The sequence below is a fragment of the Castor canadensis genome, chromosome 14 (assembly GCF_047511655.1).
Source record: "Castor canadensis chromosome 14, mCasCan1.hap1v2, whole genome shotgun sequence".
Taxonomy (NCBI): domain Eukaryota; kingdom Metazoa; phylum Chordata; class Mammalia; order Rodentia; family Castoridae; genus Castor; species Castor canadensis.
This window is the reverse complement of record NC_133399.1, coordinates 106,025,112-106,158,188: the sequence shown is the minus strand read 5'-3', so window position 1 is coordinate 106,158,188 and position 133,077 is coordinate 106,025,112. Positions and strand designations below refer to the sequence as shown.

Sequence of the window (133,077 nt, the reverse complement as noted above, 5' to 3'; positions counted from 1 at the left end):
AATAATGAAAATAAACTCTTCATTTGCATAGGGTGTTACCAAACCAAGTTCATTTACTCACCTCTAAAAAAGGCCAATGACTCTAGGAAAAGTTGTCAGGGTAAAGAAAAATATTTATTTGGAAAGTTCGCAAACCAGAGAAAATGGGAGGCTGTCACCAGCAAAGACTATCTTAGGGGACTCAAGTATCAAAAAGGACTAATAGGAGGGAAAGAAGCAGGGAGAGGGTAGGCAACAGGCAGGAAGGAAATGAGGACTGGAGACAGCTGGGATTAGAACAGAACATTGAACCATTCCCATCTTGGCGCCTTCAGCCTTGAAGAGGGCTGAAGAAAACTAGGCAAGTCGAGGTCAAATCATCCTTGTATAAGAGTTCTAGACAGAACATTTCTTAAATAATCCTCATGTGTACAAGCAGAGCTTATTAGGAATCTGACCCAAAGGTTAAGGGATCAAAGTATTACTGGGAGTTTCAGTTGGTCCTCAGTTCTTTCTTTCCCTTGAGAGAAAATTTCCAGCAAAATGTGAAATGTAGTGAAAGTAATAGCAAAGTTTATTGAGAATAGTGGATATAACATTTTTATAGAGGAGAGTGGGTCATCAGAGAGGAAAGTGACAACACACTTCTTTGTGTCCCAGCTTTATTAGGGGTAAAGGGACATCTTTAGAGAGTATTTTATAAATTTATCAAGACAGGATTGGGGCTTTCTTAATTATATTTCATCATAAACCTTTCCACATTCCTTCTGCAAGGTGCTTTTATCCTTCTGGTTCATCCTTACCTGCCTGTTTCCACTTTAGAACAATCCTTTGTTTTTAGGATAAAATCTTATCTTACATACAAAATCCTTTCATACCCCAAATGCGCTTTTTCTTTATGACCTTCTTTACATCTCCTTATCTCCTACTTACTGGTTCTTTTTCACCTACTCACCTGTCCACACATAGTTGCTTATATTATGCAAACTTTGCTGCCACTTAGGGTTTTTTGTTTTGATGGTACTAGAGTTTGAACTCAAGGCTGAGCACTTTCTAGGTGGGCATTGTACCACACCCTCAGCCCAACCCACTTCGATTTTTAAAAAGGTGCCCTTACACATTTTTTCCTTTGGTCTTACATGAATATGGGAGTTACAAAATGTTACATTCCAGCTAGGCTGGCTGAGATAACAAAACTTCCAAGTAACCTTGAACAGCAAAACTATTTTAGGAGTAAGAAGACAGAAGTGAGAGAAAATATACAACGAGCCCAATATCTTTACATGATAACCCTATAGTTGCATTTAGGATACAAAAGACAAATTGGTAGGTAATTATGTTTTTTAGACATAGGACAGAGGAGGAGTAAACCTCTACTGTTGTGCAAGATTTGTACGAGAATAGTCTAGAATGGAGAGTAAAACAGAAAATGTAGGTTCCCTCCCATGTCAATAAGGAATCAGATTGGCTTATTAGAATCAGAAAAAAATTGAGTCACTTGATCCCGAATAGGGGTCTTCTGGCTTGGCTTGACAAAATACCTGATCTGGATCACCAAGTCCAGGGACTAGAAAGTTTTTGATCTTGTTGGAGAAAGAATTAAAGGATGGACAGAGAGGAAACTTAAATAGGAGCAGGTTTACCAATGCAACACAAAAGTGCACCTCCAGATGGGTGGGTGGGCAGGTTCAAGGAAGAGTACTCAACTGGAGGTCCTTAGACCTCTTTTATTGGGGTCTGCTGATATGAGAGTGGTTAGTCCTGGAAAGCTGGTTATGTGCCATCAATTCTTGAAGACTGGTCTGTGTCATCAGCTCTTCTCACATATTTGGTGATGGGGGTTCTTGGCTTGGCTAGTAAGATTGGGGCTGTTACTTTCCTTAGGCTGTGGGGGCTTCTGGTCAGCAAGACAATGCTATGTGTCACAAGTCTTAATGTCAGCAGTCCAGGATGTGATTCCGTATCAACATCCAAGACATGGTTCTCAGTCATCAGGTTTCCTAACTCTTTGCCCAGACCCTATATCAAAAGGAGACAACAGATACAATATGAAGGTAGAAATGCCAAGTTTTTTTTCATCCTGTTTTAGTCACCATCAAATATCTACAGGTCCAAGTGAAGAGTCAGCACTTTCAGAAAAAGCAGGCATTAGATTCCTGAAAAGTATTGAAGGGAACCATTAACATCATAACTGTATGTCAGAGGCACCATCTACAGCAAAGCCAATGGGAGACTAACAACACATTGCTCAGGAACATGACCTCCAAAATTACTGGTTTTAAAATCAACTATGCATAAAGCCCTGGGTTCAATCCACCAGAATTGCAAATAATACATACATACATACATAAATTGTCAACTAAAATCAAGTGAAGCTAAAGGGTTCACTTACTTTCCCTCTGATACAAGGCTATCTTAATTTAGCATGGCTTTACAAGTTATCTAATTTGGTACCCTGTGAGGTAGTCCTTTATGTAGATGAGGAAACTGAGGCACATGCAGGTTAGGTAGCTTGCCTAAAGCCACACAACTGGAACATCACAAAATTATGATAAAAGATTTCTGATCTCTACTCTAATACTCTAGTCATTGCACCAAGCTACCAGTGTGTATAAATAATAGAATTCAACTTCATAGGTATTATGGTAGTATGTTCAATAAAAGTAATTCAGAATGGACCTGTCTCATCTTCCACATTGACCCCACTCCCCATTCATGCTAGTAAAGGATGGCATTGTCTCTTGAAGAAGAAACAAGAGTCTGACAAGTTCTAAGCTTGTCATCTCACCCATCTGAACCATTTCAATCTTCTTCAGCAAAGACAGAGACAGCCAGAGTCTACATCATGGAATTCTAGAAGGTGTCATCCCATCACAGTCTATGGAGATGATGTCCCTAGAATTCTACAGTGTACACCCAACTCAACTGTACTAGCTCAGAAAATAGCTTTTGCTTTTTCAAAAGGCCTGCTCTTAAACATAGTGTGATTTTTGCCCCCTGTGTTATACAGCATTGCCCATTTCAACTACGAAAATCTAAAAATCTGATGAAATCATCAAAGAAGTTTAAAAAGTGCTACAAAATGAATTGACCATTGAGAGAAGAAATCAAACAACTTAAAAAAAAAAAAACCACAGTGTGCCCTGTCTCTAGTAAGAGCTTGAAAATTGGTTTAATTAAGCCATAGTTCCAAGGATTCACAAGTAAAAAGTTAACAGTGTATAAAAATATAAAAAATACATTCATTTGGTAAATAGAACCTTAGGTAAGATGTAGAGGCAATCATAGCAATCCAGAGGACATGATGAGACCTGCGAAAAAGGAGGGGGCATGTTGTGGTTTAGACATGAAATGTCCTCTGAAGGTTCATGTGTTTAAGGCTTGGTCCACAATTGGCGGCACTTTTAGAGATGACTGGATCATGAGGGTGATCACTTCATCAATGGATTAGTCTATTGATGAGTTCATAGCTGAATGGACGGATGTTATAGGAGGTTGAATGGCTTAGACTTACCTTTCTTCATTCTCATTCTCTCTCTCTCTCTCTTTCTCTCTCCATTTCTCTCTCTCTCTCTGTATTTAGAATTCTTTGTTGATAGCCTCTTCTTTTGGCATTTTGAATATGTTACTCATTACTTTCCAGCCCCATGGTCTGTGATGGGTTATTATCTGTTAATCTTATCGAGGATCATTTGTAGATCATTAGTCACTTCTCCCACTGCTTTTAAGATCCTCTGTCTTCATCTTTTGGCATAATTTCATTATGACCTGTCTAGATGTGGATCTCTGAGTTTGTCCTACTTGAAGTTCATTGAGCTTTTTGAATGTGTAGATTGGTATTTTTCATCAAATTTGGAATGTTTTAATCCATTATTTCTTCAGATACTCTTTCTGCCTCTTTCCCACTCGTGTCCTTTTGAAAATCCCATTATTGTATGGTGGTATGCTTGATGGTGCCCCACTGGTCTCTGATGCCCTGTTTCTTTGTTTTCATTTTTTAAAAAATATATCCTATTTTTATTGATGTTTGCTATTTGGTGAGACATTTTTCTCACACTATTCTTCAGTTCCTTAAACATAGTTCTCTTTGAAATAACTTGAAGAGCTGGTGGAGTGGCTCAAGAGATAGAGTGTCTGCCTAGCAAGTGTGAAGCCCTGAGTTCAAATGCTAGTACAGCAAAAAAAAAAAAGAAAAAAGAAAGGGAATAACTTGAAAATATTTGTATTAGCTGATTTAAATTGTCTAATAATTTCTATATCTGATCTTCCTCAGAGGCAGTTACTATTGACTGATACTCTTTTTTGCACATAGGCTATACTGTTTCTTTGTATGCCTAACATTTTTTGTTGTTGAAAACTAGGCATTTAAATAGCATGGTGTGGCAACTTTGGAAATCAGATGCCTCACTCCACACAAGTTTTTTGGGGGATGCTGTTTTCTGTTGATGTTATTGTTACTGTTTGTTTAGTGACTTGCATGGATGAATTCTGTAAAATCTGTACTCAGTGGCCACTAGAGAGTTCCTTAACTATGGCCAACCAAAAATTTTCCCAGACTGGGTGTGTGTGTGTGTGTGTGTGTGTGTGTGTGCCAGGAAATATGCGTTTGAGAAATGCTTTCAGTGCTCTGCTGGGCCATCAGCAACACTGCCTTAGCCTTGTTCCTGCCTACACAGAGTCTCAAGGTCAGCCGGAAGCGAGAGTGTAAGGCTTTCTAGAGCTTTCCTGCAGATGTGTGTCACCTTGTAGATTGCCAGGAAAGTGCCAGAGCTTTCTAAAGCTACCTATGTATATTCTCATTCCCAGCTTTTCTGTTTAAGGTTTTTGGTCAATTTCTTGTTTGTCCCAACTGTTAGTGCAAACAGTTGTGATGTTAAATGATTTCCAGCAGTTGTTTTCATGAAATGCACTGGGGAAGGGCTGTTCCCACTGAGTGAACTCTGGGTGAGGTCAAATGGATAAGCCTTGAAAGATTTTTCCAGGGAACTGCTAGTCTGGGCAAATTAGTGATAATACTAAGAATGGTGCTTGGGGGAGCTCACACCTGTTTTCCCTCCAATGGCTGGCAAGCTGCTGATTTTCACAGCTCAATTGTGAGCTTGTTGGATTTCAAGGCTATCATGGAACAAAGGAGAGGGGAATGGAAACAAGGCAAGCTAAAACACCATGAAGTTCATTCTTCTTACCAAAGTTCAGGTGTCTTTGCCTTTAAAAAAAACAAAAACACCCCTTAGATTGTCACAGACCATGTTTATTTTCTATAGTTCTTTAAAAGTTGATTTTGACAAAGTTTTTTTTGCCAGTATACTCATTGCTTTTATGGGGAAGCATATTCCTGGAGGGCCCTATGACATCAACCCAGAAGTTGGACCCTTCAAACTTCATTTTTAAGCCATATTTCCAGCAATTACTTCTAATAGTTTTTCTACTCCTTCCTTCTCCTTCTTGTACTCACGTTGTGCTTCTGTTGATGTGTTCTGCCATCCCACATTTCTCTGAGGCTCTGCTCATTTACTTTATTTTTTTCTTTCTCTGTTCTTCATCTGGTATTCTCTATCAACCTTCACTTGCTGATTCTCCCCTACCAGTTCAGCCCTACTATTCAGACCCTCTACTGACTTTTTCATTTAAGTTATTGTATCTTTCAACTCTATAATTTCCACTTGGTTCTTTCCCTTTATTCATAAACTTTATTGAATGAGACATTTTCATTTATTTACTTCATAAGCCTGATTTCTTTTAGGTCTTTGAACATATTTGCAATAACCGTTGTGAAATCTTTGTTAAATCTAACATTTTCCCTGTGTATGGAAAATCTCATTTTTCCCCCATGTTTGGAAAAATCTTATCTATTTTTTGTTCTTTACAGCACTGAAGTTTGAACTCATGACCTCATGTTTGCTAGGTAGGTACTCTTACTGCTTGAGCCACTCCGCCAGCCCTTTCTTTGTTTTTTGTAATAGGTTTTTTTCCAAGATAGGTTCTCCTGAACTATTTGCCCAGGGCTAGCTTCAAACCACAATCTTCCTAATCTCTGCTTTCTGAGTAGCTAGGGTTGCAGGCATGAAAATGCTTATCTAAAGAAAGCTTCCTGTGTCTTTGCATGTCTTGTAATATTTTTGCTGAAAACTAGGGTTCTGTATAATATTTTGTAACTAATCACGGTGCTGGTCCCACCCACTCAGGACTTGTTACTGTTATTCGCTTGCTTCTTTGTGGATGTGACACTTTTGGATGTTGTTCCTCAGGGGACACAGCCTTGGATATGCTCACAGTTATCCAGAGAGGAGAGCTATTTTTGCAGGGTTCTCTTTCCCTGACCACACTCATCTGCTAGGCTCCACTAATTGCCTATTTATTGCTCTGTGGTTCACTACAATGTTCTGTGCATAAACTGATCCACAATCTCATCTGAGTCAATGTAAGCCCCTTTGCCAGCATATTTTTTAATGTCACAATTTGTCCCTATAACAGGAATACTTTCCTTAGCTGTCTCTTTCCCTGCTTGTTGCTCCCACAAAGCTACCAGACTCTTAATTGCTTTTCACCAAAACTCATTGTTTTTGAGGTTTTAACCTCTTCATATCCTGTTCCGAATAAAGTCAGTTCCTCTAGGGAAAGTTTTGGAGATTTCTGTCCTTTAGGTTTGCCACTCCTCCCCCAACAAAATCTCCAAGTCTAGCCCTGGAGACGGGTTAGAAAATGTGGTCTGTTTCTCTGTGAGTGACATCCTGCCTTAGGAGCAAGGGAATGGGTGGAGGCCTCTGGCCTTCTTGGCTTGCCTCTCCCATCATGGCTCCTCCCCTGTGCAAACAAGCTGGGGCAAGGACGTTTGGAGCCTCAGTGTTCTCAGTGTAATTCGCTGATATATAAACCTTTCTACTCTATGAGTGGGGGCTGGGGACAAGGAGAGGACACCAGACCTCTTGGCTGTACTTATCTGGAATTTGCCCCTGTGACTTGACTTGTGGCTGGGGGTGATGGAAAATGTTGGTGGCCTACCCAACCCAGGAAGGTACTATGGCCCTCCAGTGCAAGCCCTGTGTTCTTGGCTTAGGTCCTGGAGTAGAGTTTCTCTCACAGTTAAGTGAGTAGGGAAGAAGGGAGTCATAGTTCAAATACTACGGACTCTCCATGTTCTAACCAAGTTTTACTAGATTTTCTTGAATAAACATTTCTTTATTTGCTATATATCCTTAGGACAATTTCCAGAGACTTTAAATTCTGGGGTTTTAAAGATAAATTTTGCCAGATATGCTTGCTTTACTGGAGACTGCAGAGCTCTTTGTGCTGTCATTCAGGAAGTGGAAATCTGAATGTTTGTTTTCTTAAGCTAAATTTCTTATGTGGTATAGAAAACTATTGTGTAAGGAACTGGTACTGTACAAAACTTACTCTAAGAAACAATGAGTAAGCTAAGCAAGCATTGGAATAAATTAAGATATAGGTCAAGTTGAAAGCAATATTTAACAGTGAATGAGAACTACAGTGTGGGCCATTTTAACAATGAAATATTATTATACATGACTGCAGCAGGAAAAGCATGCTAACCTCAGTTAGTGGCCAAAGCACAATCACCACCTCATGGTTATAGATATCAATTACAGGGAAACACATTTTGTTTGTTTTTTGTGGTACTGGGGTTTGAATTCAAGGCTTTGTGTTTGCTAGACAAGTACTCACCAGTTGAGCCACCAGCTCACCAGGTAAACACATTGTGGAAGGTTAAGTAAGCAAGGTTAAGCAAACCAGGGTGTACATTTTGGATAAAGCCAAGATTTCATTCCTGTAATATAGAAAATAATCAAGTACTGAGTGACTATTCACTTTACCAAAATATTTAATAAACTCCTCTTTAAATAGATAGCTACTCTAACATGTTTACATTTTTGTATTTAAATATTTTTCAGAGAAATTTGGAGAAGTAGAAGAACTGAGAGATCAGAGTGTACATGTTGACATTTAGCTATGAATGAAGATCAGGCATTTCTAAACTCATGAAATACTGAATGGGTAAGTAGGATTTACACAACAGTTTTCAGAAATACTGGTAATTTTCGTGAATTAAGAAATACCTTTGTTCATTATTTACATGATTTAGGGTTAAATCCTAGTACCCTTTTCTATTAACACAATATATCTCTGAGAAATTCTGAACTTGAAGAACTGTGCAGCTGCTCTGGACTTCATCCAACACAGGCTAATATGTCTATAGTTCTTTACACAACTAATAAAGTCTCTGGAGCCTTCTTACTGTTATTAAATGCTAGCAAAGGCCTTGCCAAAGCCACTTAGTGTAGAACTGGCATGGTTGGTTTCCAGTAACTGAGTGGCCACAGGCAGTCAGAGCAAGGATCAGAATCAAGTTCTGTGGAAAATATGTCATATTTGAAAAAAAGAGTCGGCACTCATTTCTGGCACTGTCGTGTCTGTGGTCAAGGCGTCCCCTGTGCAGTGCTTGCTAGAGGCTGGTAGAATGCATCAATGGTACCTCTTTTTCCATTTTTAATTCCATGTTGCTCCTCCAGGGAAATTCAGAGGCTTCCTTTCTCTTCCTTTCCTCCTCTTTACAAGAGGAATCAAGTAATTTACTCTTCCCACAAATTATTTGGAAAATGAGCATTAATAAGACCAAGCAAAATATCTTCCAAAACAAATACTGTCAATGTCTTTTCTTAAACTTTTCTTTAGACCATAAACTGGTCAGAATAAATCTTAATTCTGCCAAAGTCTCCTCATCTGGACTTTCGAGTGGGGAGTCAAGATCATATTCCATCAAGCCAAAAGGAGATCAGTTTGATGATATTCCATGTTTTACAGGTGAACTAGAATGGTCCTTTCCCGAAGTGTTCTTCCTGTTTGAGAAAGCCACCTGCCTTAGAAGTCAGCATATTCCAGGTTTACTCAGCTATGAGGGTTTAGTTGTGGCTTACAACTGACCAGTAACAGCCCCTGAGAATCAGAGCTCTGGATGTAGTTTTGGTGACCAGTTAGTCCATAGCAAGGTTAATAACAAAGAAAAGACTTATGTTAGTCCATTTCTGTTTGTATAACAAAATACTCAAAGACCTGCATTAATCCCTTCCGAGGGTGGTGCCCCATGACGTAGCTACCTTTCACTGGAGACCCCACCTCTTATAGGCTGCACCATCCCAACACTGACACACATAAGCCTTTGGGGAATACACTTAAGTCACACTAAAACATATCAGGACTCTAACCCTGACTGAGTCAAAAATCCCAGATCAACTGGACAAATGTTACAGTAGAGGTCTTCAGGGGAACGCAGACTCAGGATCTAAAACCTGTCATAAAGAAATTGCCAGGGAACATGCAAGGCAAAGGCAGGCACTGAGGTGAAAAGAAACACATCAAGGAACAACTTGTCTCAGCATTTCCTGGGTTGAGCCATCTTGTCACAAGCAAGTCCAAGAGGAGGTAAATTCTCTTCCATCAATGTTTACTATGAATAATGACATCCATACTTGGATCAGGAATACCAAGATATATGAGACTGTTTAAGCTAAAAATTGTGGATTGGACATATGTACCTTCTTTCTGTATTCCCCTGAGCTCTATAAAACAAGAATGAAGAAATATCATCTTTTGTAGGCGTAAACCTATAAGAATGGGCAACATTTTTTAAAGTGTACAGCCGATGCATAAGGCAGGATTGACTTAACAGACCTAAGAAGGCGAGTGTTAAACACAAAGTGGGAAGGCCGCAGAATTCCCCAAACGCTTAGGACTCTGGCAATAGCTGCTTTTGGAAATAGGGGTGAAGGTGTGGTTAGTATTAGGGGATTGGTTGAAAATCCATTTAAGAAATAATTCCGCCTAGAAACAGTGATTACTCCCAGCACTCAGATTATCTTCCTTAAAGACACTTTCCACTTTAACAAGAAAAACATGGGAGCTTTTTGAAGAAATGACTGATTCCAGGTCTGAGGTGAGAAGTATACAAGATGAGCCTAAAACATGTCATGTGAATTAAAAGGAAACTGTAAAGAAACTATCAAGCTTAGAGTAAAGCCAGGCGCCATTGGCTCACGCCTGTAATCCTAGCTATTCAGGAGGCAGAGATCAGGAAGGTTGTGATTCGAAACCAGCCTAGGCAAATAGTTTGCAAGACCCTACCTCAAAAAAACCCATCACAAAAAACAGGGCTGGTGGAGTGGCTTAAAGTGAAGGCCCTGAGTTCAAATGCCAGTATTGCAAAAAAAAAAAAAGACTAGAGTAAAGAAGATCAATAGCCAGCTTGAAGAGCTGGCTAAAGATGAGTGTTTGGTAAGGATTTTAGTCCCACTGTATTAACATCTGTTTAAATCCATGTATTTCATAATGGTATTTTTAAAAAACCCAAAAAAACCTAAGTGATATTTGGAGGATGATCAGTAACGAATTCAGTATCTTAAAAACTGGTAGATAAATGGAAAGAATGAAGCATTTATTCTGCCTTTTTAAATATAAGTGATATAGCTGGGTAATAAAATAGTAGTTGAAATAAAATTAATAAATGAAAGAGAACTGATATATGAAAAGATTGTCATTTTATGATCTCTAAGAAATTAATGGATCTAGGAACTGAGCGCCAATAACTACTAGCATCATAAAAAGAGAGACAACCACACATTGTGTGTCTCCTGATGAAAATACACTACCAACTGTCTTTTAATTTGTGAATCCCGGTGAAATGTATGAGAGTATTCACTGTACAGTCTTTCGATCTTTCTGTTTATTTAAATTTCTTATGTTGAAAGATGCTTAATTCATTCATGTTTTAAAAAATTTCTTTTGATAGGACTGGGGTTTTGAACTCAGGCCTGGCTCTTGGTAGGCAGGTACTCTACACTAGAGCCATGCTTCCAGTCTCTTTAAAATATTAATTAATCAAGAACTCATAATAATTATAATTATGTATACATATTAAAAGCAGAATTTTAAAACACATGAAGCAAAAACTAACAGAAATACCAGAAATAGACAAATAGGCAATCATAATTAGAGATTTCTCTAAATAATTAAATAAGTAGAAAATCAAGAAAGTATTATATATTCTATTCTATATGAAGAACAATACTATCAACTAACTTGACTTGATTGGTGTCCCTAGAGCAATCCATTCCAAACTGCAGGGATACATTTTCTATACATGGAAATTTCTCTAATACAGACCAAATACTGAGTCATAAATATAAACCTAAATAAATTTCAAAAAAATTGAACAAATCTATAGAGTCTGTTCTTTGACCAAATGGGATTAATGTAAAAATCACCAATAATACTAAGGCATCAGAAAATAAAAACATCCCAACAGTGTCCATACTTGTAAGTAACCCTGCAATAAAGAATAAGTCACAAGGAAAATTTGGGGAATAATTTGAGTTAAAACATAACAAAACTGAAATATGTCAAAATTTGTGATGCAGTGGAGACAATTCATACAGGGAATGTAAGCTTTATTGTAAATGTTTATTTGTAAAATAAAAAAGGTTTAAATTCAATTATCTAAATATCCACCATAAGAAACTAGTGGAGAAAAAGCAAATTAAGTTCAAAGCAAGTAGAAGGAAGGAAATAATAAAGATAAACCTGCTGTTCACAAATGACAGATGGAGAAGAACAAAGGTGGAGGACTGCCCTATCCAACTTCATGACTTCCTCTGCAGCTGCAGTAATCAAGCATGTGATATTGGTGAAATATAGTCAAATACATCAATGAAACAACAGAGCAGAAACAGGTCTTTTTAACAATGGATGCCGACACAACCAGACATTGTGTGTAAAAACAGGCAATTAATTTAGATACCCTAGTTACCTTATGCGCTTTACAAAATAGATCACAGACCTCATGTAACATCATAGATCATGTAACATGCAAAATTATAAAACACCCAGAAGACAATATTGCAGAATTGTCTCCAATATTGTGGGTATGGAGATGACTTTTTAGTTCCTGGTATTTACTCAAAGGAATCGAAAACTTCTTTCCATACAGAAACTTCACGTGGATAATTTTATCAACTTTATTTACAGTTGTCAAAACATGGAAGCAACCATGGAATCCTTCAGTAGGTGATGAATAAATTTTGGGACATCTAGACAATGGAAAATTGTTCAGTATTAAAAAGAAATAAGCTATCAAGACATAAATAGACATGGAGAAATCTTAAATGCATTCTGCCAAGTGAAAGAAGCCAACCTGCAAAGGTTACACACTGTATGATTCCAACTACATGACATTCAGGAAAAGGTGAAACTATGGAGACAGTGAAAAGACCATGGTTGTCAGGAACTAGGGGTGAGGGAGAGAGGAATAGGCAGTGTACAGAAAGTTTAAGGCAGTGGAAATACTCTGTATGAGTATTTCTGTAACAATGGCTATGTCGTTATACATTTGCCCAAACACATAGAATGTTCAAGACCTAGAGTGACCCCTAAGGTAAACCACAGACTGTGGGTGATAATGATGTAAGTTGAGGTGCCCCTCTGGTGGATAATGGCTGAGGTTATGTGTGTATAAGAGCAGGAAATGAGAACTCTGTATGTTCTGAGACTGTTTTTTCTGTGAACCTAAAAGTACTAACCATGAAAAATTGTTAAATTGGATTTCATCAAAGTTTAAAGCTTCTGTTCATAAAAAGATGTTAAGAAAAAAAAGGAAAGTTGCATATGGGGAGAAAGTATTTGCAACATAATACAAGGGGGTTGTGTATACATATGTCTAATTGTGCGTGTAATACCAGCTTAACAATTGTACACATAAATCTATGCATTTCATTGCATGTGAGGGTTTTTTGCAGTGCATGGGTTCAATCCCAGGGACTCATACATGCTAAGCAGGTGCTCTACTGCTGAGCTCCAAGTCCAGCCCGTTTATGAGCAATTCTTAAAATACAATCCTCCTCTCCCACATAGAAAAGAGCCTTGTCAAAGTCCACTTGATCTGTGTTTGCAACTTAAAAACATAAAGAACTCCCATTCACCATAGCAGCCAACTAATAAGCTACGTGTGTAACTTAAATCTATCCTCTGACTCAGGCTTACTGAATTTGGGCTAAGAATATTAAAAGGTACATGAAGGAACAAAATATTGGGGAGCCCTCCTTTCTGATATTCAGCTAATCTCTCTTAGTCTGTTTAATGTTACTAAAAATACAATACCACAGACTGGATAAATTATAAAAGAAAGAGGTTTATTTTGGCTCAGAGTTCTGGTCCAAGGTCAAGGGGCTGCATCTGGTGATGGCCTTCTAGCTAACAGAGTTGGGAAGTAGTATAGGGTATCACCTGGAGAGACAGGGTGTGTATGTATGTGTGCTTTTTTAATAATGGAAGACTTACCACTATATATATATATATATATATATATATATATATATATATATATATAAACCCATTATAGTATATAGATATAGATATATACCCAGGGCCTCATGGCCTCATGTATGGTAGGCAAACACTCAACCACTGAGCTACACCCTGCTCCCCTCACAGAAGACCCACTTAAAACACCATAGTCAGATAAGTATCAAGTAAGTTTTCTTTCTCAATACCTCACACTGAGGATGAAGTTTCAGCATGAAGTTTGGTGAGGACATTCGAACCATAGCTTAGTCCTGAGGAATGGTTATTCCAAAAAAGTGAGTAGTACATGTTTCTGGAAGAGTGCTCTCGGGTCACAGGAGGTCTGGCAGCAACAAAGCCTAGGCTTTTTTAATGGCTCTGATTTGTGGGTTCTAATGTGTGGTACATGTGTGGACAGCCAGAACGTCGCCTCCATTTCACTATCTTCCTTGAGAATGGGCCTGAACCAATGTTCTTCATACATCTTGATAAGATCCACTTTATTTTTCTTCATACGTTATGTTCAGTGGATGTGTTGTGTTGATGGCAGGATGATCTCCAACAGCACAGAGTAGGCAGAAGAACTTCTACTCTATATAGGCCCCTGACACCCTTCACATTCCAGGAGGGTTTGTTAACAGTGCTGGATCAGTCTGTGATCAGAAGACTTCCAAATTCTTTGTGTCCCATGGGAAGAATCCATCTCAGGACACATGGGTGTAAATGGAGTTTATTAAAAGTTAGGAAAGAGAAATGCAAGAGGGAACATGGTAGGTACAGGTGGAGTCTGCTAGTAGAGAGAGCTTCTCTTTCTTAGATACTTTTAAAACTTATGCTAATCTACGGGAAGGGAGGAACCAGGTGATTTCCATCCAATTATCAATGAGTAGGAAGGGAATGGGCTGTTCCCAGCCAAGTGAGAGTGGACTGGGCTGTCCTGAGCCAGATGTGGGCAACCTGCATATACATATAAGTCCCAAACGTTCCCTACTTCTAGTCTGCTTCAAGTAGTTAAAATGTAAACCACCAAAAGTTCTTCCCTATTACTCATTGTACTCATTCACCCCAGGAAGTTGAGAATCAAGATGGATTTTTTTCTGATTGAGTTAGAAAGTGAGGAACATGGTGGGGCAGAAACACCAGGGCTGTGGCCAGATGTCAGGGCCAGCCTGGAGTCTTACACAATTACAGAGGGTGGAACACTCAGCTTTGTTAGGTATGAAGTGGGTGTCTTCCCTTAGGGAGGGTTTGAATTCCCTGTCACATCTTCTCAGTTTGCTGGACCACAATGGAGTCATACACTCATTAATCACAGGCGTCTCGGATCCCAGCACATTTTCCAAAACACTTTTTGTTTTCAAGTCCCATAGTCCCAGAACCAGAAAATTTCACCTCTTACTGGGAAGTAGGAGAAGTCAGAGAGTTGCAAGTGGAAACCTTTAGCCTGAGTGTGAGCCCACACCTTCCCAGCAGGCAGCTGTGTAGATACTGCTGCTTGAGGCACTCAGGGTCAGATTGTAAGGTGGGGAGTGGTGAGTGGGAGTGCTTCCCAGGCCTTCCCTGTTTCACTGCAGGGCTGCACTGCCTCTCTTTCCCAGAAGGCTGGTTCCTGACACAGAGCTCCTAATGCCTTGGAACTTCCTGTGTGACAGGAGCATCTGTTCTTGTGAGGTGGCTCTTGGTGGGCTACTGCATGGGAGTTGGTCACCAGAAAGACCATGTCATAACTGAAGCATAGAACTTTCAGCCAATTCTCCATTCTTGGGCAGGAAGATGAGCTGGTGACTGAGTCATGCCCATGTAATGAAGCGTCCATAGAAATCCGTAAAGGATGGGTTTCAGGGAGCTTCTAGGTTGGTGACTGTGTCCATGGGCTGCGAGGGTGGTACACCATAACTCCACAGGGACAGAGGTTCCTGAACTTAGGACTTTCGATATCTCATCCTATACACCTCTTTATTTGGCTGAAATATACTTTGTAGTAAATTGACAATCATAAGTTAATTGTTTTCCTGGTTCTATGAGCTTCTCTAGAAAATTATTGAACCTTATAGAGAGAGTAATGGGAACTTCTGACGTGTAGCCATGTTGGGCAAAAGTTACAGGTAACCTGGAGAGATGCTACTTACAAATGGCATCTGACAAGAGGGGCAGTCTGGTGAGACTGAACTTTTAACCTGTGGATCTGTGCTAATGTCACCCAGATGGGGTCAGAGAATCTGCTGGTGTCTCTTCTTATAAGGACATGAATCCCATTGGATCAGATCCCACCCTCATGGCCTCATTCAAACCTAGTAACTTCCTAAAGGCCTTATTTGCAAATACCACCACAGTAGGGGGTAGGAATTCAACATATGAATTTCTTTTTTGTGGGGGAGAGGAGACACATTTCAGTTCACATTAGATAGCAAACATGGATTCAGGGACAGTTGCTAAATTTTGAGCTCAATGACTATTCCTGGACCAATTGGCATATTCTGTGTCACTGAATGAGAGATGGATTCTATATTCAGGTAGTGTTTATCCATCTTTTCATTCACCCATGCATTTCTGAGCATTCACCTAGGCATGTAGGGAAGGATCTAGAGCTGACACTAGTGGGAAAGCAGAAGTGAAGAGTTTCAATGCACTGGATGTGTGCCAGGCTACAATTAAAAGGCACTCTCGGTGCTCAGAGGAGGAACAACCCAGACTGGAGGCATTACAGAGGGCATTTAGGAGGGGTGACACCTGAGCTGAATACTGACGGATGAGGTGATTTTGATCCAGTGAAGAAAGGGGTGCGCACGGGGCTTTCATGGCAGAGAGGAGAGCATGTGCCTATGTTGGAGATCTGAGAGAGCATATGTGCTCTGGATACTACCATAAACTTGGTCTAACTGGAGACCAGAGTCTAAAAGAGTTGCATCTGAGCTAGACACACTCAGAGTCAGATTGTAAGGAGGGTGGATTTTTCCCTGAAGTTCATGAAGAGCCTAGAATGATTCCAAGTGACATAATGAGGTTTACAAACAAAAAGATTAACCAGGCAGCAATGTGGAAATCAATTGATGGGAAGGGAAGGAGGGGCTGGTGGCAGGGAGGTAAGAAGAGATTGTTGTCACACGTAGTGAGGTATGAGTGTTTGTAGTCCGAGCAGAAGAAGGATGGGAAGAGAGGATTTTAGAGATGCAGGAGGAAGAGATGTGTGAACTTGGGTGGGAGAAGGAAGGGAAACCTCCATCTTAGGCCCTGGGGATGGAAAGTCAAAGACTAGTGCAACCGGGACTACAAAAGGGAAAAACTTCTGGTGTAGCCAGCTTGCATGCTGGCCAGTTAACTCTACTTGTTAGTCAAACTGACATTTTTACCCTTTTTTGTCTACATGCTGGAGAGTTCAAGATTAACTCTCTTTACTCTTCAATTAAACCAGCAATCTTCTACTCCTTATCTCTCTCTGAACACCAGAGGAGTAAACCCGTCAGCCAAGACATACAGCTTCATTTCATAGATGTGGTACCCAGACACCTGGAAAACTGAGGCCAGCAGCCATTCTGGGTCATGCATTTTGTCATGTAGTCAAGCTGAGCCCCTGAACTCCCCTTTAAAAAGTGGACGTTTTCTCTCAGAAGGGGGATGACAGAGCTTTGAGAGGGTGACTCTCCCTGTCCTCCTCTTCATCTGCTGAATAATAAACCTTATTTCTTTTCCTCAGAAATCCTCCTCCCGTTATTTGTGAATTGGCATTGAGGTCAGGGTACTGGCTTTCTGACAACACTAGGACAGAGACCAGGAAATGTGCCCTCTCTGGAGCCCAAATGCCTTTGGGATGCCTGAGAAGCACCCTAGGGACAAGTCAAGTTGATTAGTTAGATATACAGAGGTGATAAAGTAGACTATTAAAATTGCATTTTTTTCTTTCCTAAACATTGCCACCATTCTCCTAGCCAATCAGCAGTAACCTCATGGCCTCAAAGAGGGTTAGAATGCAATAGCAGTAAAGAAAGGAGAGCTGGCAGAGTGGCTCAAGTGGTAAGAGCACCTGCCTAGCAAAGGTGTAAACCCTGAGTTCAAAAACCCAGTGCTGCCAAAAAAAATAGAGAAAAAATATTAATATTTTTCAAAAAAACCCATACTTCTAAACTAAGCCTTTGAAAGCCAAAAGGTGAGGTCCTAGTGAAACATCAGTTAAGAGTTTATATCTTAAAAAGGTAATGATGTTGATGTTCCTTTGGGCCTAATCAGCCAAGAGTCAATGCAGTTCTTTTACTAAGCCACAGAGTCCAGGCTTTTACATAGTGAAGAAAGAACCAATCTGTGTTGGAAGCTATTTCCTGTGACAATTGACTAGCTTGCCAGGTTTGGGGATTAATGGCTGCATTTTACAGGCTATAACATTAAACATATGAAGTTCAGATGTTTCTGTGAATAATCTCTGGAGGTACTGCTATGGTTACATGATGGGGAACAGGATGGCTGTAAGTCTTTTGCAAGGGTCTTCATTCCCACACATGCTTTTGGCCTCCTTTTCCACCTGTGTCAATAACTTCATCTCCCTAGAGTTTCTTTCTCCAGCAATGGTTAATTAAGAAGCTTTCAGGCTTTGGATTTGGCAGGATTTTATTAGTAAGAATAGTGGGCTTGTAAAAATGTAAAACTTAATAAAAAATATAGAACATCATATATATTTAAAGAAAAGATGGTGAGGTATATAATATTATGCCTACACACACACACACACACACACAGAGGAATTAGAATGAGAATAGAGAGGTGAAATGAGACCCGGTGCTCCTGTGTTTGGAAGAGGCCCTGAAAGTGTGTGTGTGTGTGTGTGTGCAGGATGGAAAAGAATTTGAGCACATTTGTTAGAGAATGATTAACCACAGCACACTTTTGAATCTGGCTCTACCAACTATTAGCTCTGACTTTAGGTAAATTTCTTAACCTCTCTCTACTTCAGTTTCCTCATTTGAAAAATGAGGTTTATGATCATATGTAACTTACAGGATAGAGTTGTTGCAAGGATTCAATGAGTTAATACATGTAAAACACTTGAAACAATGTCTGACACAATAAATGCTAAATGTTTGCTATTATTGTTATTGTTTTTTGAAGAAAAAGAACCATTAGAGTGGGTGAAGACAAACTGTTGGGAGAAAGGGTGATTTAGATGTGGAGTAGTAGGGAAAATGTAGGTTCCGGAGCTTAGTGGAACCTTGGGCGGGAGGAAGGACCTTTTCTTCTGAGACCAGGGAGATGGGATAAGGAACAGATGGAAGTGAATTTGAATTTGAAGGGTGGATGTTAAGCAATTGGGTGAATGGCCTCCATTGTATTTTGATAGCTGGAGTGAGTGGGAGATGGAATGGGCCCTCTCTCACTGTCTGGGCTACTACTTTAGCCTTCTGGTGGGTCTCTGTGCTGCTTCTTTCTTCTCAGTCCTGATCTCCAATAATTGTTTAACACCAGGCAAAACATGGGGTAATCAATAAATTCTTTTTGATCGATCTGACTGGTGATATTTATAAACCAAGAAAACTCCCCAGTTTTTAAAAAAATTGTATCTTAGATTTGTACATGCAATAGCATATATTTCTCTTACAGACTTATAGACAGAGTTGTCAATATGTATATAGAACATGCCCCCAAAAGGGCTGGGAATCTTTGTAAAGCTTAGATATAAAATAGGTAGTAATGTCAATGAAACTGATTTCATGAGAAAAGTACATTGAGTGTGTCTGTGTATGAATGTATTCAAGCACATGAATAAATAGATGTGCTGTGCTATTATGTAATAAAATCTTAGTAAATAATCCCATCTTTCTAGGCCTTGACTGAGGCTTGATTTCCCCTAAACTGTTGAAGCGGTCACTTTCTTTTCAACATCTATACCTCTCTTCTGAAAGTACCCCAGTTCCTTTTACACTATGTTGTGTGTGATTTTTTAGGGCATTTCCCATACTCACCCCCACAGACATTAAGGGAACATCTCCCTATTCTCCTACCGGGGAGAATTCTGTGACTTAATCATCTTTGTGTCTCTTGTAGTGACAAGCATAGATGATCCTGTGCCATAAGCATTCAACAGACGCCTGGCACATAGTGAGTGTTCGGTAAATATTTGTTGAGCAGAATGTGACAATTACATGAATTAGCAAAAGTCTAAACATTTATTTTTCTTCTCAGTCAAAAATGACTATTACTGTAAGCTAAGACATTTGTAGCAATACTGTTTCGAGACCACACAATCTGTGATCGAATTTACATAATAATAATTACACATTCTTTGCACTGATCTAAATGTTTGCAATTGGAGAAGCTGCAGCCTTCGAGACAGACTTTTCACCAGCACTTATTCTTCTAAAGGGCTGACAGCGGTGAGAAAATCAAAGTGTCCTTTTCCTGCTTTTCTCTTCCTCCCATTTTCTTTGAAACCATCCCTATGTGGCAGAACCCGGAAGAAGACCGGAAGTGCGAACCGGAAGCACGGGAGACGAAGAAAGCGAACGCGGCGTTTTACGTCCTTCGCGCCGCCCCGTAGTCCGTGGCGCGCGGCGTTTTGAAAACGGGGAGCGTTCAGAGCGCAACGGCCGTGCGCGCGTATGCGTTGGGGCTCGCGGGGCTGAGGTCTCTGTGGCGTCTCCTTCGGAGCTGCTCAGGGCTGGTTTGTGGGATCTCTCGTCTCCTTGGGTTTTGTTTTTTTTTTCTGGTAAGGGGAGCCCTTTGCGGGCGCTGCTGGGGCCGGCGGCGGGAGGCGGGGGAGATGCGGCGCCACACTGGGAATTTCCGTTCAGATCCTGATGCGTCTTGGGGGAGGGCGGGCGGTTCCAGAAAGAAATTCCCTTGTTCGCCAGTGTGGGGAAAGGGCGCGGTCCCCTCCTGCGAATCTCTCGGCTGAACGTCGCGTCCGGTTTTCGGGCGAGGTCGGAGGGCATGGTCATAGCCCGGGGCTGTGACAGCCAGCCCGCGACAGCCCCGGGGTCGCCCTGCCCCGGGACCCCAGGACCCTTCCGTCATGTGATCCGAGCTGCTCCCCTCCTTCGGCACTCCCCTCCCGCTTTCTTGCCTCTTTTTTTTTCTTAGTTTCAGTCCCCCCTCACGGTGTTTTGTTCATTCCCCCGCCGCGTCCCATCCGCCCCTTAGCTTTGCCAGCTCTGTCGGTAGCTGCTGAGCCCCAGCGAGGATTAGCGTCCAGAAGGCACTGACCTTCCATCTGGAGATGTGTTGATGGTCCTGCTGAGCCCCGCTGACTTGGTTGTTTGAACCTGGAGCTCGGGCATCCTCCTGCCCCAGCCTCCCCTCCGGAGCCGGGATTTATGGGCCTGCGCCACACCCGGCCGCCCTGGTTTTATTTATTTTTATTTTTGGCGGTACTGGGGTTTGAACTCATGTCTCACACTTTGCTCTACCACCTGAGCCACGCCCCCAGCCCTTTTTTTGGTTTAGTTTTTCTCATAGGATCTCACACTGCCCTCCCCCTCCCCTCATACCCCTCCTCATTCCTCCCTCCTAGCTAGAATTACGGGCGTGCTGCACCATGCCTTTTAATAGTGCTTCTTAAATAATACTTGATTTTCAGAAATGCCCTAAATATTCCTGATTGTGAAATTCTGCCCATAGTCCTACTAATGTCAGTTTTAGTGTGTCTTCATCTAAAACCTTAACAGTTTTTGCTGTTATCTCCATTTGAACCTGTGATTTAGACTTTGGTTATTTAGCAATTAATGCCTATGGAGTGTTCATACAGACTTTGAAATAGTATTCAAGCTAGTGACCAAAAGCCATCTGTTGGTAGACTAACACTCCACTGAATGTTAACTCATAAGTTGCCTTTAGACAGCTATGAAATGGATGGAATATGGTATATTTAGGTGGAAAAGCTTAAGAGTGGAAGGTTAGAGGTCCTTGAGTATCCCTAGAATATAGTGGAATGACAGAAGATTTGTTTTGAAACCCAGTTGTTTTTAGTTGGTGGTAGACTCTCATATTTTTTAAACACATGGCTTCTGAATATCATGTCCTCATGCTAAAGGGAAAAGGCAATGAATTTTTTTTTTTTTGCATCCTGCTTTGCTGACCCATCCTCAGACTGCCCCCAGCCCCAATTCTACCCCTTTTCTGTCCATACTTATGCCCTGGATGATCTTACCTAGCCTCTTGACCATCTGATGGCTTCACCTTAGATTCCAGACCTACATCTAGCTGCCTATTTGATGTTTCCGCCTAGATGTCTGATAAGGCATCCAAAAGTAAGCCCCCAGTCTCAATTAACGGTATTCCTATTTTTTCATTTGCACAATCTAGAAATCTTGGAGTCATACTTGGCTTTTCTATATCCCTACTGATTTTCAAGGTCCATTCACGTATGTATCTGTACTTAGATTTTATTATTTAATAATAGTCCTTTGTTTGCATACACCACCTTTTGTGTATACATTCATCATCTAATGGATGTTTTGTCCACTTTGGGGTTGTTAGGAATAATGTTCTTTGCATAGACAGTTTCTTAAAAGATATGAGACCTGTTCACAAGTTTTCCTGGGAAGCGTAAGAGGCTGACATGCTGCTTACCTTTTTGAACTAGGTGGGTTTTTTTTTTTTTAAGCCAAGTACATTATTTTGTAATTTAAACAAAAACCCAATTACTAGTTGTGTGACCATGGATAAGTAATTGTACCTCTGAGTTTCAGTTTTCTCATTGTAATTAAAATTGGGCTAAGTATTTGTTGGGCTTTTTCAGTTCTCAAATTTTGTTTCTATGATAAAATGAGTGATGATATTATAGGAATTTTTCTTCAAGAATGAGAGATGTGGCTTTGGGTTTTTTTTTGGCTGTACTGGGATTTGAACTCATGTTCCTTGCACTCGCTAGGCAGGTGCTCTACCACTTGAGCCATACCCACAGCCAGAGAGTTGTATTTTTTAAAATGCAGTCAGTGTAACTTTTAGTTTATTTTCATCACAGGACTTAGAGTGATTGTTACAATGGAAGAAATTGGAAATTTCAAGACACCAAGCAAATTATCTGAGAAAAGGAAATCTGGTAAGATAGTAGGAGTATCTTTTTTTTGTTTTCACTCCTAGAAATGTGTTAGTATTGTATTTTATTCTTTTTTTTATCTTTGATGAACAGTTTTAGCATAAGTCCCTTTAATAATATCTTTACAAATAAGATTTATTTACTAGGACAGAATTTGCTTATCTCTGGGCTAATTTTACTGACATTCTAACATATTTGGAGATTCTGTCTGGTGATGAGTCAATTTGGTTTGCTTCCAAATTGGAAGCAGTTCGCTCCCATTAGGGAATTGCTTCACCTTTACCCCTGCCTTGCATGCATTACTTTTATAAGGAAAAGATATTTTCTAAGTCAATTCAGTGGCAAAGGAAAATCTTTTCAACAGTTAGTGCCTGGTGGAATGCCTCAAGCAGTAAGAGCACCTGCCTAGCAAGTAGCAAGTATGAGGCTGATACACGGATGACACGCGCAGGAATTTCAGATGCTCAGGGTTCTTGAGCCTGCTCTGAGAATGAAAGCACAGGCAGACTCCAACAGCAGAGGTCGGAAAGATTTTATTTGTAGAGAATTTAGTTGGAGAAAAGAGAAGAGAAAGACTGCATATTGAGAATGCAGGGGGACCCGAAACTGTGGGCCAGGGTGGGGAGTGGGGTTTTATAGCCTATTTGCATTGCCTGAGGGTGGAGATGCCTTTCAGATGCAAACAGGCATTTCTTAGGGAGGAGAAGTGTCTCCTTGACCACTTATCGCCCTTTTGGGACTTCCTGCAGTCTGTCCTTCAGTCCTTCATTCCCCCCCTCAATGGTATCCCTAACTGCTGTTAGGGATTGGGACAACGAAGTCTGTTCAGTAACTGCTTCCTGCTGACAGGGGGCGATGAAGGGGCACGCAGTGTCAGGGCTGACCAAGAGGGGTTGTCAAGGGGACCACGGTAGTAGGTCGTTTTCATCTCCACCAGAGGCATTTGTAGTTTGATGGATTCTAGGCGAGAAGAAACAAACTTGACAAGTAAGTTTAAATGCAAGGCCCAAACACAAGCAAGAGAATAATGGCAACTATAGGCCCCAGAAAGGGTAGGAACCAAGTCCTGGAGGGGAGCCAGGATTTTATTTGGTCCCATACCTGAGTAGAAACCTGAGTTTCAAGAGATTGCTCCCAGAGCCATTTAGCCTGTTGGAGAACGTAATCTGTACGTTCCTCTACAATGTCTGAAGTGTTTGTATATGTGCAACAGGAGGTATTGGCAATGGCACATACCCCTCCTTGTTTAGCCAAAAGAAAATCTAGAGCCAGGTAGTGGTCCATTACCATACAGGCAAGGGATGACAAAGACCTTTGCATGTCCTTAATGGCAAGGCCTACCTGGTCTGAGGTGTCCTCTACCACTTTGGTTAGGTTTTTTTGCAGTTACATGATTGGCAATCACCCCATAGCTGATTCCAGCAAAGGCTGCAACTAATGCTGTTATCCCTAAAACTATTAAAGTAACCTCCCTTTTATCCCTATGGGAAGCTGTTCCTGTTGTAGTTAGCATTTCTTTTTTCTTCCAGATGGCTGCATGAGCATGCAGGATCAGGAAGGCATACTTAGAATCTGTATAGATGTTTACTCTCTGTTCTTTTGACAGTCTTAGGGCTTCTGTTAGGGCCACTAATTCTGCCAGTTGAGCACTTGTATTAGGAGGAAGAGGACCTGATTTGAGGGTGCCAAATTCTGTCACAACTGCAAACCCTGCATGTCTGACACCATTCTTGACAAAGGAACTGCCATCAGTGTATAATTCTAGATCTGGGTTTTTTAAGGGCTGATCAGTTAAGTCAGGTCGGGCAGCATAATTTTCCATAAGTACCTCCTCACACTAGTGCTCAGGATTTCCCTCTGCCTCTGGTAGAAGGGATGCAGGATTTAGGCTCTGACAGGTTCTTAAAGTTATTTCTGTTCCTCCCAGAAGCTGGGCCTGATATTTAAGTAGACGGCTGTCAGATAGCCAAAGTTCTCCTTTTGAGTTTAAAATTCTCCCTAGGTCGTGTGGGGTATAAACCGTTAGAGGGTGGTTTAAGATAAGTTTCTGAGCTTCAAGCACTAGAAGGCTTACTGTGCCATTGCCCTGAGGCATCCTGGCCATCCCTTGGCTACCTGATCTAACTCTTTGCTTAAGTAACCTACTGGCTGGGGAGTGATGCCCTGGAGCTGAGTTACCATGCCCAAGGCCAGTCCTCCCTTTTCATAGACATATAATTGAAACTTGTACTGGGAGACCCAGGGCAGGAGCTGTCATAAGAGCCTTTTTTAACTGGTGGAATGTATTTTCTGACTTGTCATCCCATTCAATAAAGGGCTGGGTATTCTTCTGTGCTTCCTTAAGGATTTGATATAAAGGCCTGGCTAGGTCTGCATATCCCAGGATCCAAATTCTGCAGTATCCAGTGACACCCAAAAAGGCCCTCAATTGCTTTAGAGTTTTAGGTAGAGGAAGCATCAGGATTGGACAGATTCTGTCTTCTCCTAGAGACCTCATTTCTTTCTCCAGGACAAGACCTAAATATGTAACCCTAGACTGACACAATTGGGCTTTTTCTTTAGAGATCTTATAACTTCTATCTGCTAAGAAGTTTAGTAAGGACTCAGTGGCTCATGAAATGACAGGCTCATTTCGTCCACAGAGCAGGAGGTCATCTACATATTGTAGCAGAGTAGCTTGTGGGTATTGCCATTCTGCCAAGTCTTGGGTTAGTGCTAACCCAAAGAGGTGGGGGCTGTCTCTGAATCCCTGGGGGAGGACAGCCCAAGTGACCTGTCCAGACTTCCTTGTGGGGTCCTCGAAGGCAAAGATAGGTTGACTTTTAGGGTGTAAGGGAATGCAAAAGAAGGCATCTTTTAAATCCAGGATAGAGTAGTAAGTAGTACCCGGAGGTATTTGGGCTAAAAGCATATAGGGATTTGGAACTACAGGGTGGAGAAGCACTACTGCTTCGTTGATCAGGCGGAGATCCTGGACTAGCCTCCATTTGTTAGGTCCCTTTCTAATACCAAGAATAGGAGTATTATATGGGCTGGAACATTCTATTAGCAGTCCCTGTCTCTTTTAAGTCTTTGATTATGGGAATTAGCCCCTCCTTAACTTCTGGTCTTAAAGGATATTGTTTTTGATGGGGAAACCAGGAGGGGTCCTTGAGATGAATTAGGACTGGGGCAGCTGTTCGTGCCTGTCCCACAGCGTGTCCATCTGTCCACACCGTGGGGTCTACTTGTTCCTCTATTAGGGGCAAGCAAAAGTATTTTCCTGGGGGTAAAAGTAGCTGTACCCCCAATTTAGATAGAAGGTCTCACCCTAGCAGAGGAGTAGGGGTTTCTGGGACAATTAAAAAGGAGTGACAGAAATGGAAATCTCCCCAGGAGCAGGCTAAAGGCTGAGTGAAATAACGTTCTAGAGACTGGCCTGATATTCCTCGAACAGTAATTTTCTTGGAGGACCTGGGTCTGGGAGAGAAAGGAATAGCTGAGATGCTGGCTCCAGTATCGATAAGGAGGCTGACCTTGTGCTTTTCAATTGTGAGTAAAACCCGGGGCTCCCCTGCTTTTATGGTGGTCACAGGAGCCTGTATGGGAGGCTCCGGAACAAATCACTGGGTGGGAGGCTCTGACCTCGGTTCCCCTGAGAACTGGGGACAGTGTGCCTTCCAGTGTTTTTCCCGACAAATGGGGCAGGGTCCTGGAGGTAGCTTTCTCCGGGGGCACTCCCTCCTAAAATGGCCTGTCTGTCCACATCAAAAGCATGTCCTTGGGTTTGGACTTTGCCCTGGGGGAGCCTCTGGGAGTGCTGGCCTCCTGCCGCTTCTCCTTTCTCTTTTCCCTTTCCAGGTCCTTCCTTTCTTTTTCTAAGTCCCTGTTACAGTATACAGATGTGGCTACATGGACCAATTGGTCCAGATCTCTGCTCCCTTCAGCCACCAATTTCTGAAGCTTTTTACGGATCTGGTGCTGACTGTGTTAGGAATTTATCTTTTAGGATGATTTCCTCTTCCTGTGACTCTGGTATAATGTTGGTATGCTTTTGTAAAGCATCCTTAAGTCTCTGTAGGAAAGCTACTGGAGTTTCTAAGGGTCCTTGCTGTACAGCTGTGACTTGGGAGTAATTAAGAGGTTTTACCTTGACTCTCCTTAGTCTCTCAAGAATACAGTGGATGAAATGGTTATGACTCCATTCATCCTTGTCATTTTCAGGGTCCCACTTAGGGTTATACCTAGGCACTGCCTGATCTGTTGGAATTGGGAATTGAGACTCCCTTCTAGGTATCCAATGTCTTTGTCTTTCTTCTCCCTCCCCCTCCTCCACCTGTGAGGGCCCAGTAGGAGACAGGCCTGTAGGGCAGCTTTTATCTAAGTGATAATTGTCTCCAGCTGTGACTGCCTGATCTAGAACCCGCTGTTTCTCCAGAGAAGTGAGGGTCTGAGATAGCAATAGCATTACATCTTTCCAGCTCAGTTCAAAGTTTTGGCTGACTTCTCTAAATGCCTGGATGTACTGATCTGGATTTTCTGTGTAATTTCCTAAATCCTTTTTTATTTCTTTAAGTTCACTCACTCAAAAGGAACATGAGCTCTTGAAAGGGATAGCAGCAGAAACCGGTACCGGAGGCCCCATGCAGATAAGATAAGCAGAGCAGCAGGGCTCGGCTCGGGCATATAGAATGTGAGGAATGCGAGTAGGTTACGAAAGATGACGGGAAGTACGTGCAAGATGTGCTCTGCTGCTTGCTCAATGTTGATAACGAAAATAGGCGCGCAAATGCTTACCTTTTACTCTATAGGCTAGGAAGTACACGTACTCTTAAATGGATAGGCTGGAAATGTATGTGGTGTAACAAAATCATTGGCTATGTGCTGCGCGGGCTTTTGCTGTAACGGCAGGTAGTGGTCTATATAAGATCTCCCCTAAAGTAGTCGTGGTCGTGTTTTCCTAACCAGTCCTGCGTGTCCATGTGGGAGCTCGACCCTGGCTAGCCAGCCCAATAAACTCTGCTTTGTTGATTGCATTCACACGTGGCTCTCTGTCTCTCGGAGGAATAGGATTCTCAGACCTTAACATTTGGAGGCCCCAGCGAGATCCCATCTTCTCGAGAGACAGAACTTGCCCGCGAGAAAGCAGGGGCGATCCCAAGTCCTAGGTGTTGGGAGGGGATCCAGGACCCTCATCTGGAGGAACTTGAGTGTTCCATTTGGGCCGCGGCGGGGATTTGGCCAATCCCCGGGGAGATTCATTCTGGGAATCTCGTTAAGGGGACCACGAGGTCCTGCTGGGAGAGGCTTTCCTCTCATTTGGGCTTGAGCATTTTAGGAACCCTGGCGCCAGGTGAAGAACTAATTGAGCTAGTCGACCGACCACCCATCAAGTGGACGCCTTTCGTCCTGATATCCAAGTTGGACGGTGAGGAGGTTGAATGGGGTGCGCACCAGTGTGAGAGAAGGACCGGTCCGAGCGAGTGCTGGAGAGTGTTGTGTGTATGTGGAATGATTGTTGCCGTTACCCTTTTTGCTCTATCTCTCCTGGTGTTTGATTCTCCTTCCACAATGGGACAGGGACAAACAACCCCAAAGTCTCTGATCCTTTCTCACTTCTCAGAAGTTAAAGAAAGGGCCTTAAATGCAGGTCTGGTCATCAAGAAAGGTAAGCTCGACACCTTTTGTTCTGCAGAGTGGCCCACCTTCGGAGTCGGATGGCCCATTCAAGGTTCCCTCTCCCTAGACCTGATCACTAAGGTTAAAGCAGTCATTTTTCGGCCGGGCAATCGAGGTCATCCAGACCAAGTCCCTTACATTATGGTTTGGGAGGATCTGGTGAGGAACCTTGGTTAACAGCTTTTCTGACTCACCCCTCCAGTTCGGCTCCCAGGGCTAAAACCCCGGTCACGCCCGCCTTGGTCATAAAGGAGGAGGAGAAACTTCCTCTTCCCACCCTGACCGGTCCTCAGAATAGGGCACCTCCCTTACCATCTCCGGTCTTACCAGAGAGTTCCCCCCTTTACCCATCCCTCGCAGGGGCAGAGGAAGATCGGCCACCTCCATACGTGACTCCCCCTGGCCAAGCCAGTGCCCCGGAGGAGGAAATTTCCTCATCCTCCTCAACAGGACCGGCAGCAGGAGGAGGAATGGGTCCAAGACTTCGCCCCCGAGGGGTTCGGGAAAGGGAGGGGAAGACTGGCCCTCCTCATCAACACAGGGGGAGGAAACTGTCCCCACACTTCCAGTCCGGATGGTAGGCCAAGGGGGACCGGGAGGGGGGCAACAGTTTCAGTACTGGCCATTCTCCTCCAGTGATCTATATAACTGGAGGACGCAGAACCCACCCTTTTCGGAAGACCCCAAGTGTCTCATAGATCTCTTGGAGTCCATCATGCATACACACCGTCCCACTTGGGATGACTGTCATCAGCTGCTCAATACCCTTTTTACGATGGAGGAACAAGAGCGCATCCTCAATGAAGCAAGGAAAAACGTCTTGGGGGATAATGGGAGACCCACAACTCTCCAACCAGCCATAGACGAGGCCTTCCCCCTACGCCGCCCTGATTGGGATTTCGGGACCGCAAAAGGTAGGGAGCGTCTCCGAATCTACCACCAGACTCTTATGGCCGGTCTCCGAGCGGCCACTAGAAGGCCCACCAACTTTGCAAAAGTAAAAGCAGTCGTCCAAGGGGAAAACGAAAGCCCGGCCAGTTTCTTAGAGTGCCTCTACGAGGCGTACCGTCAGTACACCCCTATTGACCCTGAGGAGGAGCTCCACCAGTCTGCTGTGGTGCTCTCATTCATTAATCAGGCAGCTCCAGACATTAGGAAAAAACTCAATAAACAGGAAAACTTAGGAAAAATGACCATTAGGAAAATGCTACAAATAGCAGAGAAGGTCTTTACTGCTAGGGAAACTCCAAAAAAAAGGGAGGAAAGGCGAAAAAAGGAAGACAGGGAGATCCAGGAAAAATTGAGAAAGGAGGACAGGGAGTTCCAGGCTAAGGAGAACCGAAAGCAACAAAGAGAAATGGCCCGTATTTTCCTAGTGGGTGTCCGGGACCAACCCAGGGGAAGGGGCCACGCCCGGACCTCCGATAAGGAACACTGTTTTTACTGTAAGGAGAATGGGCATTGGAAAAGAGAGTGCCCTAAGTTAAAGGGAAAAAGAAGTTTTGGCAGGAGACCGGGGGATAATAGGGAAAGGGAACGAGCAGTAGAGCAGGCCAGAGTCCTCCTAGCCGAAGAAGAGGACTGAAGGAGACGGGGCTCGGACCCCCTCCCCGAGTCTTGGGTAACAGTACATGTGGAGGGGAAGCCGATGGGGTTCATGGTCGATACCGGCGCCCAGTATTCGGTCTTAAACAAGGCACACGGACCTTTAAACAAGGAACGGACAAGTGTCGTTCAGGGGGCCACAGGTACACAGTTATGTTCATGGACTACCAAAAGAAAGGTAGACTTAGGAAAATATCAGGTCACACACTCCTTCCTGGTCGTTCCTGAGAGCCCCGCTCCCCTGCTCGGACGGGACCTACTCACCAAAATAGGGGCCCATATCCATTTTGAACCAGATAAAATAATTGTGACTAATTGAGAGGGGAGCCCGATACATGTCCTGTCCCTATCATTGGATGACGAACATCGTCTGTTTGAGAGTCGACAGGAGCCAGGAGGGGACATGGCCCAATGGGTAAAAAGATTTCCTATGGCCTGGGCAGAGACTGCGGGAATTGGCCTTGCCAAACACCTCCCTCCTGTAGTTATACAATTGAAGGCTTCCACTCTTCCCATTCGGGTAAAACAGTATCCTATGCCCGAGGAGGCTCGAAGAGGCACAGCCCCTCATATCCGCAGGCTATTAAAGGAAGAAATACTGCGGCCTTGTCGGTCCGCCTGGAATACACCTCTGCTCCCCGTCCGAAAGCCAGAAAGCAAGGACTATAGGCCTGTGCAAGACCTGCGAAAGGTAAATGAGCGGACGGAGGACATTCATCCCACTGTTCCAAATCCCTATACCTTGCTCAGCCACCTACCCCCCTCGCAAGTGTGGTATACAACCCTTGATTTGAAAGATGCTTTCTTCAGCATTCCATTGTCAGAAATTAGCCAGCCGCTATTTGCTTTCGAATGGCACGAGGATGGGGGCCAATCTGGACAGCTTACTTGGACCAGACTGCCGCAAGGATTTAAAAACTCTCCCACCCTGTTTAACGAGGCCCTGAGCCAGGACCTGGAACCCTTTCGCCGGAGCCACCCGCGAGTCACTCTATTACAGTATGTTGATGATTTACTGTTAGCAGCAGAAACCCGAGAGGAATGCAACGAGGCTACTGAACACCTGCTAACGGAATTAGGTGAGCTGGGATATCGGGCGAGTGCCAAAAAAACCCACATCTGTAAAAGGTCAGTGATATATCTGGGTTATCGGATCGCAGATGGGGAAAGATGGCTGACTGATGCCGTGAAACAGACTATTTTGGCTATCCCATCCCCCACATCCACTAGGGGAGTGAGAGAATTCCTGGGCTCCGCGGGGTTCTGTAGACTCTGGATTCCGGGATTTGCGGAAATAGCCAGACCTCTATATGAGGCCACCAAAGGAGCTCCAGATTGGAGATGGGGAGAGAGAGAGCAACAGGCCTTTGACCAGCTAAAGGACGCTCTTTTACAGGCCCCTGCCTTAGTCTTGCCAGACCACACAAAACCATTCACTCTGTTTGTGGATTAAAAAAAAAGGGGTAGCCAAAGGAGTCCTGACCCAACAACTAGGCCCCTGGAAGTGACCTGTGGCATACCTTTCCAAGAAATTAGACGCAGTAGCAGCGGGATGGCCCCCTTGCCTCCGCATCATAGCGGCCATCGCCATGCTAGTGAGAAAAGCCGATAAATTAACCTTTGGACAGGCCCTTTGGGTAACGGCCCCTCACCTGGTGGAGGGAGTCCTTAACCCCCCGGGAAATGGATGACGAATGCCAGGCTCACCCACTACCAGGGGCTCTTGCTGGATTCCCCTCGGATCACCTTCACAGATCCCGTAACCCTGAAACCTGCCACCCTGTTGCCTAACCCGGAACTACAGACACCTGTCCATGGCTGCAAAGAATTCCTCTCCGAAGTTACATAGGTACGGGCTGACCTAAAAGATACCCCCCTGTCCGGCTGCAAATTAAACTGGTACACGGATAAAAGCAGCTTTGTCCAAGATGGAGTCCGAAGGGCAGGGGCAGCTGTAGTCGACCAAAAAGGAAATACGGTATGGAGCAGCGCTCTCCCACCCGGAACCTCAGCCCAAAAAGCGAAATTAATTGCCTTGGCAGAGGCCCTGGAGAGGACAAAAGGAAAGTGAGTCAATATCTACACCTATAGCCGCTATGCTTTTGGTACCATCCATGTCCACGGGGCCATCTATCGCGAAAGAGGATTCCGCACAGCAGAAGAGAAAAATCTAAAGAACTTGGCCGAGGTCCAGCGTCTATTAATGGCAGTGAAAAAACCGAAGGCAGTGGCAGTGATGTATGTCCCAGGCCACCAGTCTGCCAAGACGCCGGAAGCTGTCGGTAACAGCAGAGCAGATCAAGAAGCAAAGAGAGCAGCAATGGTGAGTCCTTCCATGGTTGCGGCTGTAGACGTGCCTGTCCCAGAGCTCCCTTCGCTACCCCCCCCCCCACCAGAATACTCCACGGAGGATTTCACCTGGATGGAGAAGTGACTTGGAAGGCAAGTTAATTCTGCCCAAAAACTCGGACGATTCCTGTTGGCTAACTTACATAAGTCCACCCATTTGGGGCGGAGAAAATTGCTAGACCTGTTGACATCTGCGCAGCTCTGATTTCCGAACCAGACCATGGCAGTCCGTCAAATTGTGGAAGATTGTGCCAGCTGCACAGTCATGAAACCAGGACGAAGGGAGGGGCACCATACAGGTACTTGGGAAAGGGGGAGGGCCCCAGGAAGAAGCTGGGAAGTGGATTTTACTGAGGTAAAGCCAGGAAAGTTTGGGTACAAATACTTGCTAGTATTCATAGATATCTTTGCGGGCTGGGTGGAGGCTTTTCCTACAAAGAAGGAGACGAGTCAGGTAGTGGCAAAGGCCTTGCTAGAGAAAATCATACCCAGATATGGGGTGCCCGAGGCAATTGGGTCAGATAATGGTCCGGCTTTCGTTAGTAAAGTCCTGCAGGGACTAGCCCAGGCTATGGGGGCCAATTGGAAGCTACATTGTGAATACAACCCCCAGAGCTCAGGGCAGGTAGAAAGGATGAATAGGACACTAAAGGAGACTTTAGCCAAATTGGCCCTGGAGACTGGCGGAGATTGGGTGACACTCCTTCCCTTAGCCATCTTCCGGGTCCGGAACTCCCCTTATGTCCATGGACTAACCCCCTTTGAAATCATGTATGGGGCTCCACCCCCCATCATTCAAAGGACCTTAGGCCCGAGACTAGATGATCTGGCCCCAAATTATCTGATTATGGTATAGGCTTTAGCTAAAGTACAACAACAAATATGGCCCCTAATTCAAGCGTACCATACTGCTGAGAGGACCCCGAACACGGAACATGGCATAGTCCCGGTTGATATGGTATGGGTTAAAAGGCATCAGTCCAAAACCCTAGAGCCTAGATGGAAAGGACCTTATGTTGTACTGTTTACTACCCCTACCGCCCTCAAGGTTGACGGCATCGGACCTTGGATCCATTACTCCCACGTGCGTCGAGCCAATCATCAAAAACAAGAAGGGGCTAAAGAGTGGACTGTACGGCGGCACCCAGACAACCCATTAAAGCTAAAGCTCTTGCGGCCCCCAAAACATGCAGAGTCTTCAGGAGCCGTCACGAATGAGTTGGATGATCTTCCTGATCCTGCTCACTGCCCGGAGCAGGAGCCTTGCCGAAACCAACCCTCACCAGCCTTATAAACAAACCTGGATACTCACCGATGGGGAGACACATACCACCCTCAACGAGACTACTCACACTGCCCCATTGGGAACTTGGTGGCCGGAACTACAATTCTGCTTCAGAGACATCAATCCTGCCTACGGGGCCACCGCCCCGGACTCAGCTCGACGCTATGGTTTTTATGCTTGCCCGGGCCACCAAAAGAGCAAAGACTGGGGGGATACAATACTCTTTCTGTAAGTCATGGGCATGCGTCACATCTAACGATGGTGAATGGAATGGGGAGTATCAAAACCAGACCTGCTCAAATTTGCCTTTGTAAAGGGGGCACCAGGGGGAACACCATGGGGAAGCAGATGGGGGGGTGCCTAAGCCTTCTGATTTTCAACCGCGGTTGTCAGCCCATAGATCTAGATAGAATCAAGGTCACTTTCACTGAAGCTGGCAAAAAGGACACCTCAGGATGGATGCAAGGAAGGATGTGGGGAATTGTATTTTATAAATATGGTAGACACGCTGGCTCGACCATAGTAGTCAGATTGAAAATTGAACCCACGGGGCCACTGTCCACAGCATTGGGCCCTAATAAGGTACTTAGGCCACCCTATGTAAAGCCACCTCCCTGACCTTCCACAACTCACCACCTCCCCTCAACCATAGCCCGGGCTAATGTTACAACTCCAAGACTATCAGGAACCAGCCCTCCCCTGGTGAGGCCCAGTCTCATGACCAGATCTAAAGACCCCCTCTGGGACCTAATAGACGCTGCATTCCTGACGTTAAACCACACCAACCCTAACATGACTAACTCCTGTTGGTTATGTTATGACGTGAGGCCCCCATTCTATGAGGCAATAGGGCTAAACAACACTCACGTTACCTCACCTGAGGAAAACCCTGCCCAATGTTCCTGGGGAGACCATAAAAGAGGTCTGACCATACAACAGGTAAGCAGCCAAGGAACCTGCTTAGGAAAAGTGCCAAAGAACAGACGGGACTTATGTACTGTTATTAACGCCAGTTCTACCTGGGAAAATGCTATTAAATGGGTAATTCCAAAGGACAATGGGTGGTGGCTATGCTCGCGGTCCGGACTCACCCCGTGCCTATCAACTAAGGTGTTTAACAGCTCTAAAGAATTCTGTGTCATAGTGGCAGTGCTGCCCCGCATCCTCTATCATTCGGAGGAGAATCTATATTCATACTGGAATACAAAAATGGTTGAAAAAAGAAAAAAAAGAAAACCTGTTTCTGCAGTAACTATTGCCACCCTACTCAGCTTAGGGTTAGCGGGAGCAGGAACCGGCATAGCCTCTTTGGCCACCCAGCATAAAGGGATGTCTTCGCTGTGCACAGCCATAGACGAAGATATAGAGAAAATAGAAACCTCCATTAGCCACCTAGAAAAATCCCTCACTTCTCTGTCTGAGGTAGTACTTCAAAACCGACGAGGTCTGGACTTGTTGTTCCTCCAAAAGGGGGGACTATGTGTTGCTCTAGGGGAAGAATGTTGTTTTTATGCTGACCATACTGGAGTTGTTCGTGACTCCATGTCTAAACTTCGAAAGAGCCTGGAACAAAGAAAACGAGAAAAAGAGGCCGGGGAAAGCTGGTTCGAGTCTTGGTTTAACCAGTCCCCATGGTTAGCTACCCTTTTATCTGCACTGGCAGGGCCAATAATAATCCTCCTATTACTTGTTACCATAGGACCATGGATTCTAAACCGACTTATGACCTTTGTCAAAAGTTGAATTAACACTGTCCAACTTCTGGTCCTCCGCCAACAATATCAGGCTCTTCATCCCCTTGAGAATGATTCCTCAATTTAGGCCAAAGGAAAGGGGGGAATGAAAGGGATAGCAGCAGAAACCGGTACCGGAGGCCCCATGCAGATAAGATAAGCAGAGCAGTAGGGCTCGGCTCGGGCATATAGAATGTGAGGAATGCGAGTAGGTTACGAAAGATGACGGGATGTACGTTGAAGATGTGCTCTGCCTGCTTGCTCAATGTTGATAACGAAAATACGCGCGCAAATGCTGACCTTTTACTCTATAGGCTAGGAAGTACACGTACTCTTAAATGGATAGGCTGGAAATGTATGTGGTGTAACAAAATCATTGGCTATGTGCCACGCGGGCTTTTGCTGTAACGGCAGGTAGTGGTCTATATAAGATCTCCCCTAAAGTAGTCGTGGTCGTGTTTTCCTAACCAGTCCTGCGTGTCCGTGTGGGAGCTCGACCCTGGCTAGCCAGCCCAATAAACTCTGCTTTGTTGATTGCATTCACGCCTGGCTCTCTGTCTCTCGGAGGAATAGGATTCTCGGACCCTAACACTCTGTCCCCTCCAGGAATTAACTGGAGGGTATAGAGTCCTGTGGGACAGTGTCTAGTGTGTGAGGGAGCTGGGTAAGGGGGAAGAGGGGAGCTGATGGAGCATTAGATGGGTTTTTTTTGCTCAAGGGAGTTTGGGGGCTTTTTGCAAAGGGTTACCATGGTCTGGGTATCTTGCCTGCATTTGTTTAGCCATTCTGGGTGGTCTCTTAGGAAAAAGAACAATTGAACGTATGGAACTTCAGTCCACTTTCCCTCCTTTTTACAGAACATATCTAATTGAAGAGTGGTGTTATAATTAATGCTGCCTCCTTCTGGCCATCTTTCCTCATCTCCCAGAGGATACTGTGGCCAAGCCTGGGTGCAGTAAAACTTGAGTCACTTTTGTTAAAGACTATCTGGATCAAGATCTTTCCAATGTTTTAATAAGCAGGCAAGGGGGGATCCTTCCTGCATCCTTGAGGCTTGATTTCCCATCTAAAAAGGGAAACAAGGGAAAATTGGTCACCTTAACAGAGGTTTCTCCTTTTATCTAAGCGTCCCCAGATGAGGAGAAACTCTAGTGGGAGAGGGCGTCCCGCTCTCCCTTGCTCCTTCCACTACCACTCATGGGTCGAGTTGAGGATTTACAGATAGATATCTCAGTTGCACCCACCCCCCTGAGATGATCTTTGACCAATCTCTCATCTATTTTGACTTGCCTGTTTGCCCTGCGACCCAAGTAGGCCTAGTTCTCCTCTGCCAGCTGAGCGCTTGTAATTAAAAATTAACTCTATCAAAGTAACCAAGAGGGCTTGCATGGCCAGAAGGAGGACCCCTTTAGAGGCATGGATGGGGACTCTTGATGAAGTAGACTTTTGTTTCCCTATATATCCTGTGAGGCATATATGCTTTCTATGAAAGGAGAGAGAGCATCTGGAGGCTTTTGCGCTGGTAAGGGGCAAAAAAAACTGGAGACCTGAGTTTTTTTGCCTTTTAACTGTTTTTTTTTTTCCTTTTGCTGAGGGCAGGCTACGGAACCTGTTTAACTAATCTGATGCTTGACAAAGACAGTTAAGCCTAAATTGGAGACTAGCACTTTCTGATGCCTGTAGGGATTTTCCCAAACTCCCTGAAGAAAGAAGCTCACTGCTATTTACAGCAAAGGCGGGGACGGGGACACTCATCCTGAACTGCCTGGGAAAGGGGAAGGAGAGGCTGAGGGTTGGGGAAAAAGAGTTTCCAGGCTCAGCCCATGAGGGATTATTGATCATCCCTGCTGTCCAGGTTGATCCTGCCCAAAGGCAGTACTGGAGCACTGGAAGCAAGACTTACCTCCACTCTCGGGCCACGGAAACCATGAAGAAAGCATGAGAGATCTGATTGTCTGTTTGCCACGGACATGGCTGGAGAGGTCCAAGACTTAGCCGCCTTTGGGGCCTCAGGGCGGGTCAGGAAGTTGCATCTCTAGCCTTTGGGTGACACCAGGGAGTGCCCCGGCCAGAACACCTTGTGGCTTGAAAACAAACTTTCCTTCCACTGGCTGTTTTCGGACCTCCCCTTAAGCTGGTCAGATCTTGAAAGAGAGTGTTAGCGTTTAAGGAGAGGAAAAAAGAAAAAGCCTTGGTGCACTGAAGTTGAGTTCTGCCCACGTAGCATTGGCAGTGCAGTACAAACCCCTGCCCGGCCTCTGAGTTTCCTCAGATTGCCTGCCGTACAGCTGTAGTGGGCTTAGACCTTTTCCTCAGTTTCCCAAGGAAGAAACCCTCCTTAACAAGACAGAGAGAGAGGGAGAAAAGGTCGACCTGAGAGTTCCACCATAGCTAGGCCATGGTGGGGGGTCTCTCCTGGAAAACAGACTCCACCGGAGTGCTGGATGCTCACGGTCACATTCCTAGGCAGTCTTTCCCAGTTTGGCACAACCTATACTGACCTCAGGTGAAGGCTGGTCCCTTTGTGCGTCGCCAAATATGATACACGGATGACACGTGCAGGAATTTCAGATGCTCAGGGTTCTTGAGCCTGCTCTGAGAATGAAAGCACAGGCAGACTCCAACAGCAGAGGTCGGAAAGATTTTATTTGTAGAGAATTTAGTTGGAGAAAAGAGAAGAGAAAGACTGCATATTGAGAATGCAGGGGGGACCCAAAACTGTGGGCCAGGGTGGGGAGTGGGGTTTTATAGCCTATTTGCATTGCCTGAGGGTGGAGATGCCTTTCAGATGCAAACAGGCATTTCTTAGGGAGGAGAAGTGTCTCCTTGACCACTTATCGCCCTTTTGGGACTTCCTGCAGTCTGTCCTTCAGTCCTTCAAGGCTCTGAGTTCAAACACCAGTGCTCCAAAAAAAAAAAAAAAAACAGTTAGATATCCATGAACAAAACAAAACAAAACACCTTGACCCTTAACTTACGTCATACACAGAAATGGCTAAAATTAGAAAATTTCTAGACAGTAACATAGAAAATCTTATGCTGTTCATTACTAGTGTACAGATTTTTATATATTGATCTTGGATCCTGCATCCATGCTAAACTCATTTATGCTATTAGTTTTTTTTTTTTTTTAAATAGATTGCTTAGGATAGTGCTTTTCCCAATGTAGATGATTTATTTTTCTTTCCTTATCACACTGGCTCCAGTATATTCTTGAATAGAAGTGTTAGTGGACATGCCTTGCTGCTAGTGCATTAGAGATAGGTTTTTTCACAGATGCCCTTTATCAGGTTGGAATATTTTCCTTCTGTTCCTGGGTATTGACCTGTTTATGTTGTTTTATTCAAGTCTTCTGCATCTGTACTGATTTTCTGTGTAATTACTCTATTACTGAGAGGAATATTGAGGCATCCAACTGCAATTGTGGAATTTGTCGGGTTTTTTCCCTTCATTTTTATCACTTTTTAGTTCATTTATTTTAAAGCTTTGTTATAGGTGCAGCACATATTTAAGATAGTTACTTAGTTTGATGAATTTATCCCTTGGCTATTATGAAATGTCTTTATTCTCTTTGTTCTGAAGCCCACGTTGTGTGGTGCAAATGAGTAACGAGCTTTGTTTTGATTACTGTTAGAATGTTCTGTGTTTTCCAACTTTTACATTTACTCTAGTTGTGTCTGTATTTTTAAAGTGAGTTTATTATAAATGGTATGTTTTGTTTTTATCCATTCTGACAACCTCCTTTAATTAGGCTCTTTCCGTTAGCCACATGTGATTGCTTAAAGTTGGGTTCAAATGACTCAAAATTTAATAAAATTACAAGTTTAGTTCTTTGTTTGTATTATCTATACTTCAAATGCTTAGTAACAACATTGTGGGTAGTGGCCTCTACTGGACAGCACAAGCTTAAAGCATTTTCCTCATGGCGTAGTTTATTGGGCAACACTGTTCAGCCGTTTACATTTAGTAGAATTATCTGTGGTTGGATTAAGTCTACTGTTTTGTTATTGCCCCACAGCTCAATGATTTTTTTTCCTCCTAGTCTTTTTTTCTCTATGCTTGATTTTTGGTAGTTTTTGCTACATATTTTCAAATTCTTCTGCTCTAAGATGATGTTATTTTTATCGATAGTATTTTTCATTCTTTGAGATTCTACAAGGACATTTTTTCTGTTTTTTTACATCTTTTTTGTTCCTCATTATGCTCAGACTTTCCTTTGCCTCACTGAGCATATTGCTAAAATTTGTATCTGTTTTTAAGATTTCTCATCTGTTAATTACACCATTTCTGTTATCTGGTGGTATGTTTCTGTCAGTTTATTTTTATCCTGCTATGAATCATACCTACTTTTTTCATGTCTAGTAACTTTTCATAAGATGATGGCTACTTTATATCGAATGCTGAATCTTGTTTCCTTTAAAGATTGCTGCGTTTTGTTAAGGTCTGAAGTTAACTTACCTGCACAGCAACATGTTCCTTGTGAGACTTGATTTTTAAGCTCTTTCATAGACTTTTTTCCTTGGCCTAAAAGTTTGCAGTACTAGGTTGTTATTCTTTCAGAGAACTTTACTCAAGACTCTCTGTGTTACAGGGATACCAAATTCTTCCTGAGTAAAGTTAACATTCCTAGACTTGACTGATTTCTGGTAATTATTTAGCCTATTGCTTTCTTGTCTTTGGGACACCTACCTATTCTGTGTGCAGATGAGTACTTAGCCAAGCACTCAGTGGGAGATCTTTTCAAATCTTTGGACCTTTCTGTTTTTTAGCTCCTTCCTCTTTAGTTCTTTGCCCCACAAATTCTAGCCACCTAGGGATCCTTGACCTCTGATCTCTGTTTCCTGAGTTTGGTAAGACTGCTGGGTTGTGTTTCCTCTGCTGCAGCTTGAAAACTACTGCCTTGACGCATCAGTAGGCAATGATAGGGCTCACTTCATTTGCTTCTCTTCTCTCAGATCACAACCCTACTCTGCCTGTTGTCAAGTGTATAAAAACATTTGTATCTTGTCAAGGGTTCTTGTTCTTGATGAGATAGCAATTCTCAGAGTAGGCAATTGTTTGTGACCAGATGTGGAATGCCTCTGTTTTGTCGTCTTGATGACTGTAATGCTTGATAGTATATGTACTATAATTGTGCTTCTAATAATCACTTAAGCTTTTTTTTGTTTTTGCAGTCTCAAAAGCAAATTCCAATATTCACATGTATGTACACCTGATGTGTGTATGTGATCTCTTTGGGCACATTCTCTGATTGGTGTGTAATGGTCAGAAAACTTTGTAAAAGGCCAGATAGAATATAGTTTGAACTTGAGGTTCATAATAGGGGTTTTGTTGTATGTTATTTATTTATGTATTTTTAAACAACCTTTAAAAAATGTTAAGAACAATTGTTAGCTTGTGCCCCATGAAAAAACAGTTAATTTCCTGATTTCTGCTTCAGAGTTATTGTAGGATAGAATTCCAAAAATAGACTTGGTTAAAGGGTATCCATTTAAAATTGAAATAGATAGCTGTCAAATCACACTCCAAAAAGACTGTATCAGTTAATAGTCTTTTAACAGTATCCTAAGAATGTTTTGATGCTTTTGTAGTGGTCTCTTCAAAGACTAATTTTTTGTTTCTTTCTGATATTTAGTACTATGTTTAACTCCATGTGTAAATATCCCTGCCTCTCCATTTATGCAAAAGCTTGGCTTCGGGACCGGGGTAAATGTTTACTTAATGAAGAGGTGAGTATGATATTCCAGGTCAACGTTTTTATATGTAACCATACTTCTACTGTACTTGGAGACAAGAACAGTATGAAAATTCAAATATGTAACCATACTTCTACTGTACTTGGAGACAAGAACAGTATGAAAATTCAAATTATCTAGCTTTGGGGTATGTTCGTGATCCTACCTGGATGCTATGTTCCTGTCCCTGGAGTCTTGATAATTGCCAGACCTGGTGTTTGTTAACTTTTCTTCTCGCTTCCGCCTGATGGATTATTAAAAGGGAAGTAGCTTACCATATAATTTTCCTTGGCTTCTATAAGCAGGGGAAGTGGCAGAAGAAAGATTTCTTTCTTCCTTTTTGATCGGACTGGGCTTTGAACTCAGGGCCTTAGCACTTGCTAGGCAGGTGGTCTACCACTTAAGCCATGCCTCTAACCCAGTGTTCTATATCTTGATCTGGATATTGCTAGCACAGGTACATAAACATGTAAAAACTCCTTGAGCAGTTAGTATGCATATGGTCATTATTACCTTGTTCCAGGATGGTTCATAGGTTTTCAACTGCTACTAAACCTCAGACTAAAGACCCTCTGTTTTATTTCCTCCCAGAGCTGATCTCCAGTCATCAGAAGCTGGGGCTAGGGGCCACACAGTGGTATAGAAGAGAATCCTCTTGCTTTTCATATGACTTTCAAGTAGTTAGTTGGGCCTATGAAGTGACTCACTTTCCTCTGCTTTCCAGCTTCTATAATTTTGTTGTTCATGTCTCTGGTATTATTTCCATTCTTGTAGGTGGGTACGTGTTTTGTTTTGTTTTTCTTGGTTTGACTGGGGTTTGAACTCAGGCCTTCACGCTTGCAAAACAGATCCTCTGCGGCTTGAGCTACACCTCCAGTCCATTTTGCTCTGGTTATTTTGGAGATGGGGGTTTCATGAACTGTTTGCCCAGGTGGCCTCAAACCTTGATACTCCCAATCTCAGCTTCCCAAGTAGGTAGGATTGCAAGCATGAGCCACAAGCACCTAGCAAGGGTTCATGTCTTATTATAGTCATTTGCTAATATATTTGGAGCTTGGAAAATATAAAAATTGCATACGTGTGTTTAAGCTATAATTTTAATCCAGAAGTCTTTTTTTTTTTTTTTTTTTGGCAGTACTGAGGTTTGAACTCAGGGCTTTGTGCTTGCCAGGCAGGTACCCCACTGCTGAAGCCAAGGCCTCCAGCCCCAGAAGTCTAATGTTTTAATGTTAAGTCAAATTTGCATAAGATCCAACATAGTTTGATTATTTTTAAATAACTTTATGGATTCAGTTAGGAATTTTCATATCTATGCTATAAGTAGGTGAAATTTGTGATTTCTTGTTTTTTACTGATACTCTTTGATATTAAAAAAAAATAGTTACACTACACACCTTTTCCATTCTGTAGGGAATAGTTTGTTAAAGATTGAATGAAAGATTCTTTGCAAGTATGGTCAACTCACCTATATAGCCATCTGTGTCTTACATTTCTTGTAGGACAATTTTAAACTGTTGGCTGGTGGAGTGGCTCAAGTGGTAAGAGCATCTGCCTAGCAGGTATGAGGCCTTGAGTTCAAACCCTGGTGCTGGAAAAAAAAAGAGATTTTTAAACTATTGAGTAAATGTCTGCTTAAATCATTTTCTTAGATTTTTGTAAGGATTTGTCTACTTTATCTTTTAAGTTAATTGGCCTTACTTATTTTTAAAAAATTTCTGCTGTACTCAAGTGTGGTACATTTTCAAGGAATGATTTCATTTACACACACACACACACACAAACCCAAAATAAGATTGAACCAAAGATCCAAAAGTTTATACATTTTTATTTGTAATATCAATACAATTTGTACCTTTTATTTATTTAGTTATTTGTTTAGTTAGTTCTTGAGTAATTACATCAGAAATTTCCTATTTTAAAATACCACAAAAAAAAAAAAGAAAGGAAAGAAAAAGAAATTTCCTATTTTATTAGTCTTTTCTGTGAACCACTGTTTAGTTTGGCCACGTATTTTATTCAGATTTCATAAGTCTGTTCTTATCATTCTGTAGATAGGCTATGGTATGAAAAGGAAGATGGACTTCTTTATGGAATTCTAAACACTGAAGAACTATAAGGTAGCTTTGGAAACTATTCTATTTTTCATAATAGAATGGTGTAGGAGAGATTATTCCTCACATGCTGCTGTTATCTAAAACTGGAAGTTTTAAGAATAGCTTAGATGACTTACGGAGTACAAAGCTAAGTGTGTCTTCAGTTCATTCTGTTTTTAAAATTATTTTGATTTTCTTGGGCAGTGCATAAGATTGAACTCAAGGCCTTGGAGATGAAGGCAAGCATTTTACCACTGAGCTGTCCCCAGCCCCAATCTATTATTTTATGTTCTTAAGGTTCAGCTTCTTGTCTTGAACTTCTGAAGCTCCATCACTAGTCCTTGTGCCCTTACGTTCCTACATTTTATCTTCGTGATTCTCTTTACTTATAACTATATGCCTTTCTCATCACATAAGTCTTTCCCTGACTTTGTTTTATCTGTTTGTTTATTCAGGCCTAAAATATTTATGCCTTAAATATTCTTTGAGTGGATGAATCTTTTGTAGAAAATAAAAGTTGACAGTGTTGTCATGTGTATGTTTCTTATTCTCCCTGAAGTATGTGTTTGAGCATGTGTGTGCAAAGATGTAAGGTTATTGGGTGCCATAAGGTTACTGCTCATGCCTGTGATACTAGCTGCTTGGGAGGCTGAGATAGGGAGGATTGTGGTTCCAGGCCAGCTTGGGCAAATAGTGTGTGAGACCCCATCTCCAAAATAACCAGAGCAAAATGGACTGGAAATGTGGCTCAGGTGGTAAGAATGCTTGCTTTGCAAGCACGAAGCCCTGAGTTCAAATCCCAGTCCTCCCTCCTCCACCCCCCCCAAAAATGTAAGGTGACTTGTTCTTGTTGAAGTGAAGAATAGCATGCCTTTCTGTGGATAATTATCTATGGGCCATGTGTTTCTGAACATCTCTTGAAAGTTCACTTTCTTAAGGACTATTTATGTCCTTAGCATTCTATAATTCATCTCTGATACATGTAACTAAATTTGTATAACTAATTGGTATTCTGACATGCTAGAATAGAAAACTTTAAAAAATACTATAGTTTTCAAGTTTAATATTTATGAAATTATAACACTCCATCCTTATCTTTATCTTTTTATCCTCTCCTAGCATATAGCTATCAGACTTTTCTCAGTGTATCATCTTTCTGTTGAAATAGAACTGTACCAGAGGTCTTGATAGTCTAAAATCTTTTAAATATATGCCTTAAAACAAATTACTATTGAGTTCTTTTCAAAATTTGAAATTTCTTGTTAGTTGAGAATGTATTATGGTTTTTATTCATTTGTATGTTTTCAAAATATATATAAATATTTACATATATGTGTATATTAGATCTCCGAGAGGTTTGTCTCATTCTCCTTGGGCTGTGAAAAAGATAAATCCTATCTGCAATGAACATTATCGAACTATATATCAGAAGAGACTAACTGATGAAGCTAAGATTTTGAAAAGCCTTCATCACCCAAACATTGTGGGTAAGTTTAAGTAGATGGTGTGGTATGATATTATTCTGTATGTCTAGAAGCAGTGTGAATACTGTCTTAACTGGCTTCACTAGCAGAAATGAAGTAGATGGGGCTATAGGTTGTTGGGAAGCAATTTAGTGTCATAGTTTAAAATAAAAATTTGTGTAAAATACTTTAAATTCTGAAGTATATATTTAAATTTCATGAGGATAGATGTCGTCATCATGATACTGGTACTACAAAGATTCCAGGAATAGAAGAGGATCTTCAGTTAGATAATTAGGTCGATGTGGATGGCTTCCTGGTTTTCATCTTGCAGTTTCAGTCCACATAAGGCTGGTGAAGCCATCCTGTTTAGGGAAGCATGGAGTATTAAAATGTAGTTTGTGGCACTGTTGACACTGAAAGCATTTAAAATTGCGTCTGTTGTAGTAGTTTTGTAACTAATAGCTGTTTCAGTGCTTGTCAGTGTTGGTCCAGATCCGTGTCTTCAGTCCATCACTGTACTCTAGTAAGGAAGTGTCGTTTTGTTAAGGTTATCGTGCCTTCACTGAAGCCAGCGACGGTAGCCTGTGCCTTGCTATGGAGTATGGAGGGGACAAGTCTCTCAATGACTTAATAGAAGAGCGAAACAAAGACAGCAGAACTCCTTTCCCAGCAGCTGTCATTTTAAAAGTTGCTTTGAACATGGCAAGAGGGCTAAAGGTAACTATGCCATTGTATTTCAAATAATTTTTGTGAACTATGAAAGAAATACTTGGTATATCTAATTACAAGGTACATTTTTTTTAATTCCAAAAACGGGAGTTTCTTTTAAGTTCAAGTCATTATAAAGTCTCATAGAGTACACCATTTCTTTATTTTGTTCAGCAAAGTTTTGTTAGAGGCCCTTACATAAACCTGAGCTAACCTAAGGTAGTTTTGCTATAGAGATCCCTTGTTAGACTTAAATTGATCAACAAACTTAGTGCAAATTCAGTCATTATTCCTGGAGGTACAGCCAACACCGGCTCATAAAAACAAACCTCCTAAAGATAACTTAGTAGGATGTTCGATTTTGACATCACAAGTATACATTTATAGGTCCAGTGAGAAAAGCTCTCAGTGGTGTGTGTGAAAATTATTGTGCCATTGGAAATTATTGGCACACTGTAAGAATTTTAAAAATCTACAAACTAAATACTAGCAGCAGTGGCTCCAGAAAAATATTGGGTGACTCAAAAGGTAATGATGGAGCTGGTACCAAAGTTGCAAGTTAAGACCCAAATGAAATTGGTTTATGGAATGAATTAGAAAAAAAATTTGTTTGTAGATTATATATTTTAAAACATTTATGGAAAGACTAATTCTAAATGGGTAGGATAAACAAAAATTGGAATTATTTAATACCTAATGACTTTAAATGTATATGTATCATGGTATTAATAAATTACAGTGTTCCTATATTTAGTCCTGTTCACTACATGATGAGTGGCATTGCATATCTTTACCAAGAATGACCTCTGCATCATTTCCAAGCTGAGCTCATGGAGACGTGCTCACATGCCTATAATCCTAGCTACTGAGGAGAAAGAGATCAGGAGGGTCGTGATTCAAAGCCAGTACTGGGCAAATAGTTTGGAGACACCCTGTCTCAAAAAAAAAGGGCTGATGGAGTAGCTCAAGCAGTAGAGTGCCTGCTTGGCAAGCATGGTGTCCTGAGTTCAAACCCCAGTAACACCAAAAAAAAAAAAAAACCAATTTGGAGGATATTTTTAAAATGTAGCTATCATTAAAGGGATTAATATGTAAAATAAAACATTGTCTTAGATTACATTTCTGCTTGTGAATGATATGTGGCCCTAAGTCATCTTATTAGTTCTGTATTATCTCGACAATTTGAGTGATGTTTGCCCCATTGTAAAGTAGCTAAAATTATTTCTAAATGTACTAGCTTTAACCTGGCCTAATGGTGTAAGCTACTCAGGAGGTGGAGGCGTAGAATCATGAGTTCCAGGCCAGCCTGGACAATGTTAGCAAGACCACGCCTCAGAGACAAAACACAAACAAAAGGACTGGGGATGTGGCTCAAGTGGCAGAGTGCTTCCCTAGCATGCTTGAGGCCCTGGGTTCAATCCCCGGAACTACAGTAACAACAACAAAAACTACTAGCCTCAAGTGAAGTTGCAGTGTATTTTGAAGTCGCCTTTTGATATAAAAGTAGATGTCTACTTTTTAAAGACATCTAGATTTAAAGAACCTTTTAGATAACATGAGATATTACCTTCCTGGCTTCAAATAATTTGAAATGGTGGACATGTATTTTATTTGAAGGGTGTTTTGTTTTGTTCTGTTTGTGTTGTTTTTGGTGATACTGGGTTTGAACTCAGTGTTTCATGCTTGCTAGCCAGGTGCTTTCACACTTGAGTCGCACCTGTAGCCATTTTGCTGTGGTTGTTTTGGTGATAGGGTCATGCTCTTTGTCCAGGATGGCTTAGATTGCAGTCCTCCTATTTTGTGCCTTCTGCCACAGCTGGGATGACAGGTGCACACCACCGTGCCCAGATACTGGTTGAGATGACGGGGTCTTACGTGTGACTTGCCCAGGCTGGCCTTGAATCACAGTCCTGATCTCAAGCCTCCCAAGTAGCTAGGATTACAGCCATGAAGCACTAGGTGGTTTTTTTGTTTGTTTCTTTGTTTGCTTTTTTTTTTTTTTTTAATTAGCTCATATTTCTGCTCACATGTTTAATTTTTTACAATTTTAGTATCTGCACCAAGAAAAGAAGCTGTTACATGGAGACATCAAGTCTTCCAATGTTGTAATTAAAGGTGATTTTGAAACAGTTAAGATCTGTGATGTAGGTGTCTCTCTACCATTGGATGAAAATATGACTGGTAAGCAGAGTATTTTACAATTTTTTAGTAAAATTTTTAAATTTCTAATTTTGACATTTTTAAGATACTTAATAAATCCACACAGTTCAACAATTAACTATTTTTGAAAAGTATATGTTTCCCTCATTTTCTACCTTGCTTCTGCTTAAGCCTCCATCCAGTCCTGTCCCTTACCACGTGTAGAGTATGAATTATTGACTTTTTATTAGTGTGTGAGTATATGTATTGGGTATCATTAGTGTGTGTATAGATATGTGCAAATATATATATATTCTTTTCTTGTGTGTGTATATATATCTCTAATATATATATATGATTTAATTTAATATAATTCAATATTTGTTTGAGATGGGGTCTCGCTATGTCCCATGCTGGCTTCAAACTCATGATCCTCCTTCCTCAGTCTCAAGTTTTGGGAATACAGGCATGTACTACCACACCCAGCCCTTATTAGTAAATATTTTAACTGATTAGTAAATATTTTAACTGATTGAGATTTTTAAGCTATAAAACATCTGAGAATGGAAAAATATAATTTTAATGAGGTTTTGTGAAGGGAGTTATTTACTTTCAGCAAAGTGATAAGATTTGGGAAACTGGAATGCACCAGGAAAGAGGAGTGCTGCTTTTAGCCACTCTCCTTTTTGCCCGTTGTCACAGCCCAGCTCATTCATTCATTCTCTGTATTGTAATACTGGGGGGATGGGGTGGGGGGGGTTGGCTCAAGTGGTAGCACACCTGCCTAGCGAGCGTGAGGTCCTGAGTTCAAACCCAGCACTGCTGAAGAAGAATTGATACTGTAAATAATGACCATTCTCCTCTCAGAAATTTAAGATATGTTCTTGGTGAGAATCAAGAGCCAGCCTCAAGAGAATGCGTCTGCTTTTAATACATTCTGTAGCAGATTATATTTTTAGTATGAGTTAAAGACGGTCAGTGGATGCTGTTGTGGACATATGTGTAACCTTGGTTTCTAGTGGTAGCAAATGACTACAAGTCAAAGGCAAAAGCCAGGACAAATAGAGTAACTATAACAGTGTCTCAATCATTAATAAAAATAGAACTGAAAAGAATCTTTATGCTAAATAATTGCTACAAAGTTGGAACATTAGGAATTGCTACAAAGTTGGAACATTAGGAAGTTAAAGAAATTGTCAAGCACAATAAAAGTGAAGCTTTTTTCTTTTTGAGATGTTCTCCCTCTGTAGTCCATGCTGACCTCAAACTTGAGGTCTGACTATCTCTGCCTTCCAAGTGCTAAGAGTACAGTATGTGTCACCACACCGTGTTAAAAGTGAGACTTTTTAAAGTGTAATTTCTCAAACCTTGATAGATCGAATAGACAAAACTAAGGATGAAGAAGATCTGAGTAAATAATCAGGTTGATATCTCTGCATTAGAATACTTACTAAAATGGGCCACACGCTAGGCCAAAAAAGAAAACTTCAGAATACAAAAGTAGTCTAATAGTTGACATTCATTGATACCAATGTTATAAATCCAGAAATGTGTAAACAAATTGGAATAAAAAACTCTAACTTGTTTTTTTCGGAATTTAAAACATTTCTAAATCTTGGCTGAAAGAAGAAATCAAATTTGTTACAAAATATTTAGAAAGTAAGGTCTTGCGCAGTGGCTCATGCCTGTAATCCTAGCTACCTAGGAGACAGAGACCAAGAAGATCACAGTTCAAAGCCAGCCCTGGGCAAATTGTTTGTGAGACCCTATCTCAATAAAATTCATCACATAAAAGGCCTGGCAGAGTGGCTCAAGTTCAAGTGGTAGAGCACCTGCATAGCAAGCGTGAGGCCCTGAGTTCAAGCCCCAGTACTAAAAAAAAAAAAGGAAAGAAAAAATAGCTAAGGCAGGCTTAAAGGCAAAATCTCGAGCTATGAGTGACTTGCGTTTTGCATTGCTGTATAAGCTAGAAGAGAAAACAGATCCAAAGTATGTTAGAGGAAGAGAATGGGAAAATGGAGCAGAAATCAGTGAAAGAGAAAACAAACACTGGCAAATATTAATATAGCCAACAGCTGGTCCTTGGAAATGATAATAAAAGGCATAAATCCTCACCTAGATTAAGAATATCAGGGGTAAAGGGTCACAGCTGTAGGTTCTACACATGGGAAGAAAACCTGACTATTACAAGCAGCTTTATGCCAGTGTATAACTTAAATTAAAATGATGATTTCCTTGAAAAATATTACCAAAACTGATAGGAAGAAATTAGTTCTATATCAAAGAAACATTCCCACAAAGAGAACTTAAGACCTGTGTGTTTCTACGGTTGACTTCTGTTCAGCATCCACGGAATCTGTAAAATAGCTATTGTATTTCTATGTATTATCTATAAATAATTGGAAAATTAAATTTTAAAAATTTCTATCTATAACTGGCAAAACCCCAAGATATTTCAAAGTAAATCCAACAAAAGTCTAATGCCTCTATATGGAAAACCACAAAGCATTGCTAAGATGTAACTAAAATTAGAAAAATACGACCATGGATTGAAGAGTCAGTACTGTTAAGATGCTAATTCTTAACCCAGATTAACCTAGAGAATCAGTCCAATCCCAATCAGAATTCTTGCTGGTTTTTTCATTCAAATTGACAATGACTCTTAACATTTAGATAGAAGTCATTCCCAGGCAGAAGCTTTAAGGACCATGAGTGATTCGACCCTTTCCTTTTCTCCTGGTTTAGTAGTCGTGGAAGCATTGAGAAGAAACTTCATTCTCAGCCTCCTGACAGCAGTTACAGATGCAGAACCTTAGGTCCAGAGGTGGACCTCACCTTGTGTCACCTCACGGTTACTCAGCTCAGGGTCACACAGCTTTCCTATGTCTGTGAAGTCAGGCAAGGATGCTTGGCTCTAGAGTCTGTAATTTTTTTTTTTACAAAGCTACTTTTAATACTTTGGGGTGTGTCCCACAGGAACTAAACACACTTGGGAAGGGGTAACCCCTTCATTCCCAGGAGTGGCCCAGGGGGGGGATGAGGCTACCTGAGGGAAGGAAGCACAAAAGGGACCCACTGCAGACTCAGGGCAAAATGAATGCCATCAGTGCTGAAGCCTGTGAGCACCACAGGAAGAAACGTAAGCATGGTGGAACTGCCTCCAGGCACGCAGGCAAAGGGGCCTGAGGCTTGGACGCGAAGCCACAAGGCTAGTTGGGTTCCTCTCCTCATCTGCTTTTTCCTGCTTCTGCTTGGGAGTGACAGCAGAGAGCCCAGCAGCTCAGCACTTTCATATTCTTCTGCTCTGCTTTTTCATATTCTTCTGGTGGGGGAGCTCATGCTGGTTACCGTGGGTCGTAGGGATGGCAGACTCCAGTCAGCATTGTGTCCCCTTGTTCTGGCTGACATTGCAAAAGTCTGTAATCTTGACATCCATGCTCTATTTATACCCGCCACCTTCCAAGAGAATTGATATTTCCCGCACTAGAGGGGTGGCTCAAGTGGCAGAGTACTTCCTTAGTACTCTTAAGTTCAGACTCCAGTACCACCTCCCAAAAAGTCCCACTCATGAAATAAATTACACTACTTAAACAAAAGGAATTGGTGTTTCCCCATGTCCTTACTAAGCAGCTTTTGAATATTACATTTACCAGTCTTAGAGGGGAATGTAATCCTTACCAATGAGGTGGAGTGCATTTTCATATTTAATGGCTATGATGATTAACTTGTGAACTCCCTGTTCAAGTCATTTGCCCATTTTCTTTGGGTTGCTTTTCTTAGGATTCCTGCTACCTGCCCTCATGATTATTTTATTTATATTTTGCTTGTTTCAGTGACTGATCCTGAGGCCTGTTACATTGGTACTGAGCCATGGAAACCCAAGGAAGCTTTGGAGGAGAATGGCATCATTACTGACAAGGCAGACATATTTGCCTTTGGCCTTACTCTGTGGGAAATGATGACTTTATCTATTCCACATATTAATCTCCCAGATGATGATGATGATGAAGGTATAGGCATTTTTTAATATATCTTTTCCTACTGAAGATTAGTTTATACAGTTATCTGTCCATTAAGTTAAAATTTACAAGAGCAAGTTTTTGATTTAGTGGCATAGTTTCTAAGATACAGATTGTGTTAATACTAATTTGGTTAGGTTTCATCTCATACAAATGAAATACAGGTTGATCCTGAATAGGGAGATATACTGAGAAGATCTAGAGGAACAAAAAGTTACCTTAAAATCCTTCCCTAAGAAAATAGATTGGAAAGCCATCATAGGAGTAAGGGCTGCTAACCTATAAATCTAAGATGACAGCTAATGTCCTCAATGGTGGGCAGTTGAAGAGACTGGAATAATGTTGAAAGCATATTGGGCAAGGAATTCTTGCTTTGGGAAGGTGAGCTGTTACTCTTTCCCATGACCTTAAGTGATTGCTTGTTTCATTCTTTCCTGAGCAGATAAAACTTTTGATGAAAGTGACTTCGATGATGAAGCCTACTATGCAGCTTTGGGAACCAGGCCACCTATTAATATGGAAGAGCTGGATGAATCATACCAGAAAGTAATTGAGCTCTTCTCTGTGTGCACTAATGAAGAGCCTACAGATCGTCCTTCTGCTGCACACATTGTTGAAGCTTTGGAACTAGATGACCAGTGATCATGTTCACAGTGACCTCAGCCTGAAGCGTGGCTTGTGTATGTAACTGTTTTCTTTGCTCTGATTTGTTTATGTAGTTCCTGTGACCTGCAGTTATTAGACTATCTGAAAGTGGCCTATTTTAGCACCATATTTTTACAGTGATAAGCACTGGGTATTGTACTGGGTACTCAATGAAGTCTTAAAAACTAGCTCTACAAGTATAAAAATATTGTTCATACAGACTTAAAACTCTAGCAATCAAATGCTGAGAACTATCTAACGTTAATTTGAATTGAGGGACCATTACTTCTATAAAGGATCTTTCTCAATTCTGTTTTAGTGGATCTGTTAAAATTTGCACTTTATATAGTACAAAGTAAGTGTACATATCCTATTTGAGAACATCAAGCTTTTAGCTGGCCTTTCGTCGCTGATGTGCCTATTAAGTAATTGGTCACTGGCACCTGAGAAGAGTGTGGCTCTTGAGAGCAGCTTCTTGGAGTTTCCAGACTGGTCACACTTGTCCTGCTGTCTTGCCTCTCCCTGATCTTTGATGTTTGCCTTAATTTATTAAATATATTTTCTGTAAAATAACTTTTTTAGTTTTTATCTACTAATCTGTATTTTAAGCATTTCAAAGTTGTGCTATAAGAATAGGACAATACCAAATAAAGGTCAGTTTTTGTAGTAGGTTGTCTCAGCGTTATGTTACATTCTAATTTGAGTGTTGTCATTAAGCTCGAGTGAATGTGAGAAGGTTCGTTCCCTCTCAGCCTTATTTTCATAATGAGGTTGATTTGGATTAGTAGTTTCTATGAGCCACAGCTCCCTAAGAATTTTCAAGATTACTGAATTTAATTGTGAATCTAGCTGGTTCACCAACTTGGCTACAGACCAGATTTTTAAAATTACTGCCAACAAGTGGGTTCTTAAAAACTTAGGAACCACTTTTTACAATTCACTGGAGAGTCTTTTAGTTGAGATTATAGCAAGGAACAGATCATTAGCGTATCTCCCATCAAAATATTATTAAAGACAAGAAAGTAAATTGAAAGTTGACTTAATTTACAGACATCCTATGTAAAACTTTGTAAACTGATACTCAGTAGGGTCTACTATCCTCACTTGAACTCACATGTTGTGTCATGCTTAGATTTTCCAAACAGTTCCTGCTATAAGCCATAAAGCATGAATTGGATCTTTCTTGTTCACACACAAATCAGTACTTTTCACTGAGAAATTGGGTAGTTGGGATATCTAAGAGGGACCAAACTAATGCGAGGGACTGAGCTGCAAGTTCAAGTACTTACCTATGGCACACATTATACGTAATCCCAGCATGCTTCTCCCACCATCTACCCTGAGTCTAGATAGACAGGCTCTGGGAATTCTTAGCACACAGTTACAGTTTGCTACCAGCTATAATAAATGTTTTTCTGAAGCTAAGTCTCAGGTGTTAGCCTTTTTCAGCCTTTCTGCCTCCTCGTAGAGCAAAAGTGACTGGGTTGAGGACATAGCAGGATTCTTTGTGCTGCATTAGCAAATTAAAAAAAGACTCCCAGGTAGCCTTCTCATCTGTCAGGAAATCTTTGCTATCAGTCTAAGGCCTATTTATACCTTTATAAAACAATCAGCAGCTGCCTAAGAAATACGAACCATTTATGTCCCCTGGCATCTCCTTCCATCTATAAATTATTGATGAGAATAAAAATAAAGATCATTAAGTGAAAATACTATAAGCTTGTGAGTGCAGCAAACAATGTGCTTAGAAAAAGCTGAAAAATCAGCTTAAGTGATAAACAGATTAAGAAAATGTGGTGTATATATACATAATGGAGTATTCAGTCAGAGAATGAAATTATGTTGTTTGCAGGTAAGTGGATGGAACTGGAGATCATCTTAAGTAAGCCAGTCAATGTTTTTCTTATGTGGGAGCTAGACCTGTAGGACAAATGCACATATAAATACATAAATATCTTACATACACATATATGCACATAGAGTACATGATTGTATTAGCAATTAGTGGGTCCGAAGGGACTGCAGGGAGGCAGGAGAGGGAAAGAATGAAAAATACTGAAACATTGCATCTGTGTATGAAAATAGAACACAATGCAGTAGAGTAATGGGAGGGTTTTAATCTGATTAAAGGTGAAACCTGCTGAAATTACCAATATACACTTTAAAAAATGAAGGGCAGGAAACAAAACCAAGTCCTTTCCAGGGCTAGGTACAGTGGGAGGTGGAGGGCATAAGGAGAGTGGGAAAGGAGGGCAAATGTGGTAAATGAACAATGAAACCTGTTGAAATTGTTCTAAGGGGAGAGGGAGGATGAGAAACGATGGGGAGATGGTAATCTAAAATACACTGTAAGCACATATGTAAATGTCACAATATATCCCCTGTACAACTATTTTATGCTAATAAGAAATCTTAAAAACTTCAAATGAAAAGCAAAAAAGTGAATCTCCAGTTTTCAAATTTCATGTCATTTAGCAACAATTAGATTTTATTTGTAAGAGATTTTTTTTAAGACATACAGACTATTTTGAGTCTCTTCAAAACAGCAAATGTTATTCCAGGAATTTCAGTATTCAAATATTTAATGGAAACATTTATATTACAGTACAATGAATTGAGAAGCCTTCTCTGAAGCAAAAGTTCCCACTCAATGGTTATCATTCGAGTGAATTTGCACATATGGTGTGTGTATATGTAAGGAAAGAGGATGGGGAGAGAACGATAGGAACATTGACTAGGCACATACTATGTGCTAGGAAGCCATACCACTCCATAAAGAAAAGAATTACTATGACCTCTTAAATTTTTTCAGTGGTACTAAGGCTTGAACTCAGAGCTTCATGCTTGTTAGGCACATGCTGTACCACTGAGCCATGCCTCCAGCCCCTATCTATCTTTTTAATTTGTGATAGTTTTCTTCTTTTGAACATTAAATAAATGGTGCTCAAGATTCCCATGGATGATGCTCCAAGTGATACAAATGATGGATAGAAAACCCACCTGTTACTTCACTCCAGAGCTTTTGATACAGACGCTGTACTGGTTTCCTTGCCTGATGATCTACAAATAGGATCATCAAATGTTAATTTTCCTAACACTATAAATCTAGGAATTCTAAAAACCAAATGTTGCACTAACTTGACTACTTTTCAATATAAGCTAACTGAAATACTTTGTTTTCATTTGTACCCAATAAAACAATGCTGAAGTTTGGAAAAGTGAAAAAAAACTCAGCTAAGAATTTAGGCTAAAACAAAGTTAATTTCCTTTTTTAGGCTGCTGTGGCAAATTTCCATAAGCTGGGGGCATATAAACAACAGAAGTGTATTTCTTTGTTTTTTTTGCAGTACTGGGGCTTGAACTCAGGGCCTACACCTTGAGCCACTCCACCAGCCCTTTTTTGTGATGGGTTTTTTGAGATAGGGTCTTGTGAACTATTTTGCCTGGGCTGGCTTTGAACCGTGATCCTTCTGATCTCTTGAGTAGTTTTGGAGAATCCATAAGTAGCAAGGATTGCAGGTGTGAGCCACCAGTGCCCGGCCTTGGAGGAAGGCACTAAAAACTGAGATCTGGGTGCTAGATGTACTCATTTGCTGCTGGGTATCATTGCTAAGAGGCTTTCTTGATGCACTTGGTCTTGTGTTATCCTTTGATTAAAAAGAAACCAAACCAAAACAAAAAAACCAACTACACTACAAACAGCATCAGTAGCAAATTATGGTATGCATCTAAAAAGTAGAAATAGGCACTTGAAATACAACATGTTTATGATACAAGGTATGAATCAAGTTGTAAAATACTGTATGAACCTGAAGTGGGATTATGGGAAAACTACTTCTTTTAGCAAGCTCTATTTCTCTATTATCTGAATGTTACTTTTTTTTAAAAGAACATTTTTTTGGATGGTGGTGGGGAGGTAACTGGAGTTTGAACTCAGGGTCTTGCACTTGCAGGTATGTGCTATATGATAAAAAATAATTTTGAAATAAACCATAGCATTCAACTGCATAAGAGAATAGAATGTTAAAATTTTAATTGACTCATCCAAAATCATTGACCAAACAAAATAACATTAATAAAACTTAATAAAATATTTAAAAGAATTAAAAAAGAAAACCAGCAGTGCAGAAAATAGCATTCAGATGTTTGCATGGTTACACACAGTTTAACACTTCCACATCCTTTTTGGAATCCAGGCTTTTAAATTTTGGAGCCATGCTAACTTATAGGCAAATAAGAAAGACCGTAAATGAACAGAGTCTACATAGAGTAATACACTCTGGAAACCACTTCCTTGAAATCTTATTTCAGATAGCAGTAAAGTGAGTTTAAGAATCAAAACAATGTGAAGAATTTTTTGCTTTACATAAAAGCATCCAAAAATTACACTGGAAAAATGTGTGCATATTTCAGTGCAGGGTATTTATAAAAGATCATCATGTGCTCTGGTCCACCAGCTTACATTTATTTTCTAACCTTGGTTCTGTTTCCACATGTCTCAGAACAAGTGAGGTGTTATTTTAAACAAGTCAAAAATTTAACAAATGAAATGAAGTGAATGAGGCATTCATTTTGTTAATATCCTCAATTACCAATGGTGGGTTCTCTAAAGATAAGTAGCACAAGCAGCATTTTCATACAATAAAAATTAATGAAATGACAATAGTGCAGCTATAATTTTAATTAAATTTCACAGGTGTACATTTGATTAATTTTTTTAAAAAACTGAAACATTAAGCTATAGAATTCTGTTCTACAAAAATGGATATTGGATATCTTATTTCTTACCATCTTATTACAAATTGAAAGTTCAAAACACTTTGTAAATATACTTAACTGAGTAGCTATAAAGAACTCTGTATAAAGAATTCAGGAACTAGATTTAAAATTGGACATCAAAAGTTTTGCCTATGTCTCCCTGCTTCTGATGGGGCATGAGATAATCCCAGTCTAAAGGGTGCTGCCTTCATAAAGGATGAGTGGTCCCATTTCTATAGAAACCATCTTTCTCTGTCAATGTTCTGACATAGGCAAGTCATTTTTCAGTTGACACCATAAAGTTTCATAACAAAGGACTGAGAGGGAGTGCTAGTCACTGTTATCTAAAGATTTTTCCCTTCTGTGAATCCCAAATAAATTTCAACAAATTTATTCCTGTCTTTCTAACTCATAAGGCAGAAAACTATGGTCCATATATGCATCTCAGTATTTTTTATTTTGATGTTAGTTTATACTGTATAAGGAGCAATCTGAACTTATCCACACAGTATCCGTTTTATAGATGAAATTGGCTTTAGCCATTGTAATTGTATACAAGGAAATTAGGGGTATTGCAGTACTTGGTTGCAAATAACTTGCCATCTGGTGTTGGATCAGAAAATGCTATTTCATTAGTGCTGAGAAAACAGCCAAACATGAAGCAATTCCTAAAAAAAGTGGAAAAGATTATGTTAACAATGGATACAACTTTAAACCTAAGACAATTTAAGTAAAAAATACTCTTAAGTCAATACCATTTTTAGTAAGGAATGTCTCAGATATTAGAGATGGAAGTCTAATGGTATCATTTCAGATGAGAAAACTGAGGTGCAGAAAAAATTCTACAGAGGCAAAGGGAACCATGCTAACCAGAGAGCTGACTATATGCTATGCCTGGTAATGAGAACTAATACAATAATTAAAAGAATAACCAACAATTTTTTGTTGTTGTTGTTTGGAGTCTCATATATAGCCCAGGCTGGCCATAATCACCAGTTTTAACCAATAACTTTGTTTTCGCAACCAAACTCACACTTTGAGCTTTAAAAGACAAAAACTAATCTGCATCTTGACTACAACTAGGATTAAAAGAAATTAAAGTGAAAATTAAAAGAGTTCAACAATATTAAGGGATTGTCTATAAATTAACTGGCAATATGCTCCAAATTCTTCAATGTCATAAAAGACAAGAGCTGAGAAACTACCAGATTAAGGAGCATAAATGGGCATGGCGGTGCACATCTGTAATCCCAGCACTTTGAACATTGAGGCAGAAGCATCCCAACCTTGAGGCCAGCCTGGGCTACACAGCAAGACCCTGTCTCAAAAAAGACAAAAAGAAAAAGAAATATAGACTAAAGCATAAAGGGACAAGGGGCCTAACTACGGAATTTAAGAAAGTCTTAGTTGTTGCTGTAGCTAGTGGTAGAGCACATGCTTAATTTAAGCACATGCAAGGCTGGGTCGGATCCCAGCACTGCAAACTACAATTAGAAAGCATACTTATGCAAAAAATGCTAAAGCAAATGTGGGAATGTTGACTTGGTGAATCTGGGTGAAGGTGTGTGTGCTGACTTGCCCTTTTATTAACTCATCCTGTGGCTTTACTGAGCCTCAGTAGCATCTTATGTAAAACCCCAGGAACAGTACTCCACTGCTGCGAGGACCCAGACACATCTCCTGTACAGACGGAATTGAGTCGAAGGCTCCTCTTACGCAGGATATATCTTCAGTTATTACTTATATCTAACTCAGATAGGTGAGAAAAGGTATTTTTTTCAATGAACATTTTTCTCTCTCCTTTGAGGGCGACTAAATTTTTATTCATCTTTTCCTACAGATAACTACTCCACATGTGATCTGCAGACCAGAAATTCAGCATTGCCTGAGAGCTTACTAAGAATGCAGAATCTCAGTTCCCCCCTCCCCAACTGAATCACACCTGCATTTTAGCAATACCTCTAGCTCATTCATAGACTTTCAAATTTGAGAAACACTGACTACTACCTGGTGGAACCAAGTTAGATTCTGGTATTCCTCATATCAGATTTACCTTTTCTGACATGCTTGGGAACAGAATATTCCAGATTTTGGATTTGGGAATATTTACAGACTTTTATAGGCTGAGTATCCCTAATCTGAAAATCAGAAATCTGAAACTATAAAAGGTTTTGGATTTGGGAACATTCAGAATTTTGGATTTTTGGATTAGATTTGCTCAACCTGTACAGAAAAGAGGTATTTCATAACTATCAAATAAAAATTACTACAGACACCAATTTTTTCTCACTGAATTCCCTTTGTAAGTATCTGTGCTTTACTAAGATTTTATGCCCAAGAGCAGATCCCTGTAGTGGTGTTGGCATGCATTCTGTAAGACTGGCAAAGAACTCAAAAGGCTTGATCACTGGTTTATAATCTGATATCTATTCATCAGATATGTGTAGAAGAGACTGTGTTTCTAAACTCATCTTTCTATTCCAGATTAGGTAATTCAATAATAAAACTTGGCTGGCAGAGTGGCTTAAATGGTACTGCCTTAGTACTGCCTAGCAAGGGCAAGGCCCTGAGTTCAAGCCCCAGTACCACAAAAAAAAAAAAAAAACCAGAGGGAAAAAAGGAATAAGATAAAACTGGCATGTCACACTACAAACTCTGAAAGTCAATATACAGGGTTGGTTCGAAGTGTGCACACAGAAATATAAAGCAGAGAATTGGTAATTTTTATGTTGAGATATAATTCATATACCACAAGACTCAAAATGAAGAACTGGTAATTGCTTTGTTAAGATATATCTAATTCTTCAAGGTTCATCCATGTCAAAGCATGTGTACAGTACCACTTTCCTTTCATGGCTAATATTCCAGTGTTATGGCATAGATATACCACATTACTTATTCTTTCATACTGATTGCATTGTTTATTCTTCTTTGGCTAATGTGAGCGATGTTGCTATGAACCTTCAAGTGCAAGTTTCTGTGTGGAGTTTCTCTTGGGTACATACCTAGGTGCAGAAGTGCTGGGTCAGTCATGGGCTAACCGTTCAAACTACATCATAGCAGCTGCATCATGTTACATTCCTGACAACAATCTCCTGTATATCCTCACCATGCTTCAGATTTTTGTTTTTAAAACTGTAGATATACTAGTGGGTGTGAAGTTGTATCTCCCGTGGTTTTGGCTTGTGATTCTCTTAATAGCTAAAGATGTGATGCATATGCATATCAACCATTTGCATTTCTTCTTTAAATAACTGTCTACTGATGAAATCCTCTGACTGTTTTTATTTATTTACTTATTTTTTGGTACTGGAGTTTGAACTCAGGGCCTCATAGTGGCTAGGCAGATGTTCTACCAGTTGAGCCATGTCCCCGGCCCTGTTATAGAATTTTTATAACACAGTAATAAGACAATCCAGTTTATGTTAAGTTTTATTTTTTGGTGGTACTGGGATGTAAACTCAGGGCCTTATGCTTGTTAGGCAGGTGCTCTACCACTTGAGCCAACACCTAGGCCTACACAACCCAATTTAAAAACAAGCAAAGGACAGGCACCAGTGGCTCACACCTGTAACCTTAGCTACTCAGGAGGCTTGCAGTTCAAAGCCAGCCTGGGCAAATAGTTTGTGAGACCCTATCTTGAAAATAATCAACATAAAAAAGGGCTGGTGGAGTGGCTCAAGTGATAGAGTACCTGAAGTACTGAGTTGAAGCCACAGCACTACCAAAAAAAAAAAAACCCAAACAAACAAAAAAATAACTTTTACATAAGCTGAAAACTCTTATTGGACAAAACATATACAAATATTTTCTCCCATTTTATGAGTGCCTTTTCTTTTTGGAGGGGTGGAGGATGGAACTGGGGTTTTAGATTTAAGACCTTGTGTTTGCTAGGCAGGCGCTGTACCACTTGAGCCACAGCTACACCTCTTTTTGCTTTAGTTATTTTTCACACAGGGCCTCACATGCTCCGCCTGGGGCCAGCCTCAGATGGTGACCCTCCTACCTATACCTCCCACATAGCTGGGATAACAGACACGAACTATCATCCTTGGCTTGTTGGTTGAAATGGGACCTCACAAACTTTTTGCCCAGGCTGGCCTGGAACGGCCACCTGCTTAAATAGCTGGAATTACAGTTGTGAGTCACCACACCTGGGCTGCTAGTTTGCTTTTGTTTCTATTTATGAATTATGGCACGCATTAATGACCTGGCAACATGCAGTATATAAAAGTACAAATTTATGTACTTTTAAAAACCTACATTTTGCTTACATTAATTACATTTATGGCAATGAGATTTTATATTGGTTGAATCTAATAAAAGTTTCATCTTAGGTGTGGTGAAGCACACCTGTAATCCCAGCACTCAGGAGCCTGAGGAAAGAGGATCGTGAGTTTGAAGGCAGTGTGGACAGCAAAACCCTGCTTCAAAAAAAACAAAAAAGGACCCTGCAAACCTATACCAACCAACCAAACCAAAATTTGGTCTTATATATATATATATTTTTTTTTTGTGATACTGGGGATTGAACCCAGGCCCTCATATAAGCTAAGTGCTTTACAACTGAACTACACCTCCACCCTGTTTTTTCTATATTTTTGTTTTGTTTTTTCCATTTCTAACAATCCACTTTAATTTTTTTAAACAAGGTGTTTGTGACAAGTTATTATCACAGGTAGTTTGAAAAGCACTGGCTATAATGTTGCACATCTAGTATTTTCTTCCAGTGCCAATGATAACCTTGGCCTGACTCTGTCAAAATTTAGGTACAAGTGTTCTACCTCATCCTTCCCTTTGGCTCATAAGCCAAGAGAGGTTCTGGGAGGCTAAAAATCCGGGTTTAAGGTCTGGATGTATTTCACATTTGCTTACCTGACAGTATCTACCAGTCGTCTTGCAATGCGCTTTCTTCTTTTTAATCTGAAAACCCAGATTCTACTTATGCCACAGATTGCAGGTTCGGGTACATTTGAACATTGCCAAGCTCTAGAACATTCTTTAGAGCCCGAGGATTCTGAGCCACTTGGTTCAGACAGGACACGGAAGGCCTACAATGACATACAGAAGCATCTACAGATGGGTTCATGTCTCCTTTCGTTTTTTTGCGTTAACAATTCTTTTAAAAAACTTCCTTAATCAAAAGTATCTAATCAAAAGTCCATGAAAAGTAATAAAATTCTTTGTTATGTCTTGAATTCTTGGTTCATTTAGTTACACAATGCTTAACAAAATTCTAGTGGCATAAGATACTACCCTATGCTAGTCCATTTCATATCATTATGAAAATCTAGTTCATTCTGCATCATTCTGAAAATATCCTCTTTTTGATTAAAAAGTTTATAAAATCAAACTCTCATATTACAATGTAGATAAACTCCCAGTCCTAAAATGTGTATACAATAACCTAAACGACTGATAACATGAAAGACTTTAACACATTAACTATGAAATTTGACTATTTAAATTTTAAAAACTTTATTTTGAAATAATTATAAATTCACAAGAAAATAAAAAGCAGTATAGGGATGAACCATGTAGTGTTTACCCAGTTCCTCTCAAGGGTTACATCTTCCATTAACATTCTACAATACCCAAACCAAGGAGTTAACAGTAGAACAATGTGTGCAAATCGTTCCATGACATTTCATGTGCACTAAATTTATTTAGCCACCACTATACTCAAGATACAGAACTACTGTATCAGCTCAAAGGTCCTCCTTCTTGCTACCTCTTTACAGTCACATCTACTTTTTCCCACTGTTAGCCACACCAATACCTGTTAACTACTAAATGTTTCCATCTGTACAATTTTTTTTTTTTTGAGCTACTGGGGTTTGAAGTTTGTTCCTTTTATTCATTTGAATGGATGTAACAGTAAAAAAAAATTAAACAGATACAATAAATTATATATATATAAACAAACCATTGATCACTTTGACTGTTTCTAGGTTTGGGCTGCCATAAACGTTTATGTATGGTGTTGAATGGACATGTTTTCATTTCTCTGGAATGAAAGCTGGGAATACAACTGGTGGAACATAAGGTAAATAAATATATGTTCAGAATTTATGGAAACTGCCAAGCTTTTTCCAGATAGCAATGACATTTTACATTCTCACTAACATGAGAGATCTAGTTACCCTGAATCCTTGCCAGCATTTAGTATCGTCATTATTTTTTTATTTTACGTACCTGGAATGTGTGCATCTAACTAAATTTTAACTACCATCAATAAAACTTTGCTTTGGAAATGAGAATGGATAGAAGAGAAGGTGCATGAGTTAGCTGGCTACATTTGCCTGTTAACACTACATAAACAGTCTAAGATCAAAGGAGGAAAATGCCTTCTATAGATAGATAATATAAGAAAATATAAAAGGCAACCTTGAAAACATAAAAAGTGTAAGGTGAGAAAAAGTACACACCTTTTATATCATCTGAGTTAAATTCTTATCAACTTAAAGTAGACTAGAGTAACTATGTTTTTGTAAGGCTCATGCTAACCACAAAGCAAAAACCTATAGTAAGTGCACAAAAGATAAAGAAACCAAAACATACTACAAAGGCCTACCATCAAATCACAAAGGAAGATAGCAGGAGAGGAACAAAAGAACGCACAATCCACAAAACAGAAAACAACAAAACATTCTAACTTATCAATAATTACTGGCAGGCACAGTGGGACAGGTCTGTAATCCTAGCTACTTGGAAGGCTGAGATCAGGAGATCAAGATTCTAAGCCAGCCCAGGGAAATTATTTCTCAAGACTCCATCTCCAAAATAACCAGAGTAAAATGGACTAGAGGTGTGGCTCAAGCAGTAGAGAGCCTGCTTTGCAAGCACAAAACCCTGAGTTCAAACCCCAGTCCCACCAAAAAAAAAAAAAAACAAAACAAAAAAAACCCAACCCTCCCCCGCAAAAAAAAAAATTATCTTATATATAAGTAAAGAGTCAATCAAAAGAGAGTGGCTGAATGAATTTTTTAAAAGACACATAATACGCTGATGATTTCCACACTCACTTTACAAGGTCAGTTTTACAGAGGCCAGATAAGGACACATTACAAGAAAAGAAAATTTCAGGGCTGGGGTGGGGGCATGGCTCAAGTTGTAGAGAACTTGCCTAGCAAGTGCAAGGCCAATCTTAGTACTGCTGGGGGGAGAGAAAACAAAACAAACAAAAGAAACATATGTAAATATCCCTAATGAATACAGATGCAAAAACTCAACATATCAACATATTAACAAATCAAATTCAATAGCACATTAAAAGCTCTTACACCACGGTCAAGTGGGATTTATCTCTGGCATGCAAGAATGGTTTAACATATGTAAACCAATGAATGTGATATACCACATTAGAATGAAGGATGCAACTTTATCAACAGATGCAGCAAAAGCATTTGACAAAATTCAACACTGTGCCATGATAAAAATTCTCAGCAAATTCAATATAGAAAGAATGTACTTTAATACAATAAAAGCCATTATTTCATAAGCCTACAGCTAGTGTCATACTCAGTAGTGAACTTGAAAGCTTGTCTTAGATCAGGAATAAGACAAGGATGCCCACTCTTTTATTCAACATGTTACTAGAAGTCCTAGCCATAGGAAAAAGAAATAAAGACATCCAAATCAAAGATATAATATGATCTTATATACAGAAAACACTAAAGATTCCTCTAAAACACTGTTAGAAAAAAAAGAATTCAGTAAAGTTGCTGGATGCAAAATCAACATGCTAAAATCAGTAGCATTTCTATACAAGGAACCATTTCCTAAAAATCAATAAAACAATCCCATGTATAACAATCCCATGTATAACACAAATCCCATGTATAAAATACTTAGGAATAAATTTAAAGAGGTGAACTAGCTGCAGGTTCACTGTAGCATTATACATAGGAATCAACCTATATGTATATCAGTGAATGAATAAAGAAAATGTGGTACACACACAAAGAAATACTAATCAATCATAAAATAAGATAAAAACCTGTCATTTGTGACTAGTGTATGTACCTGTCAGACATTATGCTGAGCAAAATCAGCTAGGCACAAAATGACAAATATTACATGATCTACCTTTGTAGAATCTAAAAAAGTGAACTCATAGAAGCAGAAAGTAGAAAGGTGATTGCCAGGAGTTAGAGAATGGGGATGGGGGTAATGAGGAAATGTTGGCCCAGATATAAAAAGTTTCATGTAGACAGAATGAATAAGTTTTAGAGACTTGTGGCACAGTATGTCCACTATGGTTAAGGTATGCTAGAAAACTGCTAAGGGAGATCTTAAATGTTCTCATCACAAAAAAAGTGAGTTGATAAACATGTTAATTGGCTTGATTTAGTAATTTCACAATGTACACATATCAAAACATTAAGATGTACATTGTAAAAAAGTCTACATTTCACTTGTCAAATTACACCCTAATAAAGCTGGTAGTAGAAAAGAAAAAAAAGGCCAAAGTGATCACTTTTACTGCCATAACATAAGCCAGCTGCTGTTCTAACATCTCAAAACACAAAGAGAAACTGTTTTCTAGAACATTGCTAATTAGTATCTAAAGTACATTCTAATTAAAAGACAAGTAATAATTATTTTGTCAAGTATATTGTATCTTCACTAAACCACGTTTAGTAACTTGGGTCTAAAATTACTGCATTTGATGGTCTGAGTATAGAAATGACTGCATGAACAAAATACCAGTATTTGCCAAAATTCCAAACATGACATAAACAGTTTCAATTATCCACATGGTCAAGGATATTTTAATTGAAAAAAGTCATTAATGGTAGAAGTCTTAACTGCTTATTAAGAACTTTTCTCACAAATTCTGTTAATAATTTAAAAAACATGTACCATACCTGTTTGATGGGCTCTGCAATTAAACACCCAACTACTCTCTTTTCATCAGATATGAAGAGAAACGTTTTGGTTTTGTTAGGACATTTGGGAACAACTTTCTGGAAGCCCAATTCATGATCAACAAGTTCCTGAACATCTTCTACCTAATGGTATTAAAAGCCAAAAAGTAAATTTGCTTTAAAGAGCACAAAATGTTTACACACCCCAATATTATTTCACTATTGATGCGTACATCTTTTACTTTAGAAATCAGCTTTAGTCATTGTGTTGGCCAAATATCGAGCTCAAGAAACACATGGATCATTCTCATTCTCGCTCTAGGAATGACTGGCTTTCTGTCTACTGAAAGTGAATTCCTTTCCTAGTAAACCTTACTATCACTTTCACACAAAAAAAAAAGAAAGAAAGAAAGAACCCAACAACACACTGGGTATTAATTTCTCAAGAGCCAAAAAGCTTACTTTATCTTTCACAAGTAGAAGATGACACTCCTTCAATTATCTTACAGTTCTAGATTTGGTTGTGTATGAACTATTACAACTCATCCTTAAGCATGCACCAAAGTGGCTTATCTATCAGCAAAGCAGTTTATACTTCAACACAGGTTGGTTTCCAAGGGGTTAGAGCAGAGTATTAAAAAGATAATGCGTCACACCTTTCTGAGAGCATAACTTGGGTCACGTGGCAGCACCAACACAATCTTCCCATCCCAAAACTCTGCTACTACCCGTTCTTTTTTCCAGCTCTGTCAAACAGGAAAAAAATTAAAAAGTTTAATTTGTAAGGAGAAAAAAGACAAAAAAAGATCATTAAACAATTTGTCTGGAGAGGACAAAAGGCCAAACAATAAATGATACAAAAAAGATAGGATGAAATCCAATTAAAAGTAACATAGAAAGACAAGATTCTTAAGACAAGGTCCCTTCAATGGGCTGACAATGGGTGACATGTTATATAATGTTATAAACAAAGTCAAATAAGAACCAAGCTCTTCATAGGAACATAGAATAAGAAGTGCTCAATTATTTGAGGTAGGCAGTAGGCTAAACTGAATCCCAAGTGAGGGCTTAAAAGAATCTACTGGCCCAAGAGAAATCTACAAGGACACCAAAGCTCAAATACTTTCTCCTTTCAACTCATCATAGACTTGACCCAGCAAACCTTAATTAGCTCTGTAGAAGTGGGCAGCCTTGAGCTCATGCTACCTTTTAAATCAGGAAATTCTCATCCTTGTATTTCCACCCATCTGGTCCTGCCACCTATCTTTCTAAGTGTATAGTATATTATAGGGGTACAGTCCTGGAAAGATTGCATGCTAAGTTATTTTTCTGCTTACACGTTTACCCTCAACAAATCCTTTCTGTGCATATGTGACATCTGTAATACATAAGCACTTACATTTCTGTCCCTACACTTGACTAGACTACAAGCCCACTGTCGTAGGCTTGCATCTCAATGCTTTGGCATGTGCACCCAGTGTTGAATTGAATGAAGTTGAAGTGACATGGCATCTGACAAGAGTTTTTTCAACCTTGGTAAAATTTCCATGAGCATAATGTAGAAAGTGGTTATTCCAGGTTGAGGTAACTAAATAAGCAATACAGAAAATAGAGGAATCTAGTGTAATTGATTGAGTCTGGAATATTAAAAATAAGTGATAAAGCTTTCCTTAAGAATGTAAAACACATGAATCAACAGAGTTATACTAAGTTCCTAAACAGGAGGACATATTATGAAAAACAGATTTGGCATTAGTTTGACTACATTTTTCAGCAAAATTCCAACAGGTTATTTATTGGGGGGGGACTTGATGATAGGTTCATTTTATACTTTATCTGGAAGAGTAAATGTGTGGATAAAAGTCAAGTTGTTAAATAAGAGGATGAAAAGCAATTTACTTGACTAGATTTCCAGAGTATGAAGCTACAGTAAGCCCACCTTATTTATGGATTTATTACATAGCTTTGACTAAGTGCAGTCATAAATAAAAAGTAAATAGGTATTTCAAAAACAAAAATTTTGAGTTCCCACATGTGTATTATGCAGCTCAGCTGATGCACAGATCTGTCTTTTGTTATCATTAGTTGTGTCTAAATTATTGCGTGATCTACTAAGTGTTTTCCTGCCCTGAACTATCTGCCTCCCAAGAAGCAAATGGTGCCCAAAAAGCCAAGTAAAAGTTAACATGCTTAATTTAAGTGAAAATGTAGCATGCCTTTAGCAGAAGTGGGGCAGCATTATGGAAAAATGGATCAATATCTGCAATAAGTACTGAATTCCATGCTTCATGTTTCTTCTGCCACAGTGGTCTCCTTTGAGCCATACACCTGCAGATACCAAGGATCTACTGTACATTTATTTTTCTACTTTCTGGTGGTACTGGGATTTGTACTCAGGGCCTGTGCTTACTAGGTAAGTGCTCTACCACTTGAGTCACATTTTCAGTCATTTTGGCTTCAGGTTATTTTTCAGATAAGGTCTCATGGTTTTGCCTGGGCCAGTCTCAGACTACAATCCTCCTAACTATGCCTCCAACATAGCTGTTATTATAGTATGTGTGACACCATGCTCAGCTTTATGGCTGAAATGGGGGTCTCGCTGATATTTTGCCCAAGCTGACCTCAAATCTCAATTCTCCTGATCTCTGCTCCCTAAGTAGCTGAGGTTATAGGCCACAATGCCCAACGTGAAGTTACTTTTAAAACAGCGTGGAACTGACACAGAAAGAGATTAATGGTGTAGAATAGTGTCCACTGACATATCTGGGAATAAAGGTGTCATTGCTAATCAGTGGGGAACATGAACTGCTTACACAGTAATGTTAGGACTTCTGAATCTTAGGAAAAATGCAAAGTTAAGATCCATCTCTAATACTATGCCTTAAAAAAATTCCCAATGGGTTAAAGATCTAAATATAAAATGTATAGCTGTAAAAATATTTTAAAAACATACAAGAAAAACTTACTAATATTGGGGTAGAGAGCCCTGTGTGTTGGTAAAGGTTTCTAATCCCAGTACTCAGGGGGCTGAGGCAGGAAGCTCAGGAGCTCAAGGCCAGCCTGGGTTACACAATGACTTCAAGGCCAGCCAAAAGCTGGCTACATAGCAAGACCATCTCCAAATAAATAAATAAATACAAAATAAGATCCGTCTCTAAACAAATAAATAAATACAAAGATCCATGTTTTAAGAAGTTATTCTCGGACTGGAGGAGTAGTTCAAGTCATAGAGCACCAGCCTAGCAAGTGTGAGGCCCTGAGTTCAAATCCCAATACTGCAAAAAAAAAAAAAAAAAAAAACCCAAAAAAGTTATTCTCATAGCATGATGGGTCCCAGTAAGGAAGCTGTTTTAATAAACAGGCTGAAAATACTGGAAAGGCATGAGCTACGGCAATAAAAATAGGAGAAAAGGGATACATGTGAGTAGCAGCTACAATCATAAAGATAAGATATGGCCAATGATAAAGAGGTGGGAGCTTTCCTCTAAGGACAGAAAAACCCTGGGAAAGGCTGTTCCCCACCCCTCCACACATACACTCTAAGGCTACTAGATAAAGAAACTATGGCAGTGAGAGGGGTTCTCCTTCAGTCTGAGTTTTGCATCTTGACTGTTAAGCTCTGCTCAGACAGCCAGGGATCAGGATACAGGGTATATTTTCAATCTAGGACAATACTCTTACATCAGGACTGTAAGTCTGAGACAGTATTATTATAAGCCAACTTTGGGGCTGGGAGCATGGTTCAAGTGGTAGAATGCTTGCCTAGCAAATGTAAGAACCTGAGTTCAAACCCCAGTACTGCCTCCCCACAAAAAGCTAACTTTGAGCTGGGTGTCAGTATCTCACACCTATAATCCTAGCTACTTGGGAGGCTGAGATCAGGAAGATCATGGTTCAATGTCAACCAGAGCAAACTGTTTGTGAGACTCCACTTCCAAAATAACCAGAGAAAAATACATTTGAAGTGTGGCTCAAACAGGAAGTCCTGAGTTTGAACCCCAGACCCAACACCCCCTACCCCCCCTCCAACTGTAAGGCTGGAGTATAGTTCAGTGGTAGAGCATTTGCCTAGTATATGCAAGACCCTAGGGTCTACGCTCAGCACTGCAAAAAACTAACTTTTTAATAATGTCAGCCTCCACTTTTAAGAATAAGAAAAACAAAACAAAAGCACTGTAGGCAATGAAATATTTATGGATATAATATCTTTCAATACTTAATGGAAAGACATGTCTGTTTAAAGGCAGTTTGTTCTTTTAGAACAAACTGAAACACTATTGTTGACTCACCACATATTTGATTCCCTCCAGAAATCTCTGATGATGCTGGACATGCTGCATTTCATCTTCAGGATTGGAAGCAGTATAGATCATGCCACAAGACTTACATACAGTAGTGCCAAAATGCTTTTGACCTGCGTCCTACAATGGGAGAGAAAAGCCCAATGTAACTATTAAGTTCATATAGCCATTCATTCAAATTTCTCCTTATCTTTCTCCTACACTTGCACTGTGAAAGTTTGGTTACTATATCCTCTTCCATTCCCAAAACAACATGGAATGAATGCAATAAACTGATGAAAATAATGAAATTTTCTCTTCAAAAGGACTGTGTAAAATAACTCCATAATTCTTTTGAACTTATTGCTCTAAGGAATACAGTTAAATCGTAAAATCAATAGTTAAGATGAACAACACAGCTTCCTCTTAAATGAAAAGCCTAAAAAAGCCTTAAAGAGGAAAGGCAAAAATTTTAGGACCTCTATATTAATTATACACTATTTTTAACTCAAGTGGTTGGGTTTTATTCTCAAAGAATGTTTGAACTCTTTTCTCAAGAACTGATGAGAAATAAGTGTATGTAATAGAAATTCAGGAAAAGCACAGATAAATTATGAGCACAGAAAAGTCAAGAATATCTAATGTCATGTCCTACAACTCCCATCTCTCTCTCTCTCTCTCTCTCTCTCTCTCTCTCATGAGCCACTAAAGTACCTGGTTGTACACTGTCTAATAAAGAAACTGGCAAAATTTTTCTGTGAAAAGCCAGAATTAAATATTTTAAGGCTTTTCAGGCCTGATATAGTTTGCCAAAAACTCTTTTTTTCTTCAAAACTTTAAAAATGTAACAGTGACTTTTAGCTCACATAGCATGAAGTTAGATTTGACACTTGGGCTGTAGTTTGCCAAGTCTTATATCGCTATTCCCATTAAATCTTTAGTTGATTAACAGTAACTTCTCTTACCTGGAGACAACTCATTCATTAGAAATACTATCCAAAGTCTGTTAAAATATTATCAAAAGTTTACTGATTAGCTTTAAATGCTACCACCAAGCAAAACTGGCATTTCAAAACTCAGAATACCAATACCAAGTGGAAATGCTTAGACAAACGTTTGATTCATATTCTACATGTGAAAGCCACATATAAGAGGCACTTTGTATAGGCCAGGTGCCAGTGTCATACCTGTAATCTTACTCAGAAGGATCATGGCTCGAAGCCAGCCTGGGCAGATGGTTTGTGATACCCTCTCTTTGAAAAAACCCAATACAAAAACAGGGCTGGTAGAGTGGCTCAATTGGTATAGCAACTTGCCTAACAGGTGTAATGCCCTGAGTTCAAACCCCAGTGCTTCCAAAAAAAAGGGAGGGGAGAGGCACTTTGTTTTGAATTTACTTACAATGATGAGCTGCTCTTTTGTTTCTTTATTTGTATCTCTATTATTCATATTTTTCTGAATATTTGTCTGTTTCAGGAAGTTAGGACATGTGATGGAACCCATAGAAGACTGTTCGTCAGCTAGACATCTTGAAATAGAAAGTTGATAAATATTACACAACAATGAGAAACCTGAGGCCCACCCAGAGAGGATCAGTAATTAACTCAAGAAAACATAACTAGGGAATCCAGTGTTCAGACTCAAATCCTATAGTCTTCTGATTTCAAGTCCAAGAAATTTTCCTCTATGGATTCAGCTGCACATACTAGAATCACTTTTGGAAGTTGACTACCCTAGGACTTGGTTTTTCTTTTCTTTATCAAATCCTATGACAGTATTTACCCATGTTAAGTATAAAGAAATTACCAGGGTAACATAGGAAATAAGCAGACTCTTAATACTAAATTTCACAGACCCACAGACAACCAGAGCCACCACCATGTAGGATCCAACAACATTTTACTTGGGCAGTGAGGCAAATAAGTTCAGTTTTCCTTGTACTAAAGCAGACTCCCAGTACTCTGAAATTTTTAAGAAAAGAAATATTTTGATTGGGTAGATGTAGTTGAAACCATCTTTAAATATTAGGAAAGAATTTTGGGATTTGGCTTATGAGGTTGCAAACTAGAGCCCTTAGACAAAATCTGACCAGTGGATACATTTTGGTTGTCCCACATGTTTAAACTTTGGATTAGTCACCAATATTTTAAAACGTAGAGAATTCACTTAAAAACTGTATATTGCAAATATTACGAGAGACACTAAGAGGTCATTAGACCTCTTTTCCTTTAAAGAATCTACTAGTTAAGAGTTGAATAGCACTTGCCTTTTTAACTGGGCCTGGCTTGCTCTATAAGCAATGAAATTGCAACCTTTTTGCCTTTTAATGAAAGGACCCTCATATTGCAGGGACCAAAAGAAGTAGAAATTCCTAGACAATAGAAGTAAAACAAAACAAAACCAAAAAAGCAAGTACCTTAAAATAAGAAGTTCAAACAATGGAAAAATACCTGACAAGAAAGTGGAAAAAACTATCCAATACTTTAAGCCAAACCAAGCTGTTTTGTTATCATTTGTCGAAAAAGTGGCTTTCAAACTGATAGTAAAAAATATATTAAGCTGGGGGCTGGTTGCTCATGCCTATAATCCTAGCTACTTGGGAGGCTGAGAGCTACAGGATTGTGCTTCTAGATCAACCAGAGCAAAAAAGATTGTGAGACCCCATCTTAATAGGAGGGGAGTTGAGGGGGGCGAGGGGGAAGCTGGGTGAGGTGGTGTGCACCTGTCATTCCAGCAATGGCAGGAAGTATAAAATAGGAGGATTACAGTCCAGGCTGGCCTATCTCTAAAATAAGTAGAACAAAAAGGTCTAGGGGGCATGGCTCAAGCAGTAGAGCTCCTGCCTAACAAATGTAAAAGCACTGAAATCAAACCCCAGTACTGAAAAAAAAAAAAAAAAAACCCAAGAAAGAAATAATATTTAACTTCCTGACTACTACAAGTGTGCATACACACTCACACAACTAAAACCAAGGTTTCATTAAATACACTTGCTATATGACATGCACTTTAAAAGAGGGAGGGAGGGAGGAAGGAAGGAAAGGAGGGAAGGAGGAAGGAAGCATCTATATAATTAGTGAAACTTGAACATTGAAGCAAAACCAAGTCCTACCTTTTTGTATTGATTGTAGACACACTAAAGATCGGATAGACAATGGACTCAGAAGAAACTGGTAGGGGGGTGGAAAAAACATCAATAACTTGTATTACAAAATAACCAAGGTTTTAAATGGTTAACTCTGAAGGTTAATAAGACCAAAATATTCATATTACTTGACATTAAGACTTAACCATAATCAAGATAAGTACTGGGAAAAGAAGAAACAAAACAGAGCCCAGAAAAAGACCCACATAAATAAACTCAACTGACTTTTAGCAAAGAAGCAAAGGAAAAGGGAAAAGGACAGACTTCAACAAACGTGCTAAAACAACTGTATAGCCATATGCAAACAATTATACTTACCTTACATAAAAATTAACTCAAATGAATCATTAATCAAAATGCAAAATATAAAAGGGGAGAATAAACCTGGTACTGGATTGAGATATCAGTATGAATTCATGATAATATGTGTGGATGGAGACCCACAGAAGCAATTATAGATATGTGTACATGTAATGTATATCTTTTCTAGCCCTGTTGGCTGAGAGGATCTAGAAGCAACAATACTCCAGTAGCAACATACACACCCAGAGTCTTGGTTTCTAAATATCATTCTCTAGTAAAAGTAACCAGGGTTCTGTGGAGAAATTGTTGATTCTACTGCTGGAACTGGAAAAATCTAAGATGAACTTAAAACATCTTGTAGAGTCAGGAAATAAGGAAGTGCTCAAAAACAAAAAGATGAGACATAATGGGCACCAGTGGCTCATGCCTGTAATCCTAGCTACTCAGGAGGTGAGATCAGGAGGACTGTGGTTCGAAGCCAGCTGGGCAAATAGTTCACGAGACCCTATGTCGAAAATATTTAACACAAAAAGGGTAGATGGAATGGCTCAAGGTATAGGACCTGAGTCCAAGCCCCAGTACCACACATACACATAAAAAAAGATGAGACATGCCAAAGAGAACAAACCTGAAAAAGAGATCCTAATGGCCAAAAGTTGGACAATTTGAGCAATAAAATAATGTAGTGGATTTAAACCCAAAATGTAAAAGAAACATTCATGAATCCATATTGATATCTATCCATGAGTTCATTTCGTTATGTAAATGAGTGAACACATAAATGGAGAGGAGATAAAACTTTCTTATAGTGAAATTTCAAATAACAAATGTAGATATTTTCCTCCTCCAAGGAGACAGAGCTTAATCACCACTGCCATGTGAAAGGATTAACTAGACTTAGTGACAAGCTTCTAAAGAATAGAGTATGGACAAAGAAAAACAGTAACTTCACAGTGGAGAGACCTGTCAAACATGCCCTTAACTAGTGATGAAGACTAGTATCACTAGTGATATCATGCAGCTATCATGTACCCTCCTGATATGGTACGATCAGAAGGGCACTTTACTTCTGTGGTATTCTTCCCAAAACTCGATAATTACAATCTAAATGTGAGAAAAACATTAGACAAACTCAGATTCAGGGACATACTACATACTTTCATGACTACAGAGTCATGAAAACACAGAAGCAAGAAAAGACTAAGTCACACCAGAGGAGACTAAAGAGACATGACACCTAAATGCAATATGGTACCCTGGACTGAATTCTAGAATAATAGAAAGAGGACATTAATGGAAACCCCAAATGAAGTCTAGAGGTTACTTAGTAGTATCATATTAATTCTAGTTTCTTAAGTTTTGATAAAGGTACTGTGGTAATATAAGATATTAATAGTGAAGGAAATACACTGAGGGACATACAGCAATTCTCGGCACTACTTTTATAACTTTTCTATAAATCTAAAAGTATTGTAAAGTAAAGGTCTTATTTTTTTTCTTAAAGTGGGGGTGAGGTTAAAATAGCAGTTAATTCAAAAACAAAATATCGAGACAGTACTATTTGGTAAAAAGCAAATGTTAACTTTTCCTCGTCTATAAAATGAGTACAACAGAACCTATTTTCCTAGAGTTGTGGGAGAATTAAATGACTCATTGTAGTTATAAAATAATAAACTTCAGTCATTTGTATAAGACCTCAATGACTTTGCCATATCCTTGGACCATCTGTTATTTAAATATTTTTCTTTAAATTGACTTAATGTACTACAATAAATTTTTTTTTAAATGTACAACTATTTTAAATGGAAGCCATTAATCTTCTACTATATGTTTTATTCACAACTCACTGGAAACATGCCATCTACTAAATACTTAGTCTACTAAATAACTTAGTACTGCCCGATATGCTTTCAGCACTCAATAAACATTACTTATGAACATTACACTTTATAATTACCATTCTGAGTGGTTATTTTATATATCATTAGATCTTCTAAGGATTATTATTCCAGATTATGCTTTTATTTTTGTTTCCTTCCTATAGCTTCTCACTATACTCAGCATGTCTACATCTAAAATTTTAATTTACTTTCAAATTTATAGATATAAGCAATCAGGTGAAATTACCAAGAATTTGGTTGATAAAATGCTAATTAACTTCTTTATATACTCATAGTTTTAGAAAAGACTACTGAATTAAACGACACTGTGGCCGGGTACCAGTGGCTCATGCCTGTAATCCCAGCTACTCAAGAGGCAGAGATCAGAAGGACTGCAGTTCTAAGCAGTCCTTTAGGACTTAGGACTTTAATCCTAAAGTCCTTTAGGATTTTTTAGATCCTATCTAAAAAATACCCAACACACACACATATAAAAAGGACTGGCAGAGTGCCTGCCTAGCAAGCATGAGGCCCAGAGTTCAAACCTCAGTATCACCAAAATGACAAAAACAAAAAACCCCACAATAACACTGTGAATTAATAATAGGATTTCAGAACTAAGAGGAACTCAAAAATTAAGATTAACCCTTTACTTTAGGTTTCTGAAGCTGGATTTCAGTCATTTCAATGGCAAAGCAAATTCTGCTCATAATTGGACTTTGATAATTTTACTCCTTTCTATTATTTTTTGGTAAAAGAGTATGATTTTATAATAAGAATTCTCAACTCTAGACAGTGTAGGTAATTTGGCCATAACCATAGATTAAGCATTGGTACTTTTTGTCTCAAATTTTAACCTAAAATTTTGTCTCCTGCTTTCCACATACTATACTGCTTTACCACAGAAAATAGTGCCACAGAGATAAACATGGAGATACCAACAATAGGTACACTAGTAAAAACAAAAAGACCCAGAAAAAATTACTGCATATTGAATTTAATATTGGCACACATAAGTGTTATTACAAGTAGCTAAACTCATGTGAGAAGTTTTCTCTTACTTACTTGTCTTGTTCTCCACAGAATTCTCTGAAGGAAAATGGTTATTTTTATCAAGTTTATATTCCTTTGAAGAAACTATTGCACCTGATGAACCCTGAAAAGAATAAACGGGTAAGACAAAGTAGAGGAAATCTTAATTCTTAGTTGTTTTCTATTTAGTCAATGAATTTCAATAGATCAGTTTCTAAAACAGTCTAGTTCATTCCAAATTACATTTCATAATGTGATTTTTAAATCCTCAATTCTTAGTCTATTTTTAGGAAAATTTCCTCTGCATTCAATAAATATATAACACCTTTTAAAAGTCACAGTACATACATTATAATTTGTGATTTTTTTTCAAAAATGTATTATACTTTCAGATAAAGATGGCAGAATGATTATAGACATTCCTTTTCTTAAGAACTGAACAAAAAAAAAATCGCTAAAATGGCAAAACAAATATTCTCTAGAAGTCACCCAATTGGAAAGAGGTAATTTTTGTTGTAGACTTCAAAAAATGAACGATCAAAGAAAGAAAAATGTTTTAGAGTCACAGATTTCTTCCAGTTTCCCACTTTTTGACATGTAACAAGAAGCAGAAAAAAATCCTGACAAATCTGATAAGCCTTTTTTTTTTGTCAGTGCTTGGGATCAAAACCAGGGCCATGTACATGCTAGGCAGGCACTCTAGCACTGAATCACATTGCCAATAAGAAAAACACTCTTGATTAAAGTAGAACTCTTATTCAAAACCACAGTATCTTAGAAATGCTGGGAAGATTTGTCAGTTTGCCATTTCCCAGGGCTTCCTAATGAGTTGGAGAAAGGGGATCGTCCATCCTTTCAGATTCACCCTTAGATAGCAGAGATTAATCCTAGCAGTGAGTATTTAACAAAATCTTATGAGGTAGCAGAGCCCAGTTTTACAAATTTAAGATGTGCAAAAGTCCAGCTTCTCAGACTACTACGAGATAGCACTAAATTAAAGTGAAACTCAGAAAAAAAATTTAAAATAAGTTAGGCACCAGTGGCTCACACCTGTAATCCTAGCTACTGGAGGCAGAGATAAGGAAGAATGCATTTCAAAGCCACAGTTTGTGAGACCCTATCAAACCCATCACAAAAAAAAGGCGGTGGAGTGGCTAGAGATGTAGGCTCTGAGTTCAAATCCCAGAACCACACAAAAAAAATTAAAAATTAAAAATAAGACAAATGGTGTTGCAGAGACCTCAAATAAGTAACAACAAAAAATAATATACTTACATTCTAGAATACTGCCTAGAACCAAAAAAGGGAGAAAAGTCTCATCTTTCTACCCCACCTTTAAATTCCTTATACTACTTGACTTTTTAAAAACAGCCCTTCAAATTGGAAAGAAATCAAACTCAACTATGTTTTTTACATATGTATAGATAGACCGAAGTCCGTTAGCCAGCTATTTTAAAAATAATATATTTAGCTTTTTTTACCTTTATTAATTTCTCATTTTCACTTCTTGCACTTGGTAATTCAATATTCAATTTCTTCTCAAATGACAGACACTTTGGCACTTGATTTTCCACAAAAGCCTTCCTTTCACATAGAGCCTCTGTGGCAGAACCTTCACTCGCTTCTGATTTATTGTTTTGTGTGATTCCCAGTGATGGCTTATCTTCCAGAGAGCATTTCTGAGAGAATTTTTTTCTGCTAACAAAAAATGCTGCTCCACCCTGCAGTGTAACTTGTGGTTTTGTTTTTTGGCTTAGAACCCGAGGAGTATCAGGATTATTTTCAGCTGGATAAGAATTATTCTCCTTCTCCACAACTGGCTTATATACCTTTTGATTTTGCTTGGAAGTTTTAGAACCTCTCGATACAGGCTTGATGTGCTTATAACTTGGTTGATACTTAGCAGTCAGACTCTTCTGTGGTTTTTTGTTCCTCTTCTTGGTAAAGACTGGTTTTCCCTGCATTTTTTCTGTCATACCAGGAAAAGATTTATCTTTACTACTAGTCTTTAGATAAATGCCTCTACTCTCTCTTATAAGCTTTCTCTCCAGTGGATTGAGGTACCACTTGTCTTTATTGTAAAAAGATACAGCCGACACAGCAGATTTAAATGGTGAACTGTGATTTGCAGGTGGCAATCTATTTCTTTTAGTTGTTTTAAGTGGACTTGAAATGAAATGACCTTGTTGAGAGCAATACAACTTTTCTTCCTTTTTATCACTGCTTTGACAAGCATGCTTTTTATTAGGTGATGGAAACAGACTTTCAGAAAAGTTCAAAATTAATTTCTTTGATGGAATATCTGATGATAGGCTATGAAAAGCAACAAAGTCCATTGATAAGTTCATTATTTTCCTTCAAAATTTATGCAGATCTATTACATAAATTCTTCCTATAGGTCATTTCAAAAATAATACATTCCTCTCCACCAAACATATATACACGTTATGTTTTAGTTTAAAAACAGTAGAATTCTCAAATTCTGTCTTTATCAAACAAAGCATTAAAAAAATCTTTCCATAGGAAGATGACAATAATGTTCATGAAAAGTGTTTACAAAGCAGCTTTGATATTGCATGTGTTCAACTAGCTATCCCTACAATGATTAAGTCTCTGCAACAAACTGATTTCCTGGGACCTTTATTATGGGAAGGAATTTCTATCTCTGCTATGACATAGAGAGTAGAGTACAGTGGTCCCCTTTTTCCACTAGGGATACATTTCAAGACCTTTTGTAGATGCCTGAAAATACAGATAGTACCAAACTGTACTGATACTACAGAATTTTTTTCAATACATTCAAACTTACAAGATTGAGTTTATAAATTAGAGGATTAACAACATAATAGGACAATTATAACAATGAGATACAATAAAATTTATATAAATGCTAAGTCTCTCGCAAAATATTTTACTGTACTGTATTTGCATTTTCCACTTAATATTTTTATCTGGTTTTTGAGGGGTGGAAGGCAGTATTGGGTTTCAACTCAGGACCTTGCGTTTGCTAGACAGTGCTTTACTACTTGAACCATGCCACTAGGTTTCCACTTCATATGTTCAGACTATAGCTGACTGCAGGTGAAGAAAACCATGGAAAGCAAAACTGCAGGTAAGGGGGAATCACTGCGTACAGACTTTGTAGTGCTGCTTACTGATGAGCACTTACTCTACAAAAAGGAGGACATAAAAGACTTAACATACTTCCTAGCCATAGACAACGGCTCTTTCTTTGATTCTCTCCAAAGGACTAAATACTTCATGACAAAAGCTTACTGTATTTTCAAACTAGAATATAGATTATTACTACAACCACAAGGAGCAGACTAATAGAAAAATGGAAATTTTAGGAAACAGGAGAGAGAACAACAGGAGGTAAGATTATTCACATGTGTAAGTATTGGATGATACTCACCTGTCATAGTTCAAAAAATGCTGCTTCCTCTTCCTTGGAGTTAAAGCTGCCATTTAACTGAATTCCTAAAAGCAATAGGTAAGTAATAATAACCAAATTTATCAAGTGGGTTTAAAAAAAAATCACTGTGTCAAAATCATACTTTAAAAGTTTGAAGAGGCTGGGCACCTATGGCTCGCACTTGTAACCCTGGGAGCGCGTAAGAGGACCATGGAAAAAACCCACAAAGGGTAACCTCCCAAATAAAATTAATTAATTAAAAATGTCCTGAGTCAGTAAAACCTACACATTGAAAACTACAAAACATTAGGAAGAGAAACTGAGTGTCTGAACCAGGAGAGATATACCATGTTCAGTGATTTTAGACTCCAATTCTCTTCCCAGGTGCGGGTGGCTCACGCCTGTCTGTCCGCCCAGCTACTTGGGAGGCTGAGGTTGGGAGGATCACGGTTCGAGGCCAGCCCAGGCGGACGGGTCCACAGCAAAATGGCTGGAGGTGTGGCTGCAGCGGTAGAGCACCTGCTTTGCAAGTGTGGAGCCCTGAGTTCGAATCTCAGTCTGAAAGGCTTTTGGGGCCGTGATGCACATGAAGCACATTGTTTTAGTAAGGATTGAAACCATGAGTTAGATGAGGGAGATGGCGAGAGGTGGGAGAGAGGAGGGGCGGGAAGAGGGCGCAGAGCCACAGGGACACGGGGAAATAACGGCAGGATCCAGCTGAGACGGCCGGGCCGGGAGGAGGGACTTCCCGAACTCGGGGCCCTCTCCCCGCACCCCGATTCCTCCGGACCCCACAGCCCGCGCGTCCACCGTAACTGTGGCGCTCAGAGCTCCCCCAAGCCACACACGCGTGACCCCAGAAAGCCAAGCGGGCAGGAAGGACAGGGTCTGTGGGATTAAGGTCGAGGCGCGGCCGAGCCAGGAAAACGCCGCTCTCAAGAACATGGAAACCCTACGCCGCCAGCGCGGACACCCGTCAGGGGCTTCGGGCTCCAGACCGCCAACCCGCCGCGCGCCCGCAGCAAAAGCCCACGCGTTCCCCAGTCTCGCGTCCCCGCGGCTTCCACCTCAGCCCCCGTCCCCGTAGCGGCTACCTGCGCCTCAGACTCCTCGGCCCTCTCAGCACTCCAGCCCGGCGCTCCTCGAACGTATTCAAATTAACGCGCGCCAGAGCTGGCGGACGCTGCTGCGTTCTGATTCGTCGCTGCTCAGTGTTTCCAGAGGCTGGCTCGCTGATTGGTCGCTTGCCAGTTTTGCCCCGCCCTTCCAGAAAGCTGCCTCCAAAGTTCTCCCGCCCTTGGAGGCAAAAAAGCTCTCTCCTCAGGGAAACCACGCCTCCCTCAAGCTCTTCCAGCAATGCAGCACTCCATTCCCCCCCGCGCCTTGCTCAGGTGCATTCTGGGAATTGTAGTTTTCTGAGCAGCAGACGTCTAGGTCACATTCTGGAGTTAATTCGGTGTCAGAAACTTTTGTAATCTCTCCAAGATTTTCGTGGCACTTATTTTTCACATCTGAAGTTCGATTGTTAGTTGTACTTTTTTGATTAGTTGTACTTTAGATTCCTATTTCACTTTTTGTTAACTTAATTTTTTAGAATTAAATCAGGGCATGAACAGACTGTCCAAGCATTCTTACATGCTTTACGTGTTTTCTGTCATTTAGTCTTCACCACAGTCCTCACCACATACCATACGGTATGCATTATAATTCCCATTTCACAGAGAGTAAAACCGAAGAGCTGGAAACAATGATTATTTAAAGGACACGACCGGGTTCTTGCCTTTCCCCCAAAAGGAAGGTTCTTACAGCACTGGTTGGTTGTTAGATATTGTTACTGTCTTTGAGTCACCAGCTCTGGTAGACTCTAGTTCTAAATAAATTTAGTTAAGTGATGCACTCAAATGATGAACTCAACTTCATAGAATGAAGTGCTAAAAGGCAAAATTCCAACAAATTTAGTTATCAGATCTTGTTGGCTTTCATTCAGGATTCATGAATTGAGGCAGCCTCCATTCTACAGGATAGAATGAAATGTCCCACTGGGCAACAGTGGAATATTGGATTTTGTAAGGTAGAAAGAAGGAAACAGAATAGGAAGAAACTGGTTAACATCAGGTTGCCTCAAGTTACTTTTTCCGGTTAAGATTTAAAGCAGAGGGGACTTCTTTATCATGCAAATTCAAGTAGATTGAAATTTCCTGTGTGTTAGGAAACACTGATTTGTTTTGAGAACTATCTGCTTCCTTAAAGCTTCAGTTTCTTTTTATGGCATTTACCACGAGTGACTCCATTTTGGTTTGGTCCTGTCTGTTGGGGTCTAGTGGAGGAGCTCAGACCAAAAATATGGCCTCTCAATTTTTGCTTACCAGAAGTAAGAAAAGTAACTAAGTCAAAACTAAGTGCTGTGGGAGCTTTGTATGAATGATCATCCTCCACTTTGGAGCAAGAGGACCTCTGAGGTTCAGAGGTTTGGGATTTGTCCAATCTCATAGGTAATAGATAGCAGACCTTAGATTTAAAGGCAGAACAATCTGAATCCAAACTTTAAGAGACATTCTGCCTCTGATGAGTATCAGTAATAACTCATTGGAGTGTTCACTATGTTCTAAACCTTAGTTGCTCTATTATCTTCATTTGGCACATGAGGATAGTGAAAGAGAGCACTTAATTAATATGCCCAACATATATATTCAAGGAAAAAAAGCTATTAAATTATACTTGTTAGCCGAGCACTGGCGGCTCACACCTGCAAAAAGAAAAAATATATACTTATTAAAGAATGGTAAGGAAGAATTTATTCAGGGCCACTTTGATAAGAAGGTAAGAGGGTATGCAGTTGGGGGGGAGCAATTGGGCTCAACACCATGGGTAAGTGAGAATTTATAGCAAGGTGCAGAGCAGAGGTCAATCACGGGTCAGTTGATAGAAAATCACGAAGCGGAAACATCGGGAGGAGGAGGATTCTGGCTAACCTGACCCATAGGATTCTTGGCCAATGAAGACCCTTACTGGATAGTGAGGATGGGGGGATTTCTTGCTAAACTGAATTAGCAAAGGTCTTTGCTAAAACTGGATTTTACAAGGAAGTGCACAGGTGGACCTAGCAGAAGATTCGAAAGTCTGACTAAAGTTTGGCCAGGAAAGAAAAATCTTTGTCAAGCCAGGCTCTGGTGGTCACGTCTTTAATCCGAGCTATTCAGGAGGCAGAGATCAGGAGGATCACGGTTCGAAGCCAGTCCAGGCTAATAATTCAAGAGACCTTATCTGGAAAAAACCCATCACAAAAAAAGGGCTGGTAGAGTGGGTCAAGGTGATTTGACCCTGAGGTCAAATCCCAACACAAAAACAAAACAAAACAAAAAACCTGTCAAAATGTGGAGGAATGTGGATTCATTTAAAATTCAAAGGGCTCCTAATTAGTACCAAGTAAAGCGATCAGCACAGGGATCCCTAGCTGTGAGGAAAGCAGTCTACTCTCTTGGGGTCCGTAAGGGGTTAAAGGGAGGTAGCTAAAACCAAAATCAATAAATAACCCTCAGGGCATGGCTGTCCACTGAGTGTAGGCTCTGAAAATAAGGTCTGCAAAACAGCATTTTCTTTTTCACTTTCCAACAAGAAGTATTATCTTTGCCAGTACTGGGGTTCGAACAGATGGCCTACGAACTTGCTAGCCACGCCTCCAGCCGTCCCACCAGGTTTTCTAATTACGGGTGAGTTTGGGCTCCATCCAGTTTTCCTCAACCCTTAAGTCACTGATTCCTGCCCCTCCCAACAGTCTTAGCCGCGCCAGGATTAAAGATGGCGCCGTCAGAGCTGCGTTGTGACGTCACCAGACGTGCGCCGGAAGTGTGAGGAGGAGTTCCGGCGAGCCGGCGACCGCCTTGTTCTGGTGTCCTGAGCTTGGCGATTCCAGTACTACTGCTGTAGGCGCGCGAGTCCCGCACTGCCGCAGGGATCATGGTGTTCTACTTCACTAGCCACAGCGGTGAGTGCGCGCCGCGCCTTCGCGGATCCCTTTTGGCGGCGGAATCTAAAGCTGGGATCTCTGAGCGGCCGCGGTGCGTGGACCTTCCTTGAAGTGTCTCCTCCGCGTCCGCGCGGTCTCCGTCCTCCTGCCTGTCAGACCCTCTGGCTGCCCTGTTGTCCCGGGCGTCCCCTAGGCAGGGCTGGGCGCCGAGGTGGGTGCGGTGGCCCCGCTGGATTTTCACTAGGGAATGAGGCAGTTTGTGGGCTCCTTCACACCCTCCTCCCCATGTCAGATCCTTTTCCTAGTCCTACGGCCTTTATTCTGGCTGCACCTTAGTTATTATCCGCTTTGAGAAAGGGAGACCTCCTAACAACTCTCTTTCGCGAAGAGAGGGAGGGTTTTTAGGGCCTGGGATGCAACGGAAAGCAATAGGAACGTCGATGCAGCACTTGCTGGACCGACGTTCCTGGTCTTGAAAGTGACGCGTGCAAAACAGTTGTCATTTGTTTTTAACAGGGAAGGAAAGAGGACTTTTAGTTTCCAGGAAATGCTGCGGCTCTAGGTTCTCTGCTCACGTTGTTGTTTTTGTCTAAAGTCAACCTCCAGTTAACTTCTCTCCATGAACATAGATAGATGGGCTGGGGCATGGTTCAAGTGGTAGAACATCTGCCCAGCAAGTATGGGGCCTGAGTTCAAACCGCAGTACCGTCAAAATGAAAGAATAAAAAAGATAACTAGATGACTTTCCTGACCTAGCTTCCACGCCAAGATTGTTTAAGTACCCCCTTAACGTCCCAGGTACCTTCAGCACCTCTCTTACCACTGAATATTAAATGCTGTTTGCTTCAGCGAGCGTGTAGTGTAGCCACTTGAGGACAGCGTGTCTTTATCTTGTTTCCCTAGCACAGTGCCTGACTCACAGTTCTTAATAACTGTGTGTTGAATAAATGAATGGTGTTTTATGACTTACTCTCTATTGCCACCCTATGTGCTTGCTTGTAAAAGGCGAGTCTTAAATGAAGCTAGCACTGTTTTGAGGTGGGTTGAAGTTTTTCACAGATGAGAGAATTAAAGTCTCACGAAGGTGTAACTCCCAGGCCTATGCTCCTCCCACTCCATCACTCTCACATTGCTTTTCTCAGTTTTAGACTGTCACAATGTGCTGTGAGCTATTTCTCTGTAGGAGAGAATACATGCTATTATTTTAAACTCATTTTAAAAACCCAGCCTGAAAAAGCAGATAGTCATACCATCGTTACAGGCTTTAGGCATTTTAATCCTCTGTTTGTTACCATAAGATCAAGCTCTTTGTAACGTCTCCACTCATGAGAGCCCCCCAACAACAAACATACCTATTCCGGCCTACAGTGGAATGATAAAGACAGGGAGTATAGCTGCTAAATTTCTTTCATGCTAGTTGCTTTATCCTCAGAAGTATTCAAAAAAATTTTTTTTTCACAGTACTGGTCTTTGAAGTCTTGATCTTGCGCTTGTTAGGAAGCAGCTCTGTTCCTTGAGCCATACCTCCAGCTGTTATTTTCCAGGTTGGATCTCAGGCCTGGGCCTGGCCTCAGGAGAATCCTCTTCCCTACACCCCCAGCATAGCTGGTATTATAGGTGTACACTACTGCACCTAGCCAAGTATTCTAAATTCTTAAAGTGCTTAATCGTGTGCACAGGTGCCCTTAATGGGACAGAATACTTCAGATTTTTGGGTCCTGTTTTCTCACTGCCTTTCACTATAAGGTCGGAACTGCTTCCTGTTGGAAAATTATTTGGCTTTAAATCTAATAAAATTGCAATTATAAAGCATGCCAAGTTAATGGAAAAACCACAACTTTAACAGTAAAATCGTAGTAAAGCATATCAAGTTTGTATAGAACAAACTTGAACTTATAATCCTCAGAAATGAGTTGGTATAGATAGACAATTTTTTCAGTTTTGCTTTTTGAACAGTAGTGTCTCTGACTAAAATCTGCTCATGTTTCATTCTTTCCACGGGCTCTCATAGTGGAATAAGGAACATTAGTCTTATTCTATATTTCTAGTGTTAATAAAAGACTGTCTGGCTTTTGGACCCACAAAGTACCTACACTTGGCTCATTAAGTCTCCTTGTACTGGTAGTACCTTATTGATGTCATCTCTCTCCAGATAGATGGCTCTGTAAATTATGAAGTTGTCAGAACACCTTTGAATTTCGGTTGGTTGCTGTACTGTTAGGATGACCATTTCCCTCACTGAGCAGCCATATTTGGATGAGAAAAGCAAATGTAGAATAATTCAATTTAAGTCTTCTTCATTTCTTTTCATATGGAAAGGAGCTAATTCATACTTGCTTGGCAGTTGTGCTTTTTATTTCTAGTTTTCTACTGGGATATAATTTCAGTCTTTAAAAATTTCCTTCTCTCAGATGCCCCAAATTCTAACATTTTACATTAGTTGCCTTGTCTATTTATTTCCCTCTTTCTCTTTTATCTTTAGCTCTCTTCATACGTGCTTGCACGAGTGCACACACATGCACATGCGCACACACACACTTTTTTTTTTTTTAAACATTTTTTAGTAAGCTGCAGTTTGCCTCAAATTCTTCAATGTATATTTCTAAAATCGGGGCATTTTCTCAAAAGACATTTTCATTATCAGATTTAGGAAATTAACATTGCAACAGTACTATTCTCTGTTGATTTCTGTCATCATTACTGCCCCTCCCATCTGGAGCAATTTGCTCAGTCTTCGTCTTTTATGACATTTTGTTTTGTAGAATGCTTCTCTGTGAGTTTGTTGCAGTTGTGTTCCTAATTGCCTCATTTAATAGGTGAAGCGTAAAATATATCTCTACCATTCTCTTGTCTGTAACTTGGATAGCTTAGCCTGCACAGGATTATTTTTTGGTGGTACTGGGGTTTGAACTCAGACCCTCACACTTGATAGGCAGACATGCTAGCACTTGAGCCACTCCACCAGTCTTTTTTTTGTGTTAGGTATTTTTGAGGTAGGGTCTCTTGAACTATTTGCCCTGCTATTTGCTGGCTTCAAACTGCAATCCTCCTGATTCTTTGCCTCCTGAGTAGCTAGGATTACGGGCATGAGCCACCAGTGCCCAGCTGGAGACAACTTTTATTTCAGTTATTTTTAAAAATCCTTTTGTTCCAATTATAAAACCCTTCTACATTTTTATAAGCATGCTTCCTAAAGTAACTATTGTTAACTGATCCATTCATACAAACAAAATACATATGTAAGTATATATGTAAACTGTCTATACCATGATGTATTCATTTATTTTTTGTAAATTGAGTCTTACTATATCTAGATACACAGACATACTAATCTACTTAATTTCTTCACCCCTCCCCCTTTTATGAGTACATAATATTTTGCTTATGGATGTTCTTTAGTGTATTTATCTGTTAATGGTTTCTTAGGTTGTAAAAGGAACATTATTGCTTGGTGGAGTGTTTGAGTGGCATGAAATATTGCCAGGCTGTGCATAGACAACCTGAAACACTTTTTAGTTTTATTCCTACCCTTCTGGCATTTGTTATCTGCTATGAAAAGGCCTTATCAAGCTAATATAATGCCCTGTCAGGAACCTGTCAACTAGTCAGTGTGATGTTTACTCTTTTCAAGTTATGTATTGACTACTTCCAAATAATTATGAACTGTAGTATAGGCATTACTACTGCTAACTGAGGAGATTGAGACTTATCCCTTCCCAGAAGGGCAATTAGACTTGATAATTACAGAAGCTCCTGTTACTGAAGGTATAGGCAAGCCCTAACTTAAGGATTTATATGAAAGTGCTGCTCCCTGGCCTTGACCACCACTTATAGGTGTGTGATCTGTTCAGTGGCACAGACTGTCCAGCTCAAACCTGCACCCAGCTACCAAATACTGTGCTTTGTAGATTAAGGACCCATTCACAAGTTTTGATAGACTAGTTTAGCAACCCAGCACCCTGGTAAACTTTCAAGTTCTTAATCCTGACTTTGCATTAGAATCACTTGGAAGTCTTAAAACAACAACAACAACAACAACAACAACAGAAACCTCAAATGCTCACCACTCCACCTTCAAGATTTGGATTTACTTGGTCTGAGGTGGAGCTGGGACATAATTGGGTGATTTTCATAAACAGAGTCACTTTTTTAAGAAATTTGGGAGCCATGGTTCCCTGAGGAGAGCAGGGATCCCGTTGGTGTAGCATACTTGAAATAGATCTGATATTGGCCAAATCAAATTAGGCAAAATAAAAGGTGGCTATGTATAGGAACCTTTTAAAAATGATTATGATTTTTTTTTCAATAACTCTTGAAGGCAAAAGTATAGCACTGAATTGGAAATTGCCGTTGAACTATATCCATAGGCCAATGAACTTCTTTAGGGGAGGGGCAGATGGCAAATATTTTAGTGTCAAACTTCTGAGCCAAATACAGTCTAATATAGTCTCTATGGCTTAATCTTTGTTTTGTTTTTGTCCGCCCTTTAAAAATGTGAAAATCATTCTTGACTGGAAGGCTGTCCAAAAACAGGTGGTGAGCTGAATTTGGCTCAATGGGCCATGGTTTGCCAGCCCTTAATCTAAGGGTTTTTTTTTTTTTTTTTTTTTTGGTACTGGGGTTTGAACTCAGGGCTTACACTTTAAGTCACTCCACTAGCCCTTTTCTTTTTCTTTTTCTGTGAAGGGTATTTTCGAGATAGGGTCTCTCGAACTATTTGTCTGGGCTGGCTTTGAACCGCAATCCTCTTTGCCTCCTGAGTAGCTAGGATTACAGGCATGAGCCATCAGTTCCCAGCTCAATCTAAGTATTTATCACTTGTTTTTTTCCATGAAACTGATACTGGACTGGATTGAGATCATGTCCTGAAGATACAGTCAATGATCAAAAGTGCCTGACAAGCCGTTAAGAGCTAAAGCAAATTGACACCACAGACCAGGAGTTAAGAGTAAAGCAAGCACAAAGTGTATTGGAAGGATAGCAAAGCCCCCTGACGAGTGGGATTTAGTGAAAGAGCTAAGCCAAAGGATGGCTGGAGCTCATGACATTAAATAGGGGCTGCCTTAGGCACCCTCCCCACTCTACTTTTGAAGCTGTAGCTATAATTGGCTGTTTGATCAACTTCTTGCTGACCCCGACCATCTGGTTGCCCCTATCCTTATCGGGCCAGACATTCCAAGAGTGTCTCATCCTTCTTGTCCTTGAAACCTGTCATGTACATTTTATGACTACCCTCATTCTGGTGAGACCCGTCTTTGTTTTTCTTGGGAAAGTTTGCTGTGTCACTCTCCTTTAGGGGTCTATATTTCATCCCTTTAGATGCCTGCCCTTAGGAATGTTTTATCTTGTTTTCCTTGTCCAGGAAGAGAAACTGCTGGTTTCTCAGTCTCCCTAAATGTTTTGCTTTTAAGTATGCCTTCCTATCTCCTTTATCTAAAACAGTTACTTCTGCCGTCTTTCCCTTTACATCCCCAAGGTTATTTATACCGCAGGGTTGCCATTTGTTCCTAAGGACATTTCTGCCATTTTATTTCCCCTTACACTTGTCCCCTTACAAAACAAGTTTTTGGTAATGAAGTTAACTGATTTTTTAAAATTTTTGTTTTGTCTTAGATAATTCATCTGCTTACACTATTTACATGGGAAAGGATAAATACGAAAGTAAGTTTTCAAAAGCATTTGATTTTGAAATTTCCAGCAGGTAAGTGTTGCTCTTTCTCCCCCTCATTTATTGGATGAGTTTTCTTTTATAATTTTTAAAATTTTTATGAGATAAATAATTGCACATATTTATGGGGCACAATGTTGCTTCAATATTGTGTAATATACATTGTGTAATGATCAAATGGGATACATGGCATATCTTTCAACTTAAAATTTATCATTTCTTTACAGTGAGAGCATTAAAAATCCTCTTTTCTAACTATTTTGAAACATTCATTATTTTTACCTGTATTCTACTGTATAATAGAAGCTAGAACTTACTCCTCCTACCTAATTATCACATCATACAATTGACCAATCCCTTTCCTTCCCCTCTCCCCACACCATCCCTGGCCTCTGGTAACCTCCCCTTCTGTGACATCAACTTTCCTTTGATTGCACAGGGTATGAGTTTTACTACTTCCATATGTCAGCTTTTCAGAAATAAATTACACCCATTTTTAGGGACTTACATTTATATATTTAATGTACAAGTTATATTATTTGACATACTTAACTATAAAATAATAGTTGACTTAATTAGACCACCTGTTGACTGATTAGAACCTTCTACAGAGTTTTGTGGTGTCATCTGATTTAGTGTAACATGAATCAGAGATTAACCTGTGCCAATTTAGTTTAGATCAAATAAAAATCTTTGGAGATTTAGTTTAGATCAAATAAAAAGCATTCGTGGGCAAGTCTAGTGAGGCCCTGGATTCAATCACCAGCATTGACTTAAAAAAAAAAAAAAAAAAATCCTCCATGGTTTGGATTGAAGAGGTCATCTTCTGTTTTTTGTTGTTGTTGTTTACTTTTTTTTTTTTTTTGTGGTAGTAGGGTTTGAACTCAGGGCCTCATGCTTGCTAGGCAGGTGCTTTACCACTTAAGCTATTTCACCAGCCCTGTTGTTTATCATATGTAAGGTTTGCAGAAAAGTATCTATTGGGGTTTCGTTGAGACTAAAGATGCTGAGTCATGAAATGTTAACAGTTTTTCAGAGTTTGTTGACCATTCTCTTCAGTATGAAATATATTTTGTTTTGAGACACACATTCATGTAACTAAAACGGAAATTTACAGAAAATACTCATGTTATTTGCTATGTCTTTTTATTTTTATTTACATTTTGTAGTGCTGAGATGGAACTCAGGACCTTACACAAGCACTCTATCATTGAGCTGCAGCCCTTTACGGGTCTGTCATAGGCACTGATACCCACAGATACACGTGCACAGGTGGACTTTCTGTTAACAGATGTAAGTCTGAATGATACCGGACCCTCTGGAGAAGCATTTTGTTATTTTGCTTGTGTGCCTGTGGAACATTTCCTCCTTTGGGACCTGTGGAGTCAGCTGGAGGTCTTAACTTCTCCTGTCTGCCTTGTAGGAGAGTGCTGCACTTTTCAGGCCTCTTGTTGAGAGCACTACTCATGTATAACGTGTGTTTCTACTAGCTCTGCAATTTCTGGTTAAGGACTAAGTTGAACATAAATGGAATTTAAGTGGAAGGATTTACTTTTGCTGAACAGCAGGCAGGTCTGTTCTTTTTGTAGCCAGTAGGTGTCATCACAGAGCCATACATTCCAAACCAGAGGGAAAATAGGTTCTCTTTTCCTTTATTTTTTCTGTTACCTGTTGGCTGCTTGCTCTACTTTTCACTTACGTTAATAGAAACCCCTCCAGTAAATTCCTGGTGTCTGCAGTTGCCTTGAGTGCCTTCATCCAAGATTTGTGCACACCCCATTCAAGCCAGGTAGATTACACTTTCTTAGGTACATTTGATTGATTGGTTGATTGGTTGGTTGATTGATCATGACAGGGTCTTGCTGTATAGCCCAGTTTGGCCTGGAACTCATGATCCTTCTGTGTTAGCTGGGATAACAGATGTGGATCATTTTGTATAGTACCTTTGGTATATTTAAAATCATCACATACGAGTTATTTTGTTTACTTTACAATTAAGTATTTAATACTTAATAATTTTATACTTTAATAATTTAATGCTTAAATTCTTCTTTGTTAAACACAATTATTACTAGTTATTAATATGGCTATTAGAAATATATACTGGTTTAACTTTTTGTAGTTACTGTTTCCAAGGAAGTTCCTAAAATTTTATTTTTCATCTACTAGATATATAGTTTGAAAAGTCAAATTGTAAAGGAATATTTATACTAAAAAACATCATTTCCTTGCCTCATCCTTCCCATAACAATGTTCTGTCCTTCTCCCATAACAATTATTTTTCTCTCTTTCACCTTTTCCTTCTAACATTTTGTCTCTATATGTGACAGGCTTTTAGGTGATTTTCATTTTTTATACTTCTAGTGTTTATTCCTAATTTTCTAAACTGTATAATCCAGTTTTTTCTTAAAGAATTAAAATGCAATATATGAAAGTTCTAGCAAGGCCATTTTAACTTTTAAATATTGTTACAGTGAATCAATTTTCTAAAGTATCATTTAACTCCTCAACTGCTCTGATTTGATGTTAGTTTCATTATCTCAGAGAAGAAATATCTCTGAGATTTAGGTTAGAAGTATTAAAAATTAAACAGTTTATATTGTCCAATTGTAAAAATAATTTTTCTGAAGCTTGAAAGCTTCTCTAACTCTTCCTTTTTCCTCTCCATTTAGGTATTCTCCCCTTCCCAACTTACAAACCCTGACATATCTTCATTTGATTGTTTTTCTTTACTTCTCTTTGTTCTCTTGTGTTTTACTGTAGATGAAGATCTGATTAAGTATGGTTGGCCCGAAGATATTTGGTAAGTGACAATTTTCATTGTGCTTTCTGTGGATTGTCATTTACTTTTTTGAACTTGGCCAACCACCTGCCTCCTATAATGAAAACTAGAACTTGTCATGGTATTTCTGTGTGTGGGTGTTCAGTAGTAAATAGCTGCAAATTCCCTTCATTTATAATTACCATGTAAATTGGCAAGAACATATTGGGGTTTGATCCCAGGCCTGAGAGCAAAGGCTCTGGAATTTTGGCTTCCTTTTACCTCTTGTAAGTTACTGAGGCAACCACATGCACACACTGAGACCATTCTTGAATGGGTGGGTGAGGCCTTCCAGGAATCAGTGAAGAAAACAGACACATCTGTATGGGTGGACTAGATGCTATATCTGAGCAGGCTTAGCTTTGAAAACACATAAACTGGCTTCCTTTGTCTTCTAAGCTCCCTGATGAGTCCATCACCCTGTCTTGATCCAACCCCACTCCTTCTTTCTAAAATATTATGGAAACTATTGAAATAATAATATGTGCTTCTTAGCTTCCCTCCAAGGTCATTTGATTGCTATTCACCAAACCCAGTCTGAAAAATAACAAGACAAAAATGAACACAAAGACTCTTCTGTGTTAGCTGATTTTTTTTTTTAATCTCTAATTGTCTTATAAACCTGTATGGACTTTTTGTACCTCTTTGACTTAGACCTTTAAGGAGTGTGTGGGTTCCTGTGGTTTCTCTGTCTTCTAACACAGTCTCACTCATTTGTTCTTTTTCAGTCTTCATCTTCTGCCCCTTACTCTGACTTTTATAATCTCTCTATCTGGGAGCTTAGGTCCTGCATGTTTAGTTGGGGTATCATCTCTCCAACTGGTAACACTCAGTGCCAAATGCTGCCGTGGAAATAAGTTATCAGATTCTATGTGCTTGGGTATAACAGTAATGGTGAACATTTTTCAAGCCCTAAATTGTATGCCAAATACTACCAAGTGTTTACCTATATCAATACATTTAATTTTTCAACAAGCTAGGGAAAGAAGTATTGATATTACGCCCATTTTTCAGATGAGGATCTGAGCAGATGTGTGCTGGTTGTTACTGGTCCCAGCTTTGTTCTAAATCATTACTTATCTCTTCCCACAGGGTATCACTCTTTTATTACTTCTTTCTTCCCCCAAGCTGTTGGTGCAACTCTCTCCAGATCTCTTCTTCAATTGTGGGCACAGATCATTCACTTAAAGAGTTTAGGAGACACTTTTTAGAAGAGTTGATTGGATTTTCAGTGAGCTTTACAGCATTGAGCATTTAAGAGAGCATTTAAATCAGCACAGAGACTGACTCAGGCTCCCCCTAGATTTGGTTATGTGCAGAACCCCTGATTATCTGCAGAGACTCCCTTCAGGGCCTCTTCTTGGGCTTCCATCTACCCAGTTATCACTCCAGTGGACATATTCTCCTGATTGTCCACCTTCTCCACAGTCTACTCTAAGGATCTAAGAGATACTGAAAATATGAGGAATTTAAAGGTTTTTCAAAATTTTTCCTAGCAGAATGTCCCATATGAACTCCTGTGTCTTCAAGTTAGACCCTGCTTAGTGTCCCCTTATCTCAGGCGGGCAGTTTGCACTGCTGAGAACTTGTGGGTTGAATGCTGCCTACCTTCTGAGGATCCTATACTAGAAGCTCTGTGAGGGCAGTGATCCACTTGCTTTGTTACTTCCTGTGTCCCTAGTACCAAACATATTGTAGGAGTTCAGTAAATTTGTTGACTTCCTAATTGCCTCGCTCTCTGCCTTCCTATAATTGATCCCTACTGAACAGTTCCTTGCAGTAAAAACTTTCTGGCTATCTTCCCACTGGAATATTTTTGCCCAAAGATCCCCAGACTCAAGGGAATTAGGAATGGCAGTGCCTGTTAGGTAGTTACTTGCTGGGCATTTTTAGTATATCAGGTTTTAGGCATATGAAAGGTTACACCATGGAAGTTGGTTCACCACAACTTTTTTTGTTGTTGGCTTTTGTTTTATGGATCTTTTTTTTTTTTTTTCTTTTGACAGTACTGGTTTGAACTTAGGGTTTCATGTTTGCTAGGCAGGTGCTCTACCACTTGAGCCACTCCACCAGCCCTACCACAACTTTTTAACTTGGTTTTAGATTAAATAAGTGGAAAAGAAATTTCTAATTTACAACCTACATCAATAAATTGTGACTTGAGTTGTTAATTTTGTTTAGGTTGGAGCTTACCAAATTGGTGTCTTCAGATACCTAAAGACGGTTTTTGGTACTCTAAAAGTCAAGATACTAGTGAGTATGGTTAGATGAGACTGACTTTTACTTTCAGAAGTTATTTGAGAACTGATGTGAGCTGGAATATGCTCAAACCACAAGTCTGTTCTGACTTCTCAACTCTCAGTCCTGGCAGCCTTCCAGGGGGTGCTGAGAATGATCGTGGACTGATCTGTGCTCCAGGAAAGGTTTTAACCTGGATCACTCTGATGCAGCTTTTGGAAATTTACCTCTATGACTGTCAACATCTGAGTTTATCTCCGAAGACCTCACTAGGCTCCTTTAAGCAAAGAATTTTCCTAGGAATCAATGAGAATGAAGTAAATTAATTTTTAAATGAGGAAAATAGCAATAGTGTGTGTTCATTGTCTCCACAGTGCTTAGTGAGCAGCATTTTCACTGACCCCACTTGAAGGAATTAAGCATGAGGCTTCTGAGGCATCTCAGTGTCCTCAGGTCATTGTTGCTCTTTTAGTGAAATTTCCAGCGTCTGTATTTGCTAAAGGCTAACAGGAATTAAGCAGGGCAGCAACATAACAAGGTAAGAGGGAAGTAGTGGGTATAATTTAAGCTTTGAGTAAGCATTTTGGGAAATTTGGGAAGGATTTTTTTAAGGAAATTTGCTCAAACTAGTTTTGTTTACAGATCTGATTTTTTTTTTTTTTTTAGCCCTGGGGTTTGAACTCAGAGCCTTATGCCTGCTAGGCAGGCACTCTTATGACTTGAGCTCCCACCAGCCCTTTTTTTGTGATGTTTTTTATCCAGATAGGGTCTTTCAAACTATTTGCCCAAGGTTGATCTCTGCATCCTGAAGTAGCTAAGATCACAGGCATAAGCCACCAGCACCCAGCTCGGATTTTTTTTTTTTCTATTTTTTTAGCATTTCAATCAAAGTCCCATACTTCTGTCAGTCCCTCCACCCTTTGTAGAGGCATACCTACTACGTACAAACCTGAAGTGGTATATGATTGCTGTGATACTCCTGTATGTGTTTTGATGCTTTTTAAAATTAAGTATAGAATTATGCAGGTATTTATTGACAAAATTTCACATCAGACACCTTGATGAAAAATCAATACAGTTTAGCTACTATAGGTATATAGAAAAGAGTTTTATATATATGGAGAAGTGGCTTAAAGTACTTGCTTTAAGTTAGAATGGCGGATGTTATTTCTCAATTGAGCTTGTTTATAGTGTGTTTTTCCTAAGATTCTAAATGAATAATATGTTATTTAATTTTTAGATTTGCAAAAACGCAGATTTTTCTAGGTGAAAAAAATGCCCAACTAAAGGTGATAATTAGTATAAATCTCTTTTAACAACTTGGAAAAACATAAATCAAATATGATGTAATGTCCATTCTAGCTATCAGTAATAATTAAGAATAAAACCTAGAGTCAACATAGTCTGCCCCCAATACCTGGTATTGTTCTATATTCAAAGTGAACAGCAAGGTATTACCTCTTTGAGGAGAGCATTAGAAACAGCATAAGCTTAACCTTTTTACTGACTCACACTTGTCTAAACATCTTGCACTGAGTGTGGCTCTGTGACCATTTTCACATCTAAAAAGTAAAGTAATACTTACAAAATGGCGAGCAAAATATTCAATAGGATGTAGTAGTACTTAGGTTTTACTGAACATTGTTAGTCTGGAAAAGAAAGGACAACAGAATCATAAAGTGCCAGTTGTGTTCATCGTTTAATGCTGGGATTCTAGGGGCATCTCTGGGTATTGCAAAGAGAGAAAGTCAACTTCATTTGGTGAATTGTAAGCATGAAAAGTACAATATTCCAAAATTTCACATCAATTTTAAAAGATTTGATTAACTTGATGAATGATAGAAACTTAATGAAAGATAAATTTAAGGTACTAGGGCATTCTGATTTTTCTTTTTTTTTTGAGGTCCTAGAGATTGAACCCAGACCTAGGCAAGTGCTCTACCACTTGAGCTATACTTCCCAGCCCATTCTGAATGTTTGTAAGACAAGGTCATACAAGGCATTGTTCATCCAGAAGATGTATTATTGTAGTTGTCAGAATATAGGGTTGAATGATTGCTTGACCTTTTTATTTAGGTTGCACTGGAGTTTGAATTCAAGGTTTTGTGCTTCCTAGGTAGGTGTTCTACCACTTCAGCCATACCTCCAGTTTAGTCTGACCCATTTAATGATGTAATCTGTTTAGTGACTTTAGGCCTATGGTTGTTTTTGCTATTGCTTGAAACTTGGGCTGTCCTAAGCCAAACCCTCATCTTTTCTCCAAACTGTGGTCCTGCAAATCTCCCAGGCTGGCTGGCAACATTGGAATGTCTCTGACTTCTTTCCTTGCCTTTTCTTTTCAGCTGAAATTTCTTGCCCTGTTTTTCTCTCAGCCCTGTGCTTTAGTCAGGGGCAGCCAAATCTCAGTTCTTCCATGAAGTCTTTGGTTACTTATAGCTCTTTTTATCACTTGAAAGATTACCCTTCTCAAGGCATTTAATATTTATTGTCTTGCTCACCTTGGCACTAAATCCCGCACAGCTGCATAGTTCCCAGTGTTTATCTTGCCTCTCCAGGTTGCTGGCGAGCCTTATGGGGATGGCAACTGTGTTTTATACCTCCCATAGTGCCTAGCATGTGGTAGGCCCCTGTGAGTATTTTCTTGGAATGGGATACTGTAAATGCAGGTGACCAAGGAGGTGGTTGTATGGTAGCTCTTGCTAAAAGTGGTTTTCATTCTTTGTAGGTTTCATGTGGACAAACTCTCTTCAGCTCATGTATACCTTCGATTACATAAGGTAACTGGATTTAAACATGGATTCATGGTTTATTCTCTAGTGACTAGCAGCATACCTTGTTCTGTGTTATTTTTCTGCAGTTAACTTGCTTAAGTAATAAATATGTTCAAAAGTCTAAAAGTTAGTAAATGAGTGTTTTTCTCCTGACTTAGAGAATCATTATGGAAAATTCTGTGTGATTTCTGAGACTTCGAAGGGGCCATTTTACATGTCTCCCAGTAGAAGCACTGCCTTATCCTGCCAGCTTTCTCTCCCTTTCAATTCAGTCAACACTACCAGACTTTCTCTCTTCTCTGGTGGTTCCTTTTTCTCAGGCTCACTCCATTCTCCTTCCTCATTGAGGGGATGTTTCCAGTTATCAGGGCTTCTTTGAGCAGTCTAAAACAGCATGACAATGATAAAGGAAGAAAGATTTAATGTACTCTTGTAATATAGTACTGCTATTTTTTCTAGTCTGTCTTTAGTCATATATTTTATATAGTTAAATCATAGGTACATATGCCTGTTATATGTAATGCCTTTTTTTTTAAAAAATCAACTTTTTACCTTAGAATAATTTTAGATTTAGAGAAGTTTTCCTCATTGTTAACATCTTACAATACCATGGTAGATATGTCAAAACTAAGAAGCCAAGTTAGTTTAATTTACTATTAACTAAACTCTGGACTTTATTTGAACTTCACCAGTTTTTCCATTAATGTTCTTTTTCTTTTCTAGGATACATGGTAGGGTACCACACTGCATTTTGTTATTTTTGTTTGTTTTTGGCTATACTGGAGTTTGAACTCAGGGCCTCATGCTTGCTAGACAGGCACTCTACCACTTGAGCCACTTCACCAGTACCACATTGCGTTTTTTTCTCTTAGCATATATTAATTGTACAAAGAGGTTTCATTGTGATATTTCCATATAGCATGTAATATACTTTGATCAAATTTACCCCCTTTATTATCCTTTTTTATTCCTTCTTCTTACCTTTTGAGACAATTTTTAATAGTTTTATGAAGTGCTTTGATCATGTTCACCCTACCACACTGCATTTAGTTGTCATGTCTGCCCTAGTCTCCTCTGGTCTTTGAGTTTCTCTTTTTCTGTTTTTTTTGTTATCTTGACAGTCTGATCAGGGATTTTTGTAGAATGTCACTTAATTTGGTTTCATCTGATGTTTTCCTCATCACTAGATTGAGGTTATGGGCTTGGAGGGGAGAGAATACCACAGAGAGGAAGTGCCTCCTCATCCCATCGTGTCAGGGCTCATCATTGATGTTGTGAGCCTTGATTACCTGGCCAGTGTAGTGTTTTACTAGGCTTCTCCATTGACAAGTTGCTTTTCTCCCCATTGTAGCTCCTCATAGGGGCAGGGGATAGGATTAAGTTCCACTTTCTGGAGGATGGAGTATCTACATGTATTATTTGGAACGCCCCCATTTATTTGCATCACTATGGACTCTTGTTTATTTTATGCTTTGTGTTGTATCCTGGTACTATTACTCTGTTGCTTCTGCTGTTCCAGCTTTGGCTGAAGCTTTTTCAACCCTTTCATGGTGGCTTCTATACTCTGACATGTGCCCATTCTTTTGTTTTCTCAGCACTTTCTTAATTTATGACCCTATGAAGTGCTCCAGGCATGTCTTGAATGAGCCCTGCCCTAGCTCTAGAATCTTCCATTTTTCCAAGGCGCCTGGTTTATTTTCTTGGTGAATGGTATTTTGAAATTAAGATCTTGATCCTGGGAGTACTTAATACTATTCAAGTATCTTGTTTCAGCTTGAGCATCCCTAACCTAAAAATCAAAAGTCTGAAACGGCCAAAATCCAAACACCTGATTGCATGTGACAGATTGTAGTAAAAATGCTGGTATACTAAAAATACCACATAAAATGACCTTCAGCCTGTGTGTATAAGGTGTATATGAAACATAAATGAATTCTGTGTTCAGACCTGGATCCCATCCCCAAGATCGCTCATGTATATGCAGATACTCCCAAATCTAAACAAAAATCTGAAATCCAAAGCACATTTCAGATACGGGATACTCAGCTTGTAATATACAAGTACACTGACTCATGTCCATATGCATATCTATAATTGTTTCTCTGTTTCTTCATCTGTGCCTTCATTAAGCTTCAGCATGAGCTTGTACTATCTTTGACTCTAATCTGAGAAACCTGGCTCCCACCATGCACCTTCCATTTACTTATTTGTCTCCTATATATGTGTAAGTGGTTTCAGAACTGTTAAATTATATCTCCATGGGAAACAGCTTTATCAAGTAGAATACAGTGGTGATGAACACTTATTTTGTCTCTTGTGACTTCTAGTCAGAACATTATTTTCCAAAGTTACCTTTAAGCTGCTTTTTTCCTATCCTTTTAGTGTTGTGATGGCCTACATTTATATTGCAGTTAGATTATTTTATCTCTCACTCTGCATCCATTCTGGCATTCCTGGTTGATTATGTTATTACTATTGTGATTGTTGTTATTATTATTCTGGTGATGTGGGGATTTGAACTCAGGGCTTCACACTTGCTAGACAGGTGCTGTACCATATGAGCCATGCCTTCAGACCTTATTACTTTTTAAAGTGACTATTCCTAAACTTTTTCATGGTACTGTATTATTTCCATATTTTGATTTACTGTAGAGAGCTGATAATATGCCACACTAATGCATAAGCTCCTTTGTCAGAACATAGGTTGTTTAGAGCTTTCCAGTGTTACGAATTTCCAAAAAGAAATATACTGATTGTTTTTTTTTTTTTTTTCAGATGAGATCTTATTATGTCGCCCAGGCTGGTCTCAAACTCTTAGGCTCAAGTAATCTTTCTGCCTTAGCTTCCAAGTACTAGAATTATAGGCATGTACCACTGTGCCTGGTTTTGGAATATTTTCTTAGAGTAATTCTTAGGTATGGAATAGCTGGGTCGAAAGATACACATATTTTGGTAATTCCAGATTGCCTCTAGAGTATTGTTTAAAATGCTATTTGCTAATCATAGGCTTTCCAAAATCCTTTTGATTTTATAACTTTTGAGAAGCTATTTTAGCTGGGTTCAAGTGGCTCATGCTTATAATCCTAGCTACTTGGGAGGCTGAGATCAGGAGGATTGAGGTTTGAGGTTGGCGTGGGCAAATAGTTGGCAAGAACTCATCTCCAATATAAACAGAGCAAAATAGACTGGACATGTGGTTCAAGTGGTAGAGTGCCTATGTTGTAAGTGTAAAGCCCTGAGTTCAAACCCCAGTTCTACCAATAAATAAATGATTTTAATAAATATGTGATGCTACTTTATTATGGCTTTAATATTAACACCTTTTTGGGGGATGGTACTGGGGTTAAACTCAGGCCTTGGATTTGCTAGGCAGGTATTCTACCACTTGAGCCATTTTCCCAGCTCTAATATTAATGTCTTAATTTACTGGCAAGGTTAAACTGTGTGTTCCACCTTTATTTGAACAATTGATATTTTTGAGGACTGTATTATGAAGAAAAGACTCCTCTTTTATGAATTCCATGCTGGAACAAGCTCCTGAATTCTCCTAGGTAACATTTTGCTGTTTTGAAACTAATAAATGTAGAAAAAATTCAGTATGGTGTTACCAGGTTTCTTTTTGTTGCATGTTACTTCTTTTCCTTTGGATTTGCTGTGTCAGAATGGAAATGATGGTGGCCGTCTTGGGGTTCCATATCTATCAGTTATTACTTGTTTGAATAGAAGTTCAGTTTCATTTTCTTTTAGAAGCATATGATGTCGTTTTGAAAGTGTGTGCTCTGGGTGGAACTTTTACCTAGTTGATTTCAGACCCAGACTGGTGTCTGCCTCTTGGATTCAAATCCTAGCTCTGCTGCTTACTAGCTGTGTTATTTGAGCACATTACTATGCTTGTTGCCATGTCTGTAGAAGAGACCAACTACTATTTTATTGGGTCATTGTGAGGATTAAAGGAGGTAGCATATCTTGAAGCCCTTAGAATATCGTCTTGTGTGTGCTAAGCACTGTATGCATTGACTGGGCTTTGTTGAATTCAACCCAAACCATAATTCAGCAGTATTCTTTCATAAACCTCTTTGATTTTGAAACTCACAGAAAAGTCTCGACTATCTATAGGTTTCTTATCCCATTTACATAGATGACACAAAGACAACTGTCAAAATTCTGGCCTTTACATATAGGGAGTCTTGGACCCTCACTTAGAGCTTGCTTCCTCTAACTATATGCTGAGTGTTAAACTGGATATTTTTTCTTTTTTCTTTTTCTTTTCTTTTCACTTGCTCATATTATATTGGAAGTGGCAAACCAGAAACAGAGGATTACTTTAGGAATAGTGACTCTACAGGTATTAAGGAGAAGTATTGAGTCATAGCCTGACTCAGGGACCAAGAAACTACACAGTGCCACAAGAACTCCATAAATACTAAAGTCTGGGCTAGTTTTTAGAGCGTGGCTTTGATTTGGTTCATCTCTCAGCTGTCACTCACTAGACCTTAGCTTAGTTTCTTAACTTCATTAAGCTTCAGTTTCTTCATTGGCAAAGTGAAGGCATACTGTCCAGTTCATATGGCTATTTACCTGGCATATGGCACTCAAAAAGTTGTTTTTTCCTATCATTTTGATGTTATTTAGTATGGGGTCAGCTTCTACGTATTTTATCACCGTCACTGCTTTAGAGCCCAATGTGATGATTGATAATTGTAATGATGACATTGTGTTTTTAAGATGTTAAGTTCAGAATCCTCTATTTAAATCACCTGGAAAATGCTTGGGATGAGAATTGTCTTTAAAGTAGTGACAAACCTATGTATTTGAGAGATTCTCATTTAAAACACTTAAAATGAAAAAAAGTGTAGGAAACACCATGGGAAAAACTATATCAGTATTTACTTAGGTGAAACATTTCATTCGATGACAGATGTTTCTATAATTCCATGCCTAGTAGGACCCAGTACAGAACTGATTTCCACTTACTCTTGGCTTTGAAAATATTTTTTTTAATCATTCTTCTTACCTTCAATTTGATACAGGTTTCTGTAGAGGGAAAGGACTAAGATTATCTTTGTTACTTCTCTGTCATGGTGAAGGGTTGCGATCTAACACAAGTACTTTGTTCCTGATTATGGCTGAGGGTAGATGAACTACCTTATGCTTGAGATACAGAACTTTTGAGTTGTCTCTATTTATTGGGGTGCTGGGGACTGAATACAGGGCTTTGTACTTGCTAGGCAAGCTCTCTAATACTGAACTACACCTCTATCCCCCATCCAGTTGTCTCTTTTTTTTTTGGTAGTGAAAGTAATAGTAAGGAATACGCTTTCAGTATACTGAAAGGTCATCTCAGAAATCGAGGTCAAAAACAACCTCAAGTTGTCTCTTTGAGAGAGAAAGGTCATAGAGACCTCAGCCTGAAAGACTTCAAGTTAAGATGTCATTTCCCCCACAAGGTTTCCAGAAGTAATAAGATGACAAAAATTATTGAGACATAATTACAGTTAATATTTTTTTATTTATTAAGTGTCAGTATTTTCTACATTACTGCCTTCTCTTAGTTTAAAAAACATCCCCATGGCAGAGACAGTACATTTATTTCATTTTTCAGTGTTCTGTTACAGAACTGAAGAACCCTTGACTTTACTGAAGTCTTGCTAGCAGGTAAGACAGCAAACACCCTTTGCTACTGAGTGCTCTGGGGAGTGGACCATTTTTATTTTTGTGTTTCAGGGAGAAAACATAGAAGACATTCCAAAGGAGGTGCTGATGGACTGTGCCCACCTTGTGAAGGCCAATAGTATTCAAGGTCAGTTTTCCTAGAAGTGTTTTCAGAATCAGCCCTGATTTTCTCTCTGTCTGAAATGGATCACATTTTAGAAAACATGCTATTGACTTTGGCCTAGACAGAGGAAAAGCAGATAACATCTTTAATGTGAATGTCAGTTTTGCTAGCTGTCAAAGAACTAAAAGCTAATTTCCGTATCTCATTTTTATGGTCCTACCTGAATCTTCTCTCTTTTTAATTTCCTTTCCTTACCTTCATAGGAGTTTGTCTAGATCTGCCTATTTGTAAAAAGAAAGAGAAATGGCTTTATTTCAATGTTGGTGTCTTTTTTATTTTTTTGAGAAGTTCTTGCTGTGTAGCTCAGACTGGCCTCAAATTTGCCATCTTCCTGCCTCAGCTTCATAAGTGCTGGGATTAGAAGTGTATACCACCACATCCAACTTTTGTTGATGTCTTAATTTTCATCATTTGTCATTAGATTCTAGAACTAGAGTCTTAAAATCATGCTTTTAGTATACTTTGTCTCATCTTCCTCTTATATACTTTTTTCTTCATTGAAGTTGTGAAGGTATCAAGTCAGTTGATCTTGTCATCTCTCCTCCCGAGAGAATCTTACTTAGTTGCTATGGAGTGATCCCTTAGTATCATTAGTTTCAAAAATTCTCCAGGTGATTCTAATGTGCACTGTGAGTTGAGAACAGTTGACTTGGAGTACTCTGCTTGGTTCTTGTTTAGTTCTACTGTATAAAATTTAATTCACTAGTAAAGTAAAAAAGGATGATTATTGAGCTGGGGGTGGCAGTTAAGAAGGGGAGTCAGAAGGTAATAGTCTGCTAAATGATTGAGATAATTAATCAGATGTTAGGAATAGGACATAGATCTAGATAGAGTAGAAGTAATTTTATTTTGATCTGAAGTTGAAGGATGATCCAGAGGGTTGGAAAGAAATACAATTTGGGTAGAAGATAAACATGAGGCAGACTGTCAAACCAACCATTTTGGCCAACGGTGTCCAGAGTGGGTCCAGTGGAAAACTGAAAGAAAAGCAATCGGGGCCATTGTGTATAGGCAGCTTTATTCTAAGCAACAACACAGCAGACTGCAGGAGGGAAGGAGAGACAGGGGAACCTGCTGTTTCTGCCTAGTAAAACCCCAAAAAAACCAGTTACACAGCAGCCTGGACTCATAAACACATACCCTGTTACATAAGTGTACTTTGGCATCCAGCCGGGGGCCTAATGGCCCAAGGTTAAGTTTCCATGGTTACACCTTCAAGGCTATGCAGTTCCCAAGACAGTATTCCCAGAGCTGCACCCCCCTTCTTCCGAGGTTGCACCTGTGTGACTGAGAATATGGTCTCCACACAGACACATAGCTGATAAAGATACTAGGGGTGGGTGATTACAGAACAAACACTAGCCAGCAGTCCTTTCCTGTCACTTAACTGATCTCTTGAATCTTACCTAAGACAGCCCTAGTAATGAATCAGGTACCTAGGCCAAGAAGGTCCAAGTCTTGCCTCATGGAGCTACCAATTTTCATCTCCATAAATCAATAGACTGTAATAAGTTTAGGTATATTCCATTTTATGAGTACAATAAAATTTTCTTAGCTCTTCAGTTATTGAAATAATTATTATTTTCTGCTCTTCCAGCTATCTCCACACAGCCCTGTTTCTTCCTGTGTTCCTGGCTTGTTCAAAAAAGCTTAGGACTCGTTATTCTTGGCTCAGTCTCTTTCTTCTTAACTGTTTTATAGTTTACTAGTTCTAGAGAAGTCGGAACGAGGAGGAGAGAGTCACGACATCAAATAGCCCTCCCTTTCCTCCTTAGCTGTCCACAGTGATGGCTTACTTAACAGGAAAACTAGCTGAGCCCCAGGCCTCACTTGTGAGTCAGTAGTAGAGACTGCTGCTGAGGAATGAAGAAAATGGTCTTTGCTTGCAGAGGACACTCCACCTGCTGCAGCACTGTGTAGTTACAAAAATTTTCCTCGCTGCTTAGCACCAAGAGAATGGAGATGAAAATTGTTTGTTGTCAAAAATCAATCTGTTCTGGGGCATAAGTTTAGAATTATAAGTCAGCCTGCTGTATGTCACTTGATGAATCTTGCCAGACTAAATTCCCCGGAAGCTTAAGAGGTTCTGTGACTCCCTTTGCCTGGATAGTCCAGTCTAGACTTCTTAAGTTGGCATCTAAGCATCTCTGGTCCCTTCATAGATTTCATTCCAGCTCAAGCTAATCTTTGCTGTTTTCTGACCTTGTACTTTTGCTTATATTGTTCCCTTTATTGCTCTTTATTCTGTCCCCCTCAGTCATTAAATGAGCAAATTCAAGCCAGGGTAATAATAGTAATTGCTAACATTGAAGGAATATTAGTTACATGCCTGGTCCTGTAAAATATTTCCTTTATCAACCCTCTTGAGTTAGGTTTTTTTTTTACCTTACAGAACAGGGAACTCACCTTAAAGAGGATTAAGGAACTTGCACAGGGTCTCAGAGCTCTGAAGGCCAGATTCAACTTTAAAGTCTTTTGTCTTAATCACAGAGCTCTGTGTACCTCCTTGTTGGCACCTTTCCTTTCTCTAGCTCTGAAGGGACCCTGCTTTTTCTGAACTATTTCAGCAATCTTGCCTGTACCTTTCCAGCAACCTTTGATGCCTTCTTTTAATTGAAGTTTTTATGTATCCCCTGCAGTGCCTTTCACATAAAGATTTAAAAAATAAAAAAAGCAAAAACTTTATTTTGAAAAAAACTTTCAAACCTACAGAAAAGTTGCAAGAAAAATACAACTCCATATACCTTTCACTTAGATTCACCAATTTAAAATTTTGTCATATTTATTTGCTTTCTGTATATATCATACTCATTATTAACTTTTTTAAATGAACCATCTGAAGGAAAGTTGTAGGCATTACAACCCACCCAACCCTATCTCCTAAGAACAAGGATGTTCTCTGAAGTAACTACAGTACAATGATCAAATTCGGGAAACTTAACATGGGTAGAATACTGCAATCTGATACACAATCTGTATTTAAATTTGGCAGTTGTCCTGCTTTTGTTCCTTTATAGCATTTTTGTTCTGATCTAGGTTCATGCAGTGACAGAGTGTGGTGTAGCTCAGGCTGGCCTTAAACTCATGATCTTCCTTCATGCAGTGTATTTACACATCACAATTCTTTGATCTCTTTAGAGTCATAGTGTGCATTTTTGCACATTCTAGTCAGGCAGCATGGGATGTTGATTTGTACCATTTGGGGAACATTAACTGACCATTTATTAAGGTGGAGTTCACCAGCTTTCTCTAGTGTTTGTGGGGACTAAAACCACCAAAGTCTGTAGTTATCTAATGTGGAAGGACAGAAGCATCAGAACAGTGATTCATTCACCTATAATTCTCAGCTGCTGGGGAGGCTGATGAGAGTGAAGGGGAACTTCTGGTGGAGGTATTAGTGGGAAAGAATAGAGGATGAGTGAACAGGGTACCTGGCACCCCTTTCATCTAGACCATTTCAGCTATGATGACCTTTTTGTGCTTTCTTTGTTAAAAAGGGTTACATTGCTTAAAGAAGCAATAAACAAAATCCCTACTAAATTAATCTGATTTTTCATATTTCAGGTGAGAATCAGAGCCATGAAGACTTTCCCAGAGTGGTACAGCTGGTCTCTGGTAGTGACAGGAAAGAGTACAGGTCTTTGAAATCCCAGGCCATGGCTTTGTATTGCTGCTTAACCTTCACTGACTCAAGGACTCCTTTGAGAATCTCAAGAAACTCACTTGGTCCTTTTTTCTTGAACAAAAAACACACATGATAAATATTCATTCAATTTTAGGGCTTTCTCAGAAGTCCCTGAAACTAATCTTGGATGCCTCCCTGCTTTCCATTGTAATGTTTTTGTTTGCATTTTGTTTAATGTCAGCTCTACTATTTGCCTTTTGTGGGTGGTTTGAAAGCATTTTGTGGTTTGAAACAGCAGAAAGCTTGTTCCTCCCAAGCCTCTTCCTGGGTTGGATGATGGCAGTATGTCGTGGATGAGGGGGTGTGTTACTCCATCTCATCCTGACTGCATGTTGAAGACAGTCTCTCTTGGCAGGCTGCAAGATGAACAACGTTAATGTGGTATATACACCGTGGTCTAACCTGAAGAAAACAGCTGACATGGATGTGGGGCAGATAGGCTTTCACAGGCAGAAGGATGTAAGTGTTTGTACTGCTGCAGGAGGTAAAGCCAGATGAGGGGTGGCATCCACCTGTTCTGTCTGTCATTGTGGTATTGAGGGCCGAGCATGATGTATGCTTCCTAAGGGAGTTAAATTGGGCTGTTCGACCCCTCGAAAGCTTCAGCCCTCTTTGAGGAGAGAAAAACAAAAATAAAGAATTGGTATTTTCCCCCTGTCCCTCTTGAAGGTAAAAATTGTGACAGTGGAGAAGAAAGTGAATGAGATCCTGAACCGATTACAGAAGACCAAATCAGAGCGGTTCCCAGACCTAGCAGCAGAGAAAGAAAGCAGGGACCGTGAAGAGAGGAATGAGAAAAAAGCCCAAAATCAGGAAATGAAAAGGAGAGAAAAAGAAGAAATGAAGAAGAAAAAGGAAATGGATGAACTTAGGTATATTGAATCTATGGCATTGGTGTCTACCTTGAGGATTGCTCCCTGTTGGTCTTAGTCCTGAGTTTACCTTAAGAATTATGTATTGGTCATGTAACAAGCTCAAAGCCTTAAGTGAGTCTGAAAAAGGGCATTTATATTAATGTGCTGATCGATGACTTGCCCTTGTATAGAAGTAGGACATGCATATAGATGTGTGAAATAAAATAACTAACTTTACTCTTAGCCAAACCATCATAGGTTTTCCTTAGTTTGACTTGTAAAGTTCTTCAGAAAGGAAAAGATGTTATAACAAGTATTTAATGTTGACTAACTGCAATTTAAATAGTTTTAACTCTTAACAACCAACACTAATAACTCTCAAAAACTGTTTTTAAACCCTTTTTCTACATCTTGAAAGGTTAAAAAAAATGTGGTGAGACCTTCAGTGTCCTATAATAGTTGATATACAATTTGGCTCCTGAAATACTCGTGAATAAACCCTTGAGGATATTCACTATATCCATATTCTATTGCTTCTGCAAAATGGCCGCAAATTTAGTTGCTTCTAACAGTGCATATCTATTATTGTGTAGTCCTGTCAAAAGTCCAGCAGAGTTCTCATTGGACTCAAATTGCAGTGTCAACATGGTGGTTCCAGGGAAGACTCTTTCTTTTTGCAGTTTGTAGAAGCTGTCCGCACTGTGTGGCTTGTGGCCCCTTCTTCCATCTTCAAAGTCATAGTCAGTGCTCCCTCTCTGAGTACTGCTGTCTTTGCTTTTAAGGTAGATTGTGCCCAGCCAGGTAATCCATAGATCCAAAGGTCTTAGAAAATCTTTGTCTTAATTATATCCACAAAGTCTACTTTGTCACCTAAGATAACATTTATGGGTTTTAGAGATTAGGCTGTGGACATTCAGGGGTTGGGGGTTAGGCTTGTCATTCTGCCTAGCACATGGAATCTATATAATAAGTGTCACTGTACCTGAACTTGCACCTTGTTTTTCTTAACTTAGGTAAATTAGTCCTATGGCTTCTAATTGTACCGCTAGATTGTCCCATGGTTTCCCCTAGATATCAATTGTGAGAAGTGTATCAAAAGAAAAAAAATATGGATAACACATACTACCTTTGGGGAGGGTATAGAATGGGAAGCCACCTGTCTTGCTATGTTCTGGTTCAGTTTCCTTGGAATACTCTGGATCTTGTTGGGTCAGAATATAGGTGTTACAACCACATACTATTGTTTTTTCATCATTGACACATACAAGTTCCTTTTGGGGTTCTTCTAAAACAGGAAGAGTGATTTCATTTAAAATAGAACATCATGTGGAGAACTCTGGAAGTGTATAGTGAGTTAAAGTCTGCCAGCATGAGACAGACTAATGCATAGATTTAGTTTTGCGACATGGCCTACAATTGTGAGTCTGCTTTGTTTTGTAAGAAAAATTAATCAGTGTAGTGAAATTGAATTCTGAGTGACATAGGATTTAGAATAGTTCATTCTTTTTTGTTTTTAATTTGGAGTGGGGGAAAATTGAAAACATGTCTTTTTATGCCCTTTACATGTAGATCTGTTTAGAAACATAGATGTAACATAGATGTTACATGTTAGAAACATAATCACTTAATTAGCTTATAACATTTAATAAGGAAAAATAGCTAACATTTTTAGACATCGACCCATCTGCCAGATGTTGAACTAAAAGTACATTTTCTCATTTATCAGATAGATATTTCTGTTGTCTACATTTTTGTGCTACTGGGTTTTAAACTCAGCCTCACATTACTAGGCACATGCTTTACTATTTGAGCCATACCCCCAGCCCTTGTTATCTGCATTTAGCCAAAGAGGAAACTGAGTCTGAGAAGCAGTTAAGTAACTTGCTGAAGATCACATAACTAGTTAGTCTCAGATTGATTCTCAAACCACAGACATTACTACATTTGTCTGCCCTCTATTCAGTTTTCAGATATTCCATATAAATGAACATAAATTAGTCAAGTAATTTATAAATGTTATAATTTGCCTGAAAATAGACTATATTTTTTTATTGGCAGTATTGGAGTTTGAACTTAGTCTTATATTTGCTAAGCAGGTACACTACCACTTGCTGCTCAGCCAGTCCCATTTTTTTGTTTTGAATTGAGCTATATGCTACTAACATTTAGGGCACTTGTTATGATATTATTTGTTTCAAAAGTTGCAAGCATTTAACTGGAAGACCCCATCAGCTAAAATAATTTTCCTGTCTTTTGGCCTTACTTTCATAACATCAACAATATTTAAAATATTTATGTGAACTGAGGGGAAAGAATTCTCAATCTTACTAAAATGTGTACTTCAGAAGTTTGTCTAGGACTAGGAATATAGCTCAAATGGTAGAGCCCCTACCAGAGGCTCTGAATTCAAACCCTAGTACCTCATTTAAAAAAAGAAAAGAAAAAAAGTTTGTCCAGTGGAGGGGGCGGGGAGGACATAGGAAAGGGTGTGGGAGGTGAATATGGAGGAAATATGTACTCATGTATGAAAATGGAAAAATGAGACCTATGAAACTGTTCCATGTATAGGGGGTTGGGGGATAATGAAGAATGATGGAGAGGGCAAATTTAACTATGATATATTGTTAGAACTGTTGTAAACGTCACAGTGTATTCCAGTACAACATTAATATAAGAAAAAAAGTTAGACACAGGAGCTTAACAATAGTAACTAATAACAAAATAGAATAATTATAATAAAAGAAGTTTAGTCCTATTTTCACTTAGTCACTGATGTTTTTTATAGTCATCAGAAAGCCAAAATCAATTGATGTGTTTGTTTCTGTTAAACACATGCCACACAAACAACTTTTATCCCATGCTGCAAAGGTAGGAGTGCCTGCCGAGGCAGGGCCACAGTTCAGGAATGGGATATGGTGACAAAGCAGGAATCCACTGAGCATCTCCAGAGGTGCTCTTTGCACACTGTTTTCCTCAGCTTTTCTGAAATTCCAGCAGCAGGCTCTAAACTTCTGATTGTTTTATAATCTGTTTAATACACTTGTAGTGCTACCATCAGTTTTTTTGTTTTGTTTCATTTTTTTGGTGGGACTGGGGTTTGAACTTAAGGTTTTACACTTGCAAAGCAGGCGCTCTACCACTTGAACCACACTTTCAGTCCAACATCACTTTAATTTCTGTCTTTAAATCTTCTGGCTACGAGATCAAATTCTGTGCCTGTTACTTGCTTTATTTTAATCTTGCATTTTCTTATTTGACTTTTTGTTTTTTTGTGCCAAACATTTATGAACATGAAAATCAAGCTCAGTGTGTAGATCCCAGGACTAAAAGAAAGAAGCACTAGTTAGGGAGCTGTAGTTAATGGAACATGAATGAGTAACAGAGCAGAGGTGACGCAGCTGTGACAAAAGCATGGGGTTATGGCAACCTAAGATAGGGATGTTTAGCACTGCGGAGTTTGGGAGGTCATAGTTGGCACCTGAAGCTCAGGTAACTGGAGAGAAGTGCAGTACCTAGGCAAACTGGTCAGTCACAGGGTGATGTGCACCAGTTTGAACAGTGGCCTGAACTTTGTTTTCAGCAGAGACTACTTCATCAAGAAGATGAATGTGTGAATGAAATTCAAACTTAAGTCTATAATTCTGAAGTTCATTCTGTACCATGTTGTCTTTTAGGCAAAAGATGAACAGGTTGGAAAGCCAAAACAGAGTTATACATGAGCAAGTAAAACAATGAAAAGTGAAATGTATTGTAGAGTGCCTTAAAATTTTATGTTGTATGATGAGGAGTCTTTATAGGTTTCATGGGAAATGGAGAAGGAGTGGACTTGAATGAGTTCAGTAAGAACATATAGAAGAGGTAACGTTGAGGCCATTGAAAGGATTATCTAGTCTCTTGAAGAAATGAGTGCTTTGCTTTATCTCTTTTTATTATCTCACACATGCTGCTACTGCCTCCTGCTTTCAGTAGTGCTCTGTATGCTGGGCCTCTTCCTATTACACCCTCCTTCAGAGAAGCACTGGTGCATCCCTGCATTCCCTTGTACATACATGACAGTGCTTTGCATATACAGTGAGTCACTGTATCATGAATGAACAAGTAACTTCCCTGATACAATAATTATTAAAGTCAAGATCAGAACTCTGTTAACTAGTTAAAGGGAGCAGAAGGAACCAAAGTCCCAAATGTCCTGAGCATCAGGAATGAGGCAGAACATGGAGCAAGGGGCCAGTCCATGCCAGGGCCTTTTGGTCGTGTTTGTCACCCTAAGTGCACCATGGTGTCATTGAAAGGTTTCATGAAAGGTGAAATACAAAGAGGTTTGTAAGGTTTGGTAGGGTCACTTTGCCAGCCTGATTGTAAAGGGAGACAGAGTGGGTACAGATGAGCCAGTTAAGAAGTTATTAGCACTTGTCCATGTCATGATGTTGTGGCTTGGACTTTGGTGGTAAGATGGCGGTAGAGGAAAGAATACCAGAGAGAGAGGAAAATAATAGGATTTTATAGTAACTTGATAAGGGAGGGGTTGAAGTGGAATGGACAAATGATGTCATCCATTGAGCTAGGGAACAGTGGAAAGGAATCGGTTTTGGTAGGGGGATAAAATATGAGTTTGATATAAACTAAAAATCTGAAAATACTTTTTAAGGCATCTAAAGAGATGTCAGAGAGGCCCTTAGTTTAATGGATAGAACTCAGAGGAAGCATGACCTACAGAAAGGCAATTTTGTGGGGATTCTGGCCCAGTGATCCTTAAGCCTGGGAGGTTATAAAACTCATGAAATGCTTGTTGATTGTATAACTTTATTTTGAATAATTTCTTTTCTTCTAGGAGCTATTCATCACTAATGAAAGTTGAAAATATGTCTTCAAATCAGGTATGCTCAATTTGTTTGCTATAATGTTGAGCCTTGAAGTAATTCACTAAGAATTTTCAATAATTGTGTTACGGGCTATTAAGATTTTGCTTATTGCTTACAATGATTGACAGCTGATTAACTTGGCAGTTAGGCACTGCCCTGCTGCCCTGTGGACTTTCACATGTGTTTGTTTCTAAGTAAGTAACCTAATACAAGAAGATTGTCATAGTCTAGTGTGAAATGTAGGTCTATTAATACTGTAGGATGTGTTAGTTTTCTGTTGCTACAACAAAATACCTGAGATAAGCAACTTAAAAAAAAGAAAAAGAAAGGTTTGTTCTGACTCACAGTTTTGAAGGTTTCAGGCTGTGGTTGGTTGGCCCTATTGCTTTTTGACCTGTGGTGAAGCAGCACATTGTGGCAGAAGCAATGGTGGAGCAAGATGCCCACCTCACTGTGGCCAGGAGCACAAGAGAAAAGAGAGGAAGGATCAAGAGGTCCTGATACCCCTTCAGGGGCATGCCCCCCAGTTATCTTAGTTCCTTCTATTAGGCCCCACCTCTAAATAATCTCTAGATTACCTGTTCCTAACACAATGTAAATACTGTGTGAATGGTTATTATATTGTATTATTTAAGGAATAATGACAGAAAGAAAATTTGTGCATATTCAGTACTGATAATTTTTTAAGTGTATTTGTCATCTGAACTTGGTTGAATCTGTAGACATGGAACCCACAGATACAGAGGCCACCTGTACACAAATGCTAACCAATTAGTGATAAATGTTAAGAGTTCCAGGACTAGGGAATGGAATTTGTAGACCAAAAGATTGGTAGCTCTCTGCCTTCCTTTCTGTGGCTTCCTACCTCTCCATATCTGAACTCCAGGTTTTGAATCAGGTTTAAGTTCCCAAGGAAGTTTTGTGCTGGGTATTTTTATCTTCTTTCAGTAGAAGGGCTTTTATAGCTTTCCCCCATACTTCAAGAGGGTGGGCTCTAATTCTCATAACATTTTCAGTTCAAGGATATAGGCCTTTTATAATCTGACTTGGCAGCATGGTTTTCATTTAAAGGCTGATGATTAGTATAATAGGTCCTGAATTTTAATTTAGCACATATAACTTCATCAGGAAGAAGTTGGTCTTTCACTCTGCAGTTGGTTTTAATTTTGAATTTTTGGCCTTTTTTTTTTTAAAGGTACTGGAGCTTAAACTCAGGGCCTACACCTTGAGCCACTTCACCGGACCTTTTTTGTGAAGGGTTTTTTCTAGATAGGGTCTCCTGGAAATATTTGCCTAGGCTGACTTCAAACTGCAATCCTTTTGATCTTTGCCTTTTGAGTAGCTAGGATTACAGGCGTTAGTTACCGGTGCCCAGCTTTGGTCTTCTATTTAGTGCAGTCTTTTTAATCTTTGTAAATTTGGTATTGGGATCATAAACAATTTTAACATTCCTTTTGCTTATCAATTTATCACGTTAAATCAAAAAGCATATGGATTCAAAGTAAAAGGAATCTAAAATGGAAAATTTGTTCAAATAAAGTCTTGGATCTCAGATATGTATGTAAAAGTTTCTTTGATCCCAGAACACAGGCTCTTAGGCACATGGGTACTCTGCACATCTAACTCAGCTGTGTAGGGAATACTATACTTTCATGGTGACTGGCCCCACATTCTCTTATTGCATTGTATGGTGACTCTTTCAGTCATTGCTAATGCTATAGCTTAAGTTTAGGGCTCTGGGGCAGTCATTCCTAATACCTGGATTGGCATTCGTCAGCTCCTTCTAAGTTATCTGAAGCACGTTTACAGTGGCTCCAATTATTTATGCTAATGGAAGAGAAGCAGGGAAAGCCACTGAATGAAATTGGAGGTAAAACCAGACTCCATGGAAACCACTGTTTTCTACCCATATCTTGTGCTTCCTCCCATCTCTTAATTAAGGAGGAGAAACACGTATAAGCCCAAGTCCTGTCCCTATCTATGACAATGCGGTGTCAAGCAATAAGAAAGAGATACAAGATAAAATCAAGCCATGTCAGACAATGACATTGCCAAGCTGCTGTACTAGAATGCAGCACACTGTTAGTGAATGGTGGCCAGAGGAGCCTGGAGCTACGTTTCCTATTAAAAGAGGTGGGGAGATAGCAAACCTCAAAGCTATCTTGTGAAATAGTGAACCTAACACAATCTCAAGACTCAAAATACTAGAATTTAGGGCTGGTAGCATGGCTCAAGTGGTAGAGTGTCTGGCAAGTGCAAAGTTGCCAGTTGAAACCCCAGTACCACACACAGAAATATAAATAACATAAAATAAAATAGACAACTAGAATTTAGTCTACAAGTATTTTGTCTAGTGGTAAAGTTTTTGACATAAAGGTTTTTAAGCAGTGTTTAGTATATTTGTTGAAGGAGCAATCATGTTTTCTTTTTAAAAAAATTGTGTCTTATTTAAGGTATACATCATGGTAGTGAAGAATATTAACATATCTGTAATCCACAGAGTTACTTGCTCTTTCAGTGATTGAACTTGGCCTTTGTGCTGGCTCAAATATCACATATTTACTCATTTTTAAAAATAGGAGTTCATGCTAAATGAATAGATTTTTTAGCTGCTTTTATGCAAAATCTTGTCTTATTGTAGTCACTTGTTACATCCCGTACCAGGCCAGGAAGTCATGGGAACTTGCTGTGAATCAGGCCAGGTGGTGATACCTGTGGCTAGTCCAGGGAACTGATAGAGTGAAATAAAGAGTGACTTCAGTTATTTTACTTTTTACTTATCAAACCCTGAAATTAGGAATGAGAAGGAGGCTTATTAGTTAAGATTATAATTGTAAACTTGCAAGGCTTATGATTTCATTTTTTGTTTCCTACAGGATGGCAATGATTCGGATGAATTCATGTGAAAGGAGAGAAGGACCTTTGAAAGATGTGATGTAGGACAGTTGCAGACCTTTTCATTTCATCCGTGTTGTGAACTATAAAAACAACCAACCTCAATTCTGCCTGCATTCTACATCACTATTACTCATTTTGGAGTTTAAACAGACGTTCCTGTTTTTGCTGAAGAAAAGGAACAGATAATATATATAATATAGTTGAACTTGGAGACATATAGCTTTATGAAAGCAAAAATATTTTTGGCAGAACACATCTTGGTACCTCATGAAAGCTGATGCCTTTGTTTGTGAGATAGACTTTAGAATGAACCAACTCTGAAAAGTATTTCTGTGACTGTGGTCTATCCCTGAAAACAGATACCTTGAAATGCTTTTCATAGTCCTAAAATATCTTCGCATCTGTTAATGAAGAATGTGTTGGTGGGCAATACAGGCCATTCCTGATTTTCTAATTAGAAAAAAAAAGGCATATGGGTTTTAAAGATGATAGTGATATTTGAAAAGACTGTTGGCTTTACTATCATGTCCCTCTTGTCTGAGTGCGTTAGTGTAGTGATCCTCACTATCAGAGTGTCCCAGCTCACGCCTGTGATCCTAGCTACCTGGGAGGCTGAGATCAGGAGGATGGAGGTTCAAGGCCAGCCCAGGCAAACAGTTTACAGGACCCCATCTCCAAAATAACCAGAGCAAAATGGACTGGATGTGTGGCTCAACAATAGAGTACCTGCTTTGTAAGTGCAAACCCCAGTTCAAACCCCAGTCCTACCAAAAAAAGAAAAAGAAATAGTGGATCATCTTTGGGTGTTGGGACAGTTGTTACTAGAGCACCAAGTAACCCAAGCCATGAATGTAACATGTCCAGATTCTGGAGTCATTTCTCAGCACAGAGGGAGACAGGAAGGCATGTTCTGAGCGTTGTGTGGGAAATACAGGTTACCTGATTTTTGTCTTGGGATACGGCAAGAAGTAAAGGTCCACATTGAATTATGGTTTTAGAAAGAATCAAGCATTTCCTAGCCAGCCAACTAATTTGTTTCCTTAACCTTGAAATCATAATGATTTTGAGTTATAACCCAGAGTTGAGATTTCTCCATTGTAAACTCAGTAACAATAGGGATTTATCATTGCTCATCTGCATTAAATATGGTTTCATCTGAAGATACATTTTTATTACATGTAATACGTCCCTTGTAGGAAGAAAAAGAAAGAGAACAAAGCCTGCATGCAGGACACTGATTCACATTTTAACACACCCAGAACTCTGCCTACAGTGTTGTTGTTCTAACTCAGCAATAAACGACCTTCTACAGTGAATGTTCTAGCTATTGTAGCACTTTGGAAGTTTGGGTAAAGCTAGAAGACTAGCATTTCCTTCTATTTCACATTGGTGTGTGGGGTTGAACTAGAAAATTCTCTGAGGCATACATAAATCATTGGTCAAATTTTGAAAGGGTGTGGAAGATAGCACCAGAATCAGTAATTGTGTGTTTCTGATATTTAGACTGGAATTCTGCAATTAAAATGTTATAATAAAGTATCAGTTTTTTTATCTGGAAGGACATTAATATATGACTTCTTCCAATTTACTTGTTATAAAAAGGGCAGTCCCCATCCCGAAGCTGATTTCAAGGGTGGTTTTGCTATAAAAAGCTCATTTATCATAGGCTCATTCTGTGAACCCAGGGCCTCATGCATGTTGGACAGCTACTGTACCACTGAGCTGAGCCCTAACTCCCTGGAAACTCATTCTGGCAGGTCCCATTGGGGTGTTCTCTTTCTCCACTGAAATGCCTCTCTCCCCCAGGTGCCCACTTGGTCACAGTGGATTAGTTGAGTATGAACTTGCAGCCAGGCTGCTCCATCCTTCAACTCTCCTGCCTGGTCACTGCAGGCGTTCCTTTAATACTTGGCTACAACGTGGACTGTGACCTTGTCCAGCTACCTATGCAGGACTCCTCTGCCCCACATTGAACTCATATGGAGAGAGATTATGAGGAATACATCTCTTTAATATGAGAAGTTCTGGGGTCCAGATTTTAAACAGCTTATACTGGCTTAAAATGTCAAGGCCTCTGTTTTGAGTTCTGGGTTGAATTCTTGGCTCTCTGTCTTTAGCTGTTCTATGCTGATTTTGCCCTGCCTCTGCCTGTGTTTTATTTTTTTCTTAGCTCTCTCCTTCCCGGGGAAAAAGTAAAGACCTTTTGAGGACATACAGATTCATTGCCCACAGGTTAGACTGTTACATTGAAGTCATCTCATTTCTTGTTATTGGCATGTTTTCTAAATGTCTGATAAGAAGGTTCCAAATTGTTCTGTTTTTATGAGCGGTACCCTTAATCAAGGTGTGCATCCTGAGGGCTTCTCTGTGGATCTGAGTCCCCTTACCAACTCTAGTTTCATCAGTCTCTGTATGCAGATGAGAGTTAAAGTAATGAACTCCACAAACATTTAGTTAACTGTGTTATGTTTGGATAGCTTTAGACGCCACAGCTCTTATCCACCTTTGTCTAGGATCAGGATCTTTGGGAAAGGGAAGTTTCACATGTGATTGTGTTAGAAAGATAATGGAAAGCTTGTAAAATATCAGAGATTTTGATATTAGCAGAATAGGTGATAGGCTTTAGTTGAACCCCTTCAGTATATTTTTGCGTTTTGGTTTACTGGTTTTAATTCTTTCTGGAAGCACAGACTTTAGTGAGCCTTTTAATTGTTTATGCCAGTGATTCCCCGCCTCAGCAAGATGAAAGAGGGAGACCTCAGTTCCAACTTCCAGCTTAAGACCACCCTTTATATCTGTCTGAAAGGAGAAGCTCTTATTTTCTGAGCTGGAATAGTTGATGGGGAAAATCAAGCAGGGTGCCAGAGTGGAGAAATGGGCCAATTTTCCAGCTTCTCCTGAGTCATCATATTGAAGCCTGCTTGCTTTGTGGTTTGAAGTACATCATGCACATGACAAATTCCCTTTATTCAAAATGATTATATTAAGAGTGAGTGGGTGACCTTTCACTTTTGAAGTAGACTATAAAAATGAACCAAGCTATAATCAGAAGTATAAAATTAGAAACTTAAATTCCAGGCTAAATGTCATTCTTGCCCCACCTCACTCCATTGAGTATGTGGCAGCTCAGAAACGAGGACAGATAGCACTGCTGTGTCTGGCCAGACCCCATGCAGGCTGCCCTTAGCGAGATCTCTTCTCTGGGCACACTAGCATCTAGCATGGGCAAGAGATTTTCATATGTATTTGGTCATTTGAAAAACGAGACAATGTCAACCGCAGGTACAGCACGTCCTGGAGGAATGATCTGTAAAACATAATCAAAGCTTATAGCTTGAATAGAACCATGTGTGTTTGTGGGATTTCACTTCAAGTTTGCCCTCCAGGGCTCAGTCTTGTTGGGGTGTACTTGCTGATTTTAGGCAAGCAGGGAGAAGAGGTTCTTGTCGTGCATGTCATGAATGGTGTCCTTTTTTTTTTTTTCATTTTTCTTTTATTATTCATATGTGCATACAAGGCTTGGTTCATTTCTCCCCCCTGCCCCCACCCCCTCCCTTACCACCCACTCCGCCCCCTCCCTCTCCCCCCTGCCCCCTCAATACCCAGCAGAAACTATTTTGCCCTTATTTCTAATTTTGTTGTAGAGAGAGTATAAGCAATAATAGGAAGGAACAAGGGTTTTTGCTGGTTGAGATAAGGATAGCTATACAGGGCATTGACTCACATTGATTTCCTGTGCGTGGGTGTTACCTTCTAGGTTAATTCTTTTTGATCTAACCTTTTCTCTAGTACCTGTTCCCCTTTTCCTATTGGCCTCAGTTGCTTTAAGGTATCTGCTTTAGTTTCTCTGCGTTAAGGGCAACAAATGCTAGCTAGTTTTTTAGGTGTCTTACCTATCCTCACCCCTCCCTTGTGTGCTCTCGCTTTTATCATGCGCTCATAGTCCAATCCCCTTGTTGTGTTTGCCCTTGATCTAATGTCCACATATGAGGGAGAACATATGATTTTTGGTCTTTTGGGCTAGGCTAACCTCACTCAGTATGATGTTCTCCAATTCCATCCATTTACCAGCGAATGATAACATTTCGTTCTTCTTCATGGCTGCATAAAATTCCATTGTGTATAGATACCACATTTTCTTAATATGAATGGTGTCCTTTAGTCACTTTTACTCCATAGCAAGAGGAGAGGAGCAAATCAGAAATAAGGAAGTATCACCCAAGAATGCTGGTAAGTAGATTGAAGAGCCTGGGGCTAAAAGGCCATAATATTGGAGCACTAGCATTTAAAGTTTACAATTTGACCTGCAAGCATAGTTTTGTGTTGCTATTTTAAAAAAATGCTTGAGCTTGGATGTTTTATAGGTTAAAAGGCTTATTTGATTCATGATTCTGTGGCTGGACGATGCAGACAGCATGGTGCCAGCATCCTGGCAAGGACCCTCTTGGCTCTATAACATTGTGGAGTAGAAAGGGAAATGGCCGCATGCAAAAGAGGCCAAGTACAGATGGTGGTCTTGCTATGTAACAACCCACTTTCATGAGAACTAACTCCTGTGAGACCCATAATTCATTCATGGGGATGCAGCCCCTGTTACCTAACCTTCCACAAGGTTCCCACCTACCTCTTTTTTTTTTCTTCTTTGAGACAGGGTCTCCCTAAGTAGCCCAGGCTGGCCTTGAACTTAAAATCCTCCTGCCTCAGCCTCCCAAGTGTTGGGATTACAGGCCTGTGCCATTGTGCATGGCTTTAGGTCCTACCCCTTAAAGACTGCACCACTTGAACAGCACATGGGAACAAGCTTCCAGGCCATGAACCTTTAGGGGACAAACTGCATCCAAACCATAGCAGCTGTGGTGAGGTTGCAAATGTGGAGACCTGGAATGGCTTTCCTAATCAACACAGGGCTCTGGACTGGCGTTCTGTGGATTAAATTCTCACCTTTCATCACAGAGTCTATTCTAATGTGCTCAGTGTTATAGAGACACATTGGGGTTTTTCTCCCAGCTGTATAAGCATATTTGAGTTTGTGTTTATGAGAGGGCATTTGGGCTATTTTCCTCTCGAGGGCAGTACCTGCATACTTTGTTTTTAGCTATTTTAGCTACTGAAATTCTGGGATTGTGAATGGGGTTGGAATGTTTGAATAAATTAAAAGGGTAAGATAGTTTGAAATTAGAATTTTCATACAGAAAAGTTTAGAAATCCACATGTAAAGTACACTGAAAATATAAAGACCTGTCTAACGCTGGCTCTCTAGGCCTTATTAGATTATATATTCCTGCATCTTGTATGGATTACTTGGTTTTGTCTTGGATTGTATGGCTGTATCAATTATTGGAGGGACTCCACGCTTCCTACCTTGGTGGTGAGGTGCCACACTGCAGCCGTAAGAGACACAAAACTGGTCCTTGCCCTTGGCAGGTGCTGAGCAACACTGACTCAGCATTTTCTGCATTTGCGAACAGCCAGGGAATGGTGGCCTGGGGAAATAATTACTCACTCTAGAAATCCATGTCATTTTTTCTAGTCCCAAACCTGGTGAGTAGGTGTCAATATTTAGGACTGGAAAAAAAAAAAAAAGGAATTATCCAAAGTCAGTATTGTGCTTCCACATCAGCCCACCTTGCAAGCACTGCAGTAAAAATGAAGAAGTGGCCTGACATTTCGCCTCCTGCTGGAGAAGGCCCTTGCTGCCTGGGACCTGCTGCTGTTTTGGTTTCTGCCTCAGCAGTTTGCCCCGCACAGACAGAGAAGACTAACATTTCTGTTGGTCGCAGAACTGGGGCCTTTCAGGTGATAAAGGTTCATCTGTTGGCTTTTAACCTTTTTAGCTCTTGGTGAAGACACAATCCAGGATTAAAGTTACAGACGGAAAATATAAAATGATAGAGGCACTTAGCCAACGCAGTCTCACCAGATGGTCTTCAGTTGTGAAGTCCTTAGCTTTATGGCATCTCTTCCTTCAAAATGCTGAAATTTTTTATTTTATGGTTATTGTACTCAGCTTTGATAGCTTATTCCAAAACCAAAATTGCTTTTATTTTTTCATTTTCAATTAATACACAATAATAGTTCATACTTGTGGGGTATGGTGTAATATTTTAATATGTATACACGGTGTGTGCTGATCAAGTTAGGATAAGTAACATTTCCATCTCCTTATCATTTCTTTTTTTTTTCCTAAGTCTCCAGAGGGGTGCGCCATTCCCAGAGGTACTGCAATACTAGGTCGATGTGTGGAGTGGACAGAGCAAGCTCCTATTCCATTTCTCTGTTCCAAAAATCCATTTAATAGATTGTCCTTGGATAGAGGACGTATCAAAATTAAACTGATAAGAACAGATACTACACTTGATCTTAGCCAAAAGGCCGAGAAGCAATCCTTATCATTTCTTTATGATTTCAGCCTTCAAGTTCCTCATGTAGTTCTTCATAAAATATATAATAAGTTATCGTAACCCCTACTGTGCTATCGAACACCAGAACTACTCCTTCTATCTCACAGAATTGCTTTTAGACAAGTCTTTGGAAAGGAATGGAAGCTCTGTGCTGTGGTGTGCATATGGCTTGAGTTTGTCCTACCAAAGTTCATGTGTTGGAAGCTTGGTCCCTAGAATGGCAATACTTAGAGGTGGTGGAACTTTTAAGAGGTGGGCCTAGAGGAAGCTGGTTAGGTCATTGGGGGTGCTGCCTTGGAAGGGATCAATGGAGTTCTTGTGGGACCCCTCCCGTTAGTTCTTATATGAGTAAGCCTGGCTCCTGCACATCTCTGGCCTTCCTGTCTTGTCATGTAATTTTTCCCTCAAATGATGCCATCTTGCATGTTACAGTTTAGCCAGAAGACCCTCACCACAGCTGAGCAGAAGTCAGTGCCTTATATTTAGACCTCCGGAACTGTTAACTAAGTGAACTTGTTGTGTTTAGAAAGTACCCAGCCTTAGGTATTTTGTTAGAGCAACACAAAATGGAGTAAGACTTGGAAATACACAAAGCTTAAATTTGATCCCAAAAGAGCTTTCCTGGTGCATATGGTCAGAAAATTTTCCTGCTTTTAACAAGAAGGAAGAAAGAAGTCCATGCTCCTGTCCCCACCTAAGGTAAGGCACTCATTGCTTGATTCCTTTTCTGTCATGGTAGAGAGTGTTATATTGCCATGTTTAAAACCAATGATTGTACTTTTCTTTTTTTAACACAGCAGAGCTGTGGTCATTAGAACAATATATTAATTACCCAGACATTTTTTTCTCTATGGCTTCCATTGGCTGAGCTAGAAGCTCATTTGTCAGGTCCAAAGGATAAAGAAACACACCCTGCCCCTCATTGCAGTGTGCTGCCTTCCCTTCAGATCCCCGTTACCTCCAAGAAGGGTCTGCTGGGCTTCTGGTCAGGAAGAATTATTCAGATGTTCTCATTTACTTGAATAGAAGCACACAATTTAGAACTCAAAAGCCATAAAAGGGTAAATGGTGAGACTGTTCTCCGTTTCCCTTCTGGGAGCAGCCAGCATTACCAGATTTTTATGACAGGCAGAAGCTTTTTTTTTTTTTTTTTGGTGAGACTGAGATTTAAACTTAGGACTTCACGCTGGCAAAGGAGGCACTCCACTTCTTAAGCCACACCTCCAGTCCATTTTGCTCAAGTTATTTTGGAGATAGAGTCTTAAGAACTATTTGCCTGAGCTGGCCTCAAACCAAGATCCTCTCAGTGTCAGCCTCCCGAATAGCTAGGATTATAGGCATGAGCCATCAGTGCCCATGCAAGTGGAAGCTCTTGACCTGGATCAGCTACACCCAAGAATTCTGCCTGCTCCTTGGCCTGGAGTCAGTGGCCCTACCAAAGACAGATTGAACAGAGCTGATCTCTGCTTTTGCCTTCTGGGGTGATTAATCCAGAAGAAGATTTTACTCTTGAGGCTTCCCAGGCATCACACCAGGCAGCTAGGACAGGTAATGAGTTCAGAAATGGACAGGAACAAAGGATTAGGTGTCCTTGGCTGTTCCTACCCACCACCACCCACCTCTGCTGGCACACGCATCCAGTTATGGAATGGATTGTTTCTTAGAAAGCTCTTATGTCCATCTTAACGGACATCAGTTCAGTGGAAAATGAGCCAAAGAGAATGAGAAAGCCATTTGCTTTCATCTTTGTTTATGCTTGAGGGCGAGGAGGGAGTAGGTGGTGGGAACAGGACTGGCCAGGGGTGACTCCAGACCACTGTGCCCAACTCCCCTTTGCTTCTCTCCCCATGCCCAGCCTGCTCCGATAGCCAGCGAGAGCCCTGGTGCCTCTCCTTATTTCATCAGAAAGGATGGGAGACAAGCTCTAGTGTGGGGGAGGAGCTGTGAACCATTCCCACCCCTGGTTTGCTCTTGGGGGTGTGAACTTTAGGATATGGCTCTGCTGCTCTTCTGTGTCACTTGACCTCTCTGGGCCTCCATTTGCTGACTGGAAAGTGAATAACAGAATGACAGCAGAAACTAAATTCCAGGGATTCAGGGCTGGGCCGGTGACACGTGGAGTGGTGGGACTACTATGAACTGGGGAGCACATGGCTCTTCTGAAGAGGTGGCTACCTCAGCTTGGTGACATGATGCCATGGGGAAGTCAAACTTTACAAGAGAAGTCAGTGAGTAACTGGTACATTGAGGAGCTGAACTTGGTAGGACAGGAGAAAGGAAATGGCTTTTTTCCTCTCAATCACTTCCTTCAACAATGTTCTGATTTCTTCTCTTTACCCTCTGATGACAACTTAGAGGAACTGTTTTGATTGCATGACTTTCTGATCATATTCCAATACAAGAACAGTTCCATTTTTAAAATGATGACATCCTTGTAGATACGATTCAAGGCCCAGCCCTGCTTCTCTTGAATTTGCAGTCTCTGCTGTCATCTTATTATTCACTTTCCCCCCAGCAGCCAGCTTGTCTAGAATTGGGTAAGAGGCTAGAGAAGGTAGGTCAGCTGCTGGGAGCTCCAGAATGGGTAGAAAGTAGTGGCTAGAGACAAAGGGGAAAGTCTTTGTGACAGACACTGTTGTGGGTCTCTGCCTATTGGTAGCCCCAGAGGCAGATGCCCCAATACTAGTTCTTCATGGGCCCTTCTCTGCCATATGGCTCACTAAAAGGATGGTCAGTGCCATAGTTCCCTGATCTGGGAATGTACTTCCTAACTGGGTCTTTACAACCTTTCTCAGCTGTAGCTCCTCTTGAGACTTGAGGCCATTTGCCCTGGCAGGCTGGCTTCTCCAGGGAAGTCTCAACAATTCACCATGTCTTGCTCTCTGCTTTGAGTCATTGTGAATATCCAATAATATGTTACAAATCTGGACTTTTAGGTAAACTTTCCAAATTTTTATGTGTTGACTCAAAACTTTTCTACTTGGTGTGGGCCAAACAAAGCCTATCTATGGGCTGGCTGTGTGTTGCCCAGGAGCCATCCGTTTTTGAGGGCTCTAGTTAGAACAAACTTTGAGCCTTCTACCAGCCCTCATCGTCTGGGAATTTAGGATTTTCTGGGACTGTCTGGATGGAGCGCTGGGTGACAGACACTTCCTGGAGTTGTATTAGCCTGAGTGGACACCAACAGTGTCCTTGAGTCACAAGAGATTGAGGGAAGGGCCAGCAGATGGCAGGAGAGAATAAGCCAGTTCTCACCCTGTGTCCTGTGCCTGATGGACCAAGGTTGAACACAGAATCTTGGGGCATATCTTGGGGGCAGTAGCGGGGTGTCATAGCTCTTTGCCATGGAAATTGTAGAAATGAGGGGTGAAAGTGCCTGCACCTTTTAAACCAATACTGTATATATTGTATATTGCAATATGTAAAAGCAAATCTCTTGTTTTGGAGTCAGCTTTCTATTTCTCCTTCACACACAGCTTTCTATTTCTCCTTCACACACATAATGAACAGCTCTTGTAGACTCTGAGCTTGTAGATGGAGGTTGGAAGGGAACTTACAGGTCATCAAAGCCCATCTTACTCTTCCCTTGCTCTTACGACATCCTAAACAGGAGGCCTAAAACTAGCCAGGGATGGAAGCTCATGACTTCCCAAAGCCATTCTCTTGTTACAAAATTACTTAATTGAGCCAAAGTCAGCCTCACAGTGGCTTCCACCCTCCATTGTGCTTCTGCAGTTATACAGTGTGGGTTGGATTCCTATATCATGTAATAGTTTACAAGGTTTGGAGACAGTGTCAGGTGCCACCTGTGACAGCTATGATCGCATGTGACCTAACAGGAAAATGTGGATCCTCACGTCATGTGGAACAAAGCCCCCAAACCTTCCCCTGTTTGTCTCACTCCCAGGAGAAAACAGCCCCGAATCCTGTAGGGTCTTTGGCCAGGATCCCAGCCAGAGGCACAAGTGTGGAGTAGAGATGATTCTTCTCAGAAAGGAATGTGAACCACCTGGCTGACTTGCATTTCAATTAGATCCTCTGTCTTTTCCACACATTGTGTTGGTTAGATTATTCTGGACTGTGGCATAGGACTTTAAATAATTATTACTTTAAATATTTTTGGTAACAGACACACAAAAGAGTGTGTGAAAAACTATGTTCATTTAGATGATAATCATAATAATATAACCCTGTGTTCTGTCACCCAGGTCAAGAATAGAACAGTACCCACCCCTTTGGGCCCCCTGTATCTTTCCCTAATCACATCCCTTCCTTTCCCCCAGCTTTCCCAACTATTTGGTTCTGCTTGTTTTGAACTTTATATACAGAGAGAGACTCTTACTGTAATGTTTTTGTCTATGACTTACTTCTTTTGCTCAATATTGTTTTGTTGTTGTTTGTTTTAAGACAAGTTCTTGATATGTAGCCCAGCCTGGCTTCAAACTTGTAGTCAGTCCTCTTGCTTCAGTCTCTTGAGTGTTGGGATTACAGAGGTATGCCACCATGCCCAGCTCTCAGTATTGTTTTTGATGAATTTTTCCTATTAAAGACACCTTATTGGAATCTGCCTATTGAATCCATTTGAGTTCTGATTATTTCCTCTAACATAGTCCTTTTTTATAAGTATTATCTGCATGGTCATGAACAGTCCTTCTATATGGTCATCAAGAAAATTGGGAAAGATATTGAATGAAGTAGGTCTTAGACAGTGCCATAAGCAAATATCCCTTCTGGGCCAGGCAAGGTGGCTCATGTCTGTCATCCCAGATACTCAGGAGGATTGAGTTTTGAGGTCAGCCTGGGCAAAAAATTTATCATGACCCCCATCTCAATCAATCAGCTGGGCATAGTGGCACATGCCTGTCATCCCAGCTATGAGGGAGGCCTTAGGTAGAAGGATTGTGGTCAGGCTGGCCCTGGAAAAATGGGAGACCTTACCTGAAAGATAACTAAAGCAAAGAAGGGCTGGTGTTGTGACTCACGGGGTATAGTGTCTGCCTGGCAAATTCCAGACCCTGAGTACAAATCCCAGTGTCCCTTCTGGCTGAGACCGATCCTTTATTCAGTACTTTTGGGGCACACTCAGCCAGTTACAAATCCTCCTGATTTTACTCTTTCTGAATATTTTCATTTTTGCTCACATCATTATGAACACACCTTTCTTGAAATTCAGATAAAATGTATTTATGGCATCTTCCTGAACTACTGGTCCAGCAGCCTTGTCAAAGAAAGAAAGTGGGGCTTAGAGAATATATACATAAATCAGTCCTTTGGTTTCTAGAATTTTGCCTAAGACTGAGCAGATTCACCAAGCAAATTCAGAACCACATCCTCAAATCTTGAGTATTGCTTTCCATGGTGTCCCAGGGTTCACAAATAAGCACTTGAGAGATTGTCATTCACAAGTTTTCAGTAGCTAGGCAACCTTCATGTAGTCCAGCAAGCTAGGACTCAGACAATAGCCATTTTTAGTTTAGGAAGGGATGGGGACAAGACTCTTAATGAAGTCATTGGTAAATCAGTAGGAGTGGGATTAAGAATCTGAAGATGAAGGGGAAAGGTTTAGATAGTCATGGTGTGATGGAAAGCTCTTAGGAGAAAGGAATGAGGTCACAAAAGGAAATGGTAGAGTCAGAACGGTGTGGACTGGGTTCCTTTAGCATGGGTTGCTGACTTTGTCCACCTGGAACAGCATGGTCCAGGCTGCAGATCCAACAGCTAAGGGGTAAACATCAATGAGTTGAAGCCATTGGTGAAGGCAGTGTCTGAGGGCTGAGCCCCATGGAAAGGAAAGCAGATGTAAAAAAGAAGGGAGAGTGGCAGAAAAGTTGGACACAAGATATGATTGATGAGAGGTGAGTAGGCTAAGGTGGGAAGGAGAAGGCACTGAGTGTGAGGCCACATGAATGGATGCACAGAGTAGGACTGTGGTGTGGTTTGGGGAGGTGGTGCAACCTTCAGAAGAGGGAGCACAGGAGCTGGCTTGGGTGAGGCATCTCCCCATTAGGTGATGGGCAGTAGGGATGTGTGGGTCTGGCACCAGGTCACTAGAGGTGAAGGGGAGGGGTCAATGAAGACTGAGTAACAGAATCAGATAGTGTGATCTTCAGTGGGTTGTGGCAGTGGGGCAGAGACCTGGGTCAGCAGCAGGGAACAAGGCACGGTTCCCTATGTATCCATAGATGTGAGGGGCAGAGAGATGGCTAAGGGAAGGCCACCTTGGCAAGGAGAAGGGCAAAGGAAAGAAAGATTGAAGATGGATGAAATTTGCAGGGAGAAAGCTGTGGATGAGAGGCTTTGCAAACACAGCTCAGGAGTTAGACTTTCCAGTATGGTGACAGGACATAGTGGGGGCTGAGGGTGTTTACGAAGAGAGGCTACAATGATACGGATGAAGACATGAAGGATTAGGGGTCTTGTGAGGGCTGGGGGCTCACGCCCTCTGGGTTGACCATAGATAGAATGCAAAGCCCAGAGTAGCTGTTAGCATAAGTCAGGAGCACTCTGCAGGGGCCTGCCTGGGGCTTTTGCAGCTTCACATCCAGGCCTGTTCATTAACAGGAACTTGTTATCTACACAGTATGTATTTTCAAGAGCATACACTGACATGTGGACCTTTGAAAACAAGGCTAGCTTCCAAAGTAAAATAGAAACCACAGTGTACCACATATTTAATGACCGTCTGCAATTTTAGTGCTAGTATGTCACCTGCAAGTTTAGACTTAGCATTCGTAAGTGTCCCATTCCATTTTAAACTCATATAGCAGAAGTGCATTGATTGCTGAGACACTGTAGTTATCTGTAAACCAGGTGAATTACTCAAAGACAACCGTTGGCATTCTCCCCAACTTACAGGGAGACTCCAAAGTCCTGAGCATTACTGGCAAGAACCTCAAACTATAGTGAGCTCTGCTTTTTCCTATATGTCTGAACCTATAATAAAGTTTAATTTACAAATTAGGATCAGCAAAAGATTAATAATAATGACTAACAGAACAATTGTAGCAATATGCTGTGATGAAAGTTATTTAAAGCTTCTGAACTGTTTATCTCTGGATTTCCCATTTAATATTTTCAGACCACAGTTGATTGCAGATAACAGAAACCCTGGAAAGCAAATTTGTGGATACTGGGGGATGATGGTATCTTCTAGTGTGACATTTTGGATGTAACCATCCTTCCTTTCTCCTTGAGACTGTTGGTGTCTCTCAGCATACGTGATTAGAGGTAAGCAAGTAATGGTTCCTTCATTTTCAAAGGAAGCATGTGGGGATTATTTTCCATGTTTCTGTGGTCAGCTATGAGAACACAGGTATCTGACCTTGAGAAAAGAAAAAGGCATAGGTTTTTGCTTTTGTACAGCCATTGGGAATTTGAGATTCTATTTGTCCTACTGCAGGAACAGAGCATTCATCCCTGCTGTGTCCTTACTGATGAAAGGCTGCTTTTACATATCTGCAATTGCGTCTTTTGAGGCCAAGGGAATTACTCCACTCCTCTGCGTATTTTTCCCAAAGAAAGACTTCTCCTTTCCCCAGGGTCCTAGACCTATGCCCTCTCTCCAGCTTCTGAATTGAAAACAGTGGACTGGAGAGAGAGCGCCTCACACTCTGAGCACTAGGATTCTGTGGAGTATGAAGACTGTCAGGACTCCCAGCCTCATCTGAAGTCCATCCTTTGCTGAGGATGGACTACTTCCCCTCCCCGCTCACCATCCCCACTCCCCGCCACGGAAGTGGGGTTTGAACTCACAGCTTTGTACTTGCAAGTGCTCTACCACTTGAGGTCACACCCTCAACCCTCTTTGCTTTATTTTTCGAGTAGAAATTCCCCTTTATTCCTGGGTCAGCTTGGAATGCAATTCTCCTATTTAAACTACCTAGTTAGCTGGGATGACAGGTGCACTCCACCATGCCCAGGCATATTATTATACTGTTATATAATTGTTCTATTAGTCACTGTTATTAATCCTTGCTGTGCTTTGGTTGAGATGGGCTCTTGTGAAGTTTTTGCCCAAACTGCAATCCTCCTGATCACTACCTTCTTTCTCTCAAATAGCTAGGATTATAGAAGAGAGCCACTGTACCAGGCCTCTGACCTAATGTTTTCAGGATCATTTTTCTCCATCCAAATGAATTGGACAGATATTCATGAGGCACCTGCCCCCTTCAAACCTGGCCTGAGTGCCTGGTGAAGCAGGTAACTTTTCCTGGGGCAAGGAAAATTTGAGGCATCAGAGAGTTAGGACTGAGTGCCATGATAAGGCAGAGGAGGTACTTGGCCAGAGTTGGGTTTTATACATTTTATAACTGCTTTATTTCTTGAATATTGAATTAAATTTTATGGTTCAAAATAAAAATTACACTAAAGGAAGTCTGGTCCCCAGCCCTGACTTCATCCACTCATTCTCCCACATATACTTGTTGAATTAGTCTGGTTCTTTTGGGCAGCAGCTGGCTGGTGGGAGGAAGGTTATCATTCTACCATTTACTGATATCTATGTCAACATCTCCATCTCCATCTGATTATGTAATTTTATTTTGGAGCAATTTCAGAGACCCTATTTGCATTTCACCAGTTGTCCTAATGAGATTATAGCAAGGGCTCCAGTCTAATCCAGGGTTTCATGCCACACTCAGCTGTCATATCTTAGTCCCCTTTAATCTGAAACAGGTCCTCAGAGTTTCCTTGAACTTCAAGCCCTTGAGGCTTTTTTTTTTTTTAAGGATTTATGGCCAGTCTTTGCAGAAGGCCCTGCAATTTGAGTTTATGCAATATTTCCTTGTAATTAAAGCCAGATTATGCATTGCCTTGGCAGGAATACCACAAAAGCGATGCTGTGTTCTTCGTAATGCACCCTAAGGGGTCTCCTGTGAAATGGATTTGTTCCAGTACTGCTGGTGTTAGTTTTAATCACTTAAGAGCGTCTGGAAGCCAGGTTTCTGTACTGTAAATTTACTTATTCCTCACTTTGTTTTGAAAATGTCTTCAACGTGGTGATACTTTGAAACAGTGTAATCATTCTATTTTTTATCTCACTCTTCCCTACTAACATTCATATCTGTTGATTTTTTTTGCCTGAATTATTACCATGATGGCTGTAAAATGTTGCTTTTTCTAATTTCATCATTCCTCCTACATTGTTAGTTTGATATTTTAGTATAGGGTAGAGTCTCCTCTTCTTCCCTCTTCTTCCCATATGTTTATTTTTAATGTTACTTTTATCAGTGCACGTTTCCTATTTTTTTTAATGAAACTAAAGTTATTCATATCTTTTTGATGTTCAAATCGATCCATTTGACCAGTAGAAGCTCTCTCATGCTAGTTTCTATGTCCTTTTGGCATATCCCGATTTTTCTTTGAACATTTCCTTTCTTTCTGGTACAAAAAAAAAAAATTCCAGGATCACCTTGTACTTTCTCTGCTCCAGCTCTTAAACTAGTCATTTCTCCATGGACACCTAGTTCCTTTCAGTACAGAGTGTTTAATTACCACCATGTCAGGACCAGGTGTGAACATTTCCATATGATTCCTTTGTATCTTTATTTTTCTATCTGTCTGCTGTCTATCTATCTGTCTGCTTATCTGTTAGACCATGAGATCACAGCACTACTTCCAATTCCAATCTATCCTGCAGGGTTCATTTTTGGTTTTTATCTTTTCATATTTACAGATATCTTCTCTGACAACAGAAAAACTGAGGGTGCTCAATGTTTTTATTTATTCAGTTCTTGGCATGTAGCCAGCCAGTGGGCTCTGATGCTAGTTTTGTATGGCTTACCATTACTGGCCATCTCTGGCCAGTGACATTCAATCACTTTTACTTACATTCTGTTGGTCAAGGCTCAATCGGTAACCATTATGAGGGAGGCTGAGAACTGTTTCCGAGCCATTTCTGGAGAAAACAGGAAACATTTGGAAAATAGCTAGCCAGTCTGCCATATACACAGACATTGTTCTGCACTGATTACGCATTAATATGCCCTGCATATTAATAGTGTATGAAGAGCTTCCTCATTCCTTTAAATATCTACAGTGTACTGCATATTCTAGCTATGAAACAGTTTATTGAATCATTCCATCGAAATCTGAACTCAGATTAATTCCAAACTGTTGGAGTGCTGAAGTGGATACCCTTATAATAGAGTCATTTTGTACGTGTAGAGAGAAATCTGTAGGATAGATTCTCAGGACAGGGATTACTGAGTTAAAGGGGAAGTGTACTGAAAATGTAGTAAGTTTGCTAAATTACTGTCCTTTGAGAAAATCTCTCTGAGTTAAGTTCATCATCCTTTTATTGACCATTTATATTTCATTGTCTATCTCTTTGTTCATTTCCTTCTTGACTTCTTTATAGGAACCCTGTACTAGGGAGATGAGGTTTTTGTCTGTGAAGCAAGTTACAGATATTTCCCTCAGTTTGCCATTGTCTTTGGACTTTGCATGTAGTGCATGTCCCATGCAGAAACTTTACATTTTTATGTAGTTTTCTTTCCTTTTATGGTGTATAAATTTGGGGTGGTCGTTGGAATGCCTTCTCTGTGAAGAATGGACCAGAGGCAGGGAGACCAGGAGGGATGTTGGGATTGCTCCAGGGAGGATGGAGAGAAGGGTATACTTTTCACTTGCTTGGTGACAAGCACAGGGGTTAGAGCAAGGAGGGAGGGGAGAAGGCTGAGGTTTCTGGCCAGGTGGTGTTGCTCAGCTTGTAATAATGTTCCTTGCTGATCAGCTTTGGGCTGATTTTGGGGATGAAGGGCATTAGAGCAGAATAACGGCTATAACTTGTTGGAAAGTTGTCTTTTGTTTTATTTACTTACCCTGCTGTGCCTGGTACTATGAACTTCTTCTGGCTTACTGTTGTTGTTGAGACAGGGTCTCATCAATGCAGCTTGGCTTGAAACTTACGATCCTCCTGCCTCTGCCTCCCGAGTGCTGGGATACAGGCATGCACCATCACATCTGGTTTGCAACCAGAACTTCTATACCATTAAATGTATAAAAGATGATCCTGGTAAAATACATTACTCCTGAGAAAAGAAATGCAAATTTAACCTATACAGAAGATAGCATTTCTCACCTTTGGACAGAGAAATCTACATGTCAGGCCACTTACTCTGATTCTGATAATTCCAGGAGTTAGGAGTAGGGTTAGAGTTTACAAAATGAAGATCTTGTCTCTACCAGAGTTAAACCTTTGGCAGGAGACTCAGGATTAAGCATTTAGGAAGATGATGGACTAGGAAAGGAAGGCCCTGTCTTGCTCTTTGTTGCTTTTGTGCCCTGTGTGGAGTCTTTGTCACTGTGTCTATTGGAATCATTCTCTCTTCCTCACCTAGTCAATTTTTCTTGTCGATGAAAAATTAAACACTTATAGGTGCAAGCTTCACTTTAGATGTTTGTAATGCCTGACCTTCGTGGAAGGGAAGGTCAACTCTTTCCTCTTTCCTTCACTCTCTGCATTACACCCCCATAAATTCTGTTGCCTCCTAGTTTCTGCTTCCTCAAACTTTGGTTTATCCTGATGCCCCAGACCCATTTCCTCCTGATTTGCTCTTTATCTTGATAGAATTTTGTTTTCTCTGATCTTTTACTATTACAGATAGTGTG

At 40.0% G+C, this 133,077-nt stretch overlaps 3 protein-coding genes and 1 non-coding gene across 15 annotated transcripts; 2 read left to right on the top strand and 2 right to left on the bottom strand.

Moving 5' to 3' along the window:
• Positions 1-19,801: 19,801 nt before the first annotated feature.
• Positions 19,802-58,820, top strand: Pbk (PDZ binding kinase). 8 transcript variants are annotated; one of them, XM_074055222.1, is made up of 10 exons: positions 19,828-20,017; positions 22,274-22,351; positions 33,009-33,473; positions 40,614-40,707; positions 44,151-44,293; positions 44,820-44,989; positions 47,032-47,161; positions 50,953-51,129; positions 51,581-51,818; positions 58,382-58,820. In XM_074055222.1, the coding sequence occupies exons 3-9, from the start codon at positions 33,275-33,277 to the stop codon at positions 51,778-51,780; spliced, it is 1,113 nt and encodes a 370-aa protein (XP_073911323.1). In that variant the 5' UTR covers positions 19,828-20,017; positions 22,274-22,351; positions 33,009-33,274; the 3' UTR covers positions 51,781-51,818; positions 58,382-58,820. The 8 variants fall into 8 exon arrangements, with proteins under 8 accessions (XP_073911330.1, XP_073911326.1, XP_073911323.1 ...); XM_074055226.1 differs by lacking the exon at positions 33,009-33,473 and adding an exon at positions 21,613-21,671 and having other exon boundaries at positions 19,829-20,017; XM_074055227.1 differs by lacking the exon at positions 33,009-33,473 and adding an exon at positions 21,613-21,671 and having other exon boundaries at positions 19,861-19,972.
• Esco2 (establishment of sister chromatid cohesion N-acetyltransferase 2) lies at positions 55,792-80,656 on the bottom strand. Of its 4 annotated transcripts, XM_074055219.1 has the most exons (12): positions 80,561-80,654; positions 79,814-79,985; positions 79,467-79,531; positions 77,533-78,364; positions 76,085-76,175; positions 72,804-72,861; positions 71,093-71,219; positions 69,701-69,832; positions 66,068-66,157; positions 65,412-65,555; positions 61,417-61,592; positions 55,792-57,209 (listed from the first exon to the last, which is right to left on the bottom strand). In XM_074055219.1, the coding sequence occupies exons 3-12, from the start codon at positions 79,517-79,519 to the stop codon at positions 57,077-57,079; spliced, it is 1,836 nt and encodes a 611-aa protein (XP_073911320.1). In that variant the 5' UTR covers positions 79,520-79,531; positions 79,814-79,985; positions 80,561-80,654; the 3' UTR covers positions 55,792-57,076. The 4 variants fall into 4 exon arrangements, with proteins under 4 accessions (XP_073911320.1, XP_020028780.2, XP_073911322.1 ...); XM_020173191.2 differs by lacking the exon at positions 79,814-79,985 and having other exon boundaries at positions 80,561-80,656; XM_074055221.1 differs by lacking the exon at positions 79,814-79,985 and having other exon boundaries at positions 77,533-78,020; positions 80,561-80,598.
• Positions 80,657-83,317: 2,661 nt separating this feature from the next.
• Positions 83,318-116,602, top strand: Ccdc25 (coiled-coil domain containing 25). Of its 2 annotated transcripts, XM_020173204.2 has the most exons (9): positions 83,318-83,451; positions 89,047-89,094; positions 91,865-91,904; positions 96,886-96,937; positions 102,656-102,731; positions 106,808-106,911; positions 107,122-107,324; positions 112,138-112,183; positions 115,045-116,602. In XM_020173204.2, exons 1-9 carry the CDS (start codon positions 83,424-83,426, stop codon positions 115,072-115,074), a joined length of 627 nt encoding a protein of 208 aa, XP_020028793.1. In that variant the 5' UTR covers positions 83,318-83,423; the 3' UTR covers positions 115,075-116,602. The 2 variants fall into 2 exon arrangements, with proteins under 2 accessions (XP_020028793.1, XP_073911319.1); XM_074055218.1 differs by lacking the exons at positions 83,318-83,451; positions 89,047-89,094; positions 96,886-96,937 and having other exon boundaries at positions 91,887-91,904.
• Positions 116,603-121,260: 4,658 nt separating this feature from the next.
• Positions 121,261-121,450, bottom strand: LOC141416973 (U2 spliceosomal RNA). Its single transcript, XR_012441617.1, has one exon. It is a non-coding gene; the product is annotated as a U2 spliceosomal RNA (small nuclear RNA).
• Positions 121,451-133,077: the final 11,627 nt, after the last annotated feature.

What these genes read in the sequence shown, in the direction of transcription:
- Pbk (XM_074055222.1), top strand. Translation starts at nt 33,275, where the DNA reads ATGGGGAGACACATACCACCCTCAACGAGACTACTCACACTGCCCCAT. An exon ending in ACATGGCAAGAGGGCTAAAG is followed by an intron (nt 44,990 to 47,031) that starts GTAACTATGCCA and finishes TTACAATTTTAG; the next exon opens with TATCTGCACCAAGAAAAGAA. An exon ending in ATTGGATGAAAATATGACTG is followed by an intron (nt 47,162 to 50,952) that starts GTAAGCAGAGTA and finishes TGCTTGTTTCAG; the next exon opens with TGACTGATCCTGAGGCCTGT.
- Esco2 (XM_020173191.2), bottom strand. Translation starts at nt 79,519, where the DNA reads ATGGCAGCTTTAACTCCAAGGAAGAGGAAGCAGCATTTTTTGAACTAT. An exon ending in TGGAGGGAATCAAATATGTG is followed by an intron (nt 66,158 to 69,700) that starts GTGAGTCAACAA and finishes CCTGTTTGACAG; the next exon opens with AGCTGGAAAAAAGAACGGGT. An exon ending in CAAGTTATGCTCTCAGAAAG is followed by an intron (nt 65,556 to 66,067) that starts GTGTGACGCATT and finishes TAATACCATTAG; the next exon opens with GTAGAAGATGTTCAGGAACT.
- Ccdc25 (XM_020173204.2), top strand. Translation starts at nt 83,424, where the DNA reads ATGGTGTTCTACTTCACTAGCCACAGCG. An exon ending in CTACTTCACTAGCCACAGCG is followed by an intron (nt 83,452 to 89,046) that starts GTGAGTGCGCGC and finishes GTTTTGTCTTAG; the next exon opens with ATAATTCATCTGCTTACACT. An exon ending in TATACCTTCGATTACATAAG is followed by an intron (nt 96,938 to 102,655) that starts GTAACTGGATTT and finishes TTTGTGTTTCAG; the next exon opens with GGAGAAAACATAGAAGACAT.